General features: G+C 42.8%; 2 protein-coding genes across 2 annotated transcripts in view; both read right to left on the bottom strand.

The window, feature by feature from the left end:
- Positions 1-16,196, bottom strand: part of IL22RA1 (interleukin 22 receptor subunit alpha 1) — a 20,792-nt gene extending 4,596 nt beyond the window's left edge. The window contains exons 1-5 of the mRNA XM_063444565.1: positions 15,983-16,196; positions 6,343-6,475; positions 1,224-1,414; positions 872-1,044; positions 363-501 (exon numbers count right to left, since the gene is read on the bottom strand). Of these exons, the coding sequence (XP_063300635.1) occupies positions 363-501; positions 872-1,044; positions 1,224-1,414; positions 6,343-6,475; positions 15,983-16,034 (688 nt within the window). The 5' untranslated portion in view covers positions 16,035-16,196. The remainder of the gene's footprint in view (positions 1-362; positions 502-871; positions 1,045-1,223; positions 1,415-6,342; positions 6,476-15,982) is intronic.
- Positions 16,197-38,830: 22,634 nt separating this feature from the next.
- IFNLR1 (interferon lambda receptor 1) lies at positions 38,831-100,864 on the bottom strand. Its single transcript, XM_063456569.1, has 7 exons — positions 100,674-100,864; positions 86,872-86,989; positions 71,985-72,163; positions 70,276-70,424; positions 69,023-69,173; positions 45,018-45,139; positions 38,831-39,606 (listed from the first exon to the last, which is right to left on the bottom strand). Exons 1-7 carry the CDS (start codon positions 100,762-100,764, stop codon positions 38,929-38,931), a joined length of 1,488 nt encoding a protein of 495 aa, XP_063312639.1. The 5' UTR covers positions 100,765-100,864; the 3' UTR covers positions 38,831-38,928.
- Positions 100,865-114,377: the final 13,513 nt, after the last annotated feature.

The following is a 114,377-nucleotide window of genomic DNA, read 5'->3' as shown; positions in this document are numbered from 1 at the left end:
ATGGGCTAGCTCTGCATAGCTCATAGAACAGGCTAAAAGAAGTCGTGTAAGTGGGGATTGGTGTCTGGCAGGCCCCCGGTAATAAGTGAAACCATTTTAAAACAGTTTGACTCATTACAAGGGGGAGGATGTACCAGGATACTCTAGGCACCATTATCAATACAGTGAGCTGTAGTGGTTATGGTGCTTGGAGAGTTACTTTAAGGAGAAGAAGGAAAAAAAGCATATAACCCCATACATACACAACAATATGACAGCAGGAAAAAAGCATAAACAACTATCTTCTGGGGGCATTTAAAAAGATCATAGTCAGGCTTTACATGGAAATAAAATTAAATAAAAGTAAAGTTAGTTTACATTACCTGGAAGAGTTTTGACAAAAAATTGCTTAATGTCACTTTTTCTTTCATTGTGGATCATAATGTACACACTTCCATTATACGTAGTACCAGGATTCAAGCCCGTAATGTTAAATGTATGTTTTGTCTGGATTTTCTGCCACTAGAATGAGATATTGCATTTCAATTTATTTCAGCATTTATATCATTGACTTAAATCCCTCCGTTCACTTCACTACCTTGGGAGACTAGAGGTCTGGTAGCATCTACAACCCTTGAAACTTTATAGATAGGCTACTGGTATAGACTTTGAAACTGTTCATATTGTATGAAACCTGTTTTAGAATATGAGACCGTTCGTGTAGTATAACAGCGGTATAGAATGTGAAATTGTTCAAATACTACAACACTGGTTATAGAGTATGAGACTGTTCATACAGTTGACATTAAGTGTAGTATTAATAATGTAGTTGCTTTAAAGAAAACGTAATGTTAAGAAGTTATTGATACAAATCATGAAAAATATGACTTACTATGACTTGTTCCTTCATACTGCTGAAGCTCATGTAATAGGCAAACAAGCCATTGCTGTAGAGTTGTTCAATGCTCATCACTTCAGTATTCATTGGTATGGTGGGAACTTGAACGAAGATTGTTACCGAGCGGATACCTTCAATGATGGTTAGTTCTATATTATCAATGTATGCTACAGGAAAATGAAAGAATGGATGTCTGACTTATGCCTTAATGAAGCATTCCACAGATCATAAACACAACAGCCCTCTTAAAATAAAAAATGTTTGCTGATGTGAAGGTAAGGCATTTTAATTAAGCAGGAATAGTAAAATGTATCTTTGTGAATACTAGATAGTGCTTTTTACTTACTGTCATCTATTGGGCTCATCCTCTTTGACACTACCCAGTCCAAAGAGCAGTTTGTAGACCATGCTCTAACCTGGCCCAGATATTGTTCCTTGAACATATCCTCATCACTCATGATCTCATCTGTGAGGTTGCAGTAAAGTCTGGTGATATTTTGACATTCTTGCTTTACAATCCATTGTTTAGTTCCATATCTATAGTACAGAAAGACATCAAACAGCTTATTTGTGGCATTCATTTAGTCTCAAAACACTCAAGGTCAAATTTATCGTATCACTAAATTATATTGATATAATGTCAAAAAAGTTTACATAGCATACTTTTGCCTCACCCACATGTAAGTATATATATATATATATATATTAAAGGGTAAGGGTTCTAGGTTTATGTCTGCAAATGTGGGATAAGTCGACATTATATATATGGCTTCAAGTAAACCTAACGATAATGTACAAAATAAATTCAAAGGCTTTTATTTTATATTTCATGTACAGTATATCCAGGCTTATTTAAAAGTACAAAACAGAGCACCTTGGTGAAGAGAAAGTCTGTATTATGTGCAATAGTGACAATCCACCAAAGAGTTTATAAAGCATTAAAGTTTATTAAAATGTTTAGAAACAGAAATATAAAAGTGTCCAGTGAATTCAGTAGCCCCTTCTATGGATTAACACGCTAAAGCTATTTGATCAACAATGTTTATGGAATTGGGTGCTTCAATGCAAAATTAAGAGTCTACTGTGCGGACCTGTAGAAGTAGAAGCTGGGCATGCTAGTAAATTCGTGGTTTGGACAGGATTGGATAGTCTACTATGTCAAACATGGATAGAATGCAATTTCTTGCGATCAAAGAAACATATAAGACTTTATTTTGTGAAGATCTAATCTTGGGAAGAGATAGGTGAGAAAACTCAATTATAGTTGTTTTTATGTTCAACATCAGGTTTCCTGGCTGTTTTTTATTTTTATTTTTTAAATTGTGTTGGGTAACACGAACATGTATACATGACCTCAGAGTTATTCACTAAAGTGAAAATTGCCAGGAACGTACAGGAAATTCAAATTAAATTTAAAATGATAGATTAAAATTGCTAAACTGGAACATTTCAGGTACACGTTCCAACAAGTCAGGTATACGTTCCGGTCCAGCTACTTTGGCCTTAAATTTGAAATTCAGTTTGAATTCCCAGCAAGGACCACTATAGTGAATAACCCCGCTGGTGCATTATTCTGATATTTTTAAAATAAATGTTTTTGTGATTAATCTGACAGGGTTTCACATTTGACATGCAGAATAATACTTTAATATTTCCTAACAAATAATCCAAGGAATGTCTGATGATGATATACAGATATAGATCCCCTGCCTTTAATGTCATGTTGCCTTCTGGATGTTTGTATGTTAAGATTTTTGCACATTTTCAAGTTTGTTAATTTAAATATACACAGAACCCCCCCTCCCTCTTATTTATTGGTTCAGTATACAATCAGTTAATTATAGACTAGGGGTCGTCAACCTGGTCTCTACTGCCCGCTAGTGGGCGTTTCAGGATTCCAGAAAAGTAGAATAAATAAAGCAGCACTGAAATGAGAACAAAGTAAACAACCATTGGAGAGGAGGAGATTTGGGGGAAAAACTGAGTTTACAAGAGTCAAAATGGATTTTTGAAATGAGAACACTAACTCTGTTAGGGTTAAATATAGATTTTGAGATCAATTGTATCCTATAGTTCTCCAATATTGAACCATATGTCCCTCTCTGTCTATGTCTCTATGCTTTTATGGATTTTTATAACGATTCTTTTATCACCATTTTTATTTATTAACTTATCACTGGAAATAAGGGTTTTATAATGCTGATGATATATTTTAAATGCCCTATATAGTATATATATTTACCTATATTTTAATGTTATTTACATCCCCCCACATATGTATTTTATGGACGCTATGGACATGAATGCCCATCACCATAATGGACTACGGAGGTTCGATGCCACTCCCCTAGGACTTCAAAGGGATATTGAACTCAGTGATGCGCGCGCAACCGGAAGTGACGTTGAATGCCAAAAACTGGAAGTACATCACCGTAAGTGATGCAATGCGAGGACGGCCAACGAAAAGGCAAAGGTGGGGAAGAAGAAAAGAAAAAAAGGGAAGAGGACATGTTTGGGAGGGCACTGGGGTATGTCTGAAACAAGATGTGGCGCCATATTGGGGATGGCAAACAACATCCTGTCCAGACCATATCCACATCCTGTCCAGACCATTTTTTTTTTTTTGATCAGACATGTTTGGGAGGGCACTGGGCTATGTCTGAAACAGGATGTGGCACCATATTGGGGATGGCAAACCATATCCTGTCCAGACCATATTTGGAAATGGGAGGGAATTTGTTTTTTTCAATTAACACAAGTGAAATTATTTTGTAATTAAGTATGTTACATATATAAATGATGAATATTCAGTGTATGAGATACCTGCACCTGAGGAAGACCTTATATAGGTTGAAACGCGTTGTGCTTTTATTATTCTTGATACTTTTACTAAAGTCAAATAAATATTTACTTTTAAGTTCCACCTTGGACCCTGGAATCTTTGTTACATTAAACTATCGAGTTCCTGAGTTCCTGTGGGTGTGACTGCTGAATTACTACCTACAAATCTCCTGAAGTGAGATAAAATGCACCATAAGTCCAGAGCCAACTTATAATAGGCTCTAAAAATTGTGAGTTTGCCGACTACTCTTATTAATAATATTTGTTTAAATACAGGTCATGCTATGTGTATTTGTTTTATTTGGTATAGGCAAAAATACACTTTTAAGAAAGAACCTGTATTATATATCTTTTAAGGTAAACATATTTATTTATGTGCGCTAGTCACTTTATTCTGTACAATCACGTGTTTCAGGATTCCAGGTAGGCAGTAGTGGGTTCTACGGCACAAGCAGAATCCCCCCTCCCATCCAGAGAGATGAATGCTCTGCGCACTCAGTGGTTAGCAGGAAGTTTGGGCGTGCACATGCGAGCGCACAAACGCGTGCGCGCATGTACGAGCGTGTGCGCATGTATGAGCGTGTGCACATATATGAACGAGAGCAAGCGCGAACGAGTTTAACACGAGGGTAGAGGAAGGGAAGGAGTTGGAAGAAGGGGGATACACGATAGCAGGGAGCAGAGTACATGTAAAAAAAGGAGAAAGAAGGAGCAGAGTACATGTGGAAAAGGAGAAAGAAGGAGCAGAGTACTTGTAAAATAGGAGAGAGAAGGAGCAGAGTACTTGTAAAAAAGGAGAAATAAGGAGCAGAGTACATGTGGAATAGGAGAAAGAAGGAACAGAGTATTTGTAAAAAAGGAGAAAAAAGGAGCAGAGTACTTGTGGAGTAGGAGAAAGAAGGAGCAGAGTACTTGTAAAAATAAGGAGAAAGGAGGAGCAGAGTACTTGTAAAAAAGGAGAAAGTTTTGTTTACTTATAAAATAAAAGAAAGAAGGAAAATAAGTAAAGAAAGGAGAGAATAACGAGAATTAATCACTAGTTAAAGATAATTTCAATTTACTTTATTGTTTTCTCATTAAACTTTATAAAGTTAAAAACATTATAAACATGCATAAAGTAGAAATAAAAATATAAATTTAAGTAATATTTTTTTAAACACCCTCCTTTCTAAAAAATATTCCGCACTTGCACTAAAAAAATAAATATAGAAAACTGGTTGGTGGTAAGGATTTTTCTATGAAGAAAGATGCATTAGTGGGCGGTAGGTAAAAAAAAAGGTTGACTACCTTTGTTAGAGACAGTATTTACACTATCAGGATTATTCGAGTCTGAATTTGCTACAGATGAACAAACTGTTAAAATAACTATTCGTGATTTTCAGAAGTACGAACAGAAAATGTAGTTGAAATGTGGTTATTTCTATGATATAATATACCTGTTAACAGCTTAAAGGACCAATATAGTGCAGGGAAAACAAACTCGTTTTCCTGGCACTATAGTGTAATTAGGTCCCTCCCACTCTCAGGGCTCCCTTCCCGCTGGGTAAAACTCCTTCAGCCACTTACCTTTCGCCAGAGCTGGGCTCCCTTGGCGCTGGTGACCTCTCCTTCCACCGCGCGTGCATTCAAACCGCCCACAGGAAAGCATTACTAAATGCTTTCCTATGGACGTCAAGTGTCTTCTCACTGTGATTTTCACAGTGAGAATCGTGGAAGCGCCTCTAGTGGCTGTCAGTGAGACAGCCACTTGAGGCTGGATTAACCTTCAGTGAAATAGAGCAGTTTCTCTGAAACTGCTATGTTTTCAGCTGCAGGGTTAAAACTAGAGGGACCTGGCACCCAGACCACTTCATTGAGCTGAAGTGGTCTGGGTGCTTATAGTGGTCCTTTAATGTCATTATATAATTGGGGTACATTAGACCTCTCCATGGATTTAACCCTTTCTAAAGAGGAGTTAGACAGATATCCAATTATATAATTTTGTAATTATATGTTATATTAGATTCAGGCCCTATCTGCTATGTTTACACTGCAGGGTTAATCCAGCCTCTAGAGGACGCTTCCGCAATTCTCACTGTGAAATCACAGTGAGAAGATGCTGACGTCCATAGGAAAGCATTGAGTAATGCTTTCCTAAGGGGGGTGTTTTTAATGCGCGTGCGGTTCTGTCCGCGCATGCGCATTCGGCTCCACTCTGGAGCCAACGTCGGAGGGGAAGGAGAGGTCACCAGCACCAAGGGATCTCGGTGCTGGATAAAGGTAAGTGGCTGAAGAGGTTTTAACCCCTTCAGTCCAGCGGGAAGGGGGCCATGAGGGTGGGGGGGGGGGGGGGGGGGGGCTAAGGACTACATAGTGCCAGGTAAAAAAGTTTGTTTTCAAGGCACTATGGTGGTCCTTTAAGTTTTGTACAACCATAATTGGGTTCTGGATTTCAGCCGTTTGATTGCATCCGTACAGGCAGAAATCTGGTCTAGGTTCCCTGGAATTCAGAGGCTGGACATAAATCATGTGCACAATGTTCATATTTTGCAGTCTGAATGATCCAGGTCTAGTTATGCTAATCAGAAACGGAGACCTTTAGACTTTGTTTCGTTTTCATATACAGATTTATTTACCAAACATACCTTTTATATTCAATGCTGAAAGTCACATTTGGTTCCAGTCCTTTGTTCTCCCATTTGAGAATATACTCAAAGTTTTTGGCAATAAAGTTCACATTTTGGATAGAAAAATTCCCACAACCACTACAGACATGTTCTGAAAAGCATAAAAAAGAAAATACAGTTATGAGTGTTGCATGTTCATGGGAGCTATTGAAAAATGAGTGACACTGTAATTCTGACCTATTCATAAGAGTGCATCACCTTTGTAAGCTGTGCCATTTTATATTTTGTAAATAAGATTACAGATTATTAGCACTCGAGTTAATGTGGACTGCAACTGCCATCATCCTCTGCCAATTCATCTGTATCATTGTGTCTGTGTGTACCATTGTGTCTGTGTATATCATTGTGTATGTGTGCATATGTAAGTCTATTTGTGTATAACATTGTGTCTGTGTGCACCTGTGTGTATCAGTGTATCCATTTTTGTGTATTGGTTTGTCTGTGGGTGTATCAGTGTGTTTGTGGGTATATCAGCATGTCTGTGGGTGTATTAGTGTTTCTGTATCATTATGTCTGTGTGTACCATTGTGTCTGTGTGTATCATTGTGTCTGTGTGCATATGTGTGTCTATGTGTGTGTCATCGTGTCTGTGTACATCTGTGTGTGTATTTCTGTATATCATTGTGTCTGTGTGCATCTGTGTGTCTCTTTGTGTGTATCAGTATGTCTATTTGTGTCTATCAGTATGTCTTTTTGTGTGTATCAGTGTGTCTTTGGGTATATCAGTGTTTCTGTATCATTGTTTCTGTGTGTACCATTGTGTCTGTGTGCATCATTGTGTCTGTGTGCATCTGTGTGTCTATTTGTGTGTATCGGTGTGTCTGTGGGTGTATCAATGTGTCTATTTATGCGTGCAGCACTTTCCCGCTCATTAGGTCCCCTCCATCGTCGGATGGAGGAGGAGCAGCCCGAGTCAGAACTGAGGGACATCAGCACTGGAATTATTTAAGTGAAAAAAGGGTGAGAGAGGGACAAGCAGAGTGTTCCTGTAGTGTAAGGAATACAGCTTTGTATTCCTAACACTATAGTGTTCCTTTCAGGTTGGAGGGAACCATTCCTATTGTACTTGCATAGGGTTTAGCATACCTGCACTCATGACTCTGTGGACTATAACTTTCACTATCCTCAGACATACAGTCTGGCTGATATGTACATCTCGTATGATTATCTATGAGTGTTAGGCGGTGGAGCTCTGTATGCTACAGAAGTCCAAGTGCACAGAGTAACAAAGCAAGGTACACTGCTGTATCTTGTATTTTAAGGACACACAAAATTATTACTGGAATAATAAATGTAGATTCATATCTTTGTATACTGTATGTTTTATTCGAGAAAAACACAACACACTATATTCAAGTGGACTAAAGCCACTTTTAATTTTAGGTTGGGCATTAACTACTTTTAACTATAAATATTATAATTCAAATCACAGGAACTAACTTACCACATCCACTGCAGCTATTAACCAGACACACCAATTAAACCATACTCAAACCAAGATAAATGCTTTTTTTTTAAATAATGTATCGTACAGGTTTATTTAATGAATTTGCTTGGCTCCTCCAATCTTCCTCCCAATATCAGCACTCTTGTTAAATTGGAGGATTATTTATGACCATGCTAAAGAAGTCTTCACAAACATATTGATAAAAGTGATACTCCAAGCACCAGAACCACTGCAGATTAATGTAGTGGTTGTGGTACAAACAGCCTGTCCCTACAGGTTGACAATTGTAAACACTGTCTTTTCTGAGAAAGGACAGTATTCCCATTTGTCCCCAAAGCCACCACTAACAGCTGCCATTCAGACAGCTACTAGAGGGACTTTATGATGCATTCATGCAATCACACATTCCCCTTAGACATGCATTGAGTCAATGTATCTATTTGTTGAGATGCTGAATGGTGCGGTATGGCAATTGTCATGCATGCACACTAGCCTAGGTGGGGAAGATACCACCTAAGCTATATAGGATTGAGCATAACTTTACTCCGTTTGGAGGAGAGTATACCTCCTTTTATTATTTTATTATCTTTTTAGCTCTTTTGTTTTTATTTTCATTTTATACAGGGCCAGATTAAGAGCCCATTGGGCCTGGTGCTGACAATCATGATGGGCCTAATTAAAGAATCTTATAAACCAAAAACACCAAAACAGTCATACCTCCTGTCACAAACGCACCCTACTCCATAAATGTGCGTGACTTTTGAAGAAGCCCAGTAAGGCAAATGCATTTGTGGATATTTTATATTGTGTATTTTAGCCTATTGTAGATTTTTTGGTCACTCTGCCTGTGCCAATCATCTTTTTATATACTTTATATTGATTTCATTTTTACCTGGCATTTTTAACCTCCTGGACTTCAAGAAATCCTAGGCGGGGATCATACCACCAATGCTATCATCAAGGAGCAGTTAGCCTGCTCCTCTCTTGTGAGTACCATTTCATATATTTTAATACTATAGTTTTATCCAGTGAGCACTATCAGTGTCTCCTTTTACCCTTCTCTTGAGTGTTGAACATACCCCTGATGGAAGAAGCTTACTACATATCCCATAAGCGGGGATCGTACTGCTGTATGCCCTTCACACTAGAGCTAGCTATAGCTCTAATATATGTGAGTTTATTACCATCTTTTCAACATCTTTTATATATTAGACTGTACATATTACACTATTTGGTTCCCCATATGCTTTGTCTTGTCATATGAGTGGATTTGCCTGGACAAGGACAGTGAGGACATTGTTCCTGATCAAGCACTTTTTATACATTATCTGATCTGAGTAAGATCATTCCAGTTAAGACTCTTTTATTTGGACTATTCTCTCATCCTGTTCTAGAACTGCTGAACGCTGCTGGAGAAAGTCTCACTTTGCATCTGACTTCCTCCACTATAAATTTATGCTGCGCTCCTACAGCCTGGCTCTCTCCGCTGCAAAAGTAAATTACTTTAATACCCTCATAAGTACAATGTCCCATCAACGCAAACACCCTTTTCACACTTTTAATGCTCTTCTTCGCCCTTTTAATCCCCCTCCTTTTACCACCTTGTCTGCCACAAACTTTGCATCTCACTTCACTGAGATCTCTACAATCAGAGAAGAAATTGCTAATTTCTCTCCTTCGCCTACCATTACATCACCCAACCCCACTCCCTCCACCACTCTACACTCATTCACACCTGCTATAGCAAGAGAGGTTTCTGCTCTGCTCCGGGCCCCCCGGCCCACCACCTGTTCCCTCGATCCTATTCCTTCATATCTCATCCGCACTATGTCTCCCTCTCTTGCTCTTCCCCTCACTAACATTTTCAATCCCTCCCTTTCCTCTGGCACATTTCCCTCACCCTTCAAACATGCAACTGTAACCCAATTCTGAAAAAGCCCAGCCTTGACCCCAACTCCCAATCCAACTACCGCCCTATCTCGCTACTGCCATTTGCCTCCAAGATCCTCGAGAGAGTTGTGTACACCAGACTGACTGACTTTCTCAAAACCAACTCTCTGCTTGACCCCCTTCAGTCTGAATTCCGAGCTGGTCATTCTGTCAAAACGGCTGTGACCAAAGTATCCAACGATTTAATTGCTGCTAAATCTCGCAGCCATTACTCTATCCTGGTTCTCCTTGATCTTTCTGCTGCCTTTGACACTGTTGATCATCAACATCTTCTTTGCGGGGGGCGGAGCTAAGCGATAGACCGGAATGGCTGACAATTTTCAGAGCTCCGGCAAAACGGCACACAATCTGCAGTAATCAGCGACCCCACAAAACTACCCCCAGGGAGAAATATCACCACTAGCAACCCCCAAGTGCGGACCAACAACCAATGCCGTTTCTGTTCACACGAACGGGCAGGAAAACCCGGCGGAGAACTGAGGCCTACCTCAACTGTGGAGATGATCAATGGGCCCAGTGACACACCAGCTATGAGAAGCCGGCATCGACTACAGATGGACAACTCCCAGAGCCCTAACCGTCGACAGAGAAGGCACCATACTAAGACTGTCCTCAATAGACGAAGCAGGGCCATTCCTCCAAGCACTGGGGATATCCCCACAACCCGGGCAACCTGCAACCTCCTCTGCCTCACAGACCTGGGACCCGGACAGAGTACAGCCCTTTGTCCCCAGAGGAAGAGAAATGAGAGGGGCTCTGACTTGAAACATATCTGACTCTGACACTCTACCATGCCTCCGCACTATACTAAAGAGCCATACTTTATTATATATTTTACGTGTTTAGTTTTAAGCTGTTTTCACAGGAGTTTTCAGTTATATGACACATAAATGCACGCCATAGTCAGACAGGCTAAAACCCACCCCCACACAGCCTCATATGCCACAATAAGAGCCCTCAATAAAAGGGAGAGACGCAAGCTCCCAAAAACACAGACCCCCCCACCCTCCGGGACACCCCATATGGTTTGGCCCCAAGACTACAGACACACCTTCTCCCACACAGGTCACGGACACCCCCACCATGAACTGCCAGCGACTAGATCCAAGATCTAACACCCCCACCACACTCCCTAAACTAGGCTTGTACCTTCCAGGATCACCCACGATCACGTCACGAGAGCCACGTGCTACAAAGCAAGACTCCTGCATCAGGCCCCTAAGGGACACCGGGCGACTGGCATAGCATGGGCATTCAAAGCCTGGGCCTCTTTCCTTGACCATCCACTGTCAAAACTTAGAATTATTGGACTTACCCGACTATCTTCACCCCACCACAAGCCCTGGGGTAATTAAAAACAAGCTACACATAGCGAATAGACTAGCATACCTGTTAACACAACCCGCGCCCACAATCAACCTGCACCCCGTTCTGAGCTCTCTAGATATCTAAATCACCTAACAGACACACCTGCTACATGTATAGCCCAGGACAAAATGACATCCACACCCTAGCACCCGCTACATAGACACTCAGCTCCAGAAGCACAGTCACTCTTGTAAACGTGGGCAGCACACAACCTTCATACATTCCTGAAATAAACCAAAATGTCATCCCTAATTATTGTTCCTGCCAACCTGAAAGTAACCGAGGACATAGAAATGTATGCCTAGCCTGATTCATATAAAAATGTGCTATCATTGACTGCCATGATAATGTTAACTATGTACTACTTCATCGGCATATATCAGCTGTCGTGGCGATGTAAGCCTGTTTGTATATCTCAGCACCACAAAATAAAGAATAAAAAAAAAAAAAAAAATCTTCTTCGCATTCTCTGTAATTTTGGTCTACGGGATACTGCTCTCTCCTGGTTCTCCTCCTACCTCTCCCAGCGCTCTTTCAATGTTTCTTTCTCTGACTCTACCCCCCAACCACTCTCTGTCGGCGTCCTCCAAGGTCCTGTCCTTGGTCCCCTACTGTTCTCTATCTACACTGCCTCCCTTGGTAAACCCAGCTCCTTTGGCTTCTGTTATCATTTCTATGCGGATGACACGCAAATCTACCTGTCCTCTCCTGATCTCTCTCCGCCCATCTTGACTCGTGTCTCTGACTGCCTCTCTGCAATTTCCAACTGGATGGCTGCTCACTTCCTTAAACTCAACCTGTCCAAAACAGAACTTCTGGTCTTTCCTCCCTCAAGTGTTACTACTCCCGTGTCTGTCTACCTCCAAGTCAACGGCGCTACCATCACCTCTACCTAGAAGGCTCGCTGCCTGGGTGTTCTTTTTTACTCCAACCTCTCCTTCACCTCTCATGTCCAATAAATCGCCAAATCCTGTTGCTTCCATCTCAAAAATATAGCGCGCATTCGCCCCTATTTAAGCCCGGATGCGGCTAAGGTGCTGGTCCATGCCCTTGTTCTCTCTCGCCTGGACTACTGCAATACTCTTCTCAGTGGTCTTACGTGTTCCCAGATTGCACCGCTGCAATCTATAATGAATGCGGCAGCGAGGCTCATTTTCCTGTCCGCCCGCACCTTTCATGCCTCCCAGCTCTGTCAGTCCCTGCATTGGCTTCAAGTTAGATATAGGGCTCAATTTAAAATTCTGGTGCTTGCTTACCAGTCCTTACATAATGCTGCTCCAACCTATCTATCCTCCCTAATACACAAGTATGTCCTGTCGAGTACACTACGCTCTGCCAAAGACCTACGTGTATCCTCTGTCCATACTCCCACCTCTAACGCTCGCCTCCAAGACTGCATCTCCTCTATGGAACTCCCTTCTCCATAAGAATTTCACCCAGTCTCCACTCATTCAAAAAATCATTGAAAACTCACTTCTTCAAGAAAGCATATCAATTAAACTGTTAGCAGGTTTTCATCCCCCACCCTCCATTAGACATGTGCAATTCGTTTCTGTCCGAATTTCGGGCAATTCGGACATTTGGGTACTTCCGAATGTCCGAATGTCCGAATGTCCGAATTGCCTGAGCGGTGGGTGGAGTCCCTACAGTCAAATATGGGGGGGGGACCTGATGTCCTCCCCCTGGCCCCCACCCCTGAAGACATTAGGTCCCCCCCCTTATTTTACTGTAGGGCCCCCACCCGCCGCTCAGGGGTGGGGGCCAGGCGGGAGGAGATTAGGCCCCCCCCCTTATAAGTATTTAGGGCCCCCACCCACCACTCAGGGGTGGGGGCAGGGGGTGGACAATAGGTAGGGAGGGGGACCCAATTTTTTTTTTTTTTAACAGTGAGCAGCCACAGGCCGAATTGCGAAAGTCACGAATTTCGGAATGCCGAAATGATGTAAATCAGAATTGACAGAAGAGAAAATTCAGTAAAATCATCAAAAAATTGGGTAACATAGGGACACAGACACTAGAGACACTGGCTGGGAGACATGGGGACACTGGAAGACTTGAGGACACTGTGTTCCTAGTTTCTCAGTTTCCCTATGTCTCACAGTGTCCCTAGGTCTCCCAGTGTCCCATATAGTCTCAATGTCCCTATGTCAGTTTCTCCCAGTGTCTCTGTGTCTCCCAGTGTCCTCAAGTATCTCAGTGTCCCCATGTCTCCCAGTGTCCCCTAGTGTCTCCATGTCTCCCTGCAGCCCCCCCCCCCCCCCCCCATTCCCTCACTTACCTGAACTGTAGGCTGTCACTGCAGGCTGGGAGCTGCTGTCAGGACTCTTTGTGCTGTGTAGCTGCTCCCCTGCGGATCAGTAAGTAGAGAGAGACAGGGATATGCTGTAACTTCCTATCCCTGCCTCTCTTCGCACACAGCAACCCTTACTGGCCGGCGCCACTATTGCAGAGTAATCTCCGTTTGTACTTAAAAATTCACCGTCATTTGTATTGCCGATATTACTGCAATACTCAAATACTGGCTGTGCCGGTAAAATACCAGCTAGGTGGCAACCCTAAGAGTAGTGTGTAAGAAAAAAAAATTATATGTATATTTTTTAAATCAATGAACCTATTCCATGGGCATGACCGAGACCAAGATTAATATATCCACAGACAGGGGGATTGTACCGTCCAAGCACATATATCTGGAACTGATTTCGAGCTCCAAAAGCTGCATTTCCTTTTTTTTTTTATTAGTAATCACCAACATATACCATATTCCGTTTTATATGTCCTCTTGTTTTACATAAAGCTCCATTTCTTTTTGAGTTGAGGACACTTGTGAAGGTGCTGCTTCCCTGCATTCCCTTTCTAGAAATAGACAAAATCGCTGAAATATTTTCAATTCAGCTATTTTGCCTTAAAATATGTAATACCCTTATCAATTCTCAACAAATCCCAGTTCAATAAAAACATTTGTTTGTAGAATAACTGCAAACAGCAGCACCTGGAAAGTTATGTCTTAAAATTAAGTTAAAATTGACTCATCTAACAAGCGCATAAAAGACTGTGCTCAACCAGTTTATCTGCATTCCAACCGCTCTTTCTGCAATGTCTCAGGGCTTTACCCAATAAATACTGTGTTGTAGTGAATTGAAAACCAAATTGCTAAATTTAACCCCTTAAGGACAGACGACGGATATATTCCGTCATGATTCCCTTTTATTCCAGAAGTTGTGTCATTAAGGGGTTAAGTTGCTGATTTGGAAATAATTATTTAAGTAAGCTCTAGTCACAATTTGATGTAAAACCCCTGGTGTTAATATATATATTAATATCGATTTAAATTCCTCTATACCAGTGGTTCCAGGGGTACAAACCATTTCCCACAGGGGTACACACAAAATAAATCCATAAAGGCAGCCCACAGGGGCTCTTTGGGTGGCCCATTTGCTTTTACTGCCACCCAATGGAGACCCTTGTACTTCCTCCCAGCTGACACAAACGCCGCGTGGGAGCGAGAGAAGAAGGCAGAGATGATGGGGTGGGCCTGCAGTGTAAGATACTAATTTCCAACAGCCCAATCAAGCAGAATCCATCCTCCTGAACTCAAAAGGAGGGTGGCTAAAATTTGAACCTCTATGTGCGTTTTTGTGTGTCTGTATGTATGGATGTAGTGTTTGTATCTGTATGTGTGTCAGTGTGTGTGCATATGAGAAGTTTGTACAAACAAGTCATTAACTGTCAATTTGAACAAACATACCCTAGTGTCACTTAATATGGAATAAAAATTCACCTGTGGACTTTGCTATTGGCATAGCAGTAAACACTATAAATGTGGAATTCAAGAGTCCATAAGTACAATTTATGTGGCCACCTAATCCCAAGTAACAAGCACCATCAAACAAACACCATCCTAGTTTTTCGCAGGTTGATTTCCTAATTCAACTGCATGCAAATATTTTTAAAAACTAAATATTTTTTTATTATGTATTGCTTTAAAGACATTTTGTGTTATTAAGTATATGACACAATGCCATTCACCCTTATTTATCTCAAGTAACATAAAAGGAAGAAAGAACACCTGCACAGGTCATGCAGGTGTGAATTTGCCTAGATTTCATAGCACTTAGGAGGGCCAAGTTCTCCTTTGATATAATTTATAAAAGACTAAAAGGACAAGAGGGTGAAAACATGGAATATGGTGGGAAAAATAGCAAAATACATTAAGTAAAAGACAGATTGCAGTTAAAAAAAAAAAAAAGATGGAATTGCAGATTCCTTGCCAGTGATATGCATAGTGTATATCCAAAAATCACCAATGGTAAGGGTTTGCATATCGACCTGGAGTGGACATACATCACTAGTTTAGGATTACTGTCAGCACAGAGTATGCAAATATCTCATGGTATATGATTGATTGCCTATTACTGACTTGATAGTGCCTTTCATGTGCTGCTAATCAGGATGAACAAGAGAGGTGTCCAGGAAGACTTGATAGTAAAAAATGTATTCCCCATCTGTGCCCCCAACAAGGAAAAACCCAGCCAAAGTTACATTAATCACTAAAAAGTATAAATGATAATGCAAACAAATAAAAACTAACATATACAGATACAAAGTGAATGTCAGATTTCAGGTAAAAATAGCCGAACTACAAACATTTTCAACTATGCTCAACTATGCTACTCTAGCCTTAAATTTGAATTCTCACTTCAGTGAATAACCCCATTATTATGAAAATATAAGGTACAGATTCACAGGAGTGATTTTTAGTAGGGGTGAAAAAAATGCAGGCTTTAGCTTGTGTATGTTCAGATATGCTAATTAAAAGGTATCGCGTTTACTTACCGGAAATAAAATAGAAGAATAGAGAGAGTAACACAGTCTTCATCAACTGCATCTAATCTTCACATGTGCAGGCTGGATCCTCTCTCGAATAAAAAAGGCATTGATTGTCATCGTGTGTATTGAACAAATAGTAGAGAAATGCTATCTACATACAATAAAATCCTTGTTTACATGCTGAATGTTTTTTCTGAATTGTGTTAGGAGGAGCGTTCAATAGACAGGTGGTTAAACGTCTTCCTCAGGTGGGAGTTTCCCAACTGAAGGTTGTTTGACAACTCAAAGTCAATTTCATAACAAGAAGGTATGTGTATATCATTGCACCGGCTTCTGTGAACCAGATTTTAAGCAAAGTACAATATATGTATAACTGTATGCTCAGTGACTGAATGTGAAGAAAGCAGAGCGTTTGAAAAATTCCATACTATTTCACCTCCTCCTCCCGGCAGATACTTGGCAGGTTTTTGTGCCTGTGGGCTGGTGTTAGTTTGCCTTACTGTGTTTTTTCTTTGCCTTGCATCTCTCATATAAGCATACACTGATCAGCCACAATATTAAAACCAGCTGGCTAATATTGTGTAGGTCCCATTCATGCTGCTACAACAACTGTGATGCATTGAGTCATGGACGTGTCTTGTGGTATCTGGCACCAAAGTAAATCCTTTAAAACTCCGGCCCTCCAGATGTTGCTGAATTACAACTCCCATGATTCTATGAATGAAATAGATAGGCTTAGAATCATGGGAATTGTAGTTCAGCAACATCTGGAGGGCTGGATTTTGGGGAAGCCTGCTTTAAAGCAATATGATTCCTGACACTATAATATTAAACTAATTATGAGATCCCCATGATTCATGGGCGTCTGCAGGGGGATTTTTCAGTTTGTGTCAGTATTTTTCTTTTGAGATTAATAATACACTGCAATACCGGTGCCGGCCACTAGGTGCTGTGTGTGGAGAGAGGCAGGGATAGGAAGCTACATCTTATCCCTGCTTCTCTCTCCTGACTGAAACAGCAGGGGAGCAGCACAGAGTGGGGGAGCAGCCAACAGATCAGGTAAGTAAGGGATGGGGGCAGCCTACAGATCAGGTAAGTGAGGGATGGGGGGCACCCTACAGATCAGGTAAGTGAGGCATGGGGGGCAGCCTACAGATCAGGTAAGTGAGGGATGGGGGGCACCCTACAGATCAGGTAAGTGAGGCATGGGGGGCAGCCTACAGATCAGGTAAGTGGGGGATGGTGGGCAGCCTACAGATCAGGGAAGTGAAGCATGGGGGCAGCCTACAGATCAGGTAAGTGGGGGATGAGGGAGGCAGCCTACAGATCAGGCAAGTGAGGGATGGGGGTAGCCTACAGGTTAGGTAAGTGAGGTGGGGGGCAGCCTACAGATCAGGTAAGTGAGGCATGGGGGGCAGCCTACAGGTCATATAAGTGAGGGATGGGGGGCAGCCTACAGATCAGGCAAGCGAGGAATAGGGGGCAGCATACAGGAAGGGTCAGCAAGGAGAAGGAAGGTAAACCAGGGAAAGGAGCAGAAAGGAGAAGGAACAGAAATGAGCAGGAAGGGACATCAATGAGCAGAAAGGGTCAGCAAGGAGCAGGAAGGTAAACTCGGAGAATGTGCAGAAAGGAGAAGGAACAGAAATGAGCAGGAAGGGACATCAAGGAGCAGAAAGGGTCAGCAAGGAGCAGGAAGGTAAACTAGGAGAATGTGCAGAAAGGAGAAGGAACAGAAATGAGCAGGAAGGGACATCAAGGAGCAGAAAGGGTCAGCAAGGAGCAGGAAGGTAAACTAGGAGAATGTGCAGAAAGGAGAAGGAACAGAAATGAGCAGGAAGGGACATCAAGGAGCAGAAAGGGTCAGCAATGAGCTGGAAGGGACAGAAGGAGCAGAAAGGTAAAGTAGGAGAAGGAGCAGAAAGAAACAGCAAGGAGCAGGAAGGTAAAGTAGGAGAAGGAGCAGGAAGGAGAATGAAAAGAAATAAGCAGGAAGGGTCAGAAAGAAGCTAGAAGGGGCAAAAGAAGCATAAAGGTAAAGTAGGAGAAGAAGCAGAATGGGTCTGCAAGGAGCATAAAGGGATCAGAAAGAGAAAAGAGCAAAGGGACGCAAAAGAAGCAGAAAGTAGCAGAAAGGTAAAGGAGCAAAAGAAGCCAAGGAGGAGAGAAGACAGTGTCAGAAGAATAAGAAGACTGTGTCAAATGAGGAAGAAGAAAAGGTCCCTCCACTTTATTCTCGACACCACATCATAAGGCTTTGGAACTTGAGCCTGGCAGGGAAAATTTGGACCTTCTCATCTTCCCAGGTAAAAAAAAATCTCAGTGTTAATGTGTCTTTTATATACTGATTATCAGGAAGCACAGAGTGCTGTTGGGTAGGGGTGTCGCTGAATGGCTAGAGCGGTCAGTTGGCACTCTAAGCCAATCAGTGGCACACATGCCTCAACAACCTGGAGATCTGGAGTTGGAGGAAGTCTTTGGGGTTAAACCATTTGAGAGAGGTTTAATCCCTCATGGGAAAGAGAGCACCCAGGTGCCTCCTGGCATCATAGCATTTTCATTTAGATGAAGTTGTTATGGTGACCAGAATGTTTCTTTAATTTGATTAAATGAACACTATAGTGTCAGGAATACATACATGTATTCCTGACACCGTAGTTGTGAAAATGCTATTTACCCTGGATTTATGTGATGACGACTATGCCCCTCCCCTTCATGACACTGGAAAAAAGGGGGCAAACATGGATGTTATTATAATGGTGGTTCTGGTGACTGTAGTGTCCCTTTAAGTCTTGCAAGTTGCAAGGTGGGGCTTCCATGGGTCGGAGTGATGCCTGGGGAACTTATAGGCCAAGGCAATACCTTGAACTATTTGTCATGTTCCCCAAAGCGTTCCTGAACAATTTTTGCAGTGTGGCAGGGTGCATTATCCTTCTATAAGAAGTCACTGCCTTTGCCATGAGGGTGTGTATGTGATCTGCAACACTCTCTAGGTAGAAGGTACATTTCAAAGTAACATTCATATGAATGCCTGGACACAAGGTTTCCCAACAGAACATTTCCCAAAGCATAACACTACTTTGCTGGCCTGCCTTCTTCCCATAGTGCTTCCTGCTGCCATCTCTTCCCTAGGTAAACAACGCAAACCTGTCCATCCACCTGATCTAAAAGACATGTGATTCATCAGTCCAGGCAACCTTCTTCCATTGGTCCATGGTCCAGTTTTGATGCTCAAGTCCCAATTGAAGGTGCTTTAGGTGGTGGACAGATATCATCATAGGAACTTTGACTGGTCTATGGATTTGCAGTGCCATACGCAGCAAACTGCGATGCAATGTGTGTTCTGACACCTTTCCATCATGGCCAGCATTAAGTTTTTTTTATCAATTTGAGCTACATTCTGTGTGCTTCTGTGTGATTGGACCAGACAGTCTTGCCTTTGCTTCCCATGTGAATCAATGAGCTTTGGCCACCCTACCCTGATGCTGGTTCACTGTTTGTCCTTCCTTGCGCCACTTTTGGTAGGTACTAACCACTGCATACTGGGAACACCCTACAAAACTTACCGTGTTGGAGATGCTCTAACCCAGTCAGTGGTTTTATTGTTGTGTATGATCAGTTCATATTGCATGCTATTTCTTCTTAAAAGTCCAACTTTCAGTTACACAGCAAAAACATACAGACCCACTCAAAAAACGCACATTAAAGCATAAAACCTATTTTACTCACAAAGGAAAATGTTCTGTTAAACAAAACAGGGGGGGGGGGGGGCACTCATGGACACTTTCAAAATATACAGACTTACTCTCAACAACAGCCACAAAGTACAATGTGCATACACAATCTCAGTCACAAATGTAAAAGTTAAAGATGTGTCATACAGAAATTAAGTAAAAACACAGACGCAATTTCAGTAACAACGAATAATAAAAAAAAAAAATCCATTTAGACCATTTGGTCTGGTTTCTATTGTTATAGACTACTGCTTTTAGCTCTTAGCGCAGCCCTTACCCCCTTCAGTACTTCAAATTAAAAAAAACACCCATCCTCTGGCATGACGGAAAAAAATATGAAATGTACAAGAATATATGTCGAAAAAAAATTGGATAAACATAATTGTTTTGGATAAAATAAATAGTTATTTCTGTAAACCGGTTAATTGGAGTGACACACTAAAAGCATGTATTTGTTTGTGCTTTATACTGAAAAGCGGCCTTGTGCAATTAACAGTGATTTAGTCCAAACCATAACCTATTCTTTGAAAGAAAGCCAGATCTTCTGCAGCAGCTATGCACATAGTGTACTTTGCCCCTACAAAAAATGCATGTTTTTTCTTGCCAACTATGGAGCCTCACCTTAATAGAGAACTTTGCTGACAAAGATATGCCAGTCACTCACAGTTTTGAGAAGGCAGAGATACAGGCATCCAGGTACACTCAAAGGGTCTTGAAGAATTGCTCCAATTTGGAGCCCCCACCACATTTTTCTTAAAGCTGTAGAGAACTTATCCATTCAATAATTTTTTTATTAACATTTTTTATTGAACAAAATGTTGAAATAATGAACTTCAAGCACAATTGTCAGTATAGCACGGCAGTATAACTATTGTCGAACATAATAAGACTGAGACTGTCAAAAGAATACCATGTTGCAAAACTATAAAAGTAAAGAAGTTATTAAACATAAATTAAACATAAATTTTAAACTCCTTACTGTTAAAAGAAAATGTGAATCATACCCACTAATAGACATTTTGCATGGAAAAAAAAAAACATTTTGTCCAAATTGGGGATTCAGAGATGCGAAGTTTAGTTGTGTGGAGAATGGACACTAAACCACTGATAGGCTTAAATTATGACATATTGCAATATTTCCCCCCCTCCCCCCTTATTCTTTTTTTTTTTTTTTTTTTTGGTGCCTTGGATGTAATGCCAAATCATGAAACAAAAAGAAACCAACTCATTCAATCCTTGTTTTGTTTGTTTCATGATTCGGTCATATAACGATTCATAAATTAAGATGACTCACCGATCGCCCAAATTTTGAATTGTGATTCATTTGAAACTGATTGCACAAGTCTACTTTGTAACAATAACAGAAAACTCCCTAATAATAACAGTTAAAGATCTGAGTGAAATGGTCCTGTATCTTTAACACTTCAAGGTAAAATATTGTCATTTTGCAAAAAGGACAATCTTTAGTATGAAGGGTTTAACACACCTCTAGTGGCTGTCATACTGAAAGCCACTAGAATCGCTTCCGCTGCACAGGCCAAGAAAAACTCGTTCACGTGAATTGTAGCTCACAGAAGAGCAATTTATTTACTAGTTTCCTATGAGAAGCATTGAACTTGCTGCGCATGCTCGACAGTTTCCCAATGCGTGGATTGGAATATTGCTGGAGGAAACAATGCTTGACGACGTTGCTAGAGACAGGGAGGCCAGCAGCAATAAAGGAGTCTTGCTACTGGAAAGATATAAGTAAGAACCTTTGTTTTTAATATTTTTATGGCAAATGTAGGAAGGTGGGCATTAAACAAGATAGTGGCAGGGACATTGTAGCATTGGGAAAACAGGTTTATATTCATAACACTACAGGGTTCCTTTAAAATGTTATATTTTAAAAGATAATTAAAATGTAACCTATACCTGTATAATCTTTGCCTTTAGCATTTTCACTTACATTTTAAGAAGAATTTGGGTAACATTTGGACATTTAGGTAGGTAGCAAAAGTATAGGCAAATGTGACTGACATTAGTTTAGAGCAAAGTCTTACATATCCTATTACTGATTTGACAGATCTGAGATGAGGAAGCGTCTAACTCTGGTTTACCCATTGATTTTAAGTAGTACACAAAGTTGCGCTCAAAACTAATCGTGAAATTGTGGCATTGATTTCGAAAATATGACTGATTATGTATAAAAAAAATGTATATTATTGATGGATAGTGATTATATGAAACCATTTATGATCACATAGTTGTTTGGCTCCTTTTTAAATCATAATGATAACAGAAAAAACACAAATGGCCCTGATCAAAGGTTTACATACCCTTGAATGTTTGGCCTTGTTACAGACACCCAAGGTGACACACACAGGTTAAAATGGCAGTTAAAGGTTAATTTCCCACACCTGCGGCTTTTTAAATTGCAATTAGTGTCTGTGTAGAAATGGTCAATGAGTTTGTTGGCTCTCACATGGATGCTTGAGCAGGCTAGATACTGAGCTATGGGGAGCAGAAAAGAACTGTCAAAAGACTTGTGTAACAAGGTAATGGAACTTTATAAAGGTGGAAAAGTATATAAAAAGATATCAAAAGCCTTCAAAATGAAACGTCTGACCTCTGTGATTGCCAACAAGGGTTTTGCCACCAAGTACTAAGTTGAAGGGGTGAAATACTTATTTCACTCATTGACAAGTGTTTTTCTGTTTTTGTTTTTTTTTTGCTATTCTGTCTCTCATTGTTAAAATACACCTACCATTAAAATTATAGACTGATCATTTCTTTGTCAGTGGGCAAACCTCAAACCAGCAGGGATCAAATACTTTTTTCCTTTACTATATGTAGAGGATTCAAAGTGTGTATAAGGCTTCTTGTGTGTATATAAGGGATGAAGTCTGTATCTGGAATGTAATGTGTGTGAGGGGTGCACTGTGTGTGTGAGGAGTACAGTGTGTGTATGAAGGGTACAGTATGCGTGAGGGGTGCAGTGTGTGTGAAGGGCAATGTTTGTGTAAAGGGCACAGTATGTGTGTATATATGTGTGAGGGGGTGCAATGTGTGTGAGGGGTTTCAGTTAGTAGGGAGCAGTGAGTGGAAGGGTGCAGTGTGTGTTTGGTGAGGAGTGTGTGTGTGTGAGGGGCATGGGCGTAGGAACCCAAAAGAATCTTGGGGGGACAGCATTTTTACTCGCCGGGTATATTCTTATTCCGTAAACTAGGAGTTGTTTATCCCATTGTACAGCGCTACGGAATTTGCAGTCGCTATATAAATGATTAAATAATAACATTAAAGGGTCACTACAGGGAAGGGGTTTTACTTACCCGGATACAGCGCCGGGATCCACCTGATTAGAACCACCCCTACCTTTCCCATGAATATTAGAACCACCCCTACCCCTTCCATGCACAAAAGAACCCCACCTACCCCTTCCACGCATATTAACCCCCTACCCCTTCCACGCATATTAACCCCCTACCCCTTCCATGCATATTAGTACCCCCCTAACTACTTCCATGCATATTAGTACCCCCTAACCCCTTCCATGCATATTAGAACCCACCCTACCCCTTCCATTCATATTAGTACTCCCCTAATAGTACTCCCCAATAATTTTTCTACCTCCCACTCCTCCCATCCATATTAGTAGCCCCCCTAAACCCTTCCAATTATTTTTCTACCTACCCCTCTCCCCCTATCCTTATTAGTAGCCCCCCTAACCCTTTCCAATTATTTTTCTGCCATGTTAACTAACGCCAGTGCTGGAGTGCCGCCGTGTTTACATTAAAACGCCTGCAGGGACAGGCTATAGACACCAGAACCACTACATTAAGCTGCAGTGGTTCTGGGGACTATAGTGTTTCTTTAATGTGAGGTAAATTAGAGATTAGTGCCACAAATAATATGCTAGATTGCCTACTTACAACCAGATGAGGATGATGATGGGCTCTAGCTGCAGTCTGGCTCCACTGGTCTGGTGTAGAACAGGCTCTCTGGAGGAGGTTTGTAACTGTGGTCACAAAAATCAATGTTCTGGGAGAACGGGAAGCAGCTCCATTTTTTGGGGGCCCTTTAAACAGCTCAAGGTCTGGGTCACAGGGTCCACCTTCATGTTCCACCAATGAGTTTGTTCACAGGGGGTGGAGTGTGTAGGGGATGTCCTGATATGTGTGTAAGGAATGCATTGTGTGAATCTGTGTTTGTATGTGTAAGGGCTGCAAGGTGTGTTTCTGTGTATGTACGGGATGCAGTATGTGCGTCTGTAAGGGGTGCATTGAGTGTGTGTAAGGAATGCATTGTGTGTTTCTGTGTATGTAAGGGTTGCATGATTGTGTGATTGTGTGTGTGTGTGTGTGTGTGTTCACGGGTGCATTGAGTGTGTGTAAGGAATGCATTGTGTGTTTCTGTGTGTGTAAGGGTTGCATGATTGTGTGATTGTGTGTGTGTGATGGATGTCAATCTCTCTCCCTCCCTTGTCACTCACTTTCTCCCCCTCCCTCCGTCCCTTGTCACTCTCTTTCTTCCCCTCCCTCCCTCCCTTGTCACTCTCTTTCTCCCCCTCCCTCCCTCCCTTGTCACTCTCTTTCTCCCCCTCCCTTGTCACTCTCTTTCTCCCCCTCCCTTGTCACTCTCTTTCTCCCCCTCCCTTGTCACTCTCTTTCTCCCCCTCCCTTGTCACTCTTTCTCCCCCTCCCTTGTCACTCTTTCTCCCCCTCCCTTGTCACTCTTTCTCCCCCTCCCTTGTCACTCTCTCTCCCTCCCTTCCTCCCTCCCTCCCTCCCTCCCTTGTCACTCTCTTTCTCCCCCTCCGTCCCCCCTTGTCACTCTCTTTCTCCCCCTCCGTCCCCCCTTGTCACTCTCTTTCTCCCCCTCCCTCCCTTGTCACTCTCTTTCTCCCCCCCCCCCTGTATGGTCCGCGGGTACAGGGAGCTTTTGTTTCCTGTACCCGGCCAGACTAAAAGGAAGTGCACACTCAGTGTGCACTTGCTGTTAGTCCGGCCGGGTACAGGAGACAGATGCTCCCTGTACCCGCGGACCATACAGGGCTTGGCCACGCTACAGTGAGGGAGTGACAGGAGGGAGCGCTGAGCGCTTCCCTCCTGTCAGCCCCTCTCCTCATGCTGCGCCCGGGCGGTGCGCCCTCATGGACGCACCAGCCCGGGCAAAGCTGCAGCCGCCTGAGGCTCTCTACAGAGCGCTCGGGCGGTTGCAGCATGAGGGGGGCCGGCGGAGCTGGGGGGGATTTCCCCATAACCTGTCCCCCCCCGCATGATTTGCTGGGGGGGATGCGTCCCCCCCATCCCCCCCGGTTCCTACGCCCATGGTGAGGGGTAGTGCAGTGTGTGTGTGAGGGGTGCAGTGTGTGTGTGAGGGGTGCAGTGGTGCCAGATTATAGCAAATACAGTATATTGTATTTAATTGAATCTAATGCACACTTTTTTTGGCAATAAAGTTTCCAAAATGTTAATGAGATTCAATGGCACATAACATTTGGGACAAAACTCTAATTTTTCCGTCGAACTGCATTCCAGTGAATTCACACAATCTAATTAAAACTGGTGAAGGAATTCCAACAGCCGAATTCAAATAGGCAAATGCAAACAAATTCAAACAGTCGAAGTCACACCGGCAAAATATGTTCCTGAAAGAGAGCTTAAAGGGACCCTCTAGGCACCCAGACCACTTCTGCTCATTGGAGTGGTCTGGGTGCCAACTCCCACTACTCTTAACCCTGCAAGTGTAATTATTGCAGTTTTTTTATAAACTGCAATAATTACATTGCAGGGTTAACTCCACCTCTAGTGGCTGTCTATTAGACAGCCACTAGAGGTGGAGTTAACCCTGCAATGTAATTATTGCAGTTTATAAAAAAACTGTCTATTAGACAGCCACTAGAGGTCACTTCCTGGGTTCTAGCACAGGAAACCTGTGCTAGAGCGTCGCTGGGCGTCCTCACAATGTGGCCCCGACAGTTATACCGTGCGGCCCGGGGCCGCTACACATGGTGGCGGTCACCTGGTCGCAGGGGTCCACGGGGCGGCTGGGCTCCCTGGAGTGACTGGCCTGATGGCAGCTGCGACCCCCGTGACCACGGTAGTTCTGCCACTGCCTTTATGTGAATGTTTTTGCCTGGATTAGGTGTTTTAGCTTGTCACTTCTAGAGTTATTGCTGGACTGGTGAAGGAGTGCTGAGAATCGCTGTTCTCTAAACTGCTGGATGCGACTGTACTTCTCGAAGGAAGAATGTCCAACTGGGAAGTATAGTAAAATAGTGATAGTGTCAGGGTTGTAGCAGAAGGAACTAAAAAATGCAGAGGGGGACTAAAAAAAATAAAGCCAAATCGAGCTACCAGTAAGGATAAGACAGGAGTGTAGTGAAAAATACTGTGCAATGGTTATTCCAGCAGCTTCACTTAACCCTTATTGACTTCCTCAATTGGGCAGCATCCAAGCTTTTATCAAAGCAGCTACTGTACAATTACAATAATTCTACAAAATTGGTATAAGGGACTCATTGCTGACTATAATATAAAGCTAGCAGATGACACAAGTTATTTAGATTCCAGCATGTTTTAGCATGGATATTATAGGGTTACAGTATCCTAGAATTATCCTGTTCAATTGTACAGTGCTGAGAGTGATAGCTGCACTTTATTACATTTTAATTATTATTTGCATTCTTCTATCTATTATGTCTCTTAAATGGATGAAGGATTCAAAGTGTGTATAAGGATTCTTGTGTGTGTATATAAGGGATGAAGTGTGTATCTGGAATGTAATGTGTGTGAGGGGTGCACTGTGTGCGTGAGGAGTACAGTGTGTGTATGAAGGGTGCAGTATGTGTGAGCAGGGCCGGATTAACATAGGGGCTGATGGAGCTGCAGCTCCAGGCCCAGGCCCATGGAATAGGCCCATTAAAAAAAAAAAAAAATTTTTTTTTTTTTTTTTTTTTTTTACACACTACTCTTAGGTTTGCCACCTGACTGGTATTTTACTGGCACAGCCGGTATTTGAAGCTGCCTGGCCATGCCAGTATTGCAGTAATAACGGCAATACAAATGCAGGTATTTTTCTCAGAATAAATGGAGATTACTCTGCAATACCAGCACCAGCCAGTAGGGGTCACTGTGTGTGGAGAGAGGCAGGGATAGGAAGTTACAGCATATCCCTGCCTTTCTCTACTACTCACTGATCCGTGGGGAAGCGGCAACACAGCACAGAGTCCAGACAGCAGCTCTACAGCTCAGGTAAGTGAGAGAGGGGGAAAAGGTAGCAGGGACACATGGGGACACTGAGACACTAGGGGACACATGGGGACACTGAAACACTAGCGGACATTGAGACACTAGCGGACATATGGGGACACTGAGACACTAGGGGACACAGACCCTAGGGGACACTGAGACACTAGGACACATGGGGACACATACACTGGGAGACCTGGGAACACTGAGACACTGGAAAACATGGGGACACTGAGACACTAGGGGACATATGGGGACACTGAGACACAAACATTAGGGGACACATGGGGACACAGACACTGGGAGACCTGGGAACACTGAGACACTTGGGGACACATGGGGATGCTGAGACACATGGGGATGCTGTGAGACACTGAGACATTGGGAGACACTGAGACATTGGGAGACACTGAGACATTGGGAGACACTGAGACACTATGTCCTCATGTCTCCCAGTGTCCCCATGTCCCCCAGCCAGTGTCCCTAGTGTCCCCAAGTCTCCCAGTGCCTGTGTCCCATGTCTCTCAGTGTGCCTAGTGTCCCTATGTCTCCCAGTGTCCCTATGTCTCCCAGTGTCCCTATGTCCCCCAGTGTCCCTATGTCCCCCAGTGTCCCTATATGTCCCAGTGTCCCTATATGTCCCAGTGTCCCAGTGTCCCCATGTCTATGTCCACAACTGTCCCCATGTCTATGTCCACAACTGTCCCCATGTCTACCAGTGTCCCCTAGTCTCCCAGTGTCTGTGTTCCCATGTCTCTGTGTCCCTAGTGTCTTAGTGTCCTAAAATGTTTCAGTGTCCCCATGTCTCCCAGTTTCCCTAAATTTCTCATTGTCCCCATGTCTCGCTGTGTTCCCAGTATCCTAGTGACATGGGGGCACACAGACATTAGGACACTGGGAGAAATGGGGACACTGAGACACTGGGAGACTAGGGGACTGGGCGACATGGGGACACTTACACTGTGATACATAGGGACACTGAGACACTGGGTGACTTGCGAGACTGAGACACAGGGAGACAGTGGGAGCAATCCATCTATACAGCAGAATCAAACTGTGAGTAGTTTGTTGGTGATTTTACAGAATTTTCTCTGATGTCACTCATTGTGATTTACATCATGTGATGTCACGCATAACTAATTAATTATACAAATGATTAAGGCTGGTATTTTTTTCCAAGAAAGGTGGCAACCTTAACTACTCTTCACATACTCTTGCTTAACCCCTTAAGGACACATGACATGTGTGACATGTCATGATTCCCTTTTATTCCGGAAGTTTGGTCCTTAAGGGGTTAAAGGAGCACTATAGGGTCAGGAACACAATCATGTATTTCTGACCCTAATTTGTTAAAACCACCACCCTGGCCCCTTCTTGCCTCCCTAAATATAGCAAAATATTACTTGTATTCAAGTCTACAGCTGCTGGCTCTGCCTCTGAACTGACTGTCTGCTGACATCATCAGAAGTGATGGTCTGAGCAAATTACAATACTTCCCCATAGGATTGTCTGAGACTGTCAACTAGGCAGATCAGGGCCAGAGCCAGCACAAGTCCAACATAGCCCTGGCCAATCAACATCTCCTCATAAAGATACATTGAATCAATGCATCTCTATGAGGAAAGTTCAGTGTCTGCATGCAGAGGGTGGAGACTCTGAATGGCAGTGCTGCACACTAGGCAGTACTGCCCCAGGAAGCACCTCTAGCAGCCATCTAAGGAGCGGCCAGTGGAGTTATTTTCTCTGAAAAGAGACAGTGTTTACTGCAAAAAGCCTGAATGGAATGATTCTACTTACCAGAACAAATACAATAAGCTGTAGTTGTTCTGGTGACTATAGTGTCCCTTTAAGTTTGGAAGCTTAAGAGGGATGTATGGGAACAAAACTTGTGTGGACTGGCTGACAATAAAATTAGTTTAGGTAATGCAGACGTTGGTCTCTCTAACACTGTGGCATGTCCCCTTTCTTCTATACTCACTACATACACCTTTTCTCTGTCTCAGACAATATACCAGGAACGTCTGCCTGCTATTAAGAAGGTAAGGAGACAAGTGGACCAGCAAGTGCTAGGGTACAGTCCTTAGAAAGCATGGAGTGAGTGCATCATTAGACGCATTTATGTCAAGCTCAGGGTGCTGCCTGCATAGTATGCCCTTAGTTGGACAGCCTGCAGGATTGGCAGGCAGCCTGACATGCATTCATGCCAGGCTGACCTTCCAATTCTTTGGACAAACATGCCCCCTTTTTGGGCATGTTCACCCCCTTTTGGCGGGTCTGGTAACGTGATTCGCGCCAGTGGCACACCCTTTTACCCCACCCATTGACTTCCTGCTTCACTGGGCACTGCTGTTAGGGGATATGGATTTACTTGAAAGATGAAAGCATAAGTTAGAGAGAGATTAGCATAGAGTATGTCTTTTCTTATAGCTGCATCCTATGAGTTTCCCTCCAGCACCATCTCCATCAGATACATGACGCTTGGGAGGTATGACTGTTTTAATGTTTTTGGTCGGTAAGATTCCGTAAATAGGCCCATCATAATTGTCAGCACCAGGCCCACTGTGCTCTTAATCCGGCCCTGTGTGTGAGGGGTGCAGTGTGTACAAGCACATGCAGTGAGTGACTCAGCCAATGACGCAAGATTCTGTTGGCATCATTACCCTTTCAATTTTGTCAAAACAGTGAATTCAATATGAGCCAAGAAGGAAGTAGAATGGGCGTATAAATAAATAAAATGAGTAAGAAAGAAAGATGGCAAATTCCATAGCATTAACAGAACAGAAAAAACAGCATGAAGGTGATTTCTCCCTACATTTTATAGGGATGCTAAGGTGGTTTGAACATAATTTCAGTTGTTCCAATTAGCTTAGCCTATTAATAGCCTACTAAAAGAACATTGTTTTTTAACGAGAGAACATATTTTCAATTTCCTACATCTCAAAGCACTGCTAATCCAATTATCCATAACGAAAAAGCAATACAAGATTGCGATACAGCATTATCCAGTAATTTGTTTAATGGAAAAATGACACTGACTTAATATCTTTTAACTCATTGGTTTCCAAAGCACGTCTAACAGTACATGATTTAGCGATTACACAGTTGGGTCTAAGGTGTTTTTAGAAAGAAAGAAAAAAAAAAACACCTTCATACAACTGACTAATCCCTAAATCCTGGACTGGTAAACGTGCCTTGAGGACTGGTTTGGAAACTGTGATAGAAGCTCCCATGCCATGGTCTTTTGAAGTGGCTTAAAGGCCAGCCTCTTACCCATAGAGTATGGACCTGGTCCCAGGAGTCCCTGAAAGAGATGCGTGAAAGCAGCAATCAATTTGCAAACTATACAATGGTACTTGGATAACTCTGCTGCGACCTCTGCTGACTGACTAGGAGAGGTTGCAGCAGAGTGAAGAAGAGTGAACATTTGCCTAAGACTTGTATGCAAATGAGGGCAACCAAATACGTGGCCAAATGGGTATATTATTGCTTTTTGTTGTGTTTCGCAAAATTTATTTATTTTATATAGTTAATATATTAATTTTAATTGCTCATTTGCTAATGTTCTTTGTATATTATTGAAGTTGTCACAGCAATCTGAATGTTATGATCATATGGGCTAGTAAAAATAAAGCTGTGTATGCTAGATCCTTTTGGAACTATGTGTCTTGTGAGGATTTTTACAATAAAAAAAGAAAATCCAACGCACTCCATTATCCCCTAAACAGCAACTTCAGTGCTGACAGATTTAGGTTTTTCTTTATTTTATTTTTTTTATTTTTTAAAAGCTTGCCACAACGTCAATGTACCCCATCTTTGGCAGGTCCTGCCCCATCTTGAGTCCACTGCAGTACAAGGCTAAATAGGGCCTGGGATGAGGCACCTGTGACAGGGAGGGGTGCAATGAGTTGGCTAGACTCCCAAATATATATATATATATATATATATAATCCAAGTAGATGGCTGCACTCACGGTTTTGTAAAAGTCCAAAGTTTATTGAAATAGCATAAAAATATCTGCGATCAACATTTCAGTCCTTCCAGGAGGACTTTCATCAGGATCATAAAAGCAAATATCATACATTCAGCGTTTTTATACAAGACATAATTAGTTAGATTAAACAAATTAAGTGAAATTAAAGCCAATTCACTTAATTTTGTTTAATCTAACTAATTATGTCTTGTATAAAAACGCTGAATGTATGATATTTGCTTTTATGATCCTGATGAAAGTCCTCCTGGAAGGACTTAAACGTTGATCGCAGATATTTTTATGCTACTTCAATAAACTTTGGACTTTTACAAAACCGTGAGTGCAGCCATCTACTTGGATTTTTTGGATTTTTTGGATACATAAGCTATGTATGGCTGGCACCCGGTCATTAAGGGATGCATTAGCGTGAGTGCAGGAAGTATTTTGTTTTTTATATATATATATATATATATATATATATATATATATATATATTTGTGTTCGGGGCATTCTCATATGATGTGGAATACGCTGGTGAAGAGGAGTAAATAAAAGGAATAGTCGGTTGAGGTGTGCCGAAACCGATGTATGCTGTAGGCCGGTAAATAAAGTGGGCTTACATAGAGGAAAATATAAATAATGGGAGTGGAGGGTGGGGCTGTTCGTCTAGACCAACGAAGGTAAGTAGGGGAAGGGAGGAGTCCCTTAAGTAGGTCTATAGCCCCTCCCAGAACTTCAGGCCATGCCTTCCAATTTGTGTTTGGGGCATTCTCATATGATTTGGAATACGCTGGTGAAGAGGAGTAAATAAAAGGAATATGCTGTAGGCCGGTAAATAAAGTGGGCAAAAAGAGATAAATCAAAGCAAAACATTTATTCAGAAACATAGTAAATTATTACATATTAGGTAGACATCTTAATGAAAGCCCTCCTAATCTCTTGGACTGGGTGTGGGATGTAAGTGGCGTAAGCTGAGGACTTCCAGCGACCCAGTGTCTTAATCACGTGCGCTGGGATATCTTGGCTAGAGGCCGTGGAGGCAGCTCTGATTCTGAAGGAGTGCCCTGAGTAGTTGCTAGGATTTAGACCAAGCCTGGTGATAAGCAGATGGACATAAAGCATAAATTTAGCCGTGGTAAGAATTGCATCATGTAATAATAGTAGTGGTTTTGTCGTGCGTGTTGGTGTCGTGGCTAAAAAAGCATCCAGCACGTTCACCGGGCACCAATTGTTCCCTGTGGGGTAGTAGGTTATGTGAACCGGTTCCCCCATATGACTTGTTTTGGTCTTAGGTAGGGTCAGGACATAGTGGTCTGTGTGTTTCATAAAGTAAGAGGTGAGGAGGCACCCTTGGGTATGGTGCTGGCCACTAATGGTGAATTCTCTCGGTCTAAGGAAACCATAAAAGGCTAGATAAATGGCGGTTTTAATAACTGCGTTCGTATGGGGTTCAAACGGTGCCTGGTCGAGTAGGTCAGACAACGATTTGAACATTTTAATGTCAATGGCCAGTCTCTGGAGTGTTGCTGGACTGTCCGCTTTCGCTATGCCCTTGAGCAGTGCTCGGATGGGGTAAGCAGTTAAGAAACCCTGATGGTTAGGGAAGGAGCAATACATATGGTGTTGTATACCCGTGAGGTACAGCTTAATAGTGTTATGGGAGAATTTAAATTTAAGGTGGCAAAAAGATGCAAAAGCTATCAGTGAAGAAACCTCAAACCAGTTGGCTAGGTGATGGTCAGACATAAATTGTTTGTACAAGTGAAAAGCTCTGTGATACGCGTGTTGAGTGCTGGTGGACAAGGCTAACTTGGTCAGAGCATGGCTGTGCTGAAGTAGTTCATCTACTCCATGATAAGGTCTTGGAAAGTTGGAGCTGGGGTTGCCAAGCGAGCTGCCGAGGGTAGGGACAGTCTGAAGGCTTGAAATTTAAAGCGAGATAGCTGGTCAGCTGCCGTATTGTATATACCGGGAACATGGGATCATATAATGTGGAACTGATGGGTAGCTGCCAGCCATGTGAGTTTCCTAAGGAGGAAGAGCGGCCCTTATTGATAATGTGGCATATTGCCAGATTGTCGGAAAAGCAGCGCACGGACTGCCCTTTCCACAACCTACACCAAGTGACAGCAGCAGAAACTATAGGGTATACTTCAAATAGGGCTGAGTTAGTGTAAAACCCCTCAATGCCCTGTGTTTCTACTGGCCAAGTCCCCTAGAGCCCTTCTGTGCCCAAAATGGCCGCATATACCGCGGATGATGCCGCGTCTGTCCAAACAACAGGTGACTGTGAATCAATCTGCAGGAGGAACATGCTCCTCCCATTCCAGTCTGAGAGGAATTTGTACCACATCTGGAGGTCAGCAGTCACGGGATAGTCCAAGAATATGCGGTCAGAGTCGTTAGAGAAGGTGGGGAACAGGGCGAGGAGCCTGGAAATGAAAGCCCTGCCCTGGGGGATTATGCGCATGGCGAATTTAGTGAAACCAAAAGTGATTGCAATTCTTTACAATTGCAAGACCCCCTGTGCATGTAGTGACTAATATCGTGTAGGATGTTTGATGAATCCAACAAAATACCAAGAAAGTTTATGATCGTGTCCAGCCCTTTGGTTTTAGTGGGTGACACGGGGATACCAAGGGAGGTGAATAGCTTGACTGCTTTGTCTAGACTACGTGGGGGGTTGGAATTAGATTTGATGAACAAAAAATCGTCTAAGTAATGTATCACATTTGGACACCTGCAGGTATTAAGGAGGAGCCAACACAAAGCTTCTGCGAACGTGTCAAAAATCCTCGGACTACTCTTGGCCCCAAAGGTGAGCTTTGTAAAAAAGTAGTAGGCACCTTGCCACTTAACACCATACAGATGCCACAAAGAGGGGTGTATAGGTAACAATTTAAATGCATTCACAATATCCGTCTTGCTAAGCCAGGCCCCCAACCCTGCCGATCTGATAGCCACAATAGCGTCATCAATAGTGGAGTATTGAAGGGAAAATTCCTCAGAAGGAATCAATGAGTTTAGGCTGGGAATGGCTGAAGAGTGAGGTGCGGATAGGTCAATGATGAGTCTCAGTTTCTCAGAATTTTTAATGGAAACCAGCCATAGGCGTGCGCAGCCTTTTGTATAAGGGTGTGCACCCTAAAGCACAAAAACACACGCCGCGTATATATATATATATATATATATATATATATACACAGACACATACACACACACATATACTGCTGTGTGTGTGTAGGCGCTGTGTGTGTGTGAAGGCGCTGTGTGTGTAAGGGCGCTGTGTGTGTGAGGGCGATGTGTGTAAGGTTGCTGTGTGTGTAAGGGCGCTGTATATGGGTGAAGGCGCTGTGTGTGTGTGAAGGCGTTGTGTGTGTGTGAGGGTGCTGTGTGTGTAAGGGCGCTGTATGTGTGTGTAAGGTTGCTGTATGTGTGTGTAAGGGTGCTGTTAGTGTGTATATGTGAGAGTGGTGTGTGTGTGTGTGTAAGGGTGATGTGTGTGTGAGGGCGCTGTGTGTGTAAGGGCGCTGTATGTGTGTGTAAGGGTGCTGTATGTGTGTGTAAGGATGCTGTGTGTGTGTATATGTGAGGGTGATTTGTGTGTGTAAGGGTGATGTGTGTGTGAGGGCGCTGTGTGTGTAAGGGCGCTGTATGTGTGTGTAAGGGTGCTGTGTGTGTGTGTAAGTGTGCTGTTAGTGTGTATATGTAAGGGTTATGTGTGTGTGTGAGGGTGCTGTTAGTGTGTGTGCAAGGGTGATGTGTGTGTGAGGGTGCTGTGTGTGGGGGGGTGCTGTTTGTGTGCTGTATGTGGGTGCTGTGTGTGTGTCCTGTATGTTTGGGGTATTGTGTGTATTGTGTGGGGGGCGTTTAGTAAATACCCCCCCTCCCTTCTCACCTTATTTAGGGAGGGGGGACCTTGCTGCTGCTGCCTTCCCTGGTGGTCCAGTGGAGGTTGGGCAGATTGCTTAATATCCCCCCTCCCTTCTTACATTATGCCTGGGAGGGGAGATCATTTCTTCTGCTGCCTTCCCTGGTGGTCCAGTGGAGGTTGGGAAGATTGATTAATATCCTGCCTCCCTTCTTACATTATGCCTGGGAGGGGGGATCATTTCTGCTGCTGCCGTCCCTGGTGGTCCAGTGGTGAGAGTCAACTCTAGCCTGCAGGGCTAGAGTTCACTATCACGAGATCTGAGCGTTGCCGCGGTAACCGCGTCAAAGCTCAGAATCCCGCGAGAGGACCCGGCGGAGCTGCTGGCAAGGTGGGTCGGTGGGGAGGGAGGCTTAGAGCAGAGCTGGCGCTCGGATAGCACCGGCTCTGCATGAGCTGACAGGGGAGATCCTGAGATCTCCCCTGCCGGTCTCAATACATAGGCGTGCCGCGAGGATAAGGGTGTGCCCAGGCACCCAGGCGCACGCCTATGAAACCAGCCCGATAGGGTTAGTTCTCCAGCTGGAAAAGGGGGGTTTACAAAAAGGCCCAATGACAAACCTCTGATCCACTTCAAGTTGTAACAAGGTAGTGACTGAAGTAGGGTGATTAGTGGCGGACTGCAAATTGTGACACTCTAATACCCCTGTTGGCATGTAAATGAGCCCCGTGTGAAAACCCTGGGTGAGACCTGTGCATAAAAACTCCACAAGGTGTTTGGAGGGGTGAGTGGACAGCATACGTGCAAATACAAGAATGTTCACCGAAGACAAATAAGGTTTCTGGTACATTTTATTTGGGCACATGGATTTCGCATGTGCCCTGAAACAATGCAAGCATACGTGTAATAAGCGGCAGGCGCTGTAACCGCAGGAGCCCTCATTGAAGTTGTTGCAAATCTGAGATTTGCCTAGGTACACTACTTGATGACCCAGTTTGTCTCTGGTCTGTTTCTCAGCCCTTGGGGGATGCTGTGAGGATGAGCCGGGAGCGCTGTCCGGACACAGGGGGCAAAGATTAGCTGCGTGAGCGGGTGACGTACATATGGCACAAGCTGGTGTCCTAAGCCCCGCAAAATGTCTGAGGAACAGTTCATTGTCCAGTTGGCTCCAATCCATCTGGATGCCATACTGGGACAACGTGGCCGACACTTTTGATGAAAAGGACTTGTGGTAATCGTAAAAAGTATGGCCACCATGCTTATTACCTAGGTCCACCAGCTTATATAGATCCAGTTCCTCCCTCCTATGGGGGTGAACCGCGCATAGAATATCCCTAAAGATACCCTTTAAGATTAGCCGGAACCATGTGGGCAGGATTAATAACGTGGGCGGCTGCCTTGGTGGATATGGAATTACCCGCTATTGCTGTGGGTATGACCGGGATTACTTCGGTGAGAGGGCCAGGAGGCTGTACTGGGAAGCTACGGGCTTTTAGTCTCTCCAGCCTGTCGTTGACCTTCCCCATAGAAGAGATTAGGGAGGCAACCATAGCGTGGAGAGTCGGATCTTAAGAGCCACTTGTGCCTTCCCCTGCGTCTGTAATAAGGGTATCGGTTCTTAGCAATCTGAACAGTTCTGCTTTCCTGGCAGTAGCCGGGAAAGGGATACAGCGTTTGCGTAATTCTGCGGTGATGCGGGGGATAGTCCATGATCTGATGGACGAGGGACTTCCCATGTCACCCTTGCGAGTCGGGGTAACTGACCTAGCAGGGGTGCTAGGGATTGACATATCCTCACCATCGTCTGGGAGTTGGGACATACTGAAAATATATAATAGACATTGTTGGTAACCAGGGGTGGGAAATAACAGGTGGCTAGCTAGTGCCAGGTGGCGAAATATTATGCTAGGATTTGTGGCAGGTGAGGCCATGCTAGTGCCAAGTGGCTAGAGAGGCTCTACGTATGAGTTGGCACGAGGGGCGTGGTATCCTACAACGGTGATGGGATGTTGGCCTCTAGCTGTCACACTATCTAGAAGACTTCTTGTTGATCAAGATAAAAATTTTCACTAGAAGCCTCACAGCAGCTTAGTCTGGTTGACTACTTGGGCTTCCCAGTACCCCATAAGAAACAGAAGGCCCATACGCTATTATCACATTAATGGGCATCCGACTTGAGTCGGCATCCATACACGCAAGTTACCACAAGACAAATAGGGAACATTCTCAACTGCATCAATCACTACCTCCTGCTTAGTACTTACGACTACAAAGAACTACAATCCCTACCAGGTTCCTTAATTTTGCCATGCCAATACCACAAGACTACGCTTTCACATCCAGAGTACTTTTTTTCCACACTTCCAACATGACGATCAGAGGATGTCCCTAGACACCCCAGCAACAGCAGACCTGCACATGGGGGGGGGGATTTCTTAACCACTTGGCATGGTAAAAGCATGTTCCTTCCAGGATTGTCTGACACTTCTCCAACCAGATTGTCAGACGCGGTGTCTACCACGGGTTTGGCAACGATCTACCGGGAACGATTGCTTTGGAGCTGTTGGCCATGGCATTCAGGTTTGGTAAATTTTCCACCACCTCAGCCCCTTTGGGGGATCTACCCCATTGTAGCAGCTGCTGTGGCATGGGGTAAATCATGGTCAGGGTCATCAATCCATTGTTACTCAGACAACTAAGCACATGTCATATCATCAACAAACGCCACTCATCATCCATGAGGTCATGATATTTCTGGGGAACTCACTTGGTTGGCCACTTATCACATTTCTTTTACTTTCATGTACCAGGCGGGGGTATACATCCCTGCCGACAGTTGTCTCATTTATATTCCAGGCATGTTCATCATACGCTTCCTACAGCCGCCCATACAGTCACGGACACTCTTTTGTTCCACAGACAAAATCATGGATTAGACATACTCATGCAGCATAGCATGCACTATCCCACCTAGCACTTTCGTCCCATTCTTGTAGAACGCATAACACAGCTTTCCACCTGGCTTAAAGAATCTCATTGGAACACGACATAGCTCAACCTGTGTCATAACATTTCTCCTAGGTTTTGCTTCTTTTTGACACCTTAAACTTAAACTATCTCACATACCATTAATTATATATTTTACAGGCATTCAACAACAGGATAACCTATGGCCAAAACTACCATAGCTTCATGCTATCATACCAGACAAGAATATACTCAGAGGTTTTCAGGAATCCATTCCCCCACGTTCCTCTCAGAGATTACCATTATCCATCCAACTTTTCATGCTTATCGGACCTATTAGATCTACAACCATTCAATTATACTACCAAGTCGGCCATTACCAGCCATTGCCTTCTATGCCTTTCTCAGGCCAGAGAATCCACTACCATCACCACCACTCAGACAGATCATTGTCTTTAACGATCCCACGTACGTAAACACATATATCATTACCTATTGGCTCTACCACATTCCGAAACGAGTCAACACGCACCAACAGTAGAGATAACATACTATCCTACCCACAACAAATGGTGTCCACTTTTGGTCCTAGATTCCTACCTTCAAAATCCTTCCAGGAATGAAATACTGTAATGCATTTAAGGAAATGTCTGGTTAATTTGTATATATTTGTTGACTGTATTAAATCTTTGATTATTCATTTTTGCCCTCTTTATTTACAGGCCTACCATATCGTCGGTCTTGGCACACCACAACCGACTTGCTCCCTTTATACTATCCTATGCTTATGCTGGATCCTTACTCCATATACGGCTATTTACCCCTTACACAAATACATATATATACATACACACACACACGTTTTTTTTTTCTTGTCACGTGCGTCTCTCACTTTTTCTCTGTTAAATAAGTGAACTGTATTTATGAAAAGATCATCACCACTGGATCATTTTTGAATGTCTTTAATAATTTATGACATCTTTTATTTTCCACTCATACAATCACATACATTCTAAAAACACTGACCTGCATACCGTTGTCTAATGACCACACGTTAAAAAAATAATAAATAAAATTAGCTTCTAAATAAGAGTGTCAGTCAAATTCCACCTCACAGAGGTTTCTATTCAGTGTTCCAATCTGGAACAATATGTGAATAAATCATTTTAGTAATTCATCAGTCTCTTGCTGTATAACCCCTCTGTCCATAGCCAGTGCATCTATTGGGTTTCTGTCTTGTATTGTACAAACTGTCAGAAATTCTGTATATGGTAAGATCTTCATTTGATTGTTCATGGGAGTCTTCGTTATCTGAGGAAAATTGGTCATAAGATTCACAATCTGAAGATTGCTTCTGTGCACATTGGTCTGCTATCCACAGTGAGTCAAATGGAACATTTTCTTGGTTTTCCATAAACTGTATGATTCTTTCTACATTGGATTTTTTATTGCTAATCTCCAGCTGATTACCCTTTTCAACAACTATTTCACCTTTAATTTTGACATTATCCAATGTCAATGTTAAAGGAATTGTTGGGTCTGACTTCCTTGAATATTCTCCGAAGCTAAAATCAGATGAGGAACTCCTACCACTACTGTTATATGATAGTGTGCTTCCATTGGGTGCTTGCGTGTAACCGGTAGAGTCTCCCAATTTAGATTGCAATTCTTTTTTTTTATGTTTCTCGGTGTAACCAAAACCACATGATAGGTAATCATCGTAAACACCTGTATGTCCAGTAGAAAGTGAAATTATAATGGAATGGGGCTTCTTTTTTTCTGTCACAGTAAACTTATCATAGTCCTCCAAGGTAGCATCTGGAGTCACAAAGAAAGGCTTGTAGTTTGTAAAATCCTATGGAATAAAAAAAAACCAACAACAATATATACGTTATATATAGGTCAAGGCAAGTAATAAACAAAGTCAATGATCACTGAAATCTGATAAAGTAGGCTTCAAATTCCCTGCAGTTCATTAATAAGCCGGCAAATAATAATGGACACAACAACCATATTTTGACATGGTTAAATACTCAGCCCGTGGTAGTACGTGGAATACTGACTTGCACTATTCTTAAAATGTATTTTGCAAACATGTTGTACTGGTATTATTATCCTTTCCCTTCCCATGCAAAGACATGGCTAGTCACATTTAATGGCCAATTTTATTTTCACCTAGCTGAACAGACTTTGCTGATGGTACATGTAACTCCTATAAAGAGTTCAAAAGGGCTCTCAGCACCAGTGACGTGATAAAAAGGTGCAGTAGGTTAAACTACAACTAAAATGCAATAAAAGGTTATATATTACTAACAACCACTAAATATTTGTCAAACATGGATTTAAAACAAAAAATATAATGAATATATTATTATTATTATTAATTATTTATAAAGCACCAGCAAATTCCGTAGCGCTGTACAATGGTACAATATTAAATCATAATCCAAATTTTTTTCCGAAGGACTGGTCATTTCAAGAGATGGGTTTGAAACATATGGATATGGATCAATAAGGATGAATAAGGGACAAAGGGGATTTCTTCACTATAAAGTGAGTCATACATAGTTGCCAATATTTGAAAAACAATTTCCAGGGACACTTTGCAGCACAGCTATAAATTATTACCTTGAAATTTTACCACAGCCACTGCTGAAAAGCTCCTCCTACTCTGTCTAACCCACATAACTAATCTCTGCCCACTTATAGTGCAGATTATAGGGTCTACTCAATAAAGAGATAATTACATGGAATTGAGGTGGGAGTTTCAAACTTAAAGGGAAACTCCAGTGCCAGAAAAACAATCCGTTTTTCTGGCACTGGAGGGTCCCTCTCCCTCCCACCCACCAATCCCCGGTTACTGAAGGGGTGAAAACCCCTTCAGTCACTTACCTGGGACAGCGGCGATGTCCCTCGCCGCTGTCTCCACCTCCGCGACGCTCCTCCTAGTGATTACGTCGGCCGGTGGGCGAGACTAATCTCGCTCACCGGCCGAGGAGACCTAATGCGCATGCGCGGAAATGCCGCGCATGCGCATTACGTCTCCCCATAGGAAAGCATTGAAAAATCATTTCAATGCTTTCCTATGGGGTTTTGAGCGACGCTGGAGGTCCTCACACAGCGTGAGGACGTCCAGCGACGCTCTAGCACAGGAAACCTGTGCTAGAACCCAGGAAGTGATCTCTAGTGGCTGTCTAATAGACAGCCACTAGAGGTGGAGTTAACCCTGCAATGTAAATATTGCAGTTTCTGAAAAACTGCAATAATTACAGTTGCAGGGTTAAGGGTAGTGGGAGTTGGCACCCAGACCACTCCAATGGGCAGAAGTGGTCTGGGTGCCTGGAGTGTCCCTTTAAGGCCAAAGTAGCTGAGTTGGAAAAATTCTCCCATGCAGCTGCACTACTTCGGCCTATAGTTTCCCATCTCATTCCCTGCAATTCTCTCTTTATTGAGTAGACCTTTATAACACCAAGTTTCCACCAACAGTACCATGCATCCTTGGTATGCGATAGATACATTCACAGCACAGCATCTAAATCAGGCAGGTACATTTTATCACTTTTAGGGGAGTTGGGTATCATTGGTACAAGTACAAATATAGAAAGACCTTGTGCAGATGTGCTTCAGTCAGAGCTATATGTCATTATCTATACCACAGAACATACATTAGTTCACAAAAATAATTATATTGGGGAGTGAATATAGTATATATAAAAAAAGCTGAAAATAGGAAATGAAAGATATAGAAGGAGAATTTACAGAATGGAATTAATTAGAGAAATGGGAGCACAAGGAAAACATAGGCACATATTCCATTAGCCACCAATTCAACATGTTAAATGTCTCAGATTGAGGCTTCAGTCACCACTCCACTGCTTCAGATTCCTCTAGTTCCAGGAGTCTGCGGGTATTATACGTGCCGGGACTGTCCCAGAAGAGTAAATTACCCGGGACAATCTCCAACTTGCCAGAACAGACCTGGCAAAAACCGGACAGTTGGCAACTATGTCATGAGAAATTGAACACTGAATTACAATATTGAATCCAAAGTAGTCAAGATGGAAAACAATGCAGCTATTTTGGTCAAATGGTTGCAACATGATTTTCAATTCTAGATATATTTTGTTCTCCCTGTTTCTTATATCTCCACTTGTATTAGCTGTATTTAATTAGTAACTATCCAGATATTGCAGCCTATACTATTGCAGCCTATACTACTTTAATTATTTTATTCATTCGGACTGAGGGGGATTCAGCCATCAACGATTTACACCTTCCCATTTGCTTGTGATTTTATTTAATAGCAACTATTGTTAAAGCCAGTGATCTAATTGGCCTGTATTCAATAAAGCCTTCTGAGACACTGGATACATTTGTATTAACTTAATAAGCTGCTACTAATTTGTTATTCAATATCCCCATCTTTCCAACTAGATTGCATCTACCAGGTACTATTTGTGTCTATTTCATACCATATTTTTTTTTTCTATTTATTAGAAAGGTCTATCTCTTTGTCTTATTTTCAATTCACTGCAGTTCACTGTTTAGTAAATAACCCCCCAATGGAACATGCAGATAGGATGTGGAGCATGTATTATACACTGAAGTATGATTCACACCGTTATAAAGCTATAGTGGTGAGTTAATAATAGTAGGAAGATAAGTGACAGGTATAATAAAAGAAAATAGATGAGATACAGAAAATGGAAAGTTGCAAATGCATGATGAAAAAATACAGATTTGAATTGGGCATTGCAGAAGAAAATATAACAAAATTAAAAACTAAGAAAATTGGTTTTGTGAGATTTACTAAATTTATATCTATACATAATCAAAGAAAAGGCCAAGTCTCTGCAACCTGTAAATGAAAAGCAACATTCCAGTTTATGTAGATAAATAACATGAGCTGGCAAGTCTGAGCAGAGTAAATATTTACTCTGCTTACTGAATATAAATTCCTCCATTGAAGTTCATGGGAAAATGAAATGAATATATAGTAAGCAGAGAAAACCATTGTTCTTCTAAGAGAATCTATTCCACGGGTAGGCAACCTTCGGCACTTTAGATGTTGTGGACTACGTCTCCCATAATGCTCTTACAACCATACCGCTGGCAAAGCATCAAGGGATATGCAGTCCACAACATCTGGAATGCCGAAGGTTGCCTACCCCAATCTAGGCCCTGGGGAGATAGCGCAGCTAAGCGGACAAGGGCACATGTAGGAGTGTGGGGATAGATGCATGGGATTATGTTCTGTGTAAGTTAGAGTGGGGGAGGTCTTCTCTCAGTGCCACTTGGGATTCGGCCCAGCAAACAGCTTCCCTCCCGCCCGCCCTATTAGTATATTTAGTCACAGCTAGCCGGGGGTATGTCCTTGCCAATTGAGTTTGAGGTTACGTTTAAGTATATGGAATGAGATGAACAAGTTTTTTAAGGTCTCAAACCTCCCCTGCTCCAAAGGTTAAACTTTAGGTTGCCTGAGGTCTCGTGCCCATCGAGCGTGGATAAGGTCGGCTGATGGCAGGCATTGGAAATATATGATTTTTATGACGAGGGGGGAGGTGAGAGGGAGTGGTGATTAGGAACCACTCTATGTTTATTGGCATGGACGGTTGGGTCACTGTATAACACTATGTGTGGAGTTATATATATATATATATATATATATATATATATATATGTTAATTTATGCTTATTTATGTCTAACGTTTTGGTTACAGAAAAGAAGAGATTTAATAAATAAAGTTATGGATGTGTTATGCAGTAACTTAGTTTATGATAATAAATGCTGTGGCCTGTTTCATCCATACTAAGTGGTCTGTCGTTACTGGGGGGTTGAATAGGGTTAGATTTTGTTCTAGGCTGCATCGTGATTCCCCACTACGTACATACAAGTCTAATGTCTTTCTTCAGCCTGGGAATGCTGGATTGTGTAGATCTAAAGCATTGACCTCCATAAGATGCGCCTCTCTGTTAAATCAGTGATAATTGTGTGTTAGTTCACAAGAAAAACAACAAACAATGGGACTAATTTGAATATAAAGGGTAAAATTCGCATGTACTGGGTGTAAATTATTTATTCTAACAAACATGATAACATATGATGTTTTTCACGACCAGATCATGAATGCCTATATGGCTTAAACTACACTTTTACTTTACTACACTGGCTGGTATTTTGTTTCTTTATGCACAGGGGCAGGGGTGCAATTGTGCCTCAGTTCACTAGCAGAGAGGGTTTGTGGACTGCATCCTTACAGTTCAATTTGTTTGCAGATTAAGAGAAAGGGGAGATGCTTGCAAATGGCTGCAGGTTAGATGAGACATTGATGTCAGTGAGTCAGGTGAAAAAGAATCTATAATTTTAATTAGGAAAAGGTAGGCACACTCAGTCAAATGCTATCCGAGGAAATATCCAAAAACAAAATAAGTCAAAGAGAAGACAGGGTGCTCACTCAAACAAGGTCCTATTCTTCAAGGACCAAATAAATCTACAAATACTACTCAATGAGGAGCACAACCGTAAAAATAAAAAGACATTTATTAAATAGATCCACAAAAAGGAGGTATCTCAAATGCATCACAGATAATCAAAGCATAAATCACATGATAATAGTACAAAAACATGCACAAAATCCTGCAATTATATCCAGGCAGGAATGATAACTAACAGGCTCCCTTGATAAAGGCATTTTTTCTGCTGACATGTTGGGGGCTTGCTGGTTGACTTTTCCCCTCTCCTCGCTATTTCTGGTATGAATTGGTTTGTTTTATATGTATTATTTGCTGGGTTGTTGTATCCTGGTATCTTTATGACTTAGTAGTTATTCTGTTTCTTATGAACCTGTTTGTTATTATTCCTGCTTGGATGTAATTGCAGAATTTTGTGCATTTTTTTGTACTATTAACACATGATTTATGCTTTGATTATCTGATATGCATTTTGAGATACTTATTTATTTTTACGGTTGTGCTCCTCATTGAGTAGTATTTGAAACAGAATCTATAACTTGGGCTTGCACACATTTCTGTGAGCGTATCCTAATGCTGTACAGGTAATACTGATGGAGGTTACAGGAATGCATGATGTCGCACCCATGAACCCCGGCAGCCTCCATTTGTCAAACCCTTATATCTTATGTGCAATGGGAGCAGCCACACAAGAGATCTGACAGTTTTGTGTGAACAAATAAGGACAATTCATTTGTACTTGCCCCCTCCCTACACAGGAGTCAAATAGCAAAACAAACATGAGTGATCTCTTACCAATGCATGTGGTGTTTTGGCTACGTTAGTCATCCTACAGGTGCAGTAATTCAGAAGAAAACCACAACCAAGGAAACCAAACAGGAAAACTGCTATAACCAGGCCCCAGTGTGTGTTGTTTTCTGAAAAGGAAAATAATTAATGAGTTAAAGTAGTAGTTACCTTTCAATATATTGTGCAATCTGCATATAAAAAAAAACAAAAAAACAAAACAAATCGATAGTCTTTGTATTTTGAATTCCCTCAGCACAGACTGAGTTAAATTGAACCTGTTTTGACTCCATGTCACCTCAATTCATATACAGTGCCTTGCAAAAGTATTCACCCCCCTTTGACTTTTTACCTATTTTGTTACATTACAGCCTTAAGTTCAATGTTTTATTAATCTGAATTGTATGTGATGGATCAGAACACAATAGTCTAAGTTGGTGAAGTGAAATGATAAAAATATATACATAAAACTATTTTTTAGAAATAAAAAACAGGAAATTGTCATGTGCGTATGTATTCACCCCCTTTGTTATGAAGCCCATAAAAAGCTCTGGTGGAACGAATTACCTTCAGAAGTCACATAATTAGTGAAATGATGTCCACCTGTGTGCAATCTAAGTGTCACATGATCTGTCATTACAGATACACGCCTTTTTTGAAAGGCCCCAGAGGCTGCAACACCTTAGCAAGAGGCACCACTAACCAAACACTGCCATGAAGACCAAGGAACTCTCCAAACAAGTAAGGGACAATGTTGTTGAGAAGTACAAGTCAGGGTTAGGTTATAAAAAAATATCCAAATCTTTGATGATCCCCAGCAGCACCATCAAATCTATCATAACCAAATGGAAAGAACATAGCGCAACAGCAAACCTGCCAAGAGACGGCCGCCCACCAAAACTCACGGACCGGGCAAGGAGGGCATTAATCAGGTAACCCTGGAGGAGCTGCAGAGTTCCACAGCAGAGACTGGAGTATCTGTACATAATACGACAATAAGCCGTACGCTCCATAGAGTTGGGCTTTATGGCAGAGTGGCTAGAAGAAAGCCATTACTTTCAGCAAAAAACAAAATGGCACGTTTTTGAGTTGCGAAAAGGCATGTGGGAGACTCCCAAAATGTATGGAGGAAGGTGCTCTGGTCTGATGAGACTAAAATTGAACTTTTTGGCCATCAAAGAAAACGCTATGTGTGGCGCAAACCCAACACATCACATCACCCAAAGAACACCATCAGTTAATCATGGTGGTGGCAGCATCATGCTGTGGGGATGTTTTTCAGCAGCCAGGACTGGGAAACTGGTCAGAGTTGAGGGAATGATGGATGGTGCTAAATACAGGGATATTCTTGAGCAAAACCTGTACCACTCTGTGCGTGATTTGAGGCTACGACGGAGCTACACCTTCCTGCAGGACAATGACCCCAAACACACTTCTAAAGCAACACTTGAGTGGTTTAAGGGGAAACATGTAAATGTGTTGGAATGGCCTAGTCAAAGCCCAGACCTCAATCCAATAGAAAATCTGTGGTCAGACTTAAAGATTGCTGTTCACAAGCGCAACCCATCCAACTTGAAGGAGCTGGAGCAGTTTTGCAAGGAGGAATGCACAAAAATCCCAGTGGTAAGATGTGGCAAGTTTATAGAAACTTATCCAATGCGACTTGGAGCTGTGATTGCCGCAAAGCTCTACAAAGTATTGACCTTAGGGGGGGGTGAATAGTTATGCACATTGACTTTTTCTGTTACATTGTCCTATTTGTTGTTTGCTTCACAATAATAAAAAAATCATCTTCAAAGTTGTGGGCATGTTCTGTAAATTAAATGATGCAAATCCTCAAACAATCCATGTTAATTCCAGGTTGTGAGGCAACAAAACACGAAAAATGGTAACTGTACTTAGTGTGCATATCAATATATATATATGCCTCTACAAAGCAAAACACTCAGGACTTGCTTCAGTGCAGTGTTCGGTTACAGAAGCATTCCACAATAGAAGAGCTCTCTGAGATCTTTTGGCAAAAACACATTTATTAAAACCTAATCTCAATGTTTTGGTCTTTAACAGGGACCTTTGTCAAGATAAACCAAGCTTATAAAGACCACAGTACAACCAAAACAAGACACAGACACGTGTGTAAAAAAAACAAAAAAAAAAAACACAAAGAAAAACACACGTGTCTGCAATTAAAAACCTACCTGGAAGAACAGCTAGGAACAAAAGAACTCTAACTGGTGGGAAAGGACAGATAATACAATGTTGCAATAAGTAATTACCAATACAGTTAGGCAACAAAGCAAAACAAATAGAAAAAACATGCAAAGCAAGTGCTTCTGGGAAAGACAACAAAGGAACAAAACAACTTATAATCCATCTCAGTGTGTGGATAAAAATAAAAACTACTAAAACAGCACAAGGAGCTTTCCAGGTTACCAGCTGACTGATAATCCACAAATCGCAATCTAAAACAAGCATGTAAAACTTGCGGCCCACAATGGACATCTTTGCGGCCCGGCGAGCCACGAGTGAGTGAATGAGTCTGTCAGTGAGTGAGTGTGTGTCTGTCAGTCTGTCTGTGTCTGTCAGTGAGTGAGTGTGTGTGTGTGTGTCAGTGAGTGTGTGTCTTTCAGTGACTGTGTGAGTCTTTCAGTGTGCGTGTGTGTCTGTCAGAGTGTGTGTGTGTTTGTCTGTCAGTGAGTGTGTGTGTCTGTCTGTGAGTGTGTGTCAGTGAGTGTGTCTGTCTGTGTGTGTCAGTGAGTGGGTGTGTGGGTGTGTCAGTGAGTGTGTGTCTTTCAGTGATCGTGTGTGTCTTTCAGTGTGTGTGTGTCTGTCACAGTGTGTGTGTGTCAGTCAGTGTGTGCGTGTCTCTCTCAGTGAGTGTGTGTGTGTGTGTCTGTCTGTGTGTGTCAGTGAGTGTGTGTGTCTGTCAGTGATCGTGTGTGTCTGTCAGTGTGTGTGTGTGTGTGTGTGTGTGACTGTGAGAGTGTGTGTGTCACTCAGTGTTGTGATGGCAGCAGCTGGAAAGTGAAGGACCTGGAGGTGCATGGATGCACGCAACGCTAAGTCACATTCCAAAGTGACGTTTACATGCTCCACCTTCACAGGGTTTTAAGAAATAGCGAGAGGATCCGCTTTGGCACAGGGTGCAGATGGCGGAATTTAGGGGAATACCAGAGGCCAGACTCCGAAGTCGCACACTGGCAGTGGCAATGTGAGTGGAGTCTGCTTGTTGGCTAGAGAGGGGTGCTGGGATTTAGTAGAGGGGAGACTAGGATTTGTAGAGGGGAGGGACTAGGATTTAGTAGAGGAGGGGTGCCGTTCTTTTTTTTTTATATATATATATATATACTGTACTTTTAAAAATAAACTTTAAGTTGTTTTTTTTTGCGGCCCACATTAACTTAAACCTTGTTTATTTGGCCCGTGCTAAACTTTGAGTTTGACATGCTTGATCTAAAACACATGTAACCACAATATTCCCATAAGGTATATAATCTAAAAAAGATGACTCCAACTGATATGTTAAGGATACACTGAAGAAGATTTGTTTCCTTGAGGCACACTGCTAGCAGAGTCTGCTGGCACAGTTTCAGAGAGTGGTCATTCCTACCGCTTCCCGGGGTGTACATGGATATGGTCAAACCCCATAAAACAGAGTGTAGTCAAGCGGCTGTTACATAAATAATACAAATATAAAGTGCAATGTGCCTTTAAAGTGACCACTCTTATGGCTGTGCTCACTTGTAATTATATAACCACACACAATGTGATAAATACTTACATTATAGTACACATGAACATAAAAAATATATAGTATATATTCACAAATCGATGAACACTGAGGAATAGGAAAAGTTGCACTCACAAATAAGGAGCCGATAAATTACTGCTCAGGACAGAGACACATTCTCCAACCACTCTTGCAAAATGTAGAGAGGCAGAAAGTCCACATGGGCAATGTACAAGTAAATACCGTATTTATCGGCGTATAACACGCAGCGGCGTATAACACGCACCTCATTTTTAGAAAGAAATTCCAGGAAATTTCCCCCTCTCCCATAGTATTCCCCCCCTCATCCCATAGTATTCCCCCCTCATCCCATAGTATTCCCCCCTCATCCCATAGTGTCCCCCCCTTTCCATAGTATTCCCCCCTCCCATAGTATTCTCCCCCCTCCCCTCCCATAGTATTCTCCCCCCCTCCCCTCCCATAGTATTCTCCCCCCTCCCCTCCCATAGTATTCTCCCCCCTCCCCTCCCATAGTACTCTCCCCCTCCCCTCCCATAGTATTCTCCCCCTCCCCTCCCATAGTATTCTCCCCCCTCCCCTCCCATAGTATTCTCCCCCTCCCATAGTATTCTCCCCCTCCCCTCCCATAGTATTCTCCCCCTCCCCTCCCATAGTATTCTCCCCCCCTCCCCTCCCATAGTATTCTCCCCCACTCCCCTCCCATAGTGTACTTCCCCCCCCCCTCCCATAGTGTACTCCCCCCCCTCTCCCCTCCCATAGTGTACTCCCCCCCCTCTCCCCTCCCATAGTGTACTTCCCCCCCCTCCCCTCCCATAGTGTACTTCCCCTCCCATAGTGTACTTCCCCTCCCATAATTACTTACCTGTCCTGAAGCGTGGGCCGGCTTCACAGCTTGCACCGCGGTACAGGAACTTTAATTTCATGTTCCGGTTTCCGGCGGGACTGAAAGGAAGTGTGCACACTATTGTGCACACTTCCTTTCAGTCCCGCCGGAAACCGGAACATGAAATTAAAGTTCCTGTACCGCGGTGCAAGCTGTGAAGCCGGCCCACGCTTCAGGACAGGTAAGTAATTATGGGATATCGGCGTATAACACGCACCCACGATTTTTCCCCTATTTTCAGGGGAAAAAAGTGCGTGTTATACGCCGATAAATACGGTAATTCACTTTATTGGTAAGTAACAATAGGATAAAAGAAAATATTCATCAAACCTCCTTAAAATCTTACACTATTATATACTACAGATATACTTATATACTTTTACTGGATTTTTTAAGTGACTTTGGGTGAATGCTGCTCTCAGTAAGGACAGGGCCGGATTAACATAGGGGCTGATGGAGCTGCAGCTCCAGGCCCAGGCCCATGGAATAGGCCCATTGATTTAACCCCTTAAGGACACATGACATGTGTGACATGTCATGATTCCCTTTTATTCCAGAAGTTTGGTCCTTAAGGGGTTAAAAAAAATAAATAAAAAAAAAATTATTTTTTTTACTTTTTTTTTTACACACTACTCTTAGGGTTGCCAGGTATTTCTTAGGGTTGCCAGGTATTTCTCAGAAGTATTTCTCAGGTATTTGAGGCTGCCTAGCCGGTGCCGGTATTGCAGTAATACCGACAATACAAATGTCTGTCTCAGTATAAACAGAGATTATTCAGCAATACCAGAGCTGGACAGTAGGGGTCGCTGTTTGTGTGGAGAGAGGTAGTGATAAGAAGTTACGGCATCTCCCTCACTGCCTCTCTCTACTCACTGATCCGCGAGGGAGCAGCTCTGCACAGAGAGTCCAGACATCAGCTCCGAGACATGGGGACGCTGAGACATTGGGACACTGGGGAACATGGGGACCCTGAGACATTAGGGACACAGTGGCCCCATGTCTCCCAGTGGCCCCTATTGTGTGTCCCCATGTCTCCCAGCCACTGTCCATAGTGTCTCAGTGGCCCCATGTCTCCCAGTGTTCCCATGTGTCCCCATGTCTTTCATGACATCGGGACACTGGGAGACATGGGGACACAGACTCTAAGGGACACTGGGAGACATGAGGATACAAACACTAGGGGACACTGGGCAACATGGGGACACTGAGACACTAGGGGACACTGGGAGACATGAGGATACAAACACTAGGGGACATTGGGCGACATGGGGACACAGACACTAGGGGACACTGAGAGACATGGAGACACTGGGGGACACAGGGAGACATTGGGCGACTTTGAGACCTAGGAGACATAGGGCACTCCCCATGTTTCCCAGCCAGTGTCCCTAGTATCTCAGTATCCCCATGTGTCCCTGATGTCTCTCAGTGTCTGTAGTGTGCCAGTGTCCCTAGTGTCTCAGTGTTTCCTAGTCTCCCAAAGTCCCCTAGTCTCCCAATGGCTCATTAGTGTCAGTGTCCTTTAGTATAAAAGAAAAAATCTGAGGCACTCACTATGATAGATTTAGGCAGGTTTATTGGACACCGCAACGTTTCGACCTGTGCCCAGGTCTTTATCAAGTCTCCAATGTCCCCTAAGTATCAGTTTCCCCTATGTATCAGAGTGGCTCAGTGCTCCATGTCTCTCAGTGCCCCATGTCTCTCAGTGCCCATAGTGTCTTCGTGACCGTCGTGTCTAGTATAAAATAAAAAAAATCTCAGGCTCTCACTGTGATAGCTTTAACCCCTTAAGGACACATGACATGTCTGACATGTCATGATCCCCCTTTTATTCCAGAAGTTTGGTCCTTAAGGGCTTAAGCATGTTTATAGGACACCGCAACATTTTGACCTGTACCCAGGTCTTTATCAAGTCTCCAGTGTCCCCTATATATCACAGTGTCCTCTATATATCACAGTGTCTCAGTGCCCCATGTCTCCCAGTGTCCCCATGAGTCTCAGTGTCCCCAGGTCTCCCAGTGTTCCCTAGTATCTGTGTCCACATGTCTCCCAGTGTCCTAGTGACATGGGGACACTGGGAGACATGGGGACACAGACACTAAGGGTCTGGGAGACGTGGGGACACATACATGCCCCTTTTTTGTGTATGTTCACCCTTTCGGACATTCTGGTTATGTGATTTGTGTCAGTGGCCCACCCTTTTACCGCTTCCATAGACTTCCTGCTTTACTGGACACTGCTGTTAGGGGGTATGGGTTTACTTGAAAGATGAAAGCGTGAGATTAGCAAAGGGTAGTGTTTTCTCATAGTTGCATCCTATGAGTTTCCCTCCAGCACCATCTCCATCAGATACATGACGCTTAGGAGGTAGGACTGTTTTAGTGTTTTTGGTCAATACGATTTTGTAATTAGGTCCATCATAATTATCAGCACCAGGCCCACTGGGCTCTTAATCCGGCCCTGAGTAAGGAGATCCTGTCAGTACTCTTTCTAAATAGTGTGTATCGAAAACCCTGTTTAGTGAGAGTCAGTAAGTCCAAAAATTCAATCAATTTAGTACTGTATTTGGAAGTAAAGTGTATAGAAGATTATCCAAATGGCTGAGGTCATCAAGCAGATTCTGTATGACATAAATTGAATCATTCCAAATAATAAATGCATTGTCAATAAATCTCAGGATAACAAACACAAATGGTCCTATTATTCAATGATATGTTCCAGTTTGTAGATGAACATAAAGGCATTAGCGTACATGGGGGCCATCACTGCCCCTGTTCACATGCCAGAAATCTGTAAGTAGCATTTGCTACTAATGAGAAGTAATTGAGAGACAATGATAAACCCAATAAACACAGAAAAAAAACCATTGCAGTGCTGTCATAGCATTCAGATATCCGCAGGGCTAGTTTTATGGCTGAGACACACATTCAGATTACTTAAAGGGACACTATAGTCACCTGAACAACTTCAGCTTAATGAGGTTGTTCAGGTGAGTGCTACAGCTACCCGGAGCCTTTTTCTTGTAAGCACTGTATTTTCTGAGAAAATGCAGTGTTTACATTGGAAGCTTGGAACACCTCTTGTTGCAGTCAATCAGACGGCCACCAGAGGGACTTCCGAGTTCAGAGGCCCTAAAAAGGCCTCTCGTCCGATGCATTCTGGGTGAATGCATCAGACGGGCTATCAGCACACAAAGCACTGTGAACGCGCTTTGTGTGCTGATAGCCTGTCAGCACTGCTGCGGGCGTGGCTTCAGCTGACAGCTTCAGCTTCAGCAGACAGCTGAAGCCCGAACCCACAGGGAGCTGACTGTCCACAATAGTGGTTGAAGGGGGGGGGGGGGGAGACCTACTCTCCTTCCCCCCCCCGGCCCCCACCGCTGTGCGGCGGGTGGGGGCCCTAAAATTATCAATAAGGGGGGGGACCTACTGTCCCCCCCCGGCCCCCACCCCTGTGCGGCGGGTGGGGGCCCTAAAATTATCAATAAGGGGGACCTACTGTCCCCCCCCCCCCGGCCCCCACCCCTGTGCGGCGGGTGGGGGCCCTAAAATTAAAATTATCAATAAGGGGGGGACCTATTGTCCCCCCCCGGCCCCCACCCCTGAGCGGTGGGTGGGGGCCCTAAAATTATCGATAAGGGGGGGGGCCTACTGTCCCCCCCAGGCCCCCACCCCTGTGCGGCGGGTGGGGGCCCTAAAATTATCAATAAGGGGGGGACCTACTGTCCCCCCCCGGCCCCCACCCCTGTGCGGCGGGTGGGGGCCCTAAAATTATCAATAAGGGGGGGACCTACTGTCCCCCCCTGGCTCCCACCCCTGTGCGGCGGGTGGGGGCCCTAAAATGATCAATAAGGGGGGGACCTACTGTCCCCCCCGGCCCCCACCCCTGAGCGGTGGGTGGGGGCCCTAAATATAAAGGGGGGGGGACCCTAGTTAACCCTCCCCCCCCCCAAAAAAAAAAATTATCTCCCTACCTACCCCCCTCACCCTAAAAATAATGAGGGGGGGAACATTAACTAAAAACCTGTAAAAAAATAAAAAAATAAAAAGAGATAAAAAAAACTTACCATTCGATGTTTTCTTTCTTCTAAAATCTTCTTTCTTCAGCCCAAAAAAGGCCAAATAAAAATCCATAATAACCGACGCAATTAAAAAAAAAAAAAAAAAAAAAAAAAAAAAAAACGAGCGCAAAAAAAATAATCCATCTTCACCCATGGAGGGCTCCGCGCAGACTGAGCTCCGCAGGGTGGGCAAGGCTTATAAAGCCTTGCCCCGCCCTGCAATTAGGCTAAGAACACTCTGATTGGTGGGTTTAAACCAATCAGAGTGCTCTTTGTCATTTTACAAGCGTGGGAAAGTTCTTTGGAATTTTCCCACGCTTGTAAAATGACACAGAGCACTGTGATTGGATGGATTTCAAGCCATCCAATCACAGTGCTCTGTGTCATTTTACAAGCGTGGGAAAATTCCAAAGAACTTTCCCACGCTTGTAAAATGACACAGAGCACTGTGATTGGATGGCTTGAAATCCATCCAATCACAGTGCTCTGTGTCATTTTACAAGCGTGGGAAAATTCCAAAGAACTTTCCCACGCTTGTAAAATGACACAGAGCACTGTGATTGGATGGATTTCAAGCCATCCAATCACAGTGCTCTGTGTCATTTTACAAGCGTGGGGAAATTCCAAAGAACTTTCCCACGCTTGTAAAATGACACAGAGCACTGTGATTGGATGGCTTGAAACCCATCCAATCACAGTGCTCTGTGTCATTTTACAAGCGTGGGGAAATTCCAAAGAACTTTCCCACGCTTGTAAAATGACAAAGAGCACTGTGATTGGATGGCTTGAAATCCATCCAATCACAGTGCTCTGTGTCATTTTACAAGCGTGGGAAAATTCCAAAGAACTTTCCCACGCTTGTAAAATGACACAGAGCACTGTGATTGGATGGCTTGAAATCCATCCAATCACAGTGCTCTGTGTCATTTTACAAGCGTGGGAAAACCAATCAGAGTGTTCTTAGCCTAATTGCAGGGCGGGGCAAGGCTTTATAAGCCTTCCCCACCCTGCGGAGCTCAGTCTGCGCGGAGCCCTCCATGGGTGAAGATGGATTATTTTTTTTTGCGCTCGTTTTTTTTTTTTTTTTTTTTAATTGCGTCGGTTATTATGGATTTTTATTTGGCCTTTTTTGGGGCTGAAGAAAGAAGATTTTAGAAGAAAGAAAACATCGAATGGTAAGTTGATTTTATCTCATTTTGATAATTATTGATAATTTTAGGGCCCCCACCCGCCGCACAGGGGTGGGGGCCGGGGGGGGACAGTAGGTCCCCCCCTTATTGATAATTTTAGGGCCCCCACCCGCCGCACAGGGGTGGGGGCCGGGGGGGGACAGTAGGTCCCCCCCTTATTGATAATTGTAGGGCCCCCACCCGCCGCTCAGGGGTGGGGGCCGGGGGGGGGACAGTAGGTCCCCCCCCTCATTGATAATTTTAGGGCCCCCACCCGCCGCACAGGGGTGGGGGCCGGGGGGGGACAGTAGGTCCCCCCCTTATTGATAATTGTAGGGCCCCCACCCGCCGCTCAGGGGTGGGGGCCGGGGGGGGGACAGTAGGTCCCCCCCTCATTGATAATTTTAGGGCCCCCACCCGCCGCACAGGGGTGGGGGCCGGGGGGGGACAGTAGGTCCCCCCCTTATTGATAATTTTAGGGCCCCCACCCGCCGCTCAGGGGTGGGGGCCGGGGGGGGCAGTAGGTCCCCCCCCTCATTGATAATTTTAGGGCCCCCACCCGCCGCACAGGGGTGGGGGCCGGGGGGGGACAGTAGGTCCCCCCCCTATTGATAATTTTAGGGCCCCCACCCGCCGCTCAGGGGTGGGGGCCGGGGGGGGCAGTAGGTCCCCCCCCTCATTGATCATTTTAGGGCCCCCACCCGCTGCACAGGGGTGGGGGCCGGGGGGGGACAGTAGGTCCCCCCCCTTATTGATAATTTTAGAAAGCGAGCTGAGCTGTCAGTCAGACAGCTCAGCTCGCGAACGCGCATTCCGCGCACATGCGCGGTAAAGCGCTCAGGTTCTTCATAGGGCGGCATTCAATGCCGCTCTATGAAGAACGCGATTGGTCCAGCGCGAAGCCGTCCCATTGGGCCCCGCGATTTCGTCATTTTGACGAAAAAGGGGGCGCGGCCTAGCGGGGAGCTCGGCGCTGGAACGGAGGTAAGTTTTTAATATAAAAACACCGATTTTTTTTTTTTAATTAATGAAAGTTCATATAAAAGCAAGAAGGAAGGCTGGGGGACCTGTCTTTCTTGCTTTTATATGGTGACTATAGAGTCCCTTTAATTCCCTCCTGTCCATTTGTGTATTAGTCCCTCATCTCTTTAGATTGTAAGCTTGTTTAAGAAGGCTCTCATTACCTATTGTATGTTTTATCTGTTTTGTTTCTATTGTATTGAATTAAATGTGTGTCTTGTTTGCCTATTGTACAGCACTATAGAACATTTTGTTGTTACATGAATAATTGCAATTGCAATTAGTGAGTTGCTTTGGCTGAACTCACAGGGATTTTATGTAAGATTTTTAATTGTTATTTGGGCAATAAATGTATTGCATGGTATATTGGTACTGGAGTAGAGATGTCCCGAATAGTTCGCTGGCGAATAGTTCCTGGCGAACATAGCTTGTTCGCGTTCGCCACGGATGGCGAACATATGCGATGTTCGGTCCGCCCCCTATTCGTCATCATTGAGTAAACTTTGACATTTTAGATTCATTCGGAAGCTGCATTCTTAGTGAGAAGAGGGACAGTGTAGCTGCTGCTGATTTAATAGGGAAATCGATAGCTAGGCTAGTGTATTCAGTGTCCACTACAGTCCTGAAGGACTCATCTGATCTCTGCTGTAAGGACAGCACCCCAGAAAGCCATTTTTAGGGCTAGAACATCAGTCTGCTTTTTTTTCCCCTGTGTAATCTAATTGCAGTTGCCTGCCTGCCAGCGTGTGTGTCAGGCTCACAGCGTATACTGTGCCCACTTGCCCAGTGCCACCACTCATATCTGGTGTCACAATAGCTTGCATTTAAAAAAAACAAAACTTTTTTGACTGTAATATAATAGCAGTCAGTTTCCTTCACACGTGTGCGTTTCAGGGCCTGCCAGGGCACAGTGTCACACCAGTGCAACTCATATCTGGTGTAACAGTAGTGTACATTTAAAAAAAATAAAACATTTTTTAGACTGTAATAGATTGAATAGCAGTTAGTTGTCTGCAAGCGTGTGTGTCAGGCTTACAGTGTCTACTCTGCCAACTTCTGCCAGTGCACAGTGCCACTCATATCTGTTGTCACAGTAGCTTGCACGCATAGTACCACTAATCGAAAAAAATGACAGGCAGAGGCAGGCCAGCCCGCAGGGGCTGTCGTGGTCATGGTGCTGTAATTCCCTTTGGCCCTAGAATAATGCCCATTCTTCAGAGGCCACGTACCCTGAATTCGAAAAGTTCTGAGGACATAGTTGACTGGCTAACACAGGACACCCGATCTTTTACAGCTTCCTCTCGGAACCTTGACAAACCATCCTCCTCCAGCTTAGCTTCGGGCACCTCTCAAGGTACCTGCCGCCACCACCAACACTAGCACCACAGCCGCTTCACTTGATCTGTCAGAGGAGTTATTTACACATCAGTTGGAAGAAATGAGTGATGCGCAACCATTATTGCCAGAGGATGTAGATAAAAGGAATATGTCTCAGTCAGGCAGCATTACACACATGGACGTACGGTGTGATTATGATGATGTTATACCCGCTGCGGCTTCCTTTGCTGAGTTGTCAGATACAAGTGAAGCGGTTGATGATGACGAAGCGTCTGTGGATGTCACGTGGGTGCCCGCTAGAAGAGAAGAAGAACAGGGGGAAAGTTCAGATGGGGAGACAGAGAGATGGAGGAGACGAGTTGGAAGCAGGGGGAGGTGGTCGCAAGGAGCTAGTGGCACAGTCAGACAGCATGCATTGGTACCCGGGGTCAGCCAGACAGCACGCCAAGCAACGCATGCTGTTGCCACTACCAGAGTGCCGTCATTGCAGAGCTCAGCAGTGTGGCATTCTTTTGGTGTTTCTGCCTCTGACAACAGCGATGCCATTTGCAACCTGTGCCAAAAGAAACTGAGTTGTGGGAAGTCCAACACCCACCTAGGTACAACTGCTTTGCGAAGGCACATGATCGCACATCACAAACACCTATGGGATCAACACATGAGTACAAGCAGCACACAAACTCAAAGCCACCATCCTCCTCCTGGTCCAGCATCTTCAGCCACGTCAACCACTGCTGTCGTCCTTGCCCCCTCTCAACCCTCCGCCACTCCGTCTCTTGCCTTGAGCAGTTCCTGCTCATCTGCCCACAGTCAGGTGTCTGTCAAGGACATGTTTGAGCGTAAGAAGCCAATGTCACAAAGTCACCCCCTTGCCCGGCATCTGACAGCTGGCTTGTCTGAACTCTTAGATCGCCAGCTTTTACCATACAAGCTGGTGGAGTCTGAGGCGTTCCAAAAATTTGTAGCTATTGGGACACCGCAGTGGAAGGTACCCGGACAAAATTTCTTTGCACAAAAGGCAATCCCCAACCTGTGCAAAAGGAAGTAATGGCATGTCTGGCACACAGTGTTGGGGCAAGGGTCCATCTGACCACTGATACCTGGTCTGCAAAGCATGGTCAGGGCAGGTATATCACCTACACTGCGCATTGGGTAAACCTGCTGATGGCTGCCAAGCATGGAATGTGTGGCTCTGCAGAGGAGTTGGTGACACCGCCACGACTTGCAGGCAGGCCTGCTGCCACCTCCTCTACTCCTCCTACTCCATCTTCTTCCATAACCTCCTCGGCTGAGTCCTCTTCTGCTGCTGCTTCTTGCTCCACATCAACGGCACCCCCCCAGCTCCCCAGGTACTATTCCATATCCCGGATACGGCAGTGTCACGCCGTCTTGGGGTTGACTTGCCTGAAAGCAGAGAGTCACACCGGACCAGCACTCCTGTCGGCCCTGAACGCACAGGTGGATCAGTGGCTGACTCCACACCAACTGGAGATCGGCAAAGTGGTTTGTGACAACAGAAGAAATTTGTTGGCGGCATTGAATTTGGGCAAGTTGACACGTGTGCCGTGCATGAGAAAATAAATAGTGCGGCGCACTCAGACTACAAAATACAAAAAACAAAGAAGGCTACTAAAATGCCTAACTGAGTATAAATATGGGGATTTGGTTCCACCATATGGCCATATGTTGTTAAGCCCACCACTACTTTTTTGTGCCGTGCATGGCACATGTGTGTAATCTGATGCTTTGTGCATAAGTACCCAGGCTTACAGGACGTCCTGAAGCAGGCCAGGAAGGTGTGTGCCCTACACGGGCATGGCGCACTTTTCAGATATCCAGCGGCGAAACAACATGCCAGTGAGGCGCTTGATTTGCGACATCCTGACACTTTGGAATTCAACACTCCTAATGTTCGACCGCCTGCTCCAACAAGAAAAAGCCGTTAACGACTATTTGTATGACCGGGGTGCTAGGACAGCCTCTGCGGAGCTGGGAATTTTTTTGCCACGTTACTGGACGCTTATGTGCAATGCCTGTAGGCTCATGCGTCCTTTTGAGGAGGTGACAAACCTAGTCAGTCGCACCGAAGGCACCATCAGCGACATCTTAACATTTGTTTTCTTCCTGGAGCGTGCATGGCAAAGAGTGCTGGATCAGGCCGTAGATGAGCGTGAAGAGGAAGAGGAAGAGTTGTGCTCACCATCACCACCATAAACAGCCTTATCAGCATCGCTTGCTGGACCTGCGACAACGCTGGAAGAAGATTGTGAAGAAGAGGAGTCAGAGGAGGAATGTGGCTTTGAGGAGGAGGAGGAAGACCAACCACAACAGGCATCCCAGGGTGCTCGTTGTCACCTATCTGGTACCCGTGGTGTTGTACGTGGCTGGGGGGAAGAACATACCTTCATTGAGATCACTGAGGACAAGGAACAGGACATGAGTAGCTCGGCATCCAACCTTGTGCAAATGGGGTCTTTCATGCTGTCCTGCCTGTTGAGGGACCCTCGTATAAAAAGGCTGAAGGAGAACGACCTGTACTGGGTGTCCACGCTACTAGACCCCCGGTATAAGCAGAAAGTGCCTGACATGTTAACGAATTACCGCAAGTCGGAAAGGATGCATCAGTTCCAAAATAAATTAAAAAGTATTCTTTACACAGCGTATAAGGGTGATGTCACAGCACAACGGGAATCTAACAGGGGAAGAGGTGAAAGTAATCCTCTTCCTCGCACGACCACGCCAACAAGGACAGGCCGCTTTACAGATGTGTTGTTGATGGAGGACATGCTGAGCTTTTTAAGTCCTACGCATCGCCACAGCCCTTCGGGCTCCACCCTCAGAGAACGACTCGACCGACAGGTAGCAGACTACCTTAACTGCAGATATCGACACTCTGAGGAGCGATGAACCCCTTGACTACTGGGTGTGCAGGCTTGACCTGTGGCCTGAGCTATCCCAATTTGAGATAGAACTTCTGGCCTGCCCCGCTTCAGGTGTCCTGTCAGAAAGGACCTTCACTGCAGCAGGAGGTATTGTCACTGAGAAGAGAAGTCGCCTAGGTCAAAAAAGTCTAGATTACCTCACCTTTATTAAGATGAATGAGGGATGGATCCCGAAGGGACTGACAGTGGGCAATACATTCGACTAAAAAAGGCCTGATGAGGGGGACGTAACAGGGATTAAACTGATAAGAATAGTACTACTTAACACACCACTCCTATCTGGTGGCACATTAGATTGCACGCGCAGTGCCCCAAATTTGAAGTAGGAGGACCAACCAAGCATCTTTTTCCATCTCCTGGTTCCTAAAATCGATGCCATATACACATCCCCTGATAGGGGACGTAACAGGGATTAAGCTGATAAGAATAGTACTACTTAACACACCACTCCTATCTGATGGCACATTAGATTACACGCGCAGTGCCCCAAATTTGAAGTAGGAGGACCAACCAAGCATCTTTTTCCATCTCCCGGTTCCTAAAATCGATGCCTTATACACATCCCCTGATAGAGGATGTAACAGGGATTAAACTGATAGGAATAGTACTACTTAACACACCTTATAATAACGCAGAGAGAGGCAACGCAGAGAGAGGAGTCTGAAGAAGAGGAGTCAGAGGAGGAATGTGGCTTTGAGGAGGTGGAAGACCAAACACAGCAGGCTTGTTGTCACAGGGGGCTTGTTGTCATCTTTCGGGGACCCTTGGTGTTGTACGTGGCTGGGTGGAGGAAGAGACCTTCAATGACATCAGTGAGGACAAGGAACGGGACATGGCTAGCTTGGTATCCAACCTTGTGCAAATGGGGAGTTTGCCGTTTGTGCAAATGGACTGTTTGCGGTTGTTTGCGGTGCGTTAAACGGGGAGTTTGGTCTGTCACTGTGAAGCGGGCATAACCCTTACACTACCTGATCGATACAACATCATACCTGATGTTTTTTTTTTTTTATATTCTTTATTATTTTTATAGTGCACAGCGTAACAATCAGAGTACACAGACAATTCTCATGGGGATATTCAGCAATCACATAGTGGTAACATATTAGAACATGTCATGAAATACTGCACTTTTTATATTCATGGTAGCTAAGGTAATTCCAACAAGTATAGCTGGCATATCTATATGTTTCCAGCTGGGGAGACATCTTGTCAGAGGGGAGATACAGGAAATTAGAAATAATAAACATTTATGTTCTTAAGCTGGCTATCTAAATATAATCATAAAAGCTGACAAGTAATGCTGATTATGGTTTAGGAAACAGGCTAAGTGACCATAGTAGTACCGACTATGCCAGGCTTAGAAACATGGGGTGAGTTATTCTATATTCAGGCCAGCGATACAATAATATTTTTGCTACTGAGCCTACAGCTAAAGGCAGTCACACCCTGTCCTATACATACAAACATATTAAAAAGTCATTTAATAAACCAAACAGCTTAACAAGATGAATACGTATGGTCAGTGAACTTAGGTTGAGGAAGTCGGCATTTGTTAGGCAGATTGGTAAACGGACAGACCTTAAACTTTGCCAATTAAATTATACAGTTGTTTGATAACACAAGAAAAAAAGAGAGAAAAAAAAAAAACGAGAAATGAGCAGAGAAGATACACATAGCTCGGTTAGTGACTTTCTGTAACACGCTGCGCAGTTCAGATAATTAATTATACCGCTGGGAATGGAAGCTGGGCAGTTGAAGTCGCCTAGCTGTAACAAGACTCGAGCTGGTAGACATTTTTACTTGTATGGTGTAATCTCATAAGGTCTGGCTAAACAAGATGGCGAAAGTTAATAACATGCTAGGCTCAATGCGGTTGAACAAGCTTTTAGGGCTTACTAATTGCACAATAAATGGCGTGTGTTGCAAGCTATAATTAAATAAATAAACCTGAGTGTATCAGAACATAAATTAAGAGCCTGAAAAATAAGCACTAACAAAAAAAAAAAATGTTCAGGCAATGAATGATATTTTAAAATATAAGTCCATCTCTGTGCTTGCCGGCAGGCAGCTGAGTTTTCTCGGCATCCTGGCCTGGCTTAGTGTACCGTGGTCAGTCACCCAGATATAGAGCGTGCTTTTGAGTTTTCAACCGATACCTTGTTGGGGTTGTGCTGGTCCCTGCCTCGGACACCCATGTCGTCGAGTAACCGTGCGGTGGGCTTGTGGGTTTGCTGAGTGTCGTTGAGAAGAATCAGTAGGCAGAGGTACAGGTGCCTTCATGGTAGGGGGCACCTCTGGCTCGCTCGCGTTGCAGGCAGTCGGTGTTCGTTTCGCCACCCTGTATGTCACGTTCACAGTAAATGATGTGGAACACAACTGCAGATTTGTTAGGACTTTGATCTTTTATTAAGACACTTAGATGGAACTGAGACTTCAGTTCCAGAATTACAGTTACTGTTTCTTTAAATAATAAACGGTTTGTTTCATTTAGCATTGACAAGGTTCAGAATTCATTAGCATCCGTTATTCTTGTTAACAGTTCAAATTATAAGAGATTATATACATTGGAATTATCAGCAGCAAGACTGGTGCAGTATAACTTAAATAATACTTGTTTTGAGGGATGCTGTAGCAGGCTTGCTGAACAACTTGATAGAAGACTTTAGTATGAAGAAATAAGATTATCTGTAGCAAGACAGGTACAGCTGAACTTGAATAATACTTGATTTGAGGAAAGCTGTAGCAGGATTGCTGAACAACTTGATAGCAGACTTTAGTATGAAGAAATAAGATTATCTGTAGCAAGACAGGTACAGCTGAACTTGAATAATACTTGATTTGAGGAAAGCTGTAGCAGGATTGCTGAACAACTTGATAGCAGACTTTAGTATGAAGAAATAAGATTATCTGTAGCAAGACAGGTACAGCTGAACTTGAATAATACTTGATTTGAGGAAAGCTGTAGCAGGCTTGCTGAACAACTTGATAGCAGACTTCAGTATGAAGAAATAAGATTATCTGTAGCAAGACAGGTACAGCTGAACTTGAATAATACTTGATTTGAGGAAAGCTGTAGCAGGATTGCTGAACAACTTGATAGCAGACTTTAGTATGAAGAAATAAGATTATCTGTAGCAAGACAGGTACAGCTGAACTTGAATAATACTTGATCTGAGGAAAGCTGTAGCAGGCTTGCTGGAGAACTTGATAGCAGACTTTAGTAAGTTGAAATAAAGCTTTAACATTGTTAGCTCTTAACTCAGAGACTGTAAATTACTTAACTTCTGGAAGTAGAGGGATTGTGTCCCCAGCTCTCCTCAGAGGCGGTTGCTTCAGTGAATGGTTGCCGAGAGTGCTGGTAGTTGTCTGTGATGAAGAGAGATGTTGGGGACGTGAATATTCCTCCAGTCCGGTCTAGTAGCGAGTGGTCGTCTCACCGAGGTATGTGAGCCGGTGAGTTTGGCGCGGTACGCGTTTCAATAATCCAGCGTCTATCAGCTGGTGCGGTCGCATTAAATAGCAGACCGCGGCAATGGGGGTGTGGCTAAGCTCCGTCAAACCCGGAAGTATGAGGAGACATCGGGAGGCTTAGGCCTGACACTGTATGAGTTGGGTGTCTGTTTACGTTTCCGCCATCTTCTCGCATTTTTGCGCCTCCCCTGGGGTGCAGTTGGGCTTTGCGGGTCGGGCGGTGGGCGGCATGTCACATGATATGAGGTGTGTGGCGGCAAAGTCCCCCGTCTCAGCCTATGTTCAAGCTTGAGCCAGAAGTTGGCAAATAGTATATCCAGGCTTGATAGGGGGGCTTGTTGTGCTTCATGCCCGTTCGCGGGTCCTGCGGTCTCCGCCATTTTGGGTCGGTCCCGCAGCCCACTGATGTGTTCCTTGCTCGTTTTTGCCACTGCTGAAAAGGCTACAAATAGTGGACCGGGATGACCCCCACCGGTCCGGGGGGGGGGGGATGTCGGGTACCCGGTCATGACAATCGGCTCCCAGGCTGCTCCAGGCTGAGAGCTCGGCCGCTGCTCCCGTCCAGTGCACACCCGGCCGCATGTCTTCGTGGGTGTAGCCTGCTGTCTGTCTGCTGTTCACGAGCCGCATTACCGGTTTACCATGTGCAGTGAATCGCTTAGGGTCAGTTTATGCAGGTTTTTGTGGTTCAGTTATGCCTATTTTAGCTGTTTTAGCTTAGTTCAGGAGGGAGCTGCAGCTAGGCACGTCTTCCCTCCACGACAGTCAGGCCCCGCCCCCCATACCTGATGTTTTAAAGCACGTTATTCCAAACAATTTAGGAATGTTAGGTGATTTATGCCCTTTATGGATTAAAACCAGACTCTGCATCAACTATGTAATTTTCCATGGGAGTTTTGCCATGGATCCCCCTCCGGCATGCCACAGTCCAGGTGTTTGTCCCCTTGAAACAACTTTTCCATCACTATTGTGGCCAGAAAGAGTCCCTGTGGGTTTTAAAATTCACCTGCCTATTGAAGTCTATGGCGGTTCGCCCGGTTCGCCCGTTCGTGAACATTTGTGGAAATTCGCGTTCGACGTTTGCGAACGGAAAATTTTATGTTCGCGACATCTCTATACTGGAGCCTTCTCTGGTCTTCTTTTCCTATTTCTATACTGCTGCAAAACCCAAAAGGGGTGAAATATTCTTTGTGCGGTTAGCTCCCTTTCCTTTATGGGCTGTTTGTACCCTGAGACAGGCTGAAGTGGGTATGAGATATATACAGTATGTAAGAAGGCTAAAATGGTTTTGTGGGAGTGGATAGATCACACTATAAAACTCCACCATCTCTACTTACCTAACCTGCGTTAGGAATGAATGCCGAGCCCCAACTCCCATCCTGTAATCTTCAATACAATGACTTTCCCACTCCGCTTATAGGGTACTTCCCCAAAAGATGTACTTTCATGGCACACTTCATTACGCTAGCTAAATTTCTGCCATATAGTACCTATCACATATATTCATTTTTTTAATATATTATTATATATATATATATATATATATATATATATATATATATATATATATAAATAATAATATGAAAAAAGGAATATATGTATATATATATATAGTATAAAATTGGTGCACTTTCACTTTTTAGCACTTTAATAAACTGTCAGAGTGCCTAAGCACTTTTTCGTATTTTTGGGAAACAATTGGCCTGCTCAAGGGGTACACCGGGTGTCTGTGCACCTTTGGTAAGATAGTTACCAAAAAAACGCGCTAAATCGATCTGTAAACATAAAAAACACACATAATAGTGCAGACCATCTGGTAATGATAATATAAGAAATAGGAGTGATAGGAAAAAAACTCACATGTCCCAGAGCCCTATCACCCCTGGCTCTGGGTTTGTAAGGCTCTTTGGAAGAGGGGATATCCCCACACTGCAGGATCTTCCACAGAATGTATCAGCTGGTGATTCCTTTTTGCTGTGTGTAGGAGAAAGAAGGACAGGACCTCCAATTGAATAATATCACAATTCAGTTTATTTGTACAAAAGAAGTTAAAAACCCTTACTTGGGATGTGGTGGGTATAAACTCGCAGAGTCACCCACATAAAAGCATAAGACAAATATATCCGAAAACGCTTCCTGGTTGCAGTCCGGTCACGTGATCGCTTCCGGGTCCGCCCTCCAATGACGTCCGTGTTACACGGACGTCATTGGAGGGCGGACCCGGAAGCGATCACGTGACCGGACTGCAACCAGGAAGCGTTTTCGGATATATTTGTCTTATGCTTTTATGTGGGTGACTCTGCGAGTTTATACCCACCACATCCCAAGTAAGGGTTTTTAACTTCTTTTGTACAAATAAACTGAATAAGAGGATCAGAAGCAAGTGAAATCAAAGCTCATTTTGTGAATTCTCTGAATGTAATTTCTCAACTGTGTTAACTGAGATTTTGTCACAGGAGTCATACCCCAACATGCAAGAAGGAGGAAACCCACAAAAGGTGGATCCTTAGAATGGCCTTAGAATGGCCTTAGAATGGCCGTAATTCACGTTTAAACACAACGAGAAATAGGGTCATGATAAATCAAGGACAGGATAACAGAAATACTCAGAGTCAAGACAAAGCTGGATCAGGATACCAGAAATCATGAGTCAAATGCGCAGCCAAGGTCAGGATACCAATGTTGAAATGTGAATAGCTCTATTCCCCCCAGTAACTGGACGATACACAATTTTAGGAGTACAACTCATTTATTTTGCTCAAACACAGCCTTTTTATGCACAGACCCCCAGCATGGGGTCTCTATACAAAACATACACAAGCCCCTCCCAGGCGACCCATTGTCTGAGAGATAATTGAGTCAAAACTGAGTAACTCAATTATCTCTCAGGTACAGAAATATATACAGCTTATATACAAAATACCCCATAAACATAGTTATAATTCACAGGAACCCCACAATTCGTAAATCCCTGAATAGCTCTGATCTGAGCATCCAACATATCCAAATAGCGCCCAGATCGGTTTGGTAGAACGGAATCGCCATTCGGGTAAAGTTCTGACTGACTGTCCACAAGGCGATAGTCCAAAACAGTTCCACAAGAATGAGGGTCACAGCCGTTCAGCTTTCAGGGGTTCCTGTGCGAACACTGATGAACGCTCCCCCTGGCTTTTAGGGAGAGAGTGCTCCCCCAGTTGGTAGTTCATAGACAAAAAGATCGCCATGCATTGGACCACGTGCGTTTGTCCAGTGCATGGCGACCATTTTCTGCCACCCAGGGAAAGTACTTGAGTTAATGTGTTAGGGTGTTAATTTGTGGTTAACAGCCAGGAGAGGTTGGTGTTCACGGAGGTATAAAAAGGGGGACCACACACCATCCATTCGGAAGACAAACAAAGGGGTACGGACAACTGAACACCAGGAAATTAAGTCTGCTACAACGAGTCAAACACAAAGCGAACAGTCCTCCAAATGCACTGGACAAGTCAATCTAAAATGCCCCTTCTGGCCACAATATAGGCAGAGCCCCTCTTTTCTCCTTTTCTGTTTCTCAGCCTCAAACAATTTGGTCACACCTAGCTACATAGGCTCAGTATCTGTAGAAGAAGAAACATCAGGAACTGAGGCCCTAGGGGTGGCGATTACATAATTGATCAGGTCATGTAGAAGGACTGGAAGATCTCTGGCTGCCACCTCATCCAGGATGTTATCATTAACCCATTCCATGAATGCAGAAGCCAAACCACTATTGGTCTAATCCCCCTCAGAAGCAAGAGTGCAGAAAGTAAACACATTATCCACTATAGATCTGTTTCCCTGCTTAATCCTCATGAAATATTTAGCTGCACTATTCTCTCTGCCAGGTGGATCAAACGCTTTACGGAAGGCTCTTACATAGATCTTGTAATAAGATCTTTGTTTGCCTCCCATAAAGGATTAGCCCATTCCAAGGCCTTGTCGGTTAACTGGTGCATAAAGAACACGACCTTGGATCTTTCAGTGGGAAAAGACCAGGGAGACGTTTCAAAATTAAACTCTATTTGGTTTATGAACCCTCAACATGTCTTAGGATCGCCACCATATCTAGAAGGTGGTGTCAGGCTGGTGGTCATACTGTTCTGACCAGAAACTTCAATCACCACAGGCACAGGCTGGGTAGGCATAGGTGGAAGGTTTTCAGTAGAGAGGTGGACTGTTCTGGCTAACAAGGCCTGTGTGAATTGGTCCTTTCTATGGTACATTTCCCTTAAATTTAGCCTGGCAAGCATCATGGCCCTATCGTAATGTCATGGGAGTCGTACCCCAACACTCAGCAAACAGGAAACCCACAAAAGATGGATCCAAAAGACGTATTACCGAGCCTTAGAATGGCCAGACTTCACGTATAAACACAACAAGAATAAATCAAGGTCAGGATAACATAAATACTTAGAGTCAATACAAAGTCGGGTCAGGATATCAGAAATAACAAGTCAAATAAGAAACCAAGGTCAGGATACCAGAAATTACGAGTCAAATATGAGACCGAGGTCAGGATACCAGAAATCACAAGTCAAATACGAAGCCAAGGTCAGGATACCAGAAATCTCAAGTCAAATACGAAGCTGAGGACAAACACAGGAAATTCCAATGGAATCTCTAGGAGCACTAAATGAGGGTCTAACAAAAACCACGATAGGGCAATGAATGGGGGCCAAAATAAGCCTAAAATAGGCTTACCTATGTTCTGATAGGCCACGTTATCACTGCGATCCAAAACAGATTAGGATTGCAATGGTTACTTGGTCACTTTAAGAGTGGGCATGACGCCAGGTCCACATCTATTTTTTAGATGCTCTGCCGCGTGGTTCGGCCAGACCACGCAGCAGGAGAAGGTCTTCACGGCTCGAGGGAGGTGAATCTCCCTCAGTGTGCCGCGCGGTTGCATGGAGCAGTTGGACCGTGCGGCAGGTGGAGGTCTTTTCCCAGCTTGAAATCTCAGTTTCCAGTGAGGGGTGGTAAAGGACAGGTAGGACATGTTTTATTCGGAGGTGTCTTGGAGAAATTTAGCAGCCAGGGCTCAAATGTTATGTTATATCTCCTCATATTACTTATACCCCACACCCTAAGTCCATGGAGGGGGTGGTGAATTATTTGTTTAATTTGAAGCTCCCACCCAATGCTCATTAAGGGGGCATGGGGAGGACCCACAGTATTTTCAGAGTAACAGGCCGTCAAGTCGTGCACAAGTCTATTGTTTATTTAAAAAACAAAACTATTACAAAACTGCAAGTTTTCTTTAGTTTACTTTAGAATGACACAGAAATAAGTCATATTTCTTATAAGCCCTCCTTTCTTCAAAGTCAGCTGCCAACATGAGAATCTGTTTTAAGAATTTTACCTTCAAATACTTGGCATATTGGACTCGAGAACTTGCTTAGTTTTTTCCGATCCACCTGATATACTGTCTGGGCAGCTACACAGTAAGTCCCGATGAGTCCAGTAGTTTCCTGTGTCACTATGGAGTTGTCTGTCGTAATGTTTAGTATGCTCTGTTAAAGACAATATGATAATCACAAACTAACTCATCATTTATGATATCTAAAACAAAAACTGTTATTAGTCAAGAATAATATGCATACTTTTCATATTACACAGGTGTAGTATATATCTTATTAGATCATTGTAATAGGAATAGTACAATGATTGTAGACCTACTGTGCCATTCTACGGGATCACTAAAAATAATATTCAGATGGTGTGTGATCAATCAACACATTGCCCATGTTTGTTACTTACCATTCAGTTCCTGTACAGAGCTAGGAATACTATCCCTGAATAAGCACACCTCAAGTGACAGGTTCTTCTCACAGAAAGAAAAAAGACTAGGCAAATTTTATTTAGATTTTCTCACTCAGGGCTCTAACTCAAACTTCTATTGCTGACTCTCCATTGCAACATTTTCTCCATGTTTTTTAACTGCTCTCACTATCCTTCTTTCATGGTCTCTCTCCATCTTTACAAAATTACTTAGGTTCTCCTTGCTCTTTCTTCTATGGCAGTCTCTCCCATTGACTTCATCTCATTTTGCAATTGCGATCAGGCTGGCAATGAGTGCTATGGAAAGGCCATGGTTTGTCCTGACCTCTGCTAGTCCCTCTTGCTGGCATGGCACCTGCAGTAGTCTCACGATCAATCCAAAAGGGCAGCTGCCATGCAGGGCTGTCCCTGGAAGTGCCTAAAGACCCCAGAGCAGCGGTGAACATGATTAAGGAATAGAGCAGGGACAGAAAGGCATCCAAGCATTTCTGTCCAGCAGTCCTCACATGCATAGAGTGCAGAGAACTTCTGATTACAGTGAAAGAGACGACCAGTGGTCTTCAGGTAAGTTGTCAAATGATTTGCAAAAGGTTTGATTATTTCCCTTGGGAGGGCACCAGGGAAGTTCTAGTACCACAGCCACTGCAGTGGTTGTGTTTTGTATTCAGAAAAAAAAGAAAATAATTGACAAGTAGATGTTTTTTGAGCTAATATTCTTTTATCCGTTAAAATACAATATCAAAGTAAAGTTCTGTTTGGTAAAATAAGCATTTAAGTTTCCACTGCTGTTAAACATGTTTTAAAGAATAAAATTAATTTAACTAAGTTCTGTACCTCATTAGGTTTCCCAATCTTCCAGATCTCTAAAACATACTTTACATCAAATTCATAATTCCTAATACAAGCCGGTTTCTTTAAAGTTGCATTAATATGCATGGTTTTGTCCACGTGTGTTATTTGTAGTATTGGTGGGTCAGGATCAACTGCAAAATAAAAGCAGTATATACATCATGGTATTAACATTCCTTGCTCAAATGCTGTCCACTACATTTTGATATTTAGTGATTTAACCCCAATGTGTTGTAAATGCTGACACAAATGTATAAACGATAAGAGACTGATAAAATATATAAAACCGCGTGCGACCATGTGTTAGAGATGCTAATACCAGAACTTGCTCCGTCTTAACCCCCACCCTCACTATACGCAATAGAGCTAAGATAACTTACTGATATAAACCCCTGGAGGGGGCTACCCCCTGGAGCACTTAAGCATATACGAGACATACTGTTGCAGAATGCACCTACTAATGTGCCCAGTGGGGCTTACCTCATTGTATTGTACCTATTGACTAACTTGTTCCAAAATAAAGAAAAATCACTTTGCATGCTGATGTGCACAAACCGATAACTATGTCTCTACCACTGTTTGCGAAGTCTAAGGGCAACAGCCCACTTAACGTATTTCTTTATAACATTATAACATGCTGAGTGACCAAAAAAATTAATAAAAATAAAAAAGATATGAAACCTACAAACTCTTTATTTGATTGCCATTAGCGTGATGCAAAATGGTAGGCATGTTTCCTCATATGATCGAGAATAAAGGCATTTCTCCATGTTCCAACATATGTTGGTAAATGTAAAATGTGTATGTACATGAATGTGCACTGATGTATGCACAAACATAAATGGGTGCATGTTTTCATGTGTGAGAGCTTGTTGGCATGTCTGAGTAGGAGTATGTTTTTTGTGTATCTACAGGTATATTTACCTGTACTAAAGAGAGAATTGCCAGGAATTCATAGAATTTGAAATTTAAGGCCAAGTAACTGAAGTGAAAAACGTCTTGAAATTAACTATGCTTCCAGTTTGGGTACTTTGGCCTAAAATTGGAATTTCACTTTGTATTCCTGACAATTCTCACTTTATGAAATATCCCAGCTTTAAATGTGTAGGCCAAAATATATATTTTTTTAGACTCTGCTACTTTAAGCTTAGATTATGGTTTACAAATATACCAAAAAAACTGAAGACCTTTCTGGACCAAACTGGAGCAGAAGGTGTCCAAGTCAGTTTAAAATATACATTTTAATGTTGGGGGGAAAAATCAGCCAGTGGAAGCATTGATACTGAAATAAAGTGGGAAATTCAGAAGACAGCCTGGCAGCATGGTATTAAAGTGGCCGAGGCAGGAAATAATAAGTGGATAGACTAGCGTTGGTGCCATCTTGCATTTTATGATGAAATATATTTATTTTTATCCCTTCATGCAGGTCTTTGAGACCAAATCCCATGATATCGTAACATCATTCTTCATTAATGGATGGATAAAAAACAGAATTGTACTATCCTATCAGTTTCCCTAAATCTATTTACTATATCAATTCTCTATTAAGTATATTCACTAAAGTGAGAATTATCTGGAATTAAAGGGAATGCCAAATGAATTTCAAAATTAAATTTTTTCCATTTCAGCTACATTGAAATTCACTTTGAATAACCCTGCTAGATAACCCTGTTAGGTAGTTGCTAGAGACTCACCTGTAAACATGTATGAGATCTTCTCGCTGTTTATCCATGAAGACATATAATATTTAGAGATGGTTCGGATCCTAATATTGTAATTGGAGTAATACTCTTTAAGATGACAGGTTATATCACAGTCAGTCACCTTAATATTTTTGCAACGCTTGACTGGTTTCCACTTTGTCTCTGAAACTCTGAAGGAGAACAGCTATGGTCAGAAAGATGCATGCAAATACGTCTAAAAACCATTGGCTAAGACAATCTGTGTAAAAGTCATAAATGACATTGGTTAAGACAATCCTGATGTTTGAGAACTTCAATTTCAGAGATGCTCAGCCAACTGGGATGCCAACGCTTACATGCTGGTCCAGAAAAGAGAGGTAATAATTGGCCCTTATACCAATTTATGTGTTAAATGGTAAAATATGAGTACGCTCTCTAAATAATATGGTAAAAAATCAAAAGTAAATATGGATGGAGCAGTGTCCAGTGTGCCATTTTTATCATCTGTCTAGACATGCAGGTTGCATGCAAACCATGCTTCTAGTTAATAGATGAATGTACAACTTTCTATTGTGATACCTTTTCCACTCGTATTTTCAATTATTATTTTATATAAAGAGGAGGTTGTACGCTTAACAGGTGGGTATTTGTGATAACCAATGCAGAACAGAGTAGGCCCGGTAACCAATGTGATTCAGTATTTAGCATGATAGTAGATGGAAAACATTTGGTTTGTATAGGGCTGCCACTGGACATCATAATACATCATTAAAGTTTAAATTAAGCAAAACTATGAGACCTGAATCATCAGACACATGGTAAATTCAACACCAAAAAGGACTTTAAAGAAATCTAACAACTGACCAGTAACCCCAAAGATTTATAATAGTCTTAAATATTTTCACATGAGCAGAACAAACACCACAAAACCTCCATTGTCTTGATGATGTGTGCAAGTGATGTTAACAAAGGATTCATGGCTAATAATGTACATAACATAAAGGACAGATAAGCATTGTAACTACAAAATAACATTGCAAAATCAATATACATTGATAACAAATACACACATGCACAATACCTGACATGTCCATTTTTAACAACCTTAAAGATACACAATACACTGCTATGTCCTTACAGAACATTAGCAACATCAATGTACCGGTACTTTGTAGTCTGATACCTTCAACCTAGGATGTAACTGGAAAGCTTGCAAAGACCCCAGCGGTTTTTATCTTTCACCTAACAATATCAGCCTATAATGCATAATATTGTGAGTGCAACGGGTAAATCATGAGTTGGCATGGTTTTAAGTCAATAATGTTTTCTAACATAGGCAGTGTTGTCAGTAGTATAATGGTCAGTCACCATTGGATCTTGATCACTTTGAAAACTGTCTCGCAATTCTAGACAAAGGCAATTACTCTGACCAAAAACAGTATTTTTTCTGTAGTGCTAAACCATTTTGGCATGGTCTCCCCTAAATCAAACAAAAGCAAACCATCACCTGAGATGACAATTTCAGAGATAGAGTTTAGTCACTGCCAGCAAAATGCATTATCTCTTTATGTCTGTATGCAGACTCCAAGCACCATGGCTACTGCTTGGAATAACCCTTTAATAATCAGTTACTCACCCTGAAATTTAATTTCATCCTTTATCAGTGGGAAAAAAAATTGAGAAAACGAACTTACAACTTAATAAAAAAAAAGCATTTAATATAATACATAAAGGATTTTAAGTTTGATTGATCAACTCATCCTGCAGAGTTCAATAAAATAAGTACCGAAGAATATTACTGAAAAAAAGCTTAATCTATCCTTCTTCATTAAACACACTCTATTATTAAATATATACATATTTTAAATGTTAACTTATGATCCTTCAATATAATATAACTATTAACATTCATCTCATCAAACCAAATATTTAAAAAGATTTGGGACTTCATGGATTTCCCCCAACCCAGTTAAAAAATTCTTGTAAAATTAAAGTTCTGTATAAAATAAAATAAATATTTTATCTGTGCTTGGCAGTGGTGTATCCTGGTTTTGTGCTGCCCTAGGCAGGACAAAACTCAGGCGCCCCTCTCCCAACTCCCCCCCCCCCCCGGCGACACCCCCACCCAACCCTTCCCCCCCCCGTCCCACCTTCTAAATACACACACACACACACACAAATTCACTGACAGATACGCATACACTAGCTAACAGACACACACACACACTCACTAGCAGACACACACTCACTAGCAGACACACACACTCACTAGCAGACACACACACACTCACTAACAGACACACACCTCACTAACAGACACACACACACACACACACACTCACTGTCAGACACACACACTCTCTGATATATAATATATTATAATATAATATATAATAAAATATATAATATAATGTAATATAATATATATAATATAATATATAATACAATATATATAATATAATAATATATAATATAATAATATATTATAATATAATAATATATAATATAATATATAATATATTATAATATATAATATAATATATAATATATTATAATATATAATAATATATAATTATAATATAATATATAATATATATAATATATATAATATAATAATATATAATATATATAATATAATAATTATAATATAATATATAAGATATAATAATATATTGATACCGGAGAAACTGACGGAAGCCAAGCACAGAGAGATGGACACAGGTTTCTTCAGGAAGGAAGAGATTCTTTATTGGATCACCGATCGGGACTCAGAGGGACTAGCGTCACCAAAATACCACAAGTTCTGAGCCCCGGACAATAGTGCAGGCTCCTTATATAGGCACATAACTCCTCCCATATTAAGCTCCACCCGCACATTCTCTTAACCAATCAACACAAATAAGAATTAACTTCCTGTTTGACCGCATGGCTTGTCCAGCACAATGGAGGAGGGGGAATACTACATCCTGTATTCTTGCACATGCTCCGTACACTACTGATCGTATCTTGCCTCGTGCAACCAACTGATCGATACGTCAGCATATGCACGTACACATGCCACGTGGTAATCTCGGCCTACTAAATTTATTTTTACCGAGATTCCACCACATTCCCCCCTTTGATGCCTCTTGATATTTCACAATTACTTGAGGCATCACTTTAACCTTGGTTTGCATACACCGCAAGTTACCTTGAACCAGACCAGACTTATCTTATGATGTGAATCTTTTAACACTCATCTTCCTGCATTGGTTCTCCCTGATCTAGAGCCTTATACTTATAAATCGCCATTATCTGTGCAGCAGCCTTCCTCTCTGCTATATTTCCTATCAGGCTTTGCACAGACCTAACTACTAAGGGTATAAGACACGGCAGGAGTAGACACAACATTAAAATCAGTAGGACTCCACCTACCACTGCCTTAAGCCCTCCAAACCATTCATACCAGCTACCAAACCAACTACTTGGATTATACCCTTTCCATACCTGAGTAGGCACATGCGCTAGTTTAACCATATGGCTAGTAAGCTCAGCTATTGCTTGCCCTTCGTCATCTATTTGAAGACAGCAATTGCTCAGGTTAAACTTCCCACATACACCTCCCTCTACTGCCAAAAGGTAATCCAAGGCTAATCTATTTTGGTAGACTGCCGTCCTCATCCTGGTGTTATGCTTCGCTAGAAGATTGAGCGCTTGTGATGTCTCGTTAGTAATAATCTCAACCACCGCCTGTAATCTTATAATACGGTTGAGCATATAAATAGGGGTTCTGTAACCAAAGGTACCATCCTCAGCCCACGTGGCTGGCCCATAATAATCTATGATACGCTGGGGAGGCCATTCATCATCTTCCCAGGCGCCTATCTCTATGGGTCCCCTTTTCTTCCTATGATTCACATCATACACTTTAACACCTAAAGTCTCACCTGTTTCAATTGGTAACAAGAAGAAGGATGGTTTGAGCATACCCAACACACATGCCCCTTCCCAGTCCTGTGGCAACTCCGAATAGGCTTTCTTACCACAGATCCAGTACAAATTTGCTGGGGCTCTCCAGGTAGATGTGATGGATAAATCAAACCACACATCCTTTAAATTGGCGTATCTAGCAAACGGGTTAGATGGTTCTGAGACATTTGAAGCCGACCACCAAGTTGTATTCTTTGTATCATCATCATAAGCTTTTTGCCCTAGACAAGTTAATTCTCCTACAGAAGTATTATACATTATTCCTTTCCTTGCTATGCAAACATAACCTATGATGGAGGTCTTTAATCTCCACTCAGATTTACCTCTAACACTCATATGAAAATCGGCTTGTGTAGATATCAGTTGGTCAACTGCCTCAGAACCGGACATTACCTCCTTTGCTTCCCAAGGCCATTGGTCTCCCATGTTAGTACCTCCACACACATAGCAGTTGGTAACATTAAGACTACCGGCAATACTTTCGGCTAAATCGATGAACAGGTTTTTAGCATTATGGGGGATCTTATTATCTATACTCATCTCTTCATAAAAGGAATGGTATACTTGATGAGTTTGGGAGGATACCGTATCAGTCTCTATCCCTATAAACAATAATGTCCCAGGATCTAAACCCGTCCCGTATATCTGAAACCCAAATAAATTGCCATATTTGTCTAAGAACTTATCGGGGTTATTTATAAGTATATGGATAGGATTACATTCCATAGACTTACAATATGGGCTAGTCGGCAACTTAGTCACTATCATGTCTTTGTCTACTGTCTGTCCCCAAGTCGCCCACCCCACACAAGACCAATATGGGCAGAAGTTATAGTCTTTATTTGGGCATCTAGGACTCACATATTTATTTTTACTACTGGGACAAATATATTTATCATTTGACCCATACGTCCTCTCCCATCTAAGATCCCCACATACATTCCACGGCTTTCTACCACTCGATATCGCTTTACACGCATCAAATAGCAGAACACCCGAAGAATGTACGGATTCTAACACCGTCTTATTAATTAGGGTCCCCTGAGGATCTCCATTCCTGAGAGTCAACCAGATTGTACGAGGTTGATACTCTGGACTGAAGCACTTAGGTTCTCCTACTCCTAAATGGCACACACTATAGTCTATATTTAAGTATCTACATCTCGATACATCTCCTTTACACTCGTATTGTGAATGCCAGATTAGGGTTTGGGAAATATGGTTACCTGTTCTCGTAGTCTTAATGCATACCTCACAGCTAGGAGTGTCGGTACCTCTACCTTCCTGAATATAAAAACACATATAAATAAATACTATCAAAAGCACATCTTTCGCCGTCATCCTCAGTCTTCGTCCGTGCGAAGGCGCCTCAGCTTCCAGGATGTGAGGGCTGCAGGGAATGGAGTCCTGCTCGTCTTCACAGGTGTCCCTTCGAGACTTTCCTGGCTTATATACTATGTGTTGGTAAGCGGACAGGCTTTATTATGGCCTTCTCACTCACGCACCAAATCCCTGTAACAATAAAATTTGTAATCCACACGATTCCTCGTTACTCCGACTGAGTAGTGCGTTTTAACCGGATCTTGCAGGGATTCTCTGGATCTGCTGTAACTTGCCAAGAATCGACTGCTGCTGGTTTAACCCTGGAGTGATGTATCCACGGAGTCACTTCGGCTACTTTTATCGCTGTAGGGGTAGACAAAAGAACAACATAAGGACCTCTCCACTTGGGCCCTAACGGTACATTATTCCACTCTTTAATCCACACTTGATCTCCTGGATGATAACTATGAACAGGGGGATAAATATTCACAGGTAATCTATCTTGTACCCATTTCTGTACCTCCTCCATAGTCTTACCCAACTCTACAACCTGCTGCCGGGTAATTCCTTCTCCCAACTGACTCAAATCCCCCCTTAAGTTACCAAGTACGGGAGGTGGTCGCCCATACATGATTTCAAAAGGAGAGAGGCCCATCCTTCTGGTAGGGGTACTGCGGATTCGCAATAGAGCTATGGGTAAGAGAACGTTCCACTTAAGTTGGGTTTCCTGACACATTTTAGCCAACTGGTTCTTAATAGTTCTATTCATTCTCTCTACCTTACCAGAACTCTGGGGTCTATATGCTGTATGAAGCCTCCACTTTATACCAAGCATATGAGTCAGTTGTTGTAGGCACTGATGAACAAAAGCTGGACCATTGTCCGATCCTATAGAACAGGGTAGTCCATATCGGGGTATTATTTCTCGTAGCAGGAATCTTACAACTTCTCCTGCTTTCTCTGTACGAGTAGGACATGCTTCTACCCAGCCTGAATAGGTGCACACAATTACCAGCAGGTAACGATGTCCACCCGATTTAGGCATCACTGTAAAGTCTATTTGTAGATCGGACATGGGGAGTCCCCCCATAAACTGGACTCCTGGTGGTTTTACTGGTCCTTGTCTTGCATTATTTTTAGCACACGTTACACATCTTCGTACAATGGCCTGAGTCAAGTTGGACAATCTTGGTATGTAGAAATGCTTTCTGAGAGATTCTTCAGTACTGTCTCTCCCAGAATGTGTCCCGTTATGATAATTTTGGACAATTTCTACCGCTAGTGATGCTGGTATGACTATTCTTCCATCTTCTAGCTGATACCACTTGTTCTCCAAATACTTTCCTGGTTCAGTCTTTAACCACTCCTCTTCTTGAGCTGTATAAACTGGAGTCCATTGGGACAGTGGAGTTGGTATAAGAGCAGCTATATGCCCCACATACTCCTGTCTTCCTGATTCAGCAGCACGCTTAGCTGCACTATCTGCCATCCGATTTCCCTTGGTTACATCACCATCTCCTCTCAGATGCGCTCGACAATGTATGATACCGACTTCTTTCGGCTCCCACACTGCTTCCAATAGTTGTAGGATTTCAGCTGCGTATTTGATTTCTTTGCCTTCTGAATTCAGTAGTCCTCTTTCTTTATACAAAGCTCCGTGGGCATGAGTGGTTAAAAACGCATACTTAGAGTCCGTATAGATATTCACTCTTAAACCTTCAGCCAATTGTAACGCTCGTGTTAGTGCTATTAATTCTGCCTTTTGTGCTGATGTTCCTTTCGCCAGTGGCCGAGCTTCTATCACCTTGTCTATTGTTGTTACTGCATATCCTGCATAGCGGATCCCTTCTTTCACATAACTACTGCCGTCGGTATAATATTGAACATCGGGGTCCTGGATGGGAAAATCACGAAGATCTGGTCTACTTGAGAATACTTCATCCATTACTTCCAAACAATCATGTTGACTTTCAGTAGGTTGTGGCAAAAGGGTAGCTGGATTTAAGGTGTTTACAGTCTCTAAATGCACTCTTGGGTTTTCACACAACATTGCTTGATACTTGGTCATACGGCTGTTACTAAACCAATGATTTCCTTTGTAATCCAACAACGTCTGTACTGCATGTGGGACTCGTACATAAAGTTCTTGACCCAGAGTGAGTTTATCGGCTTCAGCTACTAGCAGGGCGGCTGCAGCTACGGCTCTTAGACAAGGTGGAAGTCCGCTGGCCACTGCATCCAATTGCTTAGACATGTAGGCAACAGGTCTTTGCCATGATCCCAAGTACTGTGTCAATACTCCCACAGCCATTCTTCTTTGCTCGTGTACATATAAGTAGAATGGTCGTGTGTGATCAGGTAGACCTAATGCTGGGGCACTCATCAAAGCCTTCTTCACATCTTCAAATGCCGTTTGTTGTTCTTGAGTCCATAAGAAGGGGTCGTGCTCTGTACCTTTGATAGCTGCGTACAGAGGTTTTGCCAGTATCGCATAGCTGGGAATCCATATCCTACAGAAGCCTGCTGCCCCCAAGAATTCTCGCACTTGTCTTCTATTCTTGGGTATTGGTATTTGGCAGACAGCTTCTTTTCTCTCTGGCCCCATAATTCTTTGACCTTCAGAGATATGGAATCCCAGATATTTGACAGTTGGCAAACACAACTGAGCCTTCTTTCTAGACACCTTGTATCCTGCCTTCCATAGAATGTGTAGCAGATCGTGCGTTGCTTGCTGACAGATTTCTTTTGTAACTGCTGCTATCAACAAGTCATCTACATATTGTAACAATACACACTCTCCTGGGATGGACTCGAAATCCAGTAGATCTTGACTTAGGGCTGAACCAAATAGGGTAGGTGAATTTTTAAACCCTTGGGGCAGTCTTGTCCAAGTCATTTGGCGTTTTGAGCCCGTTACAGCGTTCTCCCATTGGAAAGCGAAAATACATTGACTTTCTGCGGCAATTCGGAGGCAAAAGAAGGCATCTTTGAGGTCTAAGACTGTAAAGTAAGTAGCCCCGCCCGGAATTAAAGCAAGCAGGTTATATGGATTGGGTACAACTGGATGTATACTAACAACCGCATCATTGACTGCTCTCAAGTCCTGCACAGGTCGATACTCATCTGTACCGGGCTTTTGAACAGGCAGCAATGGGGTATTCCAGGGGGAAGTACAGAATTTTAGGATACCATACCGTATGAACTTATCCAGATAGGATTGGATGTTCTTCTTAGCCTTCTGCGGGATGTGGTATTGTCTTAGGCTCACTGGATAAACCCCAAGTTTTAGTTCAATTTTTATAGGTGGAATATTGCGGGCCAGTCCTGGTGGGTTGTTCTCTGCCCAAACTCCTGGTATGTTAAATAATGTCTCATCACTCCTAGGGTTTTGGCTAGTCAACACTGTATAAAGTCGCCACTCTTCTTCCTTTGGTACGGATAATGTCATGATACCTGAAGGTCCATTAAACTTTAAGGATGTTGTTCCATTTGGTAGGAACGTAATCTGCGCTTGTAATTTTGATAGCATATCACGTCCCAGCAATTGGACTGGACATTCAGGCATATAAAGGAATTGATGTTTTACTACGTGGCCTCCCAATGTACAGAGTCGACTTTTAAGAACCGGTTTTTCAGCACTTCTTCCAGTTGCTCCTATCACAGTAATAGTCCTTCCAGATGGAGGAGCAACTAGATTAGTCACCACTGAATGTTCAGCACCAGTGTCGATCATGAACGCACTCCTTTTTCCCCCTATTGATACATCGACCATAGGCTCCGCTCGACCAAGGGGGATGGAGCCCGGTCGGTATCAATAGTCCTCCATGACCGTGTCAGCCAATCCTACAAAGTCCCTACCTTCTCTATCGCGGGACCTTTGCGCTGCTGGAATATACCTGTCTTCCCTAACACTTCCTCTGTTCCCATTACTCCCTCTATAACCATTACTCCCTCCGGGGCCTCCTCTACCTCTCGCTCTGCCTCTAAAGTTTCCATAACCTATCCTAGGTCTGTCTTTCTCACACTGTTCTCTTCGAGGACACTCATTTCTCCAATGCCCTTCTTCCCTACAGTATGCGCACTGATTTCTACTTAGAGGTTCCTCATTCCATCTACTATCGCCTCTATCTGGGCCCCGTCTATCTATGCCTGCGATCGCTACCGCTAGCATATCAGCCTTTTTACGCATCTTGCGCTCTTCCTCTTTCTTACTTTCTGTTTCCCTATTCATATAAACCTTATTCGCTACCTCCATTAGTTGGGTGATTGACATACCTGCAAACCCTTCTAACTTTTGTAGCTTGCGCTTAATATCTCCGTAAGCTTGGCTGACAAAGGCGGAGTTCACCATTCGGGAATTATCTGCGTCTTCCGGATTAAAGGGGGTATACAAGCGGTATGCCTCCAATAATCGGTAATAAAAGACACTGGGCGCTTCATCGCTTTTCTGAATCACCTCAACTGTCTTCGACATGTTAATAGCTTTCTTTCCTCCGGCTTTCATGCCAGCAATTATAGCGTCTCTATAGGCTCTGAGTTGGACCATATCAGCACCATTTACGTTCCAATCGGGATCGGTGTTGGGATAATGTGTTGCGGCCCATGCTGCTGGATTAGCTTGGTTCAAAGCACGGGCTCTATCCTCTAGTGCTTTAATGGCTGCTTGGTTAATTCTTGTCCTTTCCTCATTGTTAAACAAAGTCATTAATAACTGCTGGCAATCAGCCCATGTCGGGTTATGTGTCTGTACTATTGAGGTGAACAGATCAGTCATAGCTTGTGGTTTCTCAGTATACGAGGAATTGTGGGTCTTCCAGTTTAAAAGATCGGTTGTCGTAAATGGGACATATACAAAGACTGGGTCAGCATGTGCCATTTGGCCTGCGGCATCGATATAGGCTGACCCAGGATTCAGACGAAGAGGCATCTGATAGTGTCTTAATTGTTGGGCACCGGTCAACTGTCGGGTCTGTATGGGGCTACGTGGAGGGGCGTCAGTCATAGGTTCCAGTCGGGGAGAAATAGGGTATGGGGATGTGGGAGCTTGGTTTTGGGAAAAGGTTGTAAATAAAACACTTCGAGCCGAGCTAGATGAAGCTTGACCGGAAGTCTGAAGTGGCGCCAAATCAGGATATTCGTTTTTAATGGGGGTTGGTTCTGATTCCGGAAGGGGAGATTTAGTACGAGGGGGGGTGGATCCTGTACTGGAGGAGGAAGCGGAAGTGGATGAGGGTAATGAGGGGAGGGTTGCAGGACTTCCTGCGTTTGCGTCACTTCCTCTTAACGGAAAGTAAGGGGGCGGCAAAGGGATCTCGGACTCAGGGGGCGTGTCCAAAATGGGCCTAACACCAGTCCTAGTGGACGAACAAGTCCTAGCTACCATGAGGCGACATTGCTCCTCGTGGCATGTCCGGAGCCATTTTGGCGAGTCATTTACGGCCTGTCTCCAACAATCAATATAAGGAAACTGGCCGTAAAGTTCAGGCCTACCTGATACAGCCACGTGTAAGCGCTGTACCAGAGTTGGATCCAAACTGCCACGTGGCGGCCATGCCGCAACCAAAGTAGGCCACTCCCTAGTACACAAAGTGACCAAACGTACAGGAGACATTTTAACCCCAAAATCACAAGTTTTGAATCCCTTTTTAAAATTCTTCACCATACAACCTAAGGGATCCGGAATCGTTGACTGCGACGCACCCATACTTAACAATGGAACGTCGTCGACAACGAATACTATACACGCGTACTATTCAACAGTCACACCCGTTTCCTCTGGCAACAGCACCACGTGGTACGGTTACCAAGTGAAACGTACACAATAACAATAAACACTCAGGGAATTCCCGTACACACACAGCTGTTACACCAGTCACTATATAATCAATATTATGCCCTTTGGCGTAACTATACAGTCACCCACGCTATAATTCTCTATATACGAATTACCCGTCTATAACACACCCCAGTAACATCGTCTTTTACAAATAGCGGTTACAGTACGGTTAGCATAGGTCAAAGCACAAGTTAAGGTCACAATACAATTATTAGTGGTTATGGTGTTAAACATGCAATGGACGACAATGATTAGTACTTATATACAGTGTCAGTAAATATACAGGGTTATGGTACCGTGCACTATGATACAGCAACACACTATTAACACTCTCGCTAGACGGCTGAGCTCGCGCTATCTAACAAGATATACACTTTACTAAACAATCTTTATCACATTTACAATTCCCAACTAAACTATTGGCCAGTACCTTGAATGGACTACCTAAAAACAATCTACATACGTTTTGGTTAGCCACACTGCCCAATCACCACATATATAGCGAGCTAGAGGACCGAATTTACACAGACGCCTCTTAGTCGCACTATCAAAAGTCTAGTGGGTTCCAAATTTACACGCCTTCCCACTTAGCCCAGATAGGATGAGAGTTAGCGAACCGAATTTACACAGACGCCGCTTAGTCTCCCGGTCCCTCCGACCTAGCGAACAAAATATACACCCTAGAACGCTAGTCTAGACAAGACACCGGTGTCCGGCTAGTGCTATTTACACCAGAGCCCCGCCTGACTAACAAAATCAAACGGTCTGACTAAAGAGCGTTCGATCGAGCGGTGCGCCTTCGCTCCTTCCCTCCGACAGAGGGGGCAGATACACAGATTCAAAACCCCTTTGGGCCTACCGCACAATCGGTATACCCCTAGTGGGTCCTGCCGTCTAAAACAGCAGTTGTCTTACCTCCTCGTTCCTGAACCTGAGTTCACACTCATCGACGGGGACACCCCAGCACTTCTCACGTAGAGGCCGATGATCTCCTGGACAACAGACCAGTGGCGCCGAGACGAAGGGAGGTCCACGCAGAAGTTCAGGGGTGCAGCCGTAGAGAACGTGGGCAAAGATAGACCGTCTCACGCCTCTGCCTCTCAGCTACCGTTGAACGATGAGCTTCCCGGCCAATGCACCAAATGATACCGGAGAAACTGACGGAAGCCAAGCACAGAGAGATGGACACAGGTTTCTTCAGGAAGGAAGATATTCTTTATTGGATCACCGATCGGGACTCAGAGGGACTAGCGTCACCAAAATACCACAAGTTCTGAGCCCCGGACAATAGTGCAGGCTCCTTATATAGGCACATAACTCCTCCCATATTAAGCTCCACCCGCACATTCTCTTAACCAATCAACACAAATAAGAATTAACTTCCTGTTTGACCGCATGGCTTGTCCAGCACAATGGAGGAGGGGGAATACTACATCCTGTATTCTTGCACATGCTCCGTACACTACTGATCGTATCTTGCCTCGTGCAACCAACTGATCGATACGTCAGCATATGCACGTACACATGCCACGTGGTAATCTCGGCCTACTAAATTTATTTTTACCGAGATTCCACCACAATATCATTATAATATAATATAATAATATATAATATATATAATATAATAATTATATATATTATATATATTTATTATATATATTATATATTATTATATTATATATATTATTATATTATATTATATATTATTATATTATATATTATTATATTATATTATATATTATTATATTATATTATATATTATTATATTATATATAATATAATATTTATTATATATATTATATATATTATATTATTATATATTATATTATTATATTATATATTATTATATTTATATATTTAATATATATAATATATATAATTAATATATAATATAATAATATATATAATAAATATATATAATATATATTATATATATATATATATATATTATATATATATAATTAATTTAACCTACCCCCCAGCCTCCTTACCTTTGGGAATGCTGGGGGGGGGTTTCTCTATCTCCCTGGGGTCTAGTGGGGCTGCTGGGCTGGTTGCTGGGCGGGCGGCTGGCGAGGGAGCTCTTCCTCTGAGCTCTCTGCTCAGCTCCCTCGCGCGCCGCAGAGTGAGTCTGGGAGCCGGAAGATGACGTCATATTCCGGCTCCCAGCCTCACTCTGCGGCGCGCGAGGGAGCTGAGCAGAGAGCTCAGAGGAAGAGCTCCCTCGCCAGCCGCCCGACCAGCCCATCAGCCCGACCGGCAGCCCAGTTAGCCGCAAGGCTAACAAGGCACTTGCCCTGGGCATTTGGGGGCGGCGTTTTTTGCCGCCCCCTGGAAAATGCCGCCCAAGGCAAATGCCTTGTTTGCCTTGCGGCTAAAACGCCCCTGGTGCTTGGTACAATATTGTATACAGTGAACAATTTTCAAATTGATTAATTTGACAAAATTTTGATTGGTCAGACTGAATTTTATCCATAGAGTGTTTTGGTTCCGACCAAATTTTGTTCACACAAACAATTCAGAAAATGACGATTTGGACAAACCAAAAGGGCATGGAAATCAGTGTACTGCTAAATATGGTCCTGCTTACATTCCAAGTGATTACATTTATCACCAGTTTATTGGCTTCCGATAAGCCTTTTATTGGTTTGAATCAATTACTGCTGTTAGAGGCTTATCAGGAGCTGAAAAATATTGTTGGGTAATATAGATTTTCTGAAAAAATATAGAAATGGATAATATACTTAGCATTGAAAAAATTGGATTGGGTGATTTAATTCCATCTATTTAGGACATGATCCTCGATAAATAGCCTTGAAAATTTTGCTAGCAAGTAGGTGTTGATAAATGCTCTTTCACTATTTGCCTGCTAACTGCACTAGTAGCCAACTGGCAAATGGTTAGAAATAGCCTGTGGAGGTCATTAGTATAAGTGAGGCTTATTTTCTCTCCATGTCCCCCACTCGCTGCAAGTTGGGGCATGTCTGGCTAACAGCTGCCGTTTGCTTGCCCTATGGGCATTAGGTGTGGGCTTCAAATTAAGGAACATGGGTGGACAGGTAACTGTACACCCATGTATCGCGAGCGGGTGAGGGCTATTATATTAAAAAAGTCCCCCCCACCCTACAGTGGAGCCAATTAATTATTAATGTAACAATAAATAACACAATGTATAATGTTTTAAGAAATGCCTTGTAAGTGTTATATTTCCCTATATACACCATTGTTTAGTTGTGACATATAATCCCAACTCTAGTTCCCACTCAATCATGTAAATATCCATTGATCGGATTTGATTTCTCGAGGAAACTAAATTGGTGCTGCTGACACTCAACTGAATATGTTAACGTGATGCTGGTATCAAAGTCAACATCTTATAAAATGTCTTTACTCTAATATAGAAAAAATACTAGTGACACAGATGTGAACCGCATGCTCACTGTGCCTAGAGAGGAATCAGGTACACCTTGCTGGCAAGGCCAGCTATCTCTCATGTAAAGGGAACTTGATAATGGGAAGGGAAGTTTGCAGAGACAAGTTATGCTAATGAACCACACAATTCTATTTTTAATCTACATAAATTGAAATAGATAACAATAATGTCTATTTTTCATCTATGGAATTTTTTTTAAATGGCAATAATATTTAGGTCTGTGCACTTCTATCACTTAACCAATGCCAACAGCAAGCTAAAGTCTGATAGCTACAGAAAAAAAGTATCATATAATAATGTTTTAAAATGCAATAAAGTGATTTCTTTTAGCAGCTTACAGTTTGTAGTGCACTGTGTATGATACATCTTGAGGATTTTCAGGAGCTGGAAGCCACACAAGAAATATTCTGAAATTACGGGACACCGTTGTGACATTCAAGGGAGGCAGAAGACTACCTGGAACCCAAAAGAGAAACCGTCAATTATTATACACTTCTTAACTATATGGTTTAACAGTTTTGGAGGCATACAGTAGGGCAATATGATGAGGCAGAAATGATAAATATGACCCCAGTATATTTTTAATATGAGCCATATATAATAATTTAGGAAAGAAGATACTTGATACTTTACACTTTTGTGCTGAATTACATTACTGCAGGCAGCTTTAAAGCACTCTTCAAAAGAATATTATATTAACTGTTTTATGCTTTTTCACATGTTGATGTACATGTACAATTATCTGTACAATTTGTATAACCTGTCAATGTGTTTGTGACCTCTTTCGATCCTCCCACTAAAATTATTCCTCTCCAGAAGAAAACCCACATAAAAACAGTAATTACAGGTGACCTGAGCACCATTTGAGAGTGATGTGCAGCACTGGATAATCAACAAAATCACAACCAATGTCCCTTGTTTCGTGTTAATATTTACCAGAGTTGTATTAGCACAGAAGCAGCATATAGTAGTTAAGCAGGCATATCACTGGCTTGAAAAGAAGCCTGTTTTATGAATGGGGAGTCACAGAGTGGTTGAGAGCGTCAGCAGACCTCCTGGCACCATAACAACATAATTTTGATTAAGTTATTATGGTGCCCAAAATGTTATTTTAACAGCTTCCACTCCACCCGTAAGTTGGTTGTGGCAAGAACATGACCCCCCCCCCCCTCCTCCACCCCACCACCCAAATCTTCATTGGCTCTAATTCTTCATACATTTGCAACTATCTAGCCTCCTCACTCTTCGGCACTAACCTATCTCCAAAATAGACAAATAGAGATAAACAAAATAGAAATAACCCTCTCTCTTTCAGACTTCCAGTCCATTTAGCCTCATGCTTTCTATTTTATTGATTTACAGTTATATTCATTGTTTTTACACATTTCTATTAATTTTTGAGTGTTGTGCCCTTTGTCTTCTAATGTCCACTTCTCAGAGCTTATATGAAAGTATATATGCTAATGTACCTGTTTATCTAATTTCACAAATGCTCACTTTAATTGAAATTGTATCACAAATTGTGAAGAAGCTGAACTCATCTCATATAATGCTAATGTTTCTCCTCATTCTAAAATGCAATAGCTCTCATACAACAAATGCATTTTGTGAAAAAATTACCCCTAACTTAATTGACCATGACAACAATATGTGATTTCTCCCAGGGCCTATGGGAAAAGGAACAGAGTAGCAATCTTGTACAACAAATCAGGTTTATTGCAAATTCAGACTTTGAAGGTCATTATGTATGGTTCTGTGGTCTATGGCTTCTGAGACCATCCTAAATGTGTATTACCCTAATACTCCTTACAAAAAATATATTGGAATCCTTATAATTGTTTATTGTCATCACAAGTGCAAGGGGTTTTTGTTTCCTGGAGACATTTGCTTGGTTTGCATCTTTTACCATGGACAATATTGCTTAGTTGGATCATGTACATGCTCCATAATTTTAAAAATACATTTTTTCAACACACAAGTCAATTATTAGAGACAACCTAAAATAAATTTCATCCTATCACCAAAAAAATTTAAAAATAACTGCAGTGTCAAGCTGCCTAATACAGATGACATTTCAAACACAAATATACCCCTGAACAAAATGCCCTTTGACATCTACAGTCAACTACGAAAAAAACGTAAAGGAACTAATAGAGATTGGCCTGGTTCAAATTTAATTATTTTGTATCTTGGCAAAATTGACTTCCTCTCAGCCAAGTGCCTCATGGCAAAAACAAACCAAAGCAACCTTCATAGGTCATATGGTTCCATTGCCAAAAAACCCTAGGAAATAAACACACTATTTACTTTTTAATTTGAAGCACTATATAATCACTCCCCAATCAAAACCCTCAACACCTCACATGACAAGGTTTTATACATTTATTTGATTGCCATGACCTTCCCAAGACCAATTATTTTTACTGGACAACCCAGTTTTAGCAGATGAAATTGAAAAAATTAGCTCATATGAAACCTGGTCCATATAGGATTTCTTACCTATAAAACCTTTGCCGATGTTCTGGGCCTCATCTTCTCTCACTCTTTAAAAGTATTATTAAAGTAATTGTATTGTGTTTTTCCCAACGAAAGCAAACATCTCTTCTCTGCACAAAATTACCACCCTATCTTGCTTTTAAATTTTGACCTAAATGTTTTTACTAAACTACTAGACAGGCATATTAAAATACTTGATGTAATATTAGTGTCACTCGGTGGATGGTTCACTTTCAAACACCTTCTCTGTTCCTATCTCTGTACTCAGGGAAGGTACTCAACAGATTGGAATAGTACTATCTATGCTATGTTCTAAACTAACTTAATTTTGCCTATAGCTTTTTGGGATATCCAATCGAATCACTATATAACAACACTCACACTAAGGTAATTACTGTTCCTCAACTCAACATAAAAAAAAAAAAAAAATGGTACTTGACAGGGGCTCCCCCTGTTGCCCTGTTTACTGTTTAATTTGTGGGGGATGGCCAATGGTTTGGCTCATCTGAATTTCTTTATCTAACTTTTCTTTCCTAACTTTTTGTGCCTATTATGACAAACCCAGCAGTAATATTATTTTTTCCTATCTGTCTTCTGTTTACATTACAAACAATGTAAACTTTTATGTCTCTACAATATATAACAATATATAATGTACTGATTTTAACTACTGTAAGTTGTATTTTTGCAAAACTTTGTTTTTATTGCAATGATTAATTTAAATAAAAGACAGCAATATGGAAATCAAAGTGAAAATAACTTGTTTATCGTATAACCAGACAGCAAACCAGGCATATACTGTGGTAGGCTCACATAGGCGTGAGCACTAAGCACAAACAATTCTACAAACACCTTGTATGTAAAACAACAAATTATCCTCGTTGATACAAAGTGTATTTGTCTTAAAAAAGAGGAGCATATATTCCTATTATACATGGTATAAAATGCATGATTGTAAACACAAAAATGTTTTTATCTCACTCCGTGAGCATTTGGTACAATTGTAGGAAGCCCATTGGCTTAATCTGTAGCCATGGGTTACACCCACCTCATTGGGGATGATGCACGATAGCTAGTGTAGTGTTTTTAACAGTTGCACGTTTTGTCTTGCCTCACATCATTTGTGCAATGAGTTACAGGGGGATCTGGGACTAGCTATCTAACTAATATTTTGGGCTGTTTAATATAGGAGATCCATGTCGAGACTCCAGGGGCAGTGCATTGTGTAGAGGTTTTTTGAATATTTGTTTTATTTATTAGAGAGTACCTTTAATGCTTTTTTAATTCCATATACAATAAGTCTTCTATTCCTACTTTTTCTTACTGCAATACAAATATTACATCTAGCTACTGACTTTTTAGCTGCTATCTTTAAAGGACCTCTATAGTCACCCAGACCACTTCAGCTCAATGAAGTGGTCTGGGTGCCAGGTCCCCAGGATTTAACCCTGCAGCTGTAAATGTAGCAGTTTAAAAGAAACTAGGTTTACATTGCAGAGTTAATCCAGCCTCTACTGGCTGTCTTCATGACAGCCGCTAGTGGCGCTCCCACAACGCTCAACGCAAAAATCGCATTGAGCATGCAGAACGTCCATAGGAAAGCATTGAGTAATGCTTTCCTATGGGTGGTTTGAATGTGCGCGGGAGCTGACGTCGGAGGGGGAGGAGAGGTCACCAGCGTCGAGGGAGCCTGGCGCTGGATTAAGGTAAGTGGCTGAAAGGGGTTTTAACCCCTTCAGCCCAGCGGGACGGGGGCCCTGAGGGTGGGGGGACCTAAGGACTATATAGGGCCAGGAAAACAAGTTTGTTTTCCTGGCACTATAGTGGTCCTTTAACCTAATAGTGTCAGGGCATTTATTACTATAGCAACCTTTTCAGTATGTAATTTGGTTAATAGCTTTGGCTATCTGAATGATCTTTACTTTTGCATAATAATTTGCTATCCTTTTAAAACTTTGTATACTATTTCTGGGAAAATAATTGAGCAACCTTCCATACATTACATTTGTTTATTTAAACTTAAAATATCCCTTTTGCGAACTGTCTAATTTGATTGGAGACCACCTAACTAAATAATGCAAAATGATCAGAGTACAAATTACTTATTTTACTTTCATTAAATGATTTATGAGTACTGTCATAATTAGGGGTAGATATAATATTTAATAATTTAGTTTATTAGGTGAATTTAGTAGGACTACACTTGGTTAAATTAATTATTTTTAGATTGACAATAGGTTTATAACAGATCATCAGCCATGGATAACACTTAATTACAATTGCAATATACAAAATATTAGCACAGTAAATAGTGATAAGAAACCATTGTATGTCATCCACCAGTTGACCATTAGGACTATACTTTAAATAATCTGATATGCTCGGTACATCCACCCTAACCTCAAACAGGAGTAATTCTACATTCTAGTAACAACTTTTTTAGTCAATAATCTATTATCTGTAGGAGCTCTAATATTGTTCTATCACAGACACACCCCTATGTATTTAAATACATTTCACTTTGAGATAACTTTTTGTCACTGATTTAGATGTGTTTTTCTCACCATGGGATTTTTTTTTTTTGTCTACTTCTCCCTAATTAAATTGGATTTTGTACAGGAGAAAATTCCCAGATTTTACTAGTAACATGACGTAAAGTCATGATTTTATTAAAGACACGGAGGCGAGTATTATGCATAACTCTTTCTTTATTTCCTCAGCAGCAAAGATAGAGGAATATAAATATGTCAAAAAATGAAAGAAAAACTGTATAGGCATAACGGGTAGCCAATCACATGGTAGAGGAAGTGGCTATATAAGTCCTGTGTCTCCCACAATCCCCCTCTTTCTTGCGAAAACCGAAGACCAGGTAAGAAGAACGATGTCCTACTTGATCAGCACAGGAAACAGGAACAATGCGACAACATCAAGCTAAAAAAAGACAGAGAAATATGGTAATTTCCAGACTCAAAACTGTAGACTTACCAAACAGCATCATAAGGAGTCACAAACAATAAACTGGATTCTGAAATACAAAAGATAAATAATTAGTAAACATAATAAGACGTACCAAACCATCCAATCATATAAATAAACATATATAATCAATACATACCTAATTGAACAGTAAAACCCGTAGAGTCTCAAGCATCTCGTATCCCCATTCCACACCGGGAGGGCGGGAGGGAATAATACTCGCCTCCGTGTCTTTAATAAAATCATGACTTTACGTCATGTTACTAGTAAAATCTGGGAATTTTATTAAAGACACGGAGGCTCATATTATGCAAGTTCAAAGCTGTGCAACTACTCGAGATGCGATGTGTTCAATAGGTCTGAAATAGAAGTCTCTAAAAGTCGATTCTCTGGACCAATCTGCCGCCCGCATGATATCCTCCAGACGACACCCGACTGAGGAGGCTTTAGAAGCCATCGCTCCTCGTACAGAATGGGGCGTAAACACAGAGGTGTCTATACCAGCAGAGGATAATAGTTCACGTATCCAACGTGCCAGGGTAGGTGTAGAAACCGGTCGATGAGGCGACTTGAAAGATATGAACAAATCGTGTAGATCGGCAGAGCGAAGGGAACTCGTGACATCCAGATAAACTCTGAGGCAATCCACCGGACAGAGCGCCGGACAGCCAGGGAACCTGGGATACGAGAAAGACTTGGATGCAGATTTAGTCCTCCTGGATATATCAAAAGTAACACCTTCTGGGGTGAATGCAATGGCGTCCCAATCCATGGCCCTGACGTCAGAGACCCTCTTGCAAGAGATCAAACAGAGTAACATCACCAACTTGGATGACAGTCGTTTCAAAGTCAGCTCCTGATTAGGGTACCATGAGGAGAGGAACTGCAACATCATGTTAACGTCCCAAAAGGCAGAGAAGCGAGGCCGAGGAGGACGAGCAAGGCGGATACCCTTGAGAAGACGACATACAAAAGGATGCCTGCCGACAGGGGAACCATCCAAACCCCTGTGTCCGGCCGAGATAGCCGAGCGGGAGAGGTTACGCCTTGCCTGAGTCAAACAGGGACGTGAGGAATTCCAGGATCAAAGGCAAAGGGGCAGATACGGGATCCACTGCCCGTTCCATGCACCAACCAGACCACGATCTCCATGAAGTTCGATAGGCAGTTCGTGTGCCTGGGGCCCAGGCATTATCGAGGAGTAGGAGAGTTGTCTGCGGAACGTCTGGGACAATCCAAGGTCCCCTGAAAGGAACCACGCTATCAGGGGTAGCTGGTGTTGTAATACTAGCCCGTGTGGGTTCCCATCCGGGTCTAGAAGGAGGTCCTGGAAGATTGGAATCAACCGAGGATAATCGATCGACAACTCCATCAAGCGGGGAAACCATGGTCGAGATCTCCAAAGCGGGGTGATTAGCGCTACACGACAGTCGTGGCGAACCAGTTTCGAGATCGTGCGCGCTATCATGTTGAATGGAGGGAATGCGTATAGCAGACCCCGCGGCCATTCTTGAAGGAAGGCATCGGTCGCCACCGCTGTCGGATCCGGCCTCCAGCTGAAGAACTTCGGCAGTTGAGTGTTCAGTCGAGATGCGAACAGATCCATCTGGAACTTTCCCCACAACATGTCCAGGCTCTGGAACACCGAAGTGTGTAGACGCCAATCTCCAGAGTCTCTTAAGTGTCTGGAATTCCAATCCGCTCCCGAATTGTCTAGCCCCGGAATGTGTTCCGCTGTTACCGAAACGTTGTTGAAGAGGCAGAATTGCCAGAAATCTTTCGCCAGAATTGCCAACATCTTGGACTTCGTACCCCCCAGGTGGTTTATGTAGCGGACCGCTGATACGTTGTCCATCTTGAGGAGAACGCAGCAATTCGCCCGTCCTGGGGTAAGGCTGCGGATCGCGAAAGCCCCAGCCAGGAGTTCCAGGCAGTTGATGTGCAACGATTTCTCCACGTCGGACCATCTGCCTCCTGTGGAAACGTCGCCACAACGAGCACCCCAGCCGTGCAAGCTGGCATCTGATTCGATCACCACGTCCGGGATGGAGCCGAAGATGGCTCTCCCATTCCACGCCTCCATGTGTGCTAACCACCACACCAGCTCGTCTCTGGACTCTGCGTCCAAGCGTATCCGAGACTCGTAGGAGTGACCTGACCGAAGGCGTGACCCTTTGAGTCGCTGGAGGGCCCGGTAGTGTAGGGGGCCCGGGAAGATCGCCTGAATAGAGGCCGCGAGAAGGCCAATTATTCTCGCCAGCTGTCTGATGGACAGGTCTGCGACACGCAGAGCTCTTCGAATCTCCTTCTGAATGGCCTTCACCTTGGAACTCGGTAGAAACAGGAACTGTTGGACGGAGTCCACTCCGAACCCCGGGAACTCTATGGACTGGGCGGGATCCAGGACCGACTTGTCCCAGTTGATCAGAAAACCCAACTTCTGTAGCAGGGCGGTAGTCCATTCCAGGTGTAGAAGGAGATCCTCCTTCGATTGGGACAAAAATCAGAATGTTGTCCAGGTAAACAATGAGGCGAACCCCTCGGGTACGGAGGAACGCCACCACAGGCTTCAGAAGCTTGGTCAAGCACCAGGGGGCCGAAGAGAGACCGAAAGGCAGGCAGGTGAAACGCCAACGCCGCCCGTGCCATGTGAAATGAAGATAATCTCTGAATTCCAGAGCAATGGGGACCGTGAAGTAAGCGTCCTTCAGGTCTAGTTTGGCTAGCCAGTCCGACTGGCGCAGAAGGTCCCTGAGGCAGTGTATACCTTCCATCTGGAAGTGCTGGTAACGCAGGAAGGCGTTGAGGGGACGAAGATTTATTACAGGGCGAACTCCGCCTCCTTTCTTGGGCACCAGGAACAGATTGCTTGTAAAGCCCTTGGCGGCGAACGGCAGTTCCTCTATAGCGCCCTTGGAGAGCATCTCTCCGACCTCCGCGGAGATCATCTCGTCTTGTTCCCGTGGAAGGGACAGTTCTCTGGGGGAATAAAACTGGACAGGCACTGAAACAAAATCTAGGCGATACCCCTTTACACACTGCAGAACCCAAGCATCCGAGGTGAGCTTCACCCACTCTCGGTAAAATAAGGCCAGCCTCCCTGCTACCTGAACGGGAGGGAAAGAAAGGGTACTCACCGTAAGGACGTCTGCTGGTGGTACCACTGCGGGGGTATCTGGAGCCCCAAGCTCGACCTCTGGTTTGGAAGAAGGGAGGGGTTCTTTGGTCTTGGAATCCCCGGGAGGGAAAAAAGGAACCTCTGGTGGCGCGGAATGCGCCTCGGAAACCCCGGCCGGGTGGACGGTTCCTGCTACGCCCGGCCCCTCCGAAAACCTTAGGCGCGAACACGCGTTTCATGCTCGCCTGCGCCTTGTCAATTGCCGTGAAGGTCTTGACATACGAGCCCATGTCTTTCACGAAGGAGGTACCAAACAGTAAACCCTCTTCTGTTGGGTCAGGTTCCGCCACAGTCATAGTGGCCAGCTTAGGGTCTAGTTTTAATAGTATCGCCTTGCGCCTTTCCGCAGACATCGCCGTATTGGCGTTCCCCAGCAAGCATATGGCCCGTTGGACCCAACCTATGGCCACGTCTACGTCCAAAACTGAATCCCCAGCTTTAGCAGCATCTAGAAGCTCATAGAGCTTCGAGAGGGGTCCCAGTGTATCCAGGATCTTGTCCTGGCATCCCTTCAGGGAATTGTCAAGACCCTTTTTGGGCTTCCAGCCCGACTTACCCAGGAACTGGGCAATCTGTGGGTCAATATCTGGGGTTTTGCCCGCAGCGCCCGGGAGAGAAGGGCGTGGGCATTCGGCCCGTAGCTTATTGCGGCCTTCTCTGGAAAGGGGTGTGCGGATACGTTTGGCCACATATTGGGCAATATGATCCGGGGGAACCCATTCAGCGGACCGGGGGTGACGCAGGTCGTCTGGGTCGAACAGGGGATTACCCTGAGGATCAAGGATCGTTTTGTCATCCCCAGAGGGGCCTAATACTGGACCCCGGGCCTTGGCAGAGGATTCTGATGGGTTAACGCCCGTAAGGGGCAAATCCTCCCCAGATACCTCATCATCATCAAAGGAGTCATACTCCATATAGTCGGATTCCTCCTCCACACTCCGGTCGGTATCCGACCCATCATCAAGGGCTCTAGCCCGTTTCCATAATCTAGCCTTTTTAGCCCGGCCAGGGGCTCTTTTGCGCGTGGGGTGCGCGCCATCTGTGACCGCCTCAAGCGTGTCAGTCATGGCAGGTAGAACCTGCATCGAGGAGTGGGAGCCGACATGTTTGGACTTGGCCTTCGCCTTACGGGCTCCAGGCACAGTCTGAGCAGGGGAGGGGGACCCCACACCCGTAGGGGCGGGGGAGGCCAGAGCAGGCAAAACTAGGGAGTGCATGGATTGCGAAAAGGAGGTAGTAACAGCCCCCATGGCCGAGGCAATAGCCTTCTGAATGGAGGAGGCCATAGTGGCTTCCAGCATGGCCTGAAACTCCTGGGAGGCCATAGCGCCCTCAGCACTGTCTGAGTGAAAATCCCCAGGGGGACCTGTAGGCCCATCCTCCCTATCCTGCATGATGTAAATCTGTAGTGGGCAGCTAAAGAAAATAAACCGCTAAATGACACTAAGGTGAATAAAGGATAGCAAAGGGTTGAGTAACCCACAGAAAGCGATACACACAGACCGTCTAGCGTTCCCAGGGGACCCGGCAAAGCAAAGGTGACCGCACGGCAGCACAGGGGAAGGATCGAGGTCCGCCCAAGATGGCCGCCGCACGTGAGGGAAGGCGCACGCGACCGGGCACTCGGCGGGGGAAGGGGCTCGTGCACCCGACCCGCCGAGCCCGCCCGCGAGCGGGGAAGAATGCGTGCGCAGCCGCGGCCGAAAATAGAGCGGTCGCGGCAAGGCACAGAGCCGGGAACCGTGCGGAAGCACGAGGAAGGAAGGGCAGGCTACAGGACTCCCCGGGAGGGAGAAGAGCACTAAGGGGTCCCAGGGGGAACGCTAGCGGTAACAGGTAAAAAACCGTACAAGTTATAAACAGTACACAACGAAAAATCAATACAAGTAGACGATTATCAAAAGTTAGTCAGAGAGAAGCAAAAGCACTTATCTGTCTGAGGAAGCAGCAAAGAAAGAGGGGGATTGTGGGAGACACAGGACTTATATAGCCACTTCCTCTACCATGTGATTGGCTACCCGTTATGCCTATACAGTTTTTCTTTCATTTTTTGACATATTTATATTCCTCTATCTTTGCTGCTGAGGAAATAAAGAAAGAGTTATGCATAATATGAGCCTCCGTGTCTTTAATAAAATGTAACAACGTTTTCAAATGTATACTATGACTGGTGTTGTATTAAAATAAGTGTATATTGGGAGTCAATTAGTATTGTATAATGGAATAGATAAAAAAAAAAACAAGTCCGGCGCTCACTCCCATCGCTCCTTTGCAGCAGCAACGACCACAGTATACATCAGCCCCAATACATAAAGTAAAAACAAAAGAAAAAGTTACCTGCACTCTCTCCTAAATCACTTCTGCATTATCAGCATCAATTCTGTGCATAACTCAAGAATAAAATCTCCAAATGGCATGTTTATGTTTTCATTTTTCCTATATTTTGTATGGGTTAATTTTGGATTGTGAAACTTATTTTTTCTTCAATTTTCTATTCTTGGGCAGATTTTGTGATTGAGACCTGGGTATGTAGGAGCTCTGAAGGTTCCCACAATGCTCCAATGTAATTGTAGGATATAGCTATCTATCATATAGACCACTTGTGTACCCCTTGGCATTTCTATAAATTGTACCCCTCATATTAGCAAACTTTTTGTAATTAGTATAGTTGCTGCTATTTCAAATGCATACATTTTTCTCTGCCCCATCTCTCCTTTACTCCTCCCTAGGCTTCCCTGCCCCAAGATCCCCCTGTCTCTCTATCTACCTACCTATCTATCTATATGTATGTATTGCAGATACACACACTGACACAGTTGCATATACACAGATAAAAACACTGACACACATGTGGATGCACGGACACACATATAAAAACACTGATATACATACAGATACAGACACACAAAATCACACAAAGACACACAGGTGCAAACACTGACACAGAAACAAACACTGACACACGTGCAGATGTACAGACACATGACACACTAATACACACTGAACACATGCAGATACAGAGATACAAACACTGACACACTTAGAGATACAGATACATACACAGTAACACATACAGATACACACACTGCCACACATACAGATGTGCAGACATACAAATACAAACACAGCCACACATGCAGATACACAGACATACAGATGCAAACACTGATACGCATACAATTGCACAGACTCACTGATGCACACACTGACACACATGCAGATACACAGATACAAACACTTACAAACATAGAGATACACACACGGACACATACAGATGGACACACACTGACACATATACAGACACGCACAGTGACACACCCCATTTTAATATATATATATATATATATATATATATATATATATATATATATATATATATATACACACACACATACTTACACACATACAGAAACACAGATACAAACAATGACACACACACATACATATACACAGACATACAGATTTACACACTGCCCTACATCACTGGGGTAGAACCGCCATTACAGGCATACAGATAAACACACTGACACATATACACAGATATGCACATACAGACATGTAGCTGCACAGACACACAAATACATCCAGTGACACCCATAAAGATACAAAAACGGGCGATTGCTTCAAATTGTTTTTTTATGCCTTTTTTTTGGAACAACAGCATACAAAGATGTTTTAAATGTTGAACTTCATGTATTTGAATTTTCTTTCAACACATATTACTGTAACTATGTAAGTTTCAATGTGATTTAGAATGTTCCTAAAAATGGAAAAATAAGTACCATTTTGTCTAATGTTGTCATACATAGCTACACTGACCTTTCTATCAATGGAAAAAAATGCAGCTTAATACCAAGGCAGGGATTAAACTAGGGACTGTCCCTGTAAGTCCATGACATACAGCATGTCTGACATTTTCACATTATTCACTAACAGTTCTTAAGAGACACTCCCTGCTAGTACTTGTTTTAACTAACTTAAAATAAAAAAAAAGAGAAATAAAATCATATTCACAGTCAAAGGAACTTTTCACACCATTTAAAACCCTGACAGCACTGCAACAGTTAACCTTAATTGTGTGAATAGAACAGTGTATACAATTCTCTAGCTTCCAACAAGGGGATAATCCAAAATGATGAAAGGTTTCCTGGCTGCCTCGCAGCATTCAATTTCCTATCTTTTTACCAAATAACAGTAATAACTGCGCATATTGCTATAGTCTGCCTTCTTTTCTTATCCAGTCACTTGACCGGTGTATAGTCGCCATATGGGCATTCGGATTCCAGGACAACCCTCCCACATACTTTCCCCAATAACGCACTGACACTAGTGTATATGGGAAAAATTGTCCACAGCTTTATTAAACAATCTTGAATAATCATAATAACCATATTACTTTTAAATTATTAATAATAATAATAATAATAATAATCACAATAATAACTTAACAAATAAACATGGGTCATTGCCCCCCTGCTCCGCCCTCGCATCCGAATCCTTCTGTTCGTATAACAAAGGCAATGACCCCCATATAATAACACACATATATATATAACATATACCAACATTATTCCAACATACCAACTTAAAGTGCCAAACATAACTTAACCATGGCAGGGGTATACCCGGATACCCCTACCCCACCAGGTTCCGAGCCACCGACAGGACTCGAAACCTACCAACCACCAAGGACCACAGTTTTCCGCTTCTGTTATGTTCATCCTAGGGAGCCTATTCCTTCTCCTTCAGCTCCCTATCCCGCCGCAGTGAAAAAAACGGGATAACCCCCCACTAGAAACAAAATAAAGGGAGGGTGGGTGGGACAAACTCGGTCAGGTAGGAAATTAAAAGTGAATTCACTCAAAATGGCTGCCTATTTAAATATCCCATCCCACTTACCCATAACCCCATACTTCCTTTCATCCTCCTATACCCGCCTCCTAACTCCTGTCAAGGCCCTTGTCCGCTTAGCTGCGCTTTGGCTACCTGGGGCTACAAGTCATGAGGTTTCTGTTTGGTGATCTGTCAGTTTCTGCCTGTCTATTGATTTTTATTAACTGTCAGTCTATATAGTGTCACTTTTTGCTTCCAGTCACTATAACCTATGTTCATGTTTTACATGCTCTCTCGTGCCGTGTTCCTCTGTACAATCCATAGAGTAACTAGTAATGAATACAGGGGGCACTACTGCATTCTATATTTCTAAGGCTGATAGAACTTGCTACCGATCTGCTGCCTCTATGGTTTTCTATTTAATTACAATCTTATATTAGGGATACTATTTAATATTATTTATAAAGCACCAACATATTCCACAGCGCTGTACAATAGATGGACAAACAAACAAGTAACTGGAACAAGTAAAAGCTGGACATACAGCAACAGAAAGTTCAGAGGAACCTGCTCAAACAAGCTTACAGTATGATCACCTTGATATATAGTTCACATGAGACACAAAACAGTGTAATCATAAATGTTAATTAGCCTTACCTGCAAGCACGATCTGCACCACAAAGCACTGACTGATGAGAAAAGCCCAGCTATATCGGATGGACATCTGTGAGGTATAGCTCCATAGCATTGCACTTCATGTTATGCTGACTGCTCTGGGAAGGGCATTGTGATTTAAAATGTAACCATAACACTACACCTGAGCCTGCACAGAGATTCTGGTCCGCCTCTTACAGGAATGGCTAGCTCACAGTAATAGAAACTGTGCGTGTTTGCATTACGTAAAAAGAACTCCCCTGTTAGCTGATGGGAGGAGAGCACACGTCCACAGTTTCTATCTGTGACTTCAAAGAATGTGGTTTATAGTCACTCTCCCTTCTTTCTCTCACTCAGTGTTCCATTCTCATTTTCTTTTCCTCCTCCCCGTCTGTTTTTTTCTCTCTATCTTTACATGTACATTGCTTAAACAGCTCTGCAAAACTATCCTGACAACATTTACATAAACAGACACAAACATTGCTCGTCAAAGTCAATGCAAAGTGAATTTAAAAATTTAGGCATAAGTAGCCAAATCAGAATAATTCTGTAAGTCAGGTATCGTCCCAGTTCTGTTACTTTGGACAGCCCTCACAGGCTCACCTATACAGTGAGGGAAACAAGTATTTGATCCCCTGCTGATTTGAATGTTTGTCCACTGACAAAGAAATTATCAGTCTATAATTTTAATGGTAGGTGTATTTTAATGATGCTTTAAAGGCACACACTGCTTAAGGTATACATATACAGTGATTCACAACCGTTTTAGGAACAAGGCACATTTCAATGAGCAGAAAAAAAAGTGGGCACACTTAATTTATTTACTTTATCAACAGCCTCTAAATATTACATTTACTCAAAGCCTTTGAGTGATATTGATACTTGTGACCATAATGCCTATTAGTTTTAATAACCAGAAAGGAATCCCCATTTTAATACTTATACTTCTTAAAAACAAAAAACAAAGTGGGCATGTCATTTTGATGTCCCACCAGGGCCTAGGGAAAATGCCTTCAGCACAGTTCATTTACTGAGATGCTTGTTTTGCATTTTCTGATGGCTTGTCTCTGGTGTCCCCATCAGTGGAATACCAGAAGACAGGGTTTGGAGAGGGTGTTTTGTGTAGAAATCCAGTGCGCATGCATATACGCGCTCAGTCCCCAAGTGCCATTGTGACGTGATGACGTAACACGCGTTACCACAGTGACGTAGAAAGCTGCGAATGTCACTATGGAAATGTGTGTAAACAGACAAGTAAGTCCCTAATCGTGAACTCCAAGTAAATTGGATATAAAGACAAGTAAAAGTGCTGGGAAGAGGGTTGTGCATATATTACAAACTGCCTCCAAAATTACCTGGTGTCAAATGCTGATCTACATACAAAGGGAAATTAACATAAAGATGACAGATACACAAATTCTGTTGAATTTAAAGTGACAGTTCTGTGCAATATTGTTGTTAAAGTGAATCCTGAAACAAGGAAGGTCAAACATATTAACCCAGTGGGGCAAATAAGTATAAAAAAGGTATTACTGATAGCATAGAAACACATGTTTAAGTACTGTTCCCATAACCAAGTACAAAAGTGCAAAGTGGATTGATCAGAGGATATAATTATATCCCCAAATCAGGACACTGCACCTGTGCCAAAGATATATGCAATATATGCAATTATACAACAATTAAACAAGCAATGTATACAATAAGTACTATAACAAAAACAAATACATGTAGGGGATATTCACAAAAAGGAGTGATAGGACAATGTTTCATAAAGTCCTTTGGGGAATACTGTATCCAATTCATGAATCCAGAAAGCTTCCTTATTAAAAAACATCTTGTCACGGTCATCCCCTCTCCTTGGTAAAGGGATGTGATCTATACCAACAAATTTCAAGGCTGTCAGTGGATGCTGGAATTCTAGAAAGTGCTTAGCTACTGGCTTATCAGATGATCCATCCCTGTTAGCAAACCTGTTACTGGAACAATGTCCCCTAATTCGTTCGCACAAAGGAGTTTCAGTTTTGCCAATGTATGAGTGGCCACAGGGGCACATGAGTTTATATATCACATATGAAATTTTGCATGTGATAGTATATCTAATGTTATATCTTTTATTTGTTTATGCTGGCATCATGTGCTCGCAAGTGACACATCCAAGACACTGCACAGATCCACGATTTTGATCCTGAGTATCATCTGGATGCATGTGAACAAGTAAATCCTTAAGGTTCTCATTTCTTTTGTAACATAAGCAGTTGCTCCTTGAATACCTTGGGAAGAGTGTAGTCACTGGAAGTCATCCTCCAATTTTTCATACCTATTGAGGTAGGACATATGAAGTTTATTTATGACACGTCACTCTAATAATATAGTAGCGTTTTGCGATCCATAGATTTGGTACAGAAACAATATTCAATTTATTTCAAAGAAATTTCAAGGTCCAAATAGTTCACCTTCTTCATACTGATTTTGGCAATCATTTTAATAGGCGTAGAAAGATGATTAAGGTATGCCACTATATACTGTGCTGCTTCTAAGCTGTCACCCCTCACAATGAGGAGGACATCTATATACCTATAATAGCTCGGAAAAGTTTGAAGTACCTGCTATCTGGAGGCACCATTGTTCTTCAAAACGTAAATAATTATTTTGCAATGTCAGAGTAAGAAGTTTCAAGACAAATTCTATCGGGAGGCCCCTATATGTTGCTGCCCATGTAGGACATATCGCATAGCCTCTACCCCTTCATTGTGTGGAATGACCGTATACAGGCTCCGAACATCCATAGTAATAAGGATGGGTTTAGCATCCTCAAATTCCAATTGTGTGATCTTGGTCAATATTGTCTGGGTAAGGGGGTGGAGCTTGACTACTGAACGGACCAGACATGCTCAGTGCGAGACCCTGCATTTCCGCGACTAATCCCAAGACCCTTGTGCTTACAGACTGCAGTCAGACCTCCCTTTGTTATGGAGAAAAAAGCTCTTTGGCCCGAGACATGGCACCCTTCTATAGCTGTCCCCCCCTTTGGACTGGTGGGGGTTAACCCGATCCCCACTGGCTTATGCTACAAAGCTCTGCCAACTCCAAGCCACTGTAATGGCGCAACTCTAGAGTGGTGCAGGCCCCCTTAAAATGGTATATCTGCAGTCCATTCAGGGGCTTGGACAGACACACCTTCTGAAGGCCACACATGGCACAGCTGGGAACATCCTGACACGCTTGAATGCAATATTTGATGACTTCTGGGCCACATTGGAAGCCTGTCAAACTACAACACCAGTCTTGAATCCGGAAGGTTGGGGGAATGAGGAGAGATGGGAGATGAGCGGGCCCCCTCTAGGCACAGCTTCCCCACAAGCACGTGTGTCTCCCATAGCGGGGATAACATAGGCTGAGGAACAACAGGGGTAAACCCCTGCGGCATCTACCAATGTAGGCGGAAGGTCCATCACCGCCGATGGCAATAGCCCATTAGCAGCTTCAGATATTTCCAAATAGGCAAGGACTTGGACTCATCAACAAGTACCTGAGTCCGTGGATCTGGGATGCAAGTCTTCACAACGGCCTGGGGTTAGTCGGATACCATGCTTGGCTCCGGCCTCCCATTGCCTCTCAGCTACCTCCATCTACCACTGAACCAGGGCATAGGTTAATTGTGGACTTACCACCTAGAGCTACCTACTAGTCATAGGCTATTAGCCTACCCAACTGTTTTTTGTACACCTATCACAGGCTCCTACACTGTTTGCAATGTTCTTATTTTTATTTCTTTGTTTCCTATCCTTTTACTTTTTATTCTGAGCTATATTCCAGTGATTTTCTCATCTTGCAAAAATAACCTGTTACACAGCATTTCTAATATGCCAGTTACACTACTACCATTTAGCATAGTATATTCCTCCAGGCGTACACATTTTTTTATTTACCTAGGCTGCTCTTACAGTGATCTAGTATAGACAATACCCTGCAGTACTACTGTGTTAGCACTGTATTAGTGTGGACACATCTCCTGGAACTAATGTAATCATGATATTGCTTGTACCTATGCACCCACAACTGTTCTAATGTCATGCATGTTTAATATATGGCACAATAAAAATAAAGATTGACAACAAGAAAAAAAATTAGTGTCTGGGTATCCTTGATACACATATGCAATTCCACGATGGGCCCCTTGAATAAATGGTCAAGCCATTTAGCAATAGGCTTGAGTGCTCCATTGATCGCCGACCCTACAGGACATTGTGAGGTATTTTAGGTATGGAGTAAATGATAGGGGTACGGGGATGGCTCTAAATTGAGATCAATTGAGAAATTGATAACACTTAAGGTCTATATATTCTGCTTTTAAACCCATGGACAATACCTTGTGTGGAAAAAGTGACCTCGTCACTGGTTTTTGGAGGGGCTTGTTTGCCAGCCTCCTGCTGTGACTATGGCCCTGTGGTGAACTTTGGGCTAAAAACACGGTTCGTGACTTTTTCCTTGCTATGGTGCAGAATATGGGGCTTACCGAATGGATTAGGCTTATGGTGTTCATTTACCGAACAACTGTTGAACAGCCGGACCACCCGCAAGTGGAGTGCATAGCCTGTTAACCACACAGAAGCTGTGGTTAACCGCAGCTTAATTGACAAATGGCTGGGTGGTCGCCGTTCGTATAGTCGAACATGTGGCGGCGGCCATCTTGTTTAGTCTAACGCGTCCAGCGGTGCTGCTAAAATACCATTACATAGCATGTATGTTTTTGTGTAGTTTTGGTTTTTGTGTACAATGCTGGTGTTTCAATACATTAACATGTTTGTATGTAGTATTAGCATTTGATTGCAGGGGTGTGTTTGCATGTAGTTTTGGCATTTGTTAGTAGGAGTGTCTTTGTATGTGCTTTCAATGTTTGAATGATATATGCACACACAGATACACACTAACACACAGATACATACATGTACCCACACTGGCACACACACATATACAAACATATACCTACACAGACACAAACACACAGATACAAGCATATAACTTCACAGACACATACACACAGATACAAACATATACCTTCACAAACACTGGCACACACCGACACATAGAGATACAAATATATACCTGCAGAGGCACATACATGGTAGTGACGATAGTTCCAACACTGATCATGGCCCTCTCTATGTAAGCCACACCACTGAGCCTTGTTATACCTACTGGCTCTCAAACAGACAGATTTTGTTAATTCTGGGATTTAGCTCAGTGAAGCTTAACTCAGGAGGCAACAATTGTGCAGAGCACCTGCCTTTCAAAAACTTCTCATTAAGTTGCATTGGGAAGTCTGTGATTGGATAGCCACATAATGGCTGGGCTGATTTAGAAGGGTGAGGCCTTGCAAAGGCTGCAGATGAGAAATCTGCAGGTTTTGCATGCAGTTTGTAGATATACTCCTAATGAAAAAAATACATAATTAAATGCATGCACATTTTAATTTGGGGAATATCTACTAAACAGGGATTGTTATTTGTTTAATATTCAGGCAGTGGAGTGTCTTTTAATTTTATTCACAGATCAAGTGAGAGGTAAGCAATCGAAAAAAGGAGGAGCAGTAAACAATTAATGTTGACATATTATATATTTAATAAATATTTAATACATAAATATAGATTTTTAATATTCCTCCTGTTTTCCCCTCTATTGGTTACTTTTGTCACTTGATTTTTGATAGCAAGTGGCAGAAAAATGCTCCTTTCAGTGTACTGCTATATATAATAATATATTTAGTATATTTTGCAGATGACAGGTCTTGTTATAATATATGACAGGCCCTATATTATGTGTATATTTTGCAGTACACTGATTAGCCCATTTTCTTCTTCTTCTTCTTCTTCTTCTTCAGTTCCCATACCAGAATTTCGCTTCTGAACATTTTGCCCAGCCAAATCGATAATCGGCTGAAATTCAGGTGTCACAAAACATCTTCTATTTCCAGGAAAAATGGTTCGGTCAAGCCACTTTCTCTCCATACACAAATCTAATTTTTATTTTAGTATAATATGGTTAGGTGCACTCTAGAACTCTAAAGCACTTCACCATGCTGAACTGCAGTACAGGGTAACAGAGTGTCCCAGCATTCAAGACAAATGTTCCAAATATTCAGGGTTGCTGGATGTGGAGTACTCTTACTCTTAAGCATTAGATTCTATGTATTCAGTGAGAAATATAGTGGCACATGCATCCTATCTCCATTGCTTTTCTTTGAGAAGCTTTGGATTGACTCAGGGTAACAGAGTGTCCCAGCATTCAAGAGAAATGTTCCAAATATTCAGGGTTGCTGGATGTGGAGTACTCTTACTCTTAAGCATTAGATTCTATGTATTCAGTGAGAAATATAGTGGCACATGCATCCTATCTCCATTGCTTTTCTTTGAGAAGCTTTGGATTGACTCAGAGTTAATCACTAGAGATTTTCTCCCAATTGCAAGACAGAGCTGCAGTAAAGATTACAAGTATTCTTTTCTTATCCAGTGTCCAGGAGCCTAATGTTTTCTGCGAAAATCCTCAAAAGGGTTTAAAACAACTCTGGAGTGTTATATTGACTATTACATTTGTTACATAACACTTCCGTGTTACAAATAAATATATTTATAAAGTTGGAGTGTTCTTTAAACACATTGAAAGGGTTTGCCAATAGATGTTTCAACATATGACGATAAGAGACTGAAAATACTAAAAAACATTAAATGTGCTGCGCAGAGCACTGTTGAAGCACTAACTGCATGGCCCTAGTGTCCTCAGGACAGAGCATTGTGTCTAATGATGCATTCAACCTGTGCTAATTAGGGACACCATGAACATCCAGGGACACCAGGGAACAAAATCGGGATGGTGGAACAGAACCACAAAATCAGGACTGTCTCACCTAAAATAAGACAGTTTGGTGATGTGTAAGCATCTTGTCATCAGAAAAACAGTATGGTATGCTCATGGTTTAGAATGCACCACAAAAGCACTAACATTTAATCTTGCCATATAAAGTGAATATTTATGACAGCTGATCATTTTACCTCCTAAGCACAGAAACTCGGTCAAAATGACTGTTGTAAATGTGGCACATGTTTTGTTACTCAAAGCTTCTCTGACGTTTGTGCATGGAAAATCCTGCAACAATATTATAAACATGCCAGACCTCACCACAAATAGCATATGTGTGTTGATAGACGGACAGAAACCACAGTGTTTTCATCTCTATCCATCTCAGACTCTGACGCTTTGACATGCGGCTCTCCTTCTTTGTAAAGACATTATGTTGAACTTGAAAACAATAGTAACTAGACTTGGAGATTTTTTTGGGGATGAATTGTGATTCTGCCAAATTTGGGTCATTTGACGATCTTACAGAAAAAATAAAACTGAGCTAACTCATAGTCTAATCCAGACCCAACTACACTAAACAAAATTATAAACTAAACACTTTTGTTTTTTCCCAAATTTTTCATGAGCTGAACTCAAAGATCTCAGACTTTTTCAATGTACACAAAATACCTATTTCTCTCAAATAGTGTTCACAAATCTGTCTAAATCTGTGTTAATGGGCACTTCTCCTTTGATGAGATGTTCCATCCACCTCACAGGTGTAGCATTTTAAGATGCTGTTTAGACAACATGATTATTGCAAAGGTGTGCCTTAGGCTGGCCACAATAAAAGGCCACTCTAAAATGAGCAGTTTTACTGTATTTGGAGGGTCTGTGGGGGTCCGAAAACCAGTCAGTATTTGGTGTGACTACCATTTGCCTCACGCAGTGCAACACAACTCCTTCGCATAAAGTTGATCAGGTTGTCTCGCGGTGTGACTGCCGCGCGGAGCTCTGACCCCGCGGCTCTCGCAAGACTTGCAGTGGAGCTGACAGGGGAGCTGACCGAACCGGAGGAGAGAGAAGGGAGCTGACAGGAGCTGCAGGAAAGGTAAGTAAATGCTCTCTGCCAGCCCCCAACAGGACCGCCGGGCTTGTAATGGGTTTTTTTCAGCACAAAAAATGTGCTGAAAAACTCGTCTTGTACTCGAGTATATACGGTAGTTGGAAACTATATGTGTGAGTCACTATGAGCCCTACATTAGTAGAAGGGAGTGTGTATACCTCCCCTACACCCACCCACACTTGCCATGCCACAAGCAGGGAATATGTCTGCTAAACAGTGAGCTGCCAGTGGCTACTCACTGTAATCAAGACTCGCTACTGGGCAGCTATTGCTTGGCTATTATTGCTCCGTCGCTTGCAAAGCCCATTACTCCAGGTGGGCATCAGGAGCTGGACAGATAACTGCCTCCATGGTGGGCCTATTAAATAAGTGAAGCTGGTGCATTGTATTCCCCTGTGCCCACATAGTGGGGCACCAACTAAATAATGTGGGTGGGCATAGCATACCTCCATGGCACCCATCTGTGACCAACTGGTAAATGCATAAAAAAGGAGGGACTTAGTGAACCATGGTTACAGAATCTTACAGGAGATGTGAATAAACAGTTCTGGTATACCTAATGTAATGCCCAGGGGAGAGGGAGTCTGACTAACAGTAGGTCGCTCAAAAACTGGAAAATAGGGATTCACTAAAACCTATACATAAATGAAACACTCTGCTATTATATGCAGACACCAGGAGCTAACCTATGATATTGGCTGAGTATGGTAGAAGGTACAAGTATAAAGATTACAGGTATATAAATGCGTGCTGTGCCTTTAAGATATAAGAAATGTGTGCTGTGCCTTTAAGAAAACTAACATAGTATGCGTGGCAGGTCTAGTGGCACAAAAATAATAAAATAAAACGGAGGGAAAAAATGTAGAATGATAGTAAAAACAAAGGATGAATCAAATAAGCAACAGATAAAAACAGAGAGAAAGAGATGAAAAAAATAAATAAAAATACAAAAATAAAATAAAAATAAAAATAAAAATAGAAATAAAAAAAAAAATAGAAATAGGTAAATAGTAAAAATGCAACCGATGATATGTGCAGTGCAGATATCTCTATCCCTGATATAAAATAGGGTAGTTGATATCCGCTCCAAATATTATACTTTGTATATTTCAAAGATGCGATTCAAATGTTTGAAAGTATAGTAGCAATACAGTATAAGGAACTGGATGCTAGGGTGGTACAGGAAATGTATCACTAGATATAGAAAGCAATGGTACTGTAATGCCTTAACTATGGTATCCTCTTACTTCCTGGTTCCACGGAGCCTAGCCACACCCCTGTATGAAGGTCTGCCTATTTAATCTGACTGCACCAGCTGATCAGGGCTGGATTATTGAACTACGTTCCTTACTCACAACCCGGCTACAACTTCATGGTGAAAGCCTCTGCTACCAGACCGGACTGAAAGACTCTGCAAAGTTCCCTTCACCTCTCCTCATCCACGACTAAAGATTAAACACTCTTCATACGCCTCTGAGGAGATCTCGGGAACCAGTGTTCTATGTGCCGGAAGCTAAGTAAAACCAATGTGATAAGAGTTGCATCTAAAAGCTGTTATTACCTGTCTCCAAAAGTCCTACGGTAAAAACAATCCCGTTACAGCTAACTTCAACTCATACTTCATATCAGTTATCTGCATCTGTCTTGCTTCAGTTAAAGTATGGAACAGCTATTGTAATTACTTATCACCTAAACCGTTTATTCTACTAAGAGACTCTTTATTGATTCAGTGTCTACAATTTACTATCGTTTACTCCTTAAAGCTACAGTGCCTGTAATTGTGGACTTCAGTTATCATTTACTACTTAAAGCTACAGTGCTTATAATTGTGGACTTCAGTTATCGTTTATTACTTAAAATAACAGTACCTGTAAATTGGAATTAAAGTCAATACCTTTTACTTTTTATAATAAATATTCAAACTATACGAAATCTGCAGTTGTGTTCCTTCATAACAAATGTTTAGACGTGACAGGTACAAACTGGATGTAAATAACATAAACCAGTTTATTGATAAAAAGATAAAAATATAATTCAGGAACAGTTCATACAGTTGTTACCAGTCTAATGAGGCTCAGAAAAGTGCAGAAACCCTTGGATTTGGCTGGGATTGATGTGGATTGACTTCGGCCGATGAGCTTTGGAAATCCTGCTGCCGGTGAGGACGGCAGGCTTCTCTGTGTGCGTCCCGATAAGAATCTCTCTCCAGGGGAATTACTGTGTCTTGTCTAACGCGTTTCGTAGGAGAGTGCCCTACTTCTTCAGAGACGGGAAGGAGAGACGGGTAGGGCACTCTCCTACGAAACGCGTTAGACAAGACACAGTAATTCATCAGGACTGAGTTCCAGTATACTGAGTGTTTACCAGCAGAGAACCGTATTCGCACAGGACCTTTGGCGCATTTGCTGAGTGGAGCCGTTTGCAGAGCACGTCCCCTGGAGAGAGATTCTTATCGGGACGCACACAGAGAAGCCCGCCGTCCTCACCGGCAGCAGGATTTCCAAAGCTCATCGGCCGAAGTCAATCCACATCAATCCCAGCCAAATCCAAGGGTTTCTGCACTTTTCTGAGCCTCATTAGACTGGTAACAACTGTATGAACTGTTCCTGAATTATATTTTTATCTTTTTATCAATAAACTGGTTTATGTTATTTACATCCAGTTTGTACCATTGCTTTCTATATCTAGTGATACATTTCCTGTACCACCCTAGCATCCAGTTCCTTATACTGTATTGCTACTATACTTTCAAACATTTGAATCGCATCTTTGAAATATACAAAGTATAATATTTGGAGCGGATATCAACTACCCTATTTTATATCAGGGATAGAGATATCTGCACTGCACATATCATCGGTTGCATTTTTACTATTTACCTATTTCTATTTTTATTTTTATTTCTATTTTTATTTTTATTTCTATTTTTATTTTTATTTTTATTTTATTTTTGTATTTTTATTTATTTTTTTCATCTCTTTCTCTCTGTTTTTATCTGTTGCTTATTTGATTCATCCTTTGTTTTTACTATCATTCTACATTTTTTCCCTCCGTTTTATTTTATTATTTTTGTGCCACTAGACCTGCCACGCATACTATGTTAGTTTTCTTAAAGGCACAGCACACATTTCTTATATCTTAAAGGCACAGCACGCATTTATATACCTGTAATCTTTATACTTGTACCTTCTACCATACTCAGCCAATATCATAGGTTAGCTCCTGGTGTCTGCATATTATAGCAGAGTGTTTCACAGAATCTTACCGGTTTGTAAGTGGTCACTGGTTGGGGCTATAATTAATAAAGGTGGGGCCATGGGTGGAGGTTGTGGGCAAAATTGATAACAGAGAAGCTAGTGTCTCAACACCCACTCATATGCAGGCTCTAATATTGTTAAATTTGGTGGGGTACTTAATGCTGCCACAGTCCCCACCCATGTGCAGCAGGTGGTGGCACTATTATTAATAACAGGGATAATGGGTGAGTGCTCTAAATAAATATAGAAGAGGGTGGGGGTGGACATGCCATTGTGCAATCTTCTTAAGCAAGCTGCTGAAACGTAATTTATTAAAGAGAGAGAGGAAATTAAATGTTCCATCCACTGGAGGATTTATCTACTCTCTCTAACACAGACCTCAATATAATAAGCTTTCCAAATAATTCCTTACTGTTATAAAATTTTCCAAATAATTTATTTACAAAAAATTACCATAGACTTTAATAGGGACTTTTCTAGATAAATAATTTAGAATATTTCTATAACAATATTATATCATTAGGAAAGCTTATTAAATCAAGGGCACATAGTTAGAAACATAGGAGGTAGTCTATACATCTTGCTGCAGTTTCATTTTTCTAACTGCTTTCCAGTTATCTTTAGTGAACCATCTCAGGCATATTTGTTTGTTTGTTGAATTGTATTCTTCGTCTGGCAGCGTGCAGTTTTACAATTTTTTTAATTATTTTTTTTCAGAGAAAATCTTATCATCAATCACATACACAGTTATTGACAAATGCTTCTGAGTTATTGTATTGTGTTTTAAGGATAATACAAAATTGTCATCAATTAAAAAAAAGAAGAAAAACAAGGGGAGGAAGGGGGGGAATACAGCTGCGATGAGAACTACTCCCAACTATTGCCATCCTCCTTTTCTACCCTGTAGAGGTTAAATATCTCCAGGGATTCCAGATTTTATAAAAGGATGGCAGGGTATTATGCACATTGGCCATTAACTTGTCCATCAATTGATTTTCTTCTATTTTAGCTCTGACCTCTCTAAGTGAGGGGACTGACACTCCCAATCATGAAGCTGCTTAAGCTTTTCTCGCTGCCAAGGTTATTTTATTAAGTATTTTCTATGCTTTCTTTGGGAGTCCCTCTCATAGCCTAGACCATGGTTCGTCAACCTGGTCCCTACCGCCCACTAGTGGGCGTTTCAGGATTCCAGGTGGGCGGTAGGGATTTCCAGGTTGATCGGGCGGGCGGGTGCGAGCCGGCGGTACCCGTGCGACTGGGTACCGCCGTGACCATTTGCGGCTCCGGCCCGCCCGGTAAACCGCCGGGGCCGCCTTCCAAAGTGTCCATCGGGTGGCCCATGCTGTCAGGGCCACCCGATGGATGCGGATTGTAAGGGGGCCCCCTGTGATGACATCAGAGCTGGGAGGAAGTGATTCCCCGGTCACTCCTCCCAGCTAAAACTGAGAGCCGCGCGGGAGGAACACCAGGGAGTCAGAGTGGGAACTCTGACTCCCATCCACCTGAGCCACCACTGGACCCCAGGGAAAGTCACCCTCCTGCACCTTAAAGGTAGGAAACAGGAGGGTGACTTAAATATAATGTGTGTGTGTGTCTTTGTAGGTATGTCGTGTGTGTGTGTGTCTGTCTGTCTGTATGTGTCTTTGTATGTATGTCTTCTGTGTGTGTATGTGTCTGTCTGTGTATATATGTGTGTGTGTCTGTATGTATGTCTTGTGTGTGTGTATGTGTCTGTCTGTATGTATGTGTGTCTTGTCTTTGTATGTATGTGTCATTGTATGTGTGTCTTGTGTCTGCATGTGTGTGTGTCTATGTATGTCTGCATGTGTGTGTGCATGTCTGTGTGTGTCTGTTTGTATGTATGTGTCTTGTGTGTCTGTATGTGTGCCTGTCTGTATGTATGTCTTGTGTGTGTCGTATGTGTCTTGTGTGTGTGTGTGTATGTGTCTGTCTGTATGTATGCGTGTCTTGTCTTTGTATGTATGTCTCATTGTATGTGTGTCTGCATTTGTGTGTGTCTATGTATGTCTTATGTGTGTGTGCATGTCTGTTTGTATGTGTGCCTGTCTGTTTGTATGTATATGCTGCAAGACTAAATATTTGATATCTGGTTCGATTTTCGTAAGGAACAAACGAAGGTCTCTTTCAGTGATATTCAGACGACTTCTCTGTTTGCGCATAATATGATTTCTCATTTGTGCGTCAGCTCATCTCCTCTCCCTCCTCAATTCCCCTCCCCACCTTTTTTCCCCTTTTTTCTATTTTTTAACCGTCCTTATAGCAATGCCCAGTAGGAAGGCTGAGCTAGGTAGCCCACTTACTATAGTCCACTATAACATACAGACACACACACACAGGACACACATACAAAGACACAGACAGGCACACATACAAAGACACAGACAGGCACACATACGTGTGTGTGTGTGTATGTGTGCCTGTCTGTGTCTTTGTATGTGTGCCTGTCTGTGTCTTTGTATGTGT

The sequence above is a fragment of the Pelobates fuscus genome, chromosome 1, assembly GCF_036172605.1.
Source record: "Pelobates fuscus isolate aPelFus1 chromosome 1, aPelFus1.pri, whole genome shotgun sequence".
Lineage (NCBI taxonomy): Eukaryota > Metazoa > Chordata > Amphibia > Anura > Pelobatidae > Pelobates > Pelobates fuscus.
This window is presented reverse-complemented; position numbering and strand designations above follow the sequence as displayed.

Excerpts from the sequence above, each read along its gene's own strand:
- IFNLR1 (XM_063456569.1), bottom strand. The coding sequence starts at position 100,764 with ATGCTATGGAGCTATACCTCACAGATGTCCATCCGATATAGCTGGGCT. Across the intron at positions 86,990-100,673 it reads GGTGCAGATCGTGCTTGCAG|GTAGTCTTCTGCCTCCCTTG; the intron begins GTAAGGCTAATT and ends TTTGGGTTCCAG. Across the intron at positions 72,164-86,871 it reads TACACAGTGCACTACAAACT|AGTTTCAGAGACAAAGTGGA; the intron begins GTAAGCTGCTAA and ends GTTCTCCTTCAG.